This window comes from Globicephala melas, chromosome 17 (assembly GCF_963455315.2).
Source record: "Globicephala melas chromosome 17, mGloMel1.2, whole genome shotgun sequence".
NCBI lineage: Eukaryota > Metazoa > Chordata > Mammalia > Artiodactyla > Delphinidae > Globicephala > Globicephala melas.
The window spans coordinates 2835124-2953146 of record NC_083330.1 but is presented as its reverse complement, the minus strand read 5'-3'; the positions used below and the strand labels follow the sequence as shown (position 1 = coordinate 2953146).

The following is a 118023-nucleotide window of genomic DNA, read 5'->3' as shown; positions in this document are numbered from 1 at the left end:
TTTTTGCTCCGTGGGAGAGACCTTATCTAGAGAATGCCCTTAGCAGGATGTCCCTGGCTAGAGGATTACTTGGAATAGACCTATAATCTATAGGCTTATGGTTTGGGGTGGGGTATAAAATGGATGTGTTTCATAACTTATACACTTTCCATGCTGTTCGAGGTGATCTAAATAATAATATTATTTAGGGGAAGAGAGTCCATGTCTGATGTAAAAAGAAGGACCAGGGAAGCACACTGAAGTCTCAGTTGTCTCTCCATCACAGTTGTAGATTTCCTATATTCTTGAAATTACCAATAAAACTTGATATTTCTATGGCATAACGCACCTCAACCTGAAATTCAGGCTGAAAATATGCAGCTTAAGCCTGAGAGATGGGGAATTCCCTGGCGGTCCAGCTGTCAGTGGCGCTCTCACTGCCGGGGTTTCATCTCTGGTCAGGGAGCTAAGATCCTACAAGCTTCGTGTCAAAAAAAAAAACAACAAAAGGCTGAGAGTTACTAAAGGAAAAGATGGGTTAATTTTTGATTTAGAAAGAACAATGCTTCTATGGCAATATAGAGTATTAATCATTATAAAACCTTACATTTTTTGCTATACTAAGTGCTTTACAGATCCTGAGTTAATACTCTCAACAAACCTATGAGTTACTTGTGTGAAACAGAGATGTCACGAAAATTTGCCCATGTCACATGTTAGTAAGTGTCAGAGGTGCGAAAAAATGTGATTATTACATGCAAAGCGATGGGCTCTTTTAGGGTCAGAGTTCACGAGAGGTTGGTAAGTTGCAACAGATGCAAGTGGGAGGATAAAAACTAGTACAGACTTGGGAATTGGATTACCTCGCTTTAAATCCCAGCTCCAGGTGAGATTTGTGTGGTCTTGTGCAAGATGTTATCTTTTCTGCACTGCAGCATCCTCTATAAGACATTGACAGAAAGAATATCTACCACCTGGAATTATTGGGCTCATACAATACTACAGTCAATACTCAGCAAGTGTTAGTTAATATAATAATTATTATTCTCCATTAGCTTCACTGCAAACGCATTGTATTCCATTATTTCTATGGTTTCTTCCAATTCTAAAGTCGTACAACTCTGAGATCCCCGTGGGCTGCATCACATCACCACGTGACAAATCTGGACACGTGGTATCTAGCAGGTAGTGAGGACACAACTCACATCTACTGTCACTTCCTTCCCATCAGTCGTTGCAAAATAAAACGTGGACACAGCTGTGTCCTGGGGAGGGGTCTGAGTATTCCAGCATGATGAAAACAGGGCTTTCTCTTCCAGCATCATGAGAGGCCCAGTCCAAGGGCTTTGTTTCCTTCTCCAAACTTAGAAGGTATTCATTCCTGAGAAACGAACTGCCTTATCCTCATTGGGTGATCCCTCCTGTAAGTGAGGGTGTGTTTGTACTGGGAACAGGAAAGGACTGACCTGGTTACTTTCTAACCTGAAGGGACCACCGCAGCTGGTGCATAAGGCACAGGGGCTTTGTTTGTAGCTCAGGGATGCTGAGTGTCTCAGATGCTAGACATGAATGGATTCAACGCTCAAATGATGATGTCAGGGCTTTGTTTTGCTCCTCATATCTTTGTTCTTCTGTGTTGCCTTCATTTTCGGGAAATCTCTCTCTGTGGTACTGGCAGCTCCAGGCTCATATGGTCCTTATCGCTCATGATACCCAAGAAACAGAGGGACCCTCTCTTTTCCAGCACCCACACATCCAAGGAAGGGATTCCAACTGCCCCATCCCTGCGTCAATCACTGTTACCGAGGGATGCAATACTCCAACTGGCCGGACCTGGTTTATGTGCCCCCCATCCAGCCCCATGTGTGTACTAGCAGGGAGGGGCTGGGGAAGGGTAGTTTGCCTTGAACCTCATAGAGTGGACTTCCATTAGAAGGAAGAATCTATTACCAGAGACAGGAAATGGACCCTGGGAAGAGAAATACAACAGCTATCCACCAGTGTATCCATCTGGTCAAACTTTCGCCCTTTCCTCAAGGGCTCTACAGGAAGAAAGGGGAAGAAACTGGCGGGAAGAGGAAAATGGAGACAGCAGCTTTGAAAGGAATGTACCTGTAAAAGGTATCTGCAGGTGGAGAGCAGCAGTATAGTCCAGTATATAGCACAGGACCCAGGGACATGGCACTCCGACAAACTACCTCACTTCTCTCCTTCTGTTCTGGGAACTGGGCTCTGGATTTATGGTTAACCAAGAAGAAAACCCACACTAAAAATATTTATATTCCTGAGTGTTAATAGCAATTAGTATTCAAATTTACACATTTTGGATTAATAAAAAAGAATAGAGTGTTCTTAAAATTAGTAAGTAAAATTTAGCACATAAGCCACAGAACAATACTTTTGAAGAGTTCTAACACTGACATTATTTTATAAATAATACAAGGTGACATTTGTTAGGAAAAAAATTAATATTTTCAGATGTTGGAATAACACTAAAAATGGCACTGCCAATACAGAACATGGTGTACAGTTGCTTATCACTGCCGACTAAATTTATGCTTTCTTGCACCTGCCATACCTTCCGTGTCTTACAACTTTTTATATCTTCCATAAAGATGACACTTGGTCATATGGTGGGTATTTATACTTATGTTTATCCTGCAATTATCAGGTCTAAATTAGACGTCATTTCAAGGAGGATGGAGCCAGGCATTACATTGCCATGGAGAAGAGATTATGATACAGGGGCAGTGAGGGGAAAATTCATAGAATGATGTGTTTTCCATCAGTATACAGAGGAGAGGGCTCTGCCGTTCTTCCGGTAACTGCACACAAGACTGTGACACATGGCTGCTGGAGCGTGTTTCCATCTGACTGAAAATTAAGAGTGTTTGTATGCTGAGATAATTTGAGGAATAATGCACCAATAGATACTGACTTGATTTGTTTTTTTAGTGCTGACTTTTTTTTTTTGTAAACTAAAATATTTTTTTTCCGTAGCCTGTTTTCATTTTTGAGTTCTGCTTACATGAACAAACTGTGATAAGATGACCCTCTCAAGGTCATTTGTCTTTCTCTTTCTGACTTACTTCACTCTGTATGACAGACTCCAGGTCCATCCACCTCACTAAAATAACTCAATTTCGTTTCTTTTCATGGCCGAGTAATATTCCATTGTATATATGTGCCACATCTCCTTTATCCATTCATACGATGCTGATCTTAAACTGTCCTCTTTTAGAAACATTTGGGAACATGTCCCAATCCCCTTCCCATCAGCCACCTCCCAGCAGCTACAGGCGCTCTGAATCCAGCTGCAGAATCTTACAGGTAATTTGTATTTTCTCAGAGGCTAGCACAGTGCTTTGTATATGGTAAGATCAACTAAGTATGTGGAACAGATGTGTAAATGTTTCCACTTTCTACTTATAAGCTACAGAATCCTGAACAGTATGCAATGATCTTAAATTAGGAACTCGGCTCTGATGTTAACTAGCTGTGTATCCACGTATTGTTTCCACTGTAAACAAGAAGGTGTGAACAAAAGTCACAAATATTTTATTCTGTGAGTTAGCCTAATCCTTGCCTCTGACTTCATGCCTGTCGGATTTACTGTGACCCAGTTGGTTGGGGGTAGGGGGGTGTTGAAGGGCAGCGGGGAGAAGGAAGGGTCGTCATGAAAGGGTTTCTCCTTGAGGCATTAGAGTCCTCATGATAACAGGTATGTTTGTCACCCCAAAGCTTAGCTGAAAATGGTGCAGCAGGAGATGGTGTTATGGCCTTGACTGGGAGAAACGGTGGCTGTCCTGCTTGGCCCTTCTGAGTGCTTTCTTAAAAAAAGCTCATCTCCTGAGAGCTACTTTTTTTTAATAAAGCTTTTCTCCTTCACTCCTGTGTATCGCCTATACTGAATCTGTGATAAATGTTAATTTGAAATTTGAGAGTAAAATATTAACACACATATTATGAGCTAAACTGTGTCCCCCCCCCAAAAGTTCATATGGTGAAGTCCTAACCCCCAGAACTTCAGGATATGACTGTATTTGGAGATAAGGCCTTTAAAGAGGTCCTCGAGTTAAAATGAAGTCATTAGGGTGGGTCTTAATCCAATGGAACTGGTATCCTTATAAAAAGAGATTAGGACACAGACACACACAGAGGAAAGTGAGGACACAGGGAGAAGGTGGCCATCTGCAAGCCAAGGAGACAGCCAACTCTGGTGACACCTGATCTCGGACTCCTAGCCTGCAAAATTGTGAGAAAATTAATTTCTGTTGTTTAAGCCACTCAATCCATGGTACTTTGTTACGGCGGCCCTAGCAAACTAATTCTACGTAACAGAGCAGCTGCTCTGGGTCCATTTCAGAGTGGCTGCCTTCCCCTCCTCCTTTCCCTGCCTCCTTCTCTCTGCCTCTGTCTCTCTCATCCACAACACACACATGTACACACACAGTCACATTCACACACGCAGAGAAGCAAAAGCGTCTTGCTAGTTTACAAGCTAAATGTCATTTGTTGCCTCCTGTGATTGCAAATGGGCTTTTAAAGGTTGTTAACAGCGCCCTAAAACACGGCTCTTCTGAAAACTTTGAGGAGCTTCTTGCTGTCTGAAAAGGAAGCTTCCTTCTCCAAAACGTTGCACTTCGGAATAGTGAGGGTCTGAGATGCACTGCCTCAGCCTAGCGGTTTGAAGCCCTCGTGGGGAAACGTTTATTTTAGGTGCTAGTCATTTCTTTGACAGCTTGTCTCATGGGGAGCCATTATCAACATATTTTAAAATTCTGCAGCCATTTACATTTATTTCAGAACGCTTTAATTGAATAATAAATAACTGAGGTATTGGGTTAAGGCTGAGTTGACTTCAGAGGCGACAGATTTTCTACAGAACTAATCAAGGAGTGTTTAAAAATCTATTCTGGGTTAACATAAATCCTAAGACAGAAGAATAATTTTAAAGGGTGGTTTAAACGAGTATCATGAAACAGTAGTGTATGAGCTGTAAATTTTAAGGAATTGAAATTATGAAAAAAGATGAACTCTTACGTATTAAGTCAACCCTTTGATGACTATTCATAGAAAGCAGATGTAACTGAAGTGGGTGCAAACTTGGACAGAACATACACTTTCCTTCTGCTCTTCCGAGTTCACGGGTTCTAATCAAATACTTTTCTCAGAAGTAATACGTGAAGTATTCAAAGGAACAGATGCAAATTGTGCTTGCTTTGATGTTGTTGACAGTATCAAGGTAACTCAAGGGCATTCGCGCCATTCAAAAATAAGGAGCTTAGATTTACAATACTGTAGAAAGCTTTTTGAAAAACGAGTCTAAACCGAAGCACTGGGTCTCTCGCATGAACCCAGAACCACAGAACTTCTTGGCAGTGACGGCTCCTTCAGACCCCAGGCTGCAGACTGGACCAGACTTTAAACTGGCCTCCAGCAGCTTAAGGTAGTGCTTCTGGGGAGACCCAGCCCATTCTGAGTTCCTGTCTGGAGTTGCTCAGGGCTGTCTATTGCTTGTTCTAGTTAACACCAAGGGATGGGCCCTTGACCTCCGTTTCTTAGAGCTTTTCCTGAAAAGGGTTTACCATTATGAATCCTTCCTCTCTGCCCTTGAGATGGGCGTGTATCTCCTACAACTCAGGAGTGCCTTTCTCAAAGACCTGAAAGCCACTCTTTGAAAGAATCAGGAAGCATAGGGCCTCCGTCTTCCAGTCTCTGTGGGAGAATAAAATCCTAACTTTCTTAGCTGTCAGCCAGCAGACACAGCTGCCTGGATGCATTTACACTGACCAAGGCTCTGTGGTTTTTCCCTTCCCTGACTCTACTGAGACCCTGCTTGCCCCGCTCACTCCCTCACCCTCCCGTTATAACATCCCGTCACTCAGCACAAATCGGAATGGGGCTCCACTCTCCCAGCTGCCGGTAGTGACAATAAAGTATTCTCACCACCTTCACAAACGTCCGCTTTGTTTGTCTTTGACAAAACCACCTCTGGGCTCCAGAGAGATCCCTTCTGTAACCATAAGTCATGAAACCTCCCCCCAGCAAGAGCTTTTTAAACAGTTTTCTTGTGCTACTTCCAGTTCATCAAATTTCAGAACAAGATGTAAAAATAAGAGTCGAAAATCAACCCCGAGAGATCCAGGTTTGGCTTATAATGATTTGCACGTAAAGATTCTGCAGCCAGTTTGCAAAACAAATGTTATTTGCAAGCAATCATGCAGTCGATTTGAAAGGAAAGAAGGAGAAGCTGTCTACGGTCTTTGGGATTTTTTCCTTGAACAGCACGTTAATTGGAGGGAAAAAGACTGAGAGCAAAGCCCTCTTAACGTCTTGACCTGGCACTTGCAAGAGCGCAGCGTTCCCACGAGCTTGTCAGCTGAGTTTTCCGTCCCAGGCATATGTAGAAAAGCATCCCACTCATCAGGAATGAAGTGAGATATTATGAAAATGGAAAAGGGTGATAAAGAACTGGATTTAAAGTAACATTTAAAGCTTTTAAAAAGCTTTTGTCAAATACAACCCAACTGGTTTCCTTGGTGGTGCAGTGATTAAGAATCCTCTTGTCAATGCAGGGGACACGGGTTCGAGCCCTGGTCCGGGAAGATCCCACATGCCGCGGAGCAACTAAGCCCATGCGCCACAACTACTGAGCCTGCGCTCTAGAGCCCGCGAGCCACAACTACTGAGCCCATGTGCCACAACTACTGAAGCCTGTGCTCTAGAGCCCGCGAGCCACAACTACTGAGCCCGCGTGCCACAACTACTGAAGCCCACTTGCCTAGAGCCCGAGCTCCGCAACAAGAGAAGCCCGTGCACTGCAAAGAAGAGTAACCCCCGCTCGCCGCAACTAGAGAAAGCCCGTGCCCAGCAACGAAGACCCAACGCAGCCAAAAAAAAAAAAAAAAAATATATATATATATATATATATATATATATATATATATAACCCAACATTTTGAAACTTTTCTCCTTTCATCTGCTAAATGTGTATGAAATCTACAGTATGGGACTAAGAAAATACCCTCTAACAGTAAATTTTCACTTATCCACAAAAGTTTAAAAGCTGACACAACCAGGTATTTATTTACAACAGTATATGTTGGTAAAAGATATTTAAAAAGCTCATATTAACTCAATAAGACTGGATTTGTCATCACTCAGGACGTGCACAAGGCAGCCCAGATCACGTCTCTCGGCAGTTCTTTCTTTCTGGCTTAGAGAGGAGCCTGAGAGGGAGAAACAACCTTGCTGTCTTGTGAGCTCACTTCTGCTCAGCCCTGTCTACTCCCTGGGTTATGAGCCTTCTCTAGACCCTCTGTTCCCATGAGATTAGCATTTTCCAGAAGGAACCTTGAAAATGTAAGCAAAGGAAAATAAAGAAAATTCCATGAGTGCAAAGACATGGACGTGTTTGTACAGTACAGGCAATTGGGACGGCAGAGCAGGTGGAGAACACAGCCCTTATTATCTTTTCCTCAACATTATCTGGCTGAGCTGAGCTACTATCTTTCAGTTTAAATTGATTCGAACTTTGAGTCTGAGCTGATAACATCTTAAAACCAAGTGGAATCCTTGACCCTTCCTGAATCGGTTTATCTTTAGTTGTGGATAAACGAGTTGTCCCTCTGGGCTCCTGGCTGTTTTGCTCTTCTATCCTGGAGCCTTTTTGTTCTCTTTAGCCTAGCTCTTGCCACTCCAATAATAAAAGTAACGTAAAAATAATAACATCAAGTATTTAGTGCTGACTTTGTGCCAGGAATCATCCTCACTTTCCGGATAAAGAAAGGAAGACTTACTTAACTTGCTTCAGGTCAAAATCTGCCGAGTGGTAGAACGAGATGCAACCTAGATCTGACTGCGAGCAAAGTGCATGCACTTAACTCACTAGAGAACCCCAACTTCCTTGGCTTTGAGGTTGTCCTGGCAACCCCTCCCCCTCCTAGCAGGATCTGTGGTTCTCTGCAGGAGGCCTCACCCTAACCTCCGCCCTGCGCTGCTGACTTAGCAGCTGCGAAGGCCAGCAGTGTCTAATTATGGAGGGTGCTCAGCAAGGTCTCTATTACAAGGTAGACTCTTGCCCTTAAAAGGGGGGTGTAGAAGTGATCTCAGAGGTCTTGCTACCTAGAGCTCTTCAACGAGGCTCAGCTGAAAACCTTCTTTGTGCTTTGAAAGCAGCTCTGTCTGGGCCACCACTAAGCTACTCTTGCTGGAATGTTTCCAGCACTTGTTCATTTCCAGAGTAAGGAATAACCAGACAAGGCTTTCCCTTGCTCGCCACTGACAGCTCTTCTCACTCAAATCCTTTCTCTCATCTGGAGGCATCTTTTACTTTTATTCTTACAACACGTGGAATTTTAAATACATCTCCATATAACACCATGTGCACACACGAGCCCCTCAAATTATCCTACCCTACCATAAGGTGAAAGTTATTTCATTTACAATATTTAAACAACACTTGATATATACCAGGTACCATATTCTAGGTGTCAGAAATATAATAATGAATAAGAAACATACCTACATGTGAGGAATTAATAGTCTAATGGTGAGGTAGGTCTGAAAACAGCTTGATATGATTTAAGATAGAATGACAGCAATGCTATAATAGAGACAAAAATAAAAGTCTTTTGTGGTGCACAGGAGGGGGGATTTACTTCTATTAAATGCAATGCAGAGTGAAAATGCAGTATGTTTTAGGCCAATTATTTGGGAAACTAGTTGTCTTCACATAGCTGGCAGCTTCCAGCACAAGTGAAGTACAATTACTGGTGTAGATGGCGGGAAGTTGGGCAGAGTGCCTGGTGAGAGGCCAGCAACCATCACGAACAATTCATGATTAAAGACCACCAAGCGCCACTGAAGCTTCAGTTCCAAGGAAAAAGCACTTCTGTTGATTGCATGTAAAAGCATTACTTGAAAATGTTCTAGGATCTGTGGGTCAGGGCTTTGAAATGTCGATCCTCAGATAAATAACCAAGAGGGAAAACTATTACTCCTGTCTGGGACTTGTCAAATCACCTCTTGAGAGGTAAATTTTGTGTTCCAGAAAAGAACGTGTTCATTTTGCAAACAATATTCATGGGCAAAGTGGGAAGGTGACAACTGTGGCATAATTTGAGCAGTCCTCCTAAAAGCCCTCTGCCTCGCCGGGCCTCTCTTGCAGGGAAGTACCCTTTCTACCTTCTGAAACCCCACTGAAATTGAGGGCAGGGCTACGCTGGCATATTTTGAAGTACATGCCGGTGCCTGAGGGGCCGTGGGAGGAACACGTGGAAAGGAAACATTTTTGGAGCACTGTTAAAAGTCTCAGCTCCCCCAAATGTCTACCGTTTATACCAGAGCACCAAAACTCCTTCCAATGAATGTGCACTTGACCACAAGCGCGGCTGCAGCATTTGGAGGATGTAACGCCAAAAGATTTTGTAAGCCAACGTTATTGTAGCGTACTTCTATTTTTAAGCTCTTTTGGTTGAATAAGTATTTTTCATAAAAATTTTAAGATGCCCCCTACATAGAGGCATTTCTTCACCTCTGGGGAGAAATAGCAAAGTAAGCAAACACAAAAGGAAGCATAATAATAGGTAAATGTCATTTCATAGAGTTAGGATTAATGTTAGGCTAAGGGTAGGTATTATGATCAATGTTAGGGTCCAAACTAATTTAAATGCATTTTTATAAAATCAAAATATGCCACCCCAAAATACACCACTTTGGCATAAGAACTATTTTTAGCTGAAGACATTTGAGAGTCAATAGATGCAGAAAGATACCTTTTTTGAGCTTCCCTTATTCGACCAAAAGCAGAAACTTCTGAGAAATCAGGACTGCCATATATCCCCTCTGCAGGGATTTTTTTTTTTTTTATAGCCACATGGAGGACAGATGAGGTGCAGAGATGCACCTGCACAAACATACTTTACTCCATAATTTCCCCCATGTTTACCTACCCACAGTTTGTCACCCTTGGAAGCCTAAAACCTTTTCCTTTGTCTTGTCACTTCTCTACAAATGTATAGGTCTTTGGTAAGATGCTATAGATAGAAGCTCAAGTTCTAACCACCCTTTTACTCATCGCTCACCTGTATGTATGCGTGCTGCACATGTTAGTAAACTTCTGTTTGCTTCTCTCTGATGAATGTGTCTTTTGTCAGTCTGATTTGCAGGGCCCCAGCCGAAGAACCTAGGAGGGTAAAAGGCAAAACCTTTTCTTCCCCCACACATTCTAATCATATAAGAATTAATTTTTCCCCAGGTTTCAAGTTCGTAAGATCATTGTTTGGCTTGATTATTTTTAAAACTTTATTATTTTTCCTTTGAATTTTAAAACTGAATCCTTCAGTATATTTATCAAGCAGATTTGTGTACCTTGAAAAACAGTAGTTTTCTTATGCTATTCTGAGAATGTTTATCGACCAAAATCCTCACATCTAAATATATTTTACTGCTTTCATATTTATGCTAATAATTTATGCTGTGCCAGCCAGCATGTCCTGACACTGAAATTACACTGTCTTAAAGTTTTTTCCTCCCCTTGTATTTATTAACCCACCTGAGAGAAAGCCTCACAGCAACCTTGGTTGGGATGACAGCCAACTCCAGAAAGATGATCTTTCAAACTAAAATAAGTTTAAATGCTGTATAAATATCAATTTTACAAACTGATAAATTGCAAAGAAGATCTGAATAATGCATGTGAACATATTATATATCTTGCATTGAAATGTTCAAATACTAATTTATTAAATGCTACATGCAGTAAAAGGAGGACACAATAATTTTTTTTCTCTGACATTGTTCAAAAAGAGCTTTTTCAATAAATTCTTAAAGTAAGCTGTAAATTTCCACTTTTATGGAAAAACCATTTTTAGATAATGATCTTAACTCTAATTCATTCTGAAAAGCAATGAATTCACTGCTTTTAAACATTTAGTCATTAAGAAATATCTAAAATGTTCCATACTTATAAGAATTACAGTCTAATGGTCAAAATTCAAGCACTGAAAATCGGGGATATTTAGGTCTTGTTTTGCTCTGATCTATTACATCAAGATGAGTCATCAATTCACCCAAATAATTTTGCTTAACAGCAACACCAACAAAAATAATAACAAAATTACCTCTTCCCTGAAATATTCTTTCTCTTCAAAAGTTACTTCTCTATGCCCCCAACTATTAAATTTATCTTTTTTTATAAATTTATTTATTTATTTATTTTTGGCTGCATTGGGTCTTCGTTGCTGCGTGCGGGGTTTCTCTAGTTGTGGTGAGCGGGGGCTCCTCTTCGTTGCGGTGCGCGGGCTTCTCATTGTGGTGGCTTCTCTTGTTGCAGAGCACGGGCTCTAGGCACGTGGGCTGCAGTAGTTGTGGCACGTGGTCTCAGTAGTTGTGGCTCGCGGGCCCTAGAGCGCAGGCTCAGTAGTTGTGGCGCACGGGCTTAGTTGCTCCGTAGCATGTGGGATCTTCCCAGACCAGGGCTCGAACCCGTGTCTCCTGCATTGGCAGGTGGACGCTTAACCACCATGCCACCAGGGAAGCCCTAACCTAATAACATTTATATGTTGATTTTATATATAACTTTTGAGTGTTTCTGATTAGAATCAAAAAAGATTACATTTTACTTTTTTTTGTTTTAACTTGGTAGATTGTTATTTGCAAGGAGAGGACAGAGAAAAGAGACACTGGAATTCCTGTAACAACCAGGTCAGTTTTTTAATTTATTTTTTAAAATTATATTTTTGGCTGCGTTGGGTCTTCATTGCTGTGTGCGGGGTTTCTCTAGTTGCGGTGAGCGGGGGCTACTCTTCATTGTGGTGCACGGGCTTCTCATTGCGGTGGCTTCTCCTTGTTGTGGAGCCCAGGCTTTAGGCACGTGGGCTCAGTAGTTGTGGCATGTGGGCTCAGTTGTGGCTCACGGGCTATAGAGCTCAGGCTCAGTAGTTGTGGTGCACGGGCTTCGTTGCTCCGCGGCATGTGGGATCTTCCTGGACCAGGGCTTGAACCCGTGTGCCCTGCATTGGCAGCCATATTCTTAACCACTGCACCACCAGGGAAGTTCCTAAACTTATCTTTTAGAATTCTCCCAGGGCTTTTCTATTCTAGTGAGCAGGTGCTTCAAATTCATCACTCTTACCTAGACCCACCACTCTCCTCATCTCCTTTGGGACAGAGAACAGAAACACAAAGGGGGTTTTGGATTTAAGTGTGCATATTAAAAGGAAGAATCTATTAACTTCTAACTGGAATAAGCACTTATTGAAGCTTGGAATGAAGGAAATATTAACTAGGAAGTTTTGCAGGAGAGAAAGGTATAATGATGTTGGATGACTTAGTGTTTGGGCATGAGCCCAAACACTTATTTTATTAGTAGTATATTTTTCAGGTATATAGAAATATAATATAATATATATTAAATTATACACACCCAGACTTAACATTTTACCATATTTGACTTCAATTTTTAAGATATAAATAGTATCTAAATAATCGAATCCCAACCCTGTATCTCTTTCCTCTCCCTGCCTGTAGTTTACCACTATCCTAAAGTTAGTTTGCATCTTTTTTATGTATGTTTTTAAAACTTCGTACTATATTTGTATATATTCATATTGTTTACACCTTACATTTTTCTAAATAATTGGTGTCAGACTGTGCATCCTTGCATTACTAAGTTTCATTCACATAATGTTATGTTTTTCAGGTTCATACATGTTGATAAGAGTAAATCGAGCACATTCACACCAAATGCAATGACTGTATTTGTTTATCCATTCCCTCCTGATGGGCATGTATATTATTTCTAATTTTGAACAACTGCAAATGATGTCACAATGAACATGGAGTGTTTGTCATCCCTTTACTTTCATCTTTTCTGTGTAATTATGTTTTGTGTGATTTCCTTGTAAAAAGCATATAGCTGGATTCTCCAATTTATCCAATATGAGAATCTCTTTTATTTAGTAAGTTTTATCTGTTTACATTAGTGTACTTAGAGATGTATTCTGATTTTTCCTACCGTTTTAGTTTGTGTTTTCCACTTAGCGTGCACTAACTCCTTTTCATTGACTCGATCAGATTTTCACCAGTCTTACTTCTCCCCCTGTGATTTGGGAGTTATAAACTATATTTCTGTATCTATCATTGATACCCTTGACATTTAACATGGATATTTGATTTAACAAGTTCTAGTATCGTAACTCTTGTTCTTCGTGAGTGTCCACTTCAGACGTGACCAAGGAAGATGGTGGAGAAGGAAGAACTTCCCAGAGGCTGGACCCAGGGGACACATTAGACAAGAGCATGTACCCCAGAGAGCAGACCCCAGCCAGGGCACAGGAGAGTCCTGACACCCACCCAGGAGAATCCCATTACTTCTGTGAACCTGGGACTGCCCTGCAATACTATCTGTCCTTTTACTGCATAGAGTTTTTGCTTCACTTACCTTGTCCTTGCTCTACCATCATATATTATGGGATGGGGGATGGCAGGTGGAGCACAGACCACCTGCCTTTTAGTTCATAAGTGCCAGGCTATGGGGAACTACATCAGGACCTAACAAAGAAGACGGCACAGAGATCCAGAGTTGAGCTGAGTGCAGCAGTCGGATGGGATTTGAGTTGTCTCTTAAGAGGAGGGTGAGGGTTTCACATGTGTACAGTGGAAGGCATGATGGGTACTGGGGGGTCTCTGGAATGGAAACCATCAGCTGCTCACCAAAATCCACACCAATAGTTCTGCAGTTAAACATGGTCCAGTGACTGCATTCTGTATATTGGACTGTGACCTCAAGGAATGTGGCCCAGAAGGTTCTTCTTTCTGTGCTCCCCCCACCCCCGCTTTTTCCCCTTCTACCTGTCTGGGGAGTGGCTGAGCCCCTGGTCACTGCACGGAAGAAAGTTGTTCCTGGCTATGGAAATGCCACGTGAGGCCACAGCAAGAAGGTGACCACCTGTGAGCCAGGAAGAGCGCTGTCACCAGAAGCCTCCCAGCCTCCAGAATTGTCAGGATATTCACTTCTGTTGTTGAGGCCACCCAGCCTACGGTGTTCGTTACGGCAGCTTGAGCTAACTCATCGACTGAGGGATATTCTCCTGAGCATTCTGCTGTGTCCATGTTTTACCAAGTTGATTCCCTGTAGCTGGTGTGAACATGAACTACGTCCAGTCCAGTGGGAGCGCCGCGTGCTCTCCGACTGGCATTATTGGGTGGTTCCTGCGATACTTGCCAGAGACTCAGGGGGGCCCGTCTGTAGCTCTCAGAGCCTCCCCCCAGAATACTCCTAAGGCCCTTCTTGTCTCAATTAACATTTGATGATTTCACGACAGCCACATATGTGTTTATCCAGTTGTGTATTTAATGGACAACTAAGAGATTCTAGGTGATCAGTTGCGTCTGATCTTGAAATTCAGATTGATTTTCCTGCTGATCAGTAGCAAATTCAGGGAGAATTAAATTTTCCAATTCAAATTATCTGCCCACCCATAAGCCAGGGTGGCTCAGTCTGCTTAATTATCTATGACTCACATCCGGTGTTGCCTGATAAAACATCTCTACTGTGATATTGCACACGCCAAGAGCCTGAACATTTTAGAGTATCTCAGGCCAGCAGTTCTGCTGTCGACATCCCACGGATGGTTGTGAGGAAGGAGAGGCCACATCAGTACAAATACTTCTTGTGTGCTTCTCGTGGGATCGCGCCATGGAATCTAGGGCGTGCGTGCGCCGTTAATCTGAGTTCCTTAGTCTCTTCCCTTCAGTGAAATCAGCATTTTGCGTCTGGCATTCCAGTTTTAGGGTAAACAAGGAAGACCAGATTCAATTGAGGATTTCCACGAGTCACTGAGCTGCTTGCAAGTTCCAGAACTGTGGGAAGTCAAGAGCCCACCAGGAACCAGCCCAGCTTCCTCCTGGGTGTGGGCAGAAGGTGATGTTTCAAGGGCAAGAAAGCTTGTAGAAGCATTCCACTTAACCTTCAGCCGTCAGGAGGAAAGCAACTGACACTCGGAGTCTAGGCCACTTACTTCAGAAATAATAGGCGTTTATAAGGGATTTCCCTGGCGGTCCAGTGGTTAAGACTCTGCGCTTCCACTGCAGAGTTCCGTCCCTGGTCAGGGAACTAAGACCCCACATGGTGCGCTGAGCAGCCAAAGAGAAAATAATGATAATTATAGTAACAATAATAGGCATTTATAAGCTACAAGGACACTGCATTCCCTTGGTAACTGTAAGATTTATACTCCTGAAAACTTAACATAAAAATCACCACTATAGGAAGAGAATTAGTGGTTTGGGGAAAAATAAGCCTCAAGTGGACGTAAGAAATGAGGCAAAGCGATAAATGCAACACACGGAACAAAAAGGACATCACCAGCATTTTGCACCTTTGAAAACAATAATGAAGGATGCAGTGCAGTTAATTTCCATTGACCTTCTCTTGTTAATTAGAAATTTGAAGGATCACTCGTCCCCAGAGTGTCATCTGGAGGCAGACAACAGGAACGCTAAGAACATCCTTGACTGTCAATCGAGTGCGTTAAAACATCACGACTCCGCTGTCGACTTCCGCTTTCCAGATCTCACTATGAGTCCAAGGACGCGCAACAACTTGAGTGAGAAGGCTGGGACTTCGGGTTCTTTTTATTTAACAAGCACTACCGAGTCCCAGGGGGATAAACCTCTCCTCTGCCCCCTCCCAATACTTTCCTCCCTGGCTTCATCTTCGACCCATTTGTGCCAGAGGACTTGGACATAAACCCCCAGAACCTCCAGTCCCTCCTTCCTCTCTAAGGCATGGGGAACACATTCAAATTTTACCTCCTTCTTCCCCAAAGCCAAATTTAGAAAAACCCTCTGCTTCTGCTCTGCCATTCACCAGATTTATCTTTTAACAATTTTCTCAGTTGTTCCCTGGCGGCCCAGTGGTAAGGACTCGGTGCTTTCACTGCTGAGGCCCGGGTTCAATCCCTGGTTGGGGAACTAAGATCCTGCAAGGTGTGTGGTGCTGCAGCAAAAATAAAAATGAAGTTTTCCCTCCCCTGAGAACAAGGAAAATAAAGGGAACAGTGAACAGGCTGGAGAAGAAGCATAACCTGGCCTGAAAGTTAATCACTTCTTGTTTTACTTTGTCACTCATTTGTAGTAACTAGATTTTTACTTTACAAAGCTAACCTCACTCCCTGACACGATGTAACTTACATTCGGCACCAGTCACCCCTGACTCTGTGTGAGTTACCTCCCGTGCCTCTCACTCCTTAGCCTTATTATGTCCCCAGCACTTACATTCTGTACACCCCTCGTAACAAATCACCCCCTATAGTTTTTGCATTTCAAGGTCACCGGTGGATAAACCAGAGGCAAAGGACACAATTACCAGACTGCCGGACCCCAATTACCGGGCAGCCTGACGCCACCTCTGACTGTTTTGAAATAACGTAAAGGAAAGGAAGAATGCAAGGCTTTGGATCATTACTTTGATTCTTATCATAGACCCTGGCCTGCGAGCCCCACATATAAAATCTTCCCTGATTCCCAAGGAGGGGGGGCACAATTCTTGAGGCGCTAACCTGCTGTGTCTTCCTTTCTGCCTGGCAGAAAAATAAAGCCATCTCTCTCTGCCTCCAAAATCCCTGTCTCCGTATTTCTGTTCGGCCTCGGTGCCCAGGGAAGCCGATATTTCAGCAACAGCAGCACAGCCAAAAAAATAAAATAAATAAAATTTGCCTTTCCAACTTAGTTTTCTTCTAATTTTATTTTTAAATTATTTTTATCATTCTTCTTTTTTAAATTTATTTCTTTTATTTTTGGCTGTGTTGGGTCTTCGTTGCTGTGAGTGGCTTTTCTCTAGTTGTGGCGAGTGGGGGCTACTCTTCGTTGCGGTGCATGGGTTTCTCATTGCGGTGGCCTCTCCCGTTGTGGAGCACAGGGTCCGGACGCGCAGGCTCAGCGGCCATGGCTCACGGGCCCAGCCGCTCCGTGGCATGTGGGATCTTCCCGGACCAGGGCATGAACCCGTGTCCCCTGTGTCGGCAGGCGGACTCTCAACCACTGCGCCACTAGGGAAGCCCAAGGCCCCAATTTCTGAACTGAAGAGCGTAGAGAAAAAAAGTTTTTCCTCCTCTACAAAAAGAAGGGAGAGAGAAGGGGAGGAAGGAAGGAAGGAAGGAAGGCAGGGAGGAGAGAGGGAAGAAAGGAGAGGATTCCAGTGAATTAAACTTTCATATTCTCCTAATAACCAAAAAGGGAAATAGTTACTAATATAGAGACAAACAGGAGAAGATGCGTGAAACACAGTGAACTGAGAATGACATTTATGAGAAAGAGCCCCATGGTCGGGAGGCTACGTCTCTGCAGGTGTTTCCAATTTACATTCAGCTCCTCTTCCCGAAGTTCCATTCTACTGAGAGTTTATGGAGCTTTAAATGCATTTTCCCATAGAAACAACGTTATAAATGAACTTGGTTATGCAGGCTGGCCGTAGTAAATGTAGCTGTTTCTAAGAATGAGAATATTTTGGTTTTCTGTGTCAACACTGGAGAGCTACCTGTCTGGGAAAAAAAATAAAGACACTCTCTACTTCCTCTGAATAGGGGAAAAAGAGCACACCCCAAATCCCAAAAGAGGAAGTTAAAAATACCAGCCTCAGGGCTTCCCTGGTGGTGCAGTGGTTGAGAGTCCGCCTGCCGATGCAGGGGACGCGGGTTCGTGCCTCGGTCCGGGAAGATCCCACATGCCGCGGAGCGGCTGGGCCCGTGAGCCGTGGCTGCTGAGCCTGCGCGTCCGCAGCCTGTGCTCCGCAACAGGAGAGGCCACAACAGTGAGAGGCCCGCGTACCACCAAAAAAAAAAAAAGGGGGGGGGATTTCTAGTTCTGGCAAAGACCCTATTCCTACCAATTCCTCCCTTTTCCAACTAAAAAACCCAGATATAATAAACAAACAAGCATAGGAAGACTCTGGAAGGTAGAAGGAAGGAGGGCAGCCCAGGGACCTTGGATTGAGGACAGCACAGCAGCGGGTCCCCTGGGTCCCTTATCACCCAGACATGGCGCTCCAGAGCCTCTGGTCCAGAACTGCCAATGGCACAGACTCAAAAGACTCTGAGAAAAGCCTGCTCCACTGGCCGAAGGACTGGGATGGTCTAACACTGGAAAACCTTTCTGGCAATACCCACCCTACTTCGGGCAGACACCAGCAGGAAAACTGCACCCCTTCCAAACTGCTCCACACCTGTGGTTCCCGCAGGGCTGAGCAGGGAGCTATCTTCTGCCCCACACCCGTGCCCGTGGAAGCTGAGGGCAGCACCCTGTCCTTTCATGGTGCTGTCTGTGCAGCCAAGAGAGGGCTCATCCTCCATCCTTGACTCCCCTGCCAGGGCGTCCTCAGGGGGGCTGCACGGGAGCCGCTGAAATTGTATGGCTCCCGCCCCAGTTACCAGCCACAAACTGAAAGACGTAAGGCATATTTTATATACTCCCGCTAAGCCTTAAACTAGAGTCATAACAATGCAATCATGTAGATAAGACAATCTATTTCTAATTAAATGGGCAATCCTCGTCAAGGATCTCTCATGTACTTAAAACCTGGAGGTACCCTATAAATGCTAGTATCTTTCACAAGACCCTCGTCTAGTATGTAGCTGTTAGAATTAGGATTTTGCCATTTGGGATGGGAAAACATCCACAGTATTTTCTAAGAAAAGATATAAAATGCAGACTTCCAGAAAACAGCCTTTTGATCATAAACAAGCAATTTGCACTTTATCCTTGAGGATAGATCTCAGCCTCTTGAAGTAAAAGTGCTCTTTCCGATGAGTGGCAAGTTCTCAGAAAAATGTATCGTTTATAAACATTAAAAGGCCTCTGTTGTTTGTTCCTCATGCTTGTAAACAGTGAGAGAAAGTGCTGGCCACAACTCATCATTCCCTTCCCTGTAAGTTTTTTGAAGGCCGTCAAATAGCACTGAGCCAGAGAGATGCTTTTTCACTCTTCATCTTTTCTTTGATCTAAAATTTAAAACTTAACACTAAAAGCATGAGCAACAAAGAAAAAGGAAATAAACTGTACTTCATCAAAATTAAAAATTTCTGTGCATTAAAGGACACTATCAGGAAAATTAAAAGACAACCCGCAGAAGGGAAACCATTTTTGCAAATCATATACCTGATAAGGGTCTAGGATCCAGAATATTCAATGTTTACAACTCACCAACAAAAAGACAAATGATCCAATTTAAAAATGGGCGCACTTTTAGATCCATGGTGCATTCTATTTCTATGACCACCTTCTTTCAATGAAAATCTTTCTATTAATCTGCTACTCAGCTTCAGACTTCCCACATAAACGAAAATTTAGTAAATTACTCAATGCAAGTTTTAGAACTTCAAAAATGTATGTCACCGTTGAGCCTGACGGTGACATCAGGTGTAAATAGTACATACATACATACATAAAAGTGGGCAAAGGACTTGAACAGACATTTCTCCAAAGAAGATGTGCAAACGGCCAACAAGCACATGAAATCGGGCTCAGTGTCATTAGGGAAACACAGATCAAAGCTGCAATGTGATACCACTTCATCCCCACTAGGAGGCTGTGATTTTTTAAAAGGAGATAATAACAAGTGTTGGTGAGAAGGTGGATAGATTAGAACTGTTAGACTCTACCATTAGGATGTAAAATGGTACCACCACTTTGGAAGAGTCTGACAATTCCTCAAAAGGTTAAATATAGAGTCACCATATGACCCAGTAACTCCATTCATTTTCACTCAAGAGAAATGAAAGCATGTCCACATAAAAACTTGTACCTGAATGTTCATAGTAGCATTATTCATAACAGCCAAAGGTAGCAAGTGTAGAAATCAAATGTCCGTCAACTGATGAATGCGTAAATACAACACGGAACAGTGGAATATTTCTCAGCCATAGAAAGGAATAGAGTACTAATACATATTACAATGTGGATGAACCTTGAAAACGTTATATTGAGTGAAATATGTTACGTATTATATGATTCCCTTTGTATGTGACCCAAAAGTCACATATTGTATGATTCCCTTTATATGAAATGTCCGGAATAGTTAACTCGTTAGAGACAGAAAGCAGGCTGGTGGTGGCCGGGAGCTGGGGAAGAGGGGTGAAGGAAGACTGCTTAGTGGGTACGGAGTTTACTCTGGGAGATGAAAATGTTTGCAACTGGATGGAAGTGGTGTTTGCACAACTTTGTGAATGTACTAAATACCACCAAATTGTTCATTTTTAGGTTACATTTTTGTTACGAGGATTTCACCTCAATTTTAAAAAAGAATTCTAAATTAAATTGAGACTAAATTATGGTGAACCTTGAATGACATGATAAAGGTTTTAGATTGGATCCTGTAAATAATGTAGACAACTCCTTAAAATATTTTTTAAATCGAAGTTCACATTTCAGAATGATTAATTTCTATGTCTGTACTGTTTACCCAAGACCAAAGCATCCAGTTCAGAAGCAGAGCGTTCAGTCAGCTTTGCTGTTCTGTCTAAACGAGGCTCCCCAGTTGTCAGGACTGATTTTTCTCCCATTTTTTCCCCCCATTAATGAAACCGATAAACAAGGAGGCTAGTTCTGTATTCAGTTATATGTGATCACAGAGGCTCTTTCAATCTTTAAAAAAGAATCATTTCATGAGCAGCTAAGATAAAAATGGGGTTTGGAAACAGTAATTTGTGATGACCTGGAGAGAGGATGGAGACATAGATGCAATTAGTGAGAAGCATAAAGCTCAGGCCAGTGAGTCCACAGAGACGTGTGGGAACAGAGAGGGGAGCTGGCTGGAGTCAGAAATGAGTCAGAGGGACCCAGGGGACAGCCTGTAAGTCCTGACAGCTGCGGCCTGCAGGGAAGTGGGTGGGGCTCTGCCCCTTGAACATCCAGCTGAGGGACCTTGCTTCCGTAGGTCTCAGGCAATCGTAGCCATAACTCAAGACAAAAGCAGGTTTCTGGCTACTCGGCCAACAGTAGGCTCTGAATCCTTTAGGTTTGCCTGGGTTTACACAGTTCTCTACAGCTGTGCAGTTTATGTCTCAAATTATTCATGTTCTTGTCCTCAAACTGAGCGGAGGAAGAGGAAAAAAATTCCAAGGTGAGGTCCCGAGTACCTGTGGCTGGTGACCACAGTCAAACCCCAGCCTCCAACAGTGGCCCAGGGACGTGATGGGCTCCAATGTAGGGAACCTGTTTTTTTTACCTCGAACTCTTGTTTTTGAGTCAGAAGCCACATCCATTGTCATTTATTTCTGTATTTGTTTCTCTTATCAGTTTCTTTAACGCATTCATTTCTGTAAAGCCCCATAGGCTCTCAGTGGTAAACTCTCATCTCCAACACAAATGGTGATGTGTGCTCTAAACCGACAGATCGATAATAAATACCCAGCTTAATGCTCTAAAGTGGCTTCTTTGTGATTGAGTGACACAGCGTTTCAGCAGCTATTGAGATAAAACATGGTTACAGGTCTAGTTCCTAACCATCTCCACAGCACCTCTTACCTATCTCGATGACATGGCATTTCATCTGCACTTGGACGTGGCCCTCTCCACCACTAGACCATGAGCTCTCTGGAAGTAGGAAACCTTTCCTATATTTCTTCCTATATTGGTCAGCCTGGTGCAGAGGGGCAGAGAGGATGCTCAGTCAGTGAATATGAACCCCACGTGTGGTTCATGCGGACGGGGACCCTTCCTGCCTTCCTGCCTGCTGTATCTTCCGTATGAGTTCAGACCTTGCCCACAGCAAGACCTCAGATACGTATTTGTTGAATGAATGAATATGTTAATTAAGAGATGCATACATTCAGCTTTTTTCACTCGTTTAAGCTTATTGTCAGTATTCAAATATCCAAATAGAAATCTAACAAAATAAATGGCCCCTTGGGTATTCTGCCCACGGATTGCCAAACATCTGCATGGTGGATATGTCTAGATATTTGCTATTATGAACGAGAATGACTGAACGGTAGGCCTCCCTGGCTATCTTGATGTGGGTAGGTACAATCTTTTCCTTTGTGAGCAGTATTTGTTAGCCCTCCTCTACATAAAACTAAAAAAAAAAAAAAAAAAAAAAGGATTTCTAATCTAGCTCCTTTCTAGATGAGAGCTCTTCTGTGCTGGGGAAATCAGCATGCTAAATGCACATGATTTCTCTGCTTTCCTTTCTTAGCTAAACTATCCTTCTACGCTGGGAAATGACCTGAAATTTCAGCTCATAATTCGCCTCTCAGAACTTTGTGTCACCAGGGGTGACTGTGGCCTGGTTTCATGCCTTTAAAGTACTTTTGATCAGAAATGTTCATATGCCCTTTTGTACCACTGCAAAAGCAACGTGCTTTCACCCTTGGGAAACAATAACAAAAGTAAGTGGGAAAAAGTAGAGTCTCTTCAGCTATAAAAACATGCATTTTTACATTTTCATATAGTAAAAACTTGCTTATTAGATACTAGAGCAGGTATATTTTATTAACTAGCAGGTCAATAAAAGCACTATAAAGCAATGACAGATATTCAAACCTGTAATAGACTAGAGACATTAAGAAATTTAAAGTACCTTAGAATCATAGAAAAATATGTTATTATAAAATTGTTCGGGCAAACACTGTTTTAGCCAAAGCCTCAAGTTTCTCAAATGATTTATAGTAAACACTACTGTATATGTGTATATAATGCCAACCAAAACGCCTTTGTCTTATGCCAGGAATCTGTTTTCTGGTCTGCCAGAATGTTCTGATGAATAAAGTGTATAATACTAGTATATACAGATAATCAAATTGGTTTTATGTGTGGTGGATGCTAAAATGTTTGGGTTCTGGTGAAAAAAGAATCCTGTGTTCATCTTGCCAAGAAGTTCTTTACCCATCAGGAATGTTTCAGGAAAATCTAGAGCCTAGATCTCTTATTCTTTTGCATTTAGTTACTGACTATTTTTGATAAGAGCCTTTTGACTCTGAGCTTGTTTTATGGAGCTGTTCCAAAACTGTTCTCTTTACAAGGGAAATTTTCCTTTGCCAACATTAAACCAAATCTAGATGTTAGCTTGGTTACTATCTTATATATTTGGACAGAGGATTATAATTGGGACCAAAAGCAAAGGCATCTACAGATACTGTTTCCAAATACACAGTTTCCAGCATCAGTACTGTGAGCTAAACGAAACAAAGAAACAGTGGTTGCTTCATTGCTAGGGCAAAGGAGTTGTGACAACCTTGTGGGTTTGTTACTGTTGTTGCTTTTTTCTCCTAAACCTCCTTCCCTGAGAATTAAACAAAAAAACACTTACGTCATCAGGGTTGTTCAAATGTCAACAAATGTTTAACATGTCATATCTTCATACTTAACTTCCAACTGTTAAGTATAAGTCATCAAAGAAAACCAAATGGTTATACAGATGTTACGGATTAGAGTCCTAGATGTACAACCCAGCTCAGATTCATGGGGAGATTTCTTGACTCCCTAACTGTCAGAGTTGAGATTCACAGCTTACTACAGTATTGCTAAACTGCGCTGCGTTCGAGTATAATTGTCAAACATATGAAATCATTACTCTGGTGCAGATATAAAATGAAAGTTTCTTTTAACATATTAATCAGTGAAGGAGCCAGTAAGATGGTAGGTCAGGTCCAAAGCACTTGAGCACTTATGTGTATATACGCTATTGGATAAGAAAATGTTAGAATAAGATTGCTACGTTACATATAAAACCGGTGTCCACCCAACGAAACCATAGACCACAACCTCTGAGTTAACTGAACGAACAGAAATTACTTGTGTCTCTGCCAGGAAAAATCTACAAGCTAATCTTTGCTTCTGCAGAGGAAAATTGTCCAGACGATAAAATCAAGTCCAGCTCTGCACTGAAAGAGTAGCCAGATCTTTTGTTTATTCCCAAGTTTCAGATAAGTTTTCTGACTACTTATTTGTAGAGATTGTGTGTCTGGGTTTTTAAAATATTCAACTAACTTATTTTACCATGTTCCTAACCCTATGCACCAAAGGATGAGAAGTGTCCACATCACAGCGGCATCAATAACCCAAAATGATAAGTGTTGGTTTCAGAGAATTTAATCAAGATTCATTCATTCAACACATGTTTCTTAATAATAATAATAATAACAATACTAGTAACAGGTAACTTTTTTAAGCTTTATTTTATATCCGAGGACAGTTGATTTACAAGGTTGTGTTGGTTTCAGCTGTACAGCCAAGTCATGCAGATCCTCCTGTGTTCCAGATACCATGCTTCACCTCTGTTATCGCATTTGCAAAACTCTATGGAAGAGCTACTCTTGTGATCTTCACGGATTTTATTCATACCTGGTAAGTGGTGGAGCTGAAACACAAACCAACATCTGTGGGTGGGGGGACAATACGGAATCCACATCCCTAAAACCCACAGAGTGTCTCCTACATACAAGGATGGTGATTGATAAGACACAGCTCCTGCCTCCAAGGAGCTGCAAGTCAAGTGCAGGAGGTGAACGAACTGTGAATAGAAGATGCAAGCGCTATGATGTGCTGAGTACAGGTAAGAGGGTGCGAGCGTATATTGGAAGGACACTTTGTAAGGGGAAGGCTTTGTAAGGGGATGTCGTTATAAGTATCATTTAGTTTGGTACCGTGACTTGATTTTATTGCTGTTTGTTTTCTACACTCATCAAGCCCACCATAACTAAACCCAAAATTGCAACCCGTTACCAGCTTATCTCCTTTATTTATCCCTTAACTGGAAAAGAAGATAAGAGGGACTTCTCTGGCGGTCCAGTGGTTAAGACTCCACGCTCCCAATGCAGGGGGCACGGGTTCCATCCCTGGTGGGGAACTAAGATCCCGCATGCCACGAGGCTCAGTCAAAAAAGAACAATGTGAATAAGCACCCGGGTCTTGTAAAGGACCATTATTTTCATGTTATAATATAAAACCTTTTAATTTTTCAAATAAAAATTGATCATTGTAATACTTTGAATTTTAACCTCTAACACGATTTGGAAATGGATTATTAGACATTCCGTTTATATACTAATATCATCTTAAATTTCATAATATGGACCAGTATATCTTAGATTTTTAAAAGGAGAGAGATATCAGTTCAGAAATCACATTCAGCCCAAATGTGCACCTAAGGTACACACCCAGCAAGATTTTCTAATCTCTCTAGATCCTAATACTTTCAATTCAGAGTATTCCTTGAGATTCTTTTCACGGAACCTTCATGATAACACTTAAGCCTTCCCAGCATCTGTTAAAGTACTGGTCTCTCTGCATTTCTACTGGTCTCTCTGTATTCCTGGCCTCTTTGTGCCACCTAGTGAACGTTTACAAAGTTTTCATAGAGAAGGAAATCCAGGAAGCTTCCGCTGAAGATGTGAAATTTAATAATATTTAAGGCATATAATCTTTTTAAAAAGCCATTTATCTTTGCTATTACTGAATAAATATGCCCTTTCCGTAAAATTCATAGTCTCACAAATAAAGGTTTTATGAAACCTAAATAAACAGAAAATAATGTTGAAGTATTACAAAGGGGTTTTACCTTTATGAAAGAGCATTTCCATTACTTTTTACTTTTCTTCTTAAAGAGTTTTCTTAATATTCACACTCCATGTTTCTGTCTGTCATTCCCTTTACATGAATGCATAGCAATTTCAAATAAGATAAATTTCAGTTCTTTGCTTAACTGGGGAAGAATTTCTCATTTAGATTTTTCTCACGTTCCTAGTATTTACCCAAATGAGTTGAAAACTTTTACTCACACAAAAACCTGCACACAGATATTTACAGCAGTTTTATTCATAATTGCTAAAACCTGGAAGCAACCAAGATGTCGACAGTTCAGTAGGTGAGTGGATTAACGAACTATGGTACATCTAGGCACTGGAATATCGTTCAGCACAAAAAGAAATCAGCTTTCGGGGGAAATCGTGGTGGTCCAGTGTTTAGAACTCGGCAGTTTCACTGTGGGAACCAGGGTTCAATCTCTGGTCAGGGAATTGAGATCCCGCAAGCCACGTGGCACGGCCATGGAGGAAACTTAAATGCACGTTACTAACTGAAGGGAGCCGGTATGAAAAGGCGACACACTGTGTGATTTTACCTATATGACCTTCTAAAAAGGCAAAACTATGGAGACAGTAGAAAGATCAGTGGTTGCCAGTGTTTGGGGGAATAGGGGACGAGTAGGTAGAGCACCGGGAACATGGCGGGGGTGGGGATGACGCTAATTCAGTAGGATTCTATAATGGTGGAAACATGTCATTACACATTTGTCGAAACCCATAAAATGGACACCACCAAGAGTGAACCATATGTAATGTCAGTGATGTGTATGTAAGTGCAGATCCTTCGGGGATCTCCAGGGAAATTGTTGCTTTCTCAGCACAGGTGCGACCTCTTCCTCTTTCTCTTTTCTTTCGTCCTGAAAGGAAGAAACAAAAGAGGACGGCATTGGGGCAGCCACCTTGTGAGGATGAAGTGGCAAGACAACAGCATATGCTAGGAATGGTGCAGGGAAGGGTTTAAAGGACCCCGGGACATTCACAGCATCATGGAATCATTGCATCAACTCTGAACTGCCGACTCCAGACTTATCAGAAAAATTGCCGTCCATAAAAGGAGTTATATGGAGACAAATGTTACTCACTTAGTTATCACTTATTAATTACTAATAGGCTAATCTATCTTATGGTTAATTACCAGGTTTATCAACATTCATATAGCAGAACAAAGAAGGTTATGTTTAAATTGATTGTATTTGGAAAAATCCAAATGTTTGAGATAACATAAAAATGATATCCAAGTATAGCTATTGTTAAATAAAAATCCTGGTGTTTAAATCCTGTAGACATAAGCGTAGAATGAAAATTTAAATTCCCTAGTAATTGTATCCAAACATATTCTCAAACTCCAAAGTATACAGAAGATTAACATAATGACTTGAACTTTTCAAGCCAGAGTTATCTTAATTGTGGATATCTAAGAATAACTCTGTGACTGTCAACATTTTTAATTTGGGGGGTTGAACTTTGTAATTTTTGATTTACTGTATCAGACATAGTTACATAGTCCTAAGAAAATTTTCTATTCTGAAAGAAACCTGGTGAAATTTCTTATATAAAAGATCCAATGGACTTGAAAAATTCTTTATTTTTTTCTTACAAAAATTATCTCAGTGCTCCCTCTGGTGGCTTTTCTCAAAAATAGACTTTCATCTACTCTGAATTTAAATTGTTTTCAGGACTCAAACTTTCAAAGAAAATTTACCAAAACTCTAAACGATTGATATGAAAATTGGTATGAATGATAAAAGATGCCGTGAAGCTCCCCGAACCCTAACTGCCTGGATTTAAAGCTACTCAGTCATTTATCCCTCCATTCAAAAACATTCATTGAGTACCTGCTGTTAAAGATAAACTGAGGCATATTAAAAAATGTAAGAGTTTATTTGAGAAAAAATCCACTAGCATCAGGCAGCACCAAACCAGGAGTGGTTAGGACCCTCCCACCCACAGAAAAGACATGGAAACAAAGCAAGGAAGTTACTTGTTTGGTTGTGTAAGAGGTTACCTTATTGGGAAAGGTGAGCTGTGATTGTCTTCAGGGTTTGATTTCAAAACCTTGAGGCATTTACAGGCTTAGGTTTGGGTTTGCTCCCTTTAGGATGCTAAGGTACCAGAGCCATCCCAGTCTCATGGCCTTGTTTGTTTAATTTAACCCCATTATGTGACAGATTCCATTTTACGTGTATCACAGATTCAGGTAATTGGGAAGCACAAGCCTGCCCTCAGGGTGCTCTCATTCCAGTGGGGATGGCAGATAACAGTCAGGGAAATAAAGAAATAAAATACCTAGAAACTGTAACAGAAACAAACAGGGAGTCGAAATAGAGAACAGCAGTAAGTAGTAGGGCAAGATCTTCTGAGGGGACAAAGTCTGAGGACGAGGAGGAATTGGCCAGGTGAGAGCTGGCTGACATCGCTGGCGAGCAAAGGCACCGCACAGAGAAGGGCTGGGGGGTGAGGGCAGCGCTGCAGGGCTGGGGGGTGAGGGCAGCGCTGCAGGGCTGGGTGAGCAGAATGGAACCATGCGGTCCCCCAGAACACAGCAAGGAATCTGGATTTCATCCAAACTGTGAGGAAAATCTACTTAAGATGCATATTCAGGGCAGCAAACGGAACAATTTACCTTTTCATAGAATCAGTCTTGCTGCTACGTGGATGGAAAGTGAATCAGAGAGAAGTCAGAGTGAAGGCAGGACATTGGTTACAGGGTGTTTCAGGAAAGGGTAGTGGCTTGTGCTAGGGTGACTTCAGGGAGGAGGGAGAGAGAGCGGGAGGGAGAGAGGAAGAGGGAAAAAGAGAGGGAGAGAGACAGGGGACAAGTGCAGAGCCCTGAGTCCTTATTCAAGATCTACTTTAAAGGCAGAACCAAAGCTGATAAACTGGACACAGATGCAGGAAAAGGGAAAGAAACTGAGAACAAACCTCCAGAAGGGGCGAGGTGTTGATTGGGGGGGAGGGGCAGAGGTTTGGGTGAAGCACAAATGTTCTCCTGGGGCTTGTTCACATAAGGCTGCTCTGAGACATCTGAGTACAGTCGGTGGGGAGCAGTTAGACAAACAAGTCTGAAGATCAGAGGAAATGTTTCCTGGACAGGAAATCTGATCATTGTCTCCTGTAGACAGCGTATATATGGGTCTTGTTTTTGTATCCATTCAGCGAGCCTGTGTCTTTTGATTGGAACATTTAGTCCATTCACATTTAAGGTAATTATCGATATGTATGTTTCTATGACCATTTTCTGAATTGTTATGGGTTTGTTTTTGTAGGTCCTTTTCTTCTCTTGTGTTTCCCACTTAGAGAAGTTCCTTCAGCATTTGTTGTAGAGCTGGTTTGGTGGTGCTGAATTCTCTTAGCTTTTGCTTGTCTGTAAAGCTTTTGATTTCTCCATTGAATCTGAATGAGATCCTTGCTGGCTAGAGTAATGTTGGTTGTAGTTTCTTCCCTTTCATCACTTTAAGTATATCATGCCACTCCCTTCTGGCTTGTAGAGTTTCTGCTGCGAAATCAGCTGTTAACCTTATGGGAGTTCCCTTGTATGTTATTTGTCGTTTTTCCCTTGTTGCTTTCAATAATTTTTCCTTGTCTTTAATCTGTCAGTTTGATTACTACGTGTCTCGGCATGTTTCTCCTTGGGTTTATCCTGCCTGGGACTCTCTGTGCTTCCTGGACTTGGGTGGCTATTTCCTTTCCCATGTTAGGGAAGTTTTCTACGATAATCTCTTCAAATATTTTCTTGGGTCCTTTCTTGGTTTTTCTCTGTTAACCAGAAGTTAGTCAAATGTCTGATTAAATTACAGTTAAACATGCCACAGTGATGCTGTGTACAGTATGTGTGTATGCATACATGTATATATGTTAGAGTGCACAGTATATGTGTATGCACACATGTATGTATATGTTATAGTGTACATTATGTGTGAATGCAATATGTGTGTATATGTTATAGTACACGGTATGTATGTATGCATACATGTATATATGTGTGTGTTGGAGTGCACAGTATGTGTGTATGCATACATGTATGTATAAGTTACAGTGCACAGTATCACACAGCACTTAATGTCAGGTTGTCCTGTCATTAGTCATGCTAAATTTGATTCCTTGATAATACCACCAGATTCCTCCTTTATACATGTATATCTTCTATCCTTGAAATTAGCAAGTAATCTTTGGAGCGATATTTTGGCATCACACAAATATCCTTGTTCCCAATAAATCTTCCACCTGATAATTTTGTTATCTATTGATAAACCTTGCTTGAGTCAATTATTACAAAGTGGTTCATATTCTAACCGTAAAATGTGATTTTTTTCTAATTCTGTCCTTTCTTCTGCATTTATTAGCTGTTCTTCTCTGCACAGAAGAGTTTATGGCAGCTCTTTTCTTCATCATTGCAGAATGATTGAGTGCCATAAACACTGTAAGTAGAAGGTGAATGTAGCGAATTCAGGAATGAAGGGAACAGCCTTTGAGAAGGTGGAAGGAAGGGATCGGCAGCAATGGGACACGCTCCTTCACGTGACGGGACGGAGGAGGGAAGGTGTGGGGCTTAGAGGCTTGGATGTGAGGTCAGAAAATAAGTCCACTCCTAGCCACACCCTAAGGAAATGATAAAAGAAGATAAAACATACACGAACATGAAAATACCATATAGTAATAAAAAATTATTTAAAATAAGAATAGTAGGGCTTCCCTGGTGGCGCAGTGGTTGAGAGTCCGCCTGCCAATGCAGGGGACGCGGGTTCATGTCCCGGTCCGGGAAGATCCCACATGTTGCGGAGCGGATGGGCCCGTGAGCCATGGCTGCTGAGCCTGCGCGTCCGCAGCCTGTGCTCCGCAACGGGAGAGGCCACAACAGTGAGAGGCCCGCGTACCGCAAAAAAAAAAAAAAAAAGAAAAAGAGTAGTAAAGGAACAGCAATAGAGGAATGGCAAAGACTATTATATTTTCACTCTCTATAGAATATTGTCATTAAAGATTATAATTAGGAGACCTATAGGAAGATAGGAACCCAGCAAGTAAAAAAAAAAAAAAAAAATCAATATTTTTTGCTTGAAGTTTTCTGATTTAAAAAAAAAAACTAGTACAGCTGCCACTGCAAAGCCTGATGTTCTGCATAAATCATCCTTAAGGGGACAGGCAAGTCCTCTCTTTACAAATGCTTTAAACAAGTAGGTTTATTTTATCAATGTGGCTCCTCCCACTGAGAATAACAAATAAAATTCATAAACTATTATTCATAAAGAGAATGTTTATTTTGAAGAATGTTATATTTCAATATACTAATGGCAGGGGGGAAAAAGCACTTTGAAGTATGCCAGCAGGCCAAATAAATAATTCTTATATGACTTTTTTTAAAAGCTCTACTGTCAAGAGATGTCTCTGCCCTGGGAAGCTGAAATAATCAATACTTTGATATTTTAAAACTATTATTAGTTATTCAAATGATTCTAGTTTACTAGTGTAAAATATAACTTAAACAATGATCCGGCAAGAAAAAGTGAATGCTTCTGAGTGAGGTCAATTAAAAGCAGGCCCAAATCGGTTATTTATGTAATGACAGGTGAGCAAACAAAATCTTGTCTGGTGTGTCAGCTTTCACCTCAATAAGGTCACGTATCCCAGTGATATAAGACGACAGGCATTTGTTCTCCATGGGGACATGTCAGCTGAGGGGCGTGCTATTGCCAGGAGCCCCTCAGGGAACCTGGTTTCATGGGTCTCAAAGGCAGCCCGGCAGTATCTGAATAATCCTGCCACGTCAGCTGTGCTGGGCACGTGGGTGGTGCTGAATTACACAGAGATTCAGCTCTGCTTCGAGTGGGTTATGCTTTCTCGACAGACTGCATGTAGGTATCTCCAGGTACCAGAATGCTTGTCGTCAGAGAAAACTAGGATTTTCGATTGCTTTTCATTCCGGACGTCCTATGACATTTGGATGACATATCTACTTTTATACACTAATCTTCTTCCAAGGAACTGATTTCTGACTGAGTTCCTCTCAAGAAGTAGGTTTACTAAAGTTTCATCAACCTGTTACACACACACACACACACACACACACACACACACACACGTGTGTGTATACATACCCATGGGACACATATGTATACACACATAGAGTGCAGTTTAAGGTGATGGCGTTCATACGTATTCTTGTGATTTTCTCTTAAGCCCCTGTTACGACAGTAGGGGAGTAATTTTTAAATGCACAAAGAGAGCTGGATCAAGGGCGGCAGAGACGAGACGTCAGCAGGTTGGAAAGGGCAGGTTCCAGGCAGCAGACGGGAGAAGTGCTAACGGGGGCGACGCGGGCTCCATCCCAGCTGATCTGCCTCCAAAGCCCCCGAGAGGCCCCAAGCCCCTGGGAGCCGGGGCAGCTGCAGGGTCCCACACAGGGGCTGGAAGCGTACAAGGAGAGCTGGGGTGCCACATCTGACCCCCGCAGCTGGGTGACTCCCCTCCCCCACCCCATGGGGGGCAGAAGTTCTTGCTCTGGAGAAACTGGACCCAGGTGTGTGCTGGACACAGGGAACCAGGCAGGAGAAGACAGGAACCAAGTGTGGGAACAAAAATAGGGAGATGGAGTAAAGTCTGAAAAGAGAATGAGGGAAGAGACCCTTTGAACACAACTAGCGTCCAGAAGCGCCAACAGCACCCCTCCCCCCAAATCTCATAATCATCATGTCTAAGAGCAACGAATTAAACCACTAAGGTGTAAACCTGGCAACCTCTGTCCCTGCCAGGAGGGATTTCCCAAAAGAGAAATCCTGTTCTGGCGGGCGGGAGACATGCAGCTCATCCACGCTGACGTTTCTCAGAGATGCCATTTTCACTTTCCCTCCCTTTCCCCATCTTTTATTTTTTCATTTAATTGATGTGATATGATGTCTTTGTGTAACCTTGTGAGATACGGTACAAATAAATGTACCTTGCCCTAATTTTAAGGACAGTATCATCCATTGCAAAACGCTGTTCTGTATAAATAGAAGTGCCGATAACATTCTGTTCTACTTAAACGGCGCACCTGGGCCGCAGGTCCTTACGCACAAAGCATGCAGGTTACAACGTACCTGGTGCATTTGCAGTTGAACACTACGTGCAGCCAGCCCTGGCCAAGGAAATGTTATTCTCATATAAACTTTAACAACACCATACACTTCAAAGACTCTGAGTTAGGATTCAAGTTTTATTATTAAAACTTGTCTTCCCTTTGTACCACATGATGGAGTACTAGTAGGTATATCTTGCTTGATCCATGTTTTCTATGGTCTAATAATTTCAAATTATACATTGCAACCAATTTCATCTCTGCTGGAATGGGATGAGACAATGCCTAGAATAGGAACCAGATGGGCTCTGATTGGTCTTGATTGGTCTTTGTGGTCCTTGCCAAAACGACCCACTTCCTGTAGCTCACTTTGTATATAAAATGGGAACCAAAGTACCAGACCCGAAGCCATCCTAGTACAAGAGCATTAAGGGGAGCGTTCTTCGATGTCTTCCTTAGGTGGATAAGCGGAGGTCACGGCCATCTAGGAGGAACATTGTTTGCTCTTGTTTTCCCAGCATGCTGCTGAGGAAAGGAGAGCTTTCTGGGTCTTTTGAGGGTCTTTTTGGTGAGACTCTCTACCTTGCACACGTGTGTGCCACATCTATGCATTCTGTTAGCTGAAATAGTAATGTGTGTGCTGGCAACTTAAGCAATTTCTCTTCCCTTCTCACTCTCCACACAAGCTGCTCAAATTTTCAAGAAATGAATACGATAAAAAGCTTATTATCCTTTCTCTGCCCAGCGCATGTACTAGGGTTCTTGTGCTAATCAGCAGTTTGACATCATCTCCACAATCAACCAAAATAAGGGGGGGGGATTTCATTCTTAACCTTATCCTATCAAGTACTTCTGTTTATGCATTGCTTACCCATTAGATAAGTTTTCCCTGAAGGCAGTATTTTTAAAATTAATGATGCATTGGGACTTCCCTGGTGGTGCAGTGGTTAAGAATTCACCTGCCAATGCAGAGGACACGGGTTTGAGCCCTGGTCCGGGAAGATCCCACATGCCGTGGAGCAACGAAGCCCGTGCGACACAACTACTGAGCCTGTGCTCTAGAGCCTGCGAGCCACAACTACTGAGCCCACGTGCCACAACTACTGAAGCCCGCGCACTTAGAGCAAGTGCTCTGTGACAAGAGAAGCCACCGCAATGAGAAGCCCATGCACCGCAACGAAGAGTAGCCCCCGCTTGCCACAACTAGGGAAAGCCCGTGCGCAGCAACGAAGACCCAACGCAGCCAAAAATAAATAAATAAAATGATTAAATTTATAATAAAATAAAAGTAATGATGCATAAATACTAAGGTGACTGAATTATGGATCCCATGTTCTCAGGAAATAGAATATTCACTCTTCACACAGACTGTTTCAGCTTTTATTTTAAACAGAGCTTCTGTGCAAGGGACTAGCAGGGTTTCTGCATTTCTCAAGAGAACGCCTAAGCACATACATTATATAACTGTACTAAGTTAAGTAAAACCAAATGGACATTTAAAAATATCAGAAGTGGTATAACCAAACAACACGGTTTACAGGAAGACTGCAAAAATCAAACACAGAGTTAAAAGCTTTGCAATGCAATGTTGTAAGTAAATTCTACTTTGGCATGGCTGTCGGCATATTTATTCTACCTAGGACCCAAGTCCTAAAAAGGAAGTCTGAGACGTACAATCTGGGTTTCTACATGCTAATAAGAAGGCAACAACCTAGAAGTAATGATACAACAGTCCATCCAATAATTTAGAAAGCCAGGAGGAAACTGAAGTACTGGGTCCCATTTAATCACACACGCACACTAGGACGCCAGTCCACGCCTTGCTGTGTGGACAGCGCAGCCATGTCAGTCCTGTGTTTTTCCAGCAGTCTTCTTGGTAGATTCCAAGACAGCCAGGCTGACCTGTGGGAGGGATGATGCCGTGGACAGGTGGATCACATGGCTCTCCCCCGATCTGTGTTCAGAAGATGTCAAAGTACAGCCACGGAGTTTACGAAGGCAGATGAGGTTTCAAATCCAGATTATCACACTCGTCTGTGTTTGCGGCCGAATACCCACTTTACTCTCTGTCCGTTACCTTAGAGAATGTGGTAGTTACGCTAAGCTTACATTTTTTATTTTGAAAATATACGGAGGATTCACAAAATAATTTTGTGCCATAAAATCAATAGAATGTTTCCAAGAAATTGGAAGATACTAAAACGAATTCCAAGAGGCCTCTGAAGCCCACCAGCAGAGGACTGTTCAAATGCCATGATGTATGTACATCATTCAAAATGCACTGGAGGTGGAAAACCATGTTTTGAAAATTTTACTATTATTTGTCACCCAAGGTAGGTTTCTAAATTTACATTTTCTAAACTGATAGCTGTGAAGTATCGCATTGTTCCTAATTACTCTGAGAGCTAAGGAAGCAATTCTTATTCATGAAAATCAGCAAGGGAGTTAGCTTCTTCCTTGGGAAAAACCCAAGGGAGAGATTTCCTTTTCATTTATTTTGTTAGAAGTATTTTGAAGATAAGTAATTGAGAATGTGGTTAATGGCCATCAAACTAAGTAAACAAATTCTGCCAGCAACACTCATAATTTTTATCACACATAACACTGACCCTGGGAAACAAATACTTTTAGAAATTTTCATTCCTGTTTGGAATTCATCCCAAAGGGAAAAAAATATCTTTTAAAACACTCATTAATGACTGTAGTCTGGTTAAAGCTCTGCCCTCAGGTCTGAAGTGTAAACTGCAGATGGCTGGGCAAAGCCAATGTCAGTCCTCTCTCTTAATTCACTTTTGTCTCCCAGAAGTAGAGGTAAAATATAGGGTGCTGTCTGGTCTCCCTGTGAGACCAGACATCTCCCAGTTGCCGTCTGGGATGAAGAAATAAAGTACAAATAATCCACAGTTCCCTGTGGAAAGGGAACCAGGAGAGGTTATCATGAGGGCGTCGGTCATTTCAGCTCCCTGGGTCCCCTGAGGCGAACAGCAAGAGGAATATGAGGAAGAGGGGAACGGAGGATGCATACGCATCTCCTCATCTCATTAACTCGCCCAAAACGTGAGATTAGGGCACACATAAAGTTCTCGGTCTTCAAAAGCAATTGCACACTAAGAATTACAACGAACTGCTCCAAGCTGTACTAGGTCGACGGGGGCACAGGGGCGTTGGTGTGTGTGGCGGGGAGTGGAGCCCTCTGGAGAGAGAAGCGATGACAAGTAACCCAGCCACGGAAAGAGCGGTTTCGCAGGTGCGCTCACCTGCACACCCAGCGCTGTTTTTGGATGCTCGGCTCCCGCAGCTGGCTCCGCCAGGGGCCGCCGCAACCCGGCCGGGGATCCGACTCCAGGCCCTTCCCGAGCCCGGCGGCCGGGTCCCCGCAGGGACAGCGTGGGTGGGAAAGCGGAAAGGCAAAGAAAGAAGAGGCTGGGACAGGAAGGGGGTTGTCACCGTTCTTATCACTGCTGTGTAGGCATCACAGCCAATTTCCATCCTCCTGCATCCAAAGCCTCGGCCTCTGCTAGACGCGCGCACGCATAGACGCGCGCGTACACACACACACACACACACACACTTACACACTCACTCCTGACCCGCCACCCGAGCTGTCTGTCTTCCCCGTCAAAGGCCCGGGTGGCCTTAGCATCTCTCCCCTCGCACCTCCGCGGCGAGGGAGCGCCGAGGGCTCCACGAAAAGCCGGGCTGCGGACGGCTGGGGCGGGAGGCGGGGGGAACCGGAAGAGGGTCTCTGCAGTACTGCCCCCTTTTCTCCCCTTCCTCCCCTCCGTGTCAAGCTCGGGGGTCGCCTCGGCGCCCTTGGGCCTTAGGGAGAGGGAGAGGTCTGTGCGCTCTCCGCCGTCTCGGCCGGTCCCCATGTCCTGCACGCCTCCGCACCACCTGGAGGGCTTGGCACACTGAAAGAGCGGGCGCAGCCAAAGCGCGTCCGAGTCCGCGGGGCCTGGGCAGGGGCCCGAGAACCTGCATCTCTAGAGAGCTGGTGGGCGGGGGGCGAAGCTGCGGCTCAGGGACCACCCTGAGCGCCGGGCCGCTGGCTCCCGGCGCGCCGGCTCAGGCGGCGGCAGCGCGACACGCCAGCAGCTGGCGGAGGCTCCTTCGGAAGCTGTCGTCCAGGAAGGCGTAGAGGAAGGGGTTGAGGCAGCTGTTGGCGTAGCTCAGGCTGGTGATGAAGTAGGAGACGGCGATGACCACCGGCGTCTGCGGGAGGTCGGTGGTGAGCGCCACCACGGTGCTCAGGTGGTAGGGCGTCCAGCAGAGGAGGCACACGGCCAGGATCGCCACCACCAGCACGGTCACCCGCTTCTTGGCGCGCTCCAGGGCCCTGGCGTGGTTGTCAAGGCGTATGGCGCGCAGCCGGCACAGCAGCGTGGTGTAGAGGACGCAGATGGTGGACACGGGGATGGCGAAGCCGAGCACCAGCGTGTAGAGGCGGCTCGCGCGCCACCAGAAGGCCTCGGGCTGCGGGAAGACCAGCACGCACTGGCGCCGGCCCTGCTCGTCGTCCAGCCGGGCGAAGATGGCGAAGGGCAGCACGACCAGCGTCACGACTCCCCACACGGCCAGGCTCACGGCGCGCGCGGCGCCGTACGTGCGGCCGGCCACCCGGCGCGACTCGGCCGTGGCCAGCACCACCAGGTAGCGGTCGGCACTCATGACCGTGAGGAAGTACAGGCTGGAGAAGGTGTTGTACTGGTCGATGGCCACGATGAGCTTGCACATGAGCTCCCCGAAGGGCCAGCGCCGAAGCAGGAAGTCGGCGATGTTGATGGGCAGCACGAGCGTGAAGAGCTCGTCGGCCACGGCCAGGTTGAGGATAAACAGGTTGGTGACGGTCTTCATGCGGGGCGCCCGCAGCAGCACGAACAGCACGGCCGAGTTGCCCGCCAGCCCCACGGCGCAGATCACCGCGTACACGACGGGCACGGCCACGGCCAGAGGCGGCGGCAGCGGCGGCAGCGGGCCGGACGCGTTGGGGCAGCCGAGCGCGGGCGCGGGACACGACGTGTTGGCGTGCTCCGGGCCCCAGGACGACGCGTTGTGCATCCTGGCCGGGGCCAGGGCCTCGGTCCCCTCGGCCGCCTCCCTGCGGGGCTCCGCGGTCCCGGGGACCCGACCCGCGCCGGGGCGCTCGCGGCCGCGCTCCGAGCCCGTCTCCGGCCTTCCCGGGGCGGCGCGCTTCCGCCGGCCTCTCAGCGCACGGGCGCCGCGGACGCCGGAGCCGCAGAGCGGAGCGGAGAACGCCGGCTAGGCTCGTCCACGACGGGCAGCACCGAAGGGCGGTTCCGAGGCGAGGGGGCGGCTCGCCGCCCAACCTGCCCCACGTGATCGCTCTCTGCCACCTGTTTTTTGTTTTGTTTTGCTTTGTCTTTTCCCGAGGTGGTAGATTCTTTTATTAATCTTCCATGGGAATCAACCTCCATCACCTCTCCTTCTTGGGCTTTAGATTCCCCATGTCTGAAATGAAGAGATTAGACCAAGTCAATTCTCAGTCTCTTCCAACTTGAACAACATCTAATCCTGTAACTATCTCGGTATCTCAGTTCCTGGTCAACACCTTTCTAGTTGAGGGCGGGGATTTAGGGTCCAGAGCTTGGAGGAGGCAGGGTTTTGTTCAAACAACCACTTTCTGCCACCTGTTGAACTCTTATTCTGACCCGCTGGCTCCAGCAAACGTTACCCTCAGGGGAAAAATACAAACCCACTGGCCCAGCTCTGGCCCCCGCCCGGCCCCCGGAGGCCCCGGTCACCCCAGCGAGCCCGGCAGCGGCCAGCTTCGGGGACCCGCGGTTCCGTGCGCCCCGGGTAAGAGCGGGCCCAACAGCAACCGCTGCCTCCCCCAGCCGGTCCCGGGACAGTCGGTCCTGCGGCTCCCGGTGCGCTCCGGGGGCGGGGGTAGGGGCGGGGGAGGCAGCGGCGCCCGCGGGCCGCGCGGCCCCGCCCCTTGCGCGCGCCGGGAGCCGGCCTCCCGCGCCTCGGCTCGTCCCGCCCCCAGCGCCCCGCCCCAAGCAGAGCAGCCGGGAACCGAGAACAGCCTCACCCGGAAATTAAGGACTAACTGTCTTCGTTCCGCAAGTGTGACCTCACTCCGTCTGAATTCATGAAAAGCGCTCCAGTTAAGAATTAAATGAAAGGAAAGCAAAGGTAAGGTGTTGCCGGGTCTATTTGAAAAGGAGCGCAAGGCAGTTAAGGCTCCCGTTCCAGTTTTTTTTAACACCGTACCCCCAGTGGGCTTATGTAATTTAAAATGTTAAGTTACATTCATATTGCAAGGCTATACAGAGGGAACGTGCACGCAGTCTTCAAATGCAACCCGTTTTCTATGACTCTGGCCTCCACAAGTTTATAAGGTTGTTAGGAACACGTCATGGTCGACAATCTGAGATACTTAAGGCTTGCTTTCTGGAAAAAAAAATATATTTATTTATAAATATATACATAAAAATAAAGTGTTTCCGATTCTGCCCTGAAGAGAACTACCCCGCGGTCGCAGCAGTGTTGCCAAGGCCCCGCTCCGGGAGCCTCCAAGTCTTCCTCATTTAAGAGGACCTCACCTTGGGCACCTCATCTCTGAGGACCGTGTGAAATCAGCTCAGTATTATTTCCCTCGAATTCCTGTTTTCGTCCTCCGCTTTCCTTTGGGAGAGCCAGCAAATTAAAGCACGGGGTTCTATCCTGCTTCCCTCTAAGAAATTTCCCTTTCATGAGAGCAGGCAAAAGTCCAGATAAAGTGCATGTTTGATCCTTTATGAAGCCTTGGAAAAGGAGAGGGCTTGAGACACCGAGAAAGAGACCCAAAGGAGCCAGTGGAAGAAGCCTGGAAGGGGCAGCGGTACAAATGCTTTCCTTTACCCACTCAGTCCTCCTTTTACTAGAATCTGTATAATTTTGGCTTCCCTGCAGTTTCATGCGTCGTGTGAATAACATGTCAAGAGAGTCAATGTCCATGAGCAAAAATATGTGAGAAAACACCATACGATGTTAAGTGAAACCAATAAGAAAGATAGATACACAATATAATATATATAATGTATATATAATACACACATGTATATACATATGCGTATATCTGTGTGTATGTATGTGTATATACGTATATATATACATATGTATGTAGTTGCTTAATTGGCAAACATTTGGAGACTTTCTAGCTTTTTAATTATTGATTTCTAGCTTAATTGCACGTGGACACAGTACAAATAGTATGATTTCAGTTCATTGGCGTTTGTTGAAACATTGCCCAATAAATAGTTCTCTAATTATTTTACGTTTACTTGAAAATAATGTGTGTTCTGCATTTGTTGGGTGCAGTTGTTGGGTGTAGACTGTTGCACCCTACAAACGTCGGCTAGTCAAATTTATTATTGTGTTGTTTAAATCTTCTCTCTGTCAGTATTTTTTATCTGATTGTTTTATCAATTTTTGAGATAGATGTGTTAAAAAATATCAGTCAATGATTGTGGATTTCTCTATGCTTCTAATTTTGTCAATTTTTACTACATAAGTTGATGCTGTTTTATTCGATGCACACAGATTTAAGATTGTCGTATTTTTCCGCGAAGTGGACTCTTTCACCATTGTAAAATACTCTTCTTTAACAGGGTTACGACTACTTCTTGTACGTAGCCTCCTTTGTTTGATATTATTACAGCTACACCAGTTGTGTCTCTCTTAGTATTATCATGGAATACGTTTGGGATCTGAACTACTGTCCATCCATCAGTGAGTTGATTGTGACAGTTTATAATACAAATTTTGCAGTTGGAATTATTTGTATGTGCTTTATGGATTACCCTTTCATTAATGGTCTTGATTTTTTCTAAAGTCAGTTTTATATAGCTGTCGTATACTAGGCATCATCTATCTATGTGTCATAAATTATACTAGATGCAAGTAAAAGATGTAGAAAGAGGAACTTGCAGGCCAAAAGATACTTAAAGGATATATAAGGTTATCGTAATGTGTAAAACGTAAGTACTCTCTAAATACTTGAAAAGATTAAGAATTGTTTGTTGTTGGGTCTTTTTAGCACTAATGGTACTTTTAGATTAGTTTGTTCTCCCCTTCAACAACAAAAATGTGGCATCCATCCGTAAGCAGAAGTGCCTCTGTGGGATTTGTGGAACCAAGCACCATACACCAAGGGACCCAGAAGGAATCTCACCCACCGGTGCATCAGGCAATAGGCAGACAGACTGTGGCACCAGCTGTGGAACCTACAGGACACTGTGAGCTGGTTCCAGCCCCTCTTGGCCGCTGCCTGGGAGCTTCTGCAGAACACTGACGTGGGTGGTCACCTTCAGGCAAGAGAGCTTTTGCGGAAGTCAAGGTTTCCAGAGAAGCTCCAGCACTGCATTGGAGGGAAAAAACCCCACAAGCTCGGACACATTAGAGGGTAAAAGGAACAGCTTATCTTTGCTGGCATCACCCCACACCCAAGGCCGCACAGCTTAGGGCTAAACTAGATGGCCTGTGATTTCTCCCATGAGGGAAAGGGAGAGCCAGTGAGTGAACTCCTGGCTCCCTGAGCTGTGCAGGATGCTGCCAGAGAGACTCATTTCTCTCTTGCAGCATTCAGAACGCTGAAGAGGGAGAGCCATGATGGAGGAAGGAGCAGATAGAGAGTGGGGTACGAGATTCCCTGCTGACTCCATTCTGGACTCAGGAAGCCTGCCCACGAGATGCAGGGGAAATACCACCCACAGATCCCCACTCCCCAAGTGACCCTCAGGCAGCCCCACAGCTCCTAGCGCTCTGCAGTGGGCTCCCTGTGCATACAGTGGGCTGAGCAAGCTCTGGTAGGCGGGGAGCACAGGCAGAAGGCAGGCCAGGGTCTGCAGGCAAAGGAGAAATCACAGACGTGGTCTGTGTGCCACCTTCGGGGAAACGGCAGAGGCTACCAGCAACGTGTCTGGTGCTTAGTAGGATTGAGAGAAGACACAGAAGCTTAAGACTTCTGCCATAAGAGGGGAGGGATCAAGAAATGAGAAGCAGGGGTATCCATCCAAGGTCAGAGAAAGCCTCAGACTCTACAGCAGGACTGATGAAAGGAATTGCTGCCCTGAAGGCCATTTAGTAAAAGCTGGAGGAGGTGACTGCTACTTCACATTTGAATCCAACAACGCAGAACTCCAAAGAACATGAAAAATCAAAGAAACATGAAGTCACAAAAGATCATGGTAATCTAGTAACTGAACCCAAAGACATGGAGATCTGTGATTTACTTGATAACTCAAAATAGCTGTTTTAAGTAAACTCAGTGCCCTACAAGACAACAGAGAAAGACGAATGAAATCAAGTCAACAATATGCAATCAAAAGTGAACAAAAAGATTGAAATTTAACAAAGAGATAAAAACCATAAAAAGCAATCAACAGAAATTCTGGAGCTGAAAAATTCATGAGTGGAATGAAAAATGGAATAGAGGACACTAAATAGAAGAATCCGTGAGATAGAGGATAGGAACTTTGAAGTAACCTTATTTTTCTGAGGAGAAAACTAAGAATGAAAGAGAGTAAAGAAAGCCAACCTGATCTGTGGGACACCATCAGAAAAACTAGTATCTGAATTATTGAAGTTCCAGAAGAAAAGAGAATGAAGGGAGCAGAAAGGTTATTTACAGAAAGAATGGCGGAGAACTTCCCAAACCTGGGGAGAGATTTGGACATTGCAGTCCACGAAGCTAATAGACCACCCCATTATTTTAATCCAAACAGACTTTCCTCAAGACACATTATAATAAAACTGCTGAAATTCAAAGACAAAGACCTTAACCAAGGAGGTGGAAGATCTTGAAAACTACAAGACATTGATGAACGAATTTGAAGAAGACACAAATAAATGAATCTCTCATGTTCATATTCTAGAATAATTAATTTTATTAAAATGTCCATACTACCCAAAGCCATCAATAGATTCAATGCAGTCTCTATCAAGATTCCAATGGCATTTTTTACACAAGTGGAAACAGCAATCCTAACGTTTATATGGAATCACAAAGACCTCAAATAGCCAAAGCAATCCTGGGAAAGAAGAGCAAAGCAGGAGGTACTATACTTCCGGATTTCAAGCTATGTTACAAAACTGTATAATCAAAACAGTACGGTACTGGCATAAAAACAGACACATAGGCCAATAGAACAGAATTGAGAGCTTGGGCTCTCACACATATATGGTCAACTAATAATGGACAAGGGAACATAGACACTCAGTGGAAAAAAGATAGTTTCTTCAATAAATGGTGCTGAGGAAATTGAATAGTCACATGTAAAAGAATAAAACTAGGTCCCTATTTTACACCACAAACAAAAATTAACTCAAAATGGATTAAACACTTAAATGTAAGATGTGAAGCTGTAAAAATCCTAGAAGAAAACATAAGAAGAGGCTCCTTGACATGGGTCTTAGCAATGATTTTTTTGGATATGACACCTAAAGCACAAACACATTATATATATATATATATATAATGAAGTATTATTCAGCATGAGAAAGACAAAAATCCCATGATTTGCGAACACATGATGGACCTTGAGTGTTCTGGGCTAAGTGAAATTAGATGGAGAAAATTAAACACTGTGTGTTCTCACTTATAAGGAGAATCTAAAAAAGCTGAAGTCATAGAAGCAGAGAGTAGAATGGTGGTTACCAGGAGCTGTGCAAAGGGGGAAATGGGGAGATGTTGGTCAAAAAGTACAAACTTCCAGTTAGAAGATAATAAGTTCTGGGGATAGATAGTATTGTTATCAACTGATCATAGATTCTGCACTATATACTTAAAAGTTGCTAAGAGAATAAATGTCAGTGCTCTCAACACAAAAGATACAGTAATTGTATGACATAATGGAGGTGTTAGCTAACATTATGCCGGTAATCACATTGCCATATATGTGTAACGAATCAACATGTTGTATACCTTTAAGTTACAGAATGTGATATGTCAATTATACCTCAATAACACTGGAAAAAATTTAAAACCGTGGCTACAAAAAAAAAAAGGTTTTGAAATAGATAATGATGATGGTTGCACTATGTTGTGAATATAATTAATGTCTCTGAATTGGTTACTTGAAATGGTTAAAATGTCATATTTAGGGAATTCCTTGGTGGTCCAGGGGTTAGGGCTCTGTGTTTCCACTGCCGAGGGTGTGGCTTCGATCCCTAGTGGGGGAACTAAGATCCCACCAGCCACACAGCGCAGCCAAAAAAGAAAGAAAGAAAATGTCATGTTTATATAATACATATTTTACCACAATAAAAAAAATTTAAGTAAAGGGATGGGGAAATATATACCAAAAGAAATCTGGAATAGCAATGGTAATTTCAGGCGTGGCAGATTTCAGACCCAGCTAGATTGTCAGAATAAGAAACGGCATTACATAAAGATAGAGGAGACAGCGCTCCAAGGAGACAGACCCATCCTGGATGGGTTAGCATCTAACAATAGAGTCAAAATACATGAAGCAAAGACTAATAGAACCACAATGAGAAATAGGCTAACCCACTATTGTGCTTGGAGACTTCAACACCCCTGTGTCAGTAATTGACAGAAGAACCAACAAGCAGAAAATCAGTAAAGACATAGTTGAACTGAACAGCACCATTCATCACCTAGATCTAATCAGCACTTACAGAGTACTTACTCCAATAACAGGAGGATACATATTCTTCTCAAGCTCATGGTATATTCCCCCAAACAGAAAACATTTGGGGCCGTAAGACATACCCTAACTAATTTAAAAGAGCAGAAACAATATAAAGTTTTCTCTTGGACCAAAATGGAATTATACTAGAAGTCAATAACAGATTGCTGGAAAATCCCAAAATATTTGGAGATTAAACAACACACTTTTAAGCAACACATGAGGCAAAGAAGAAGTCTCAAGAGAAATTTTAAAATATTTTAAGCTAAATGAAAATACAGCTTATCAAAATTTGTAGTATGCAGCGAAAGCAGTGCTGAGAGGGAAATTGCATGGAATGCGTATATTCGAAAGAAAAGAAAAAAGATCTAAAATCAATAATCTAAACTTCCACCGTAGGAAAGTAGAAAAAAAAAAGGAACATACTAAATCCAAAGTAAGCAGAACAAAAGAAACAATAAAAGTCAGAGTCAAAATCAATGAAACTGAAAACACAAAAACAATAGACAGAAGTGATGCCAATTCTCTACCGCCTCTTTCAGAAAATAGAAACAAAGAAAACGCTTCAGAACTCCTCCTGTGAGAAGAGCATCAGCCTAATACCAAACCCGGGAAAAGACATTATAAGGAAGGAAAACAACAGATCAGTGTGTCTCACAAACATAGGTGAAAATTCTCAACAAAATATTAGCAAATTGAATCCAACAATGTATAAAGAGTATTGTACAACATGACCACGTCAGATTTATCCCAGGCATACAAGCTTGGTTCAACATTTGAAAATCAGTTAATGTACTCTATCACATCAACAGACTAATGAGGAAAAATCAAATGTCTTATCGATAGAAACATCAAAAATATTTGACCAAATCCAACACCCATTCGTGCTGATAAAACTCTCAGCAGGAATAGTGGAGAACGTCAACTTGATAAGGAACATTTATCCAAAAAACCCCCCTCCAGGTAACATCACATTTAATGATGAGAAGCTACATGCTTTCCCCCTAAGATTGGGAACAAAGCAAGGATGTCCCCTCTCACCACTCTTTTTTCAATATTGTACTGGAAATCCTAGGTAATACAATAGGAAGTCTGTCGTCTTACCTGCCCCTTAACTGCCTAAAGAACTCAGACAAAGGCCCTGGTCCAGGAAGGGCACTGTCACCGGAGATCTACAAAGAACACGGGTCGGCGCTGGGGGGAGCTGCACAGGGCCGGGAGACCAGAGTCCTGTGTGTCCCACTGTCCCCGCGGGCCCAGCAAGCATCTGTCACCAAACATCTGCTTTCCCACCTCCGTGTGAACTGCCTTCTCCCCGCTGAAGTCCCCCCCGGGCACCCCCTTCTCCTCTCTCAGATGCCACATCTGTGGCCTTATATTACGGGGCCCCTGTACATACATAATTACATCTGGTTTTCTCCTGTTAATCTGTCTCACGTCAGTTTAATTCTTAGACCAGCCAGAACAACCTAGAAAGGGTAGAGGGAAATGCTTTTCTTCTCAAATACCACTCTTGGTATCAGTTTGCTTTTATAGCTTAGGAAGAGAAGATAATAAACACAAATTGGTCAAAATGTGTCTTCCTGTTGGAGCCCTGTGTGCCAAGAGCATCACTGAGACTGAGTGATGGGTGATGAAGATCTGACGCCTCAAGTCTGAGGGCATAAATGTATGCATAATGCGGGTTTGTTTACACAGATGTTCTTTGGAAGATAGTTCCCATAATAAAATAAGTTGCAACATTTTTCTGCGTTCATTTTTTGGGGATAAATCTTCTTAGAGCTGCTTGGTTTTTACTGTTTTAAAATGAAATGCTTTTGATTATACTAAACATATGACTAAACATATGACATCTGATTTCTGTGCGTCACGCTGCTGAGAGATTCACGAAAGGAAACAGTCATCAGGGCGAAGTGGTCACCGAGTTTATTAATCAGATCTTGGGGGGAAAAGCAGACGAAGAGTGAAGGCTAATGTAAATTATGGACTTTAATAATGATTTATCGATACTGGTTCCTCAGTTGTAACAAATGTACCACACTAATTCAATATGTCAGTAACAGGATGATTCCTCATAATCATATTGGAAGGCAGGTCAGTAGCACACAGACTCACATGACAATAGAATTAAAGTCCTGGAATATGGTACCTACATGGACAAGGCACTTACCCGCCAACTCATGGGCAATTAGGCATTATCCCAGGTTGGCGTGTGACTCCACCAGCCACAGGAGGCTGGGTGCTTCTGTGACCTGGCTGACTCATTGGCACTTTATCCAATAGAACGAATGCTCTAATGCTTAGTTCGAATAGTGAATCTTAAAGTTTTTATGTCTTCTTTCATCCAAGGTTTATAATTGTTCCATTTAAAATCCTGTGGTGTTATTTATTCATCTTCCTCTCTTCTCTCACTAATAGTGGCCCCAAGCAGTCCTAATTTCTCAGTCAGCTCCCTCTGGTTGTAGCTGAATAATTTATTTCCTTTACTTCCTGATGGCCTGGTTCCGGTTCTAGCAGAGTTTGCTGGAAGAAAATACCACCAAAATGTTGTCTGAGATTTGTCTGCCTCAGAGTGTGGAGGAATGCACAGCATATACAACAGTCACTGAGGAACCGTAATGCATGAGACGATGTATAGGATACTGGGAAATAGGACAGCGAGAAAGCAGCTATTGTACAAGGCAAAAGAGTTCTGCAAGTTTGTCGTAGATCATAAGTGAAAAACGGTAGAACAAGGAAGTGAAGGCCGAATAAGTTTCTTTTTTTTTTTTTTGGTACACGGGCCTCTCACTGTTGTGGCCTCTCCCGTTGCGGAGGACAGGCTCCGGACGCACAGGCTCAGCGGCCATGGCTCACGGGCCCAGCTGCTCCGCAGCATGTGGGATCTTCCCAGACCGGGGCACGAACCCGAGTCCCCTGCATCAGCAGGCGGACTCTCAACCACTGCGCCACCAGGGAAGCCCCGAATAAGTTTCTTATTGCAGGTCCTCTCGGAATCCTTAGTATGCTAACGTAAATCAGGAACTCCAATTCAAACAGCAGTAGGCAGAATTCTATAGACTTTCATTACCTGAAAACACTTTTTCATGTGGATGCTTCCAAGAGACAAGCATTCTACAGAACACACCTAAGAAAATGCAGCGAAGAATAAAGTACCAAAATAAAGACGAAGTAGTGCTGAGGCAAAGTCTGGTGGAAGTCCATGAGAAGAATTGTTCTTGCCGACCAGGGGAAATCAGGGGAGGCGTCACTGAGGAGGTGGCATTGTAGCTGGTTTCCGAAGGATATAATGAGGATAAGATGTGGATATGGACAGTCCTGGTCAAAGAGCACAAACAAACAAAAGAATGAGGCGTGAACGTGCGTGGTGTTCCTTGAGGAGAGAGAATTTTGACATTCCTAGTCCAGAAGACCAGGAGGTTGGTGCCCCATTTACCAACGATAGGGAAAAAGAAAAAGAAAACTTTTGACCAGAAAGAACTAGAAGACGAAGGAAGTGGCATGTGAGAGATGAAGGTAAGGGATTATTTTGAACTTGTTAAATTTGTGATGAAGAGGTTCTTGGTGAAGTTTTCACGAGACAATTTCTGGAGATTAGGACAGAGCCCTAAGGAGACAATAAGGTTTTGAGGGATCTTCTCCTATCCAACATCCAGAAATATGCGACTAGCTAAAGTAGCCTCTTAGGGAGTAACCCTTGTGACATTAATCCGTATATCTGAGAAAACAAATGACTTGATGCAGATATCAGAATCACGTCCATCTTTACGGTGGCAGAGAATGAGTTCTGATCAGCCTCTTACAGATGAAATGAACTTTCATCTTTGAGGTCGTTATATGTCAGCCTCTTAAAGATGAAATGACCTTGTTTGTGTCTCACAATTTGCAGCACAGTCAGACAGTAGGGTTTCAGCAAAATTATAGCAAAATTTAATCCTAACTGACATCTCTGTCACCGTTCATGTTATTTGAAAGAAAATTGGTGTGCCTTCTCTGGCCTGACAGATGATGGGAAATATTCATCTACATCAGTTCATGAGCAGTAGCTAATGGATTGGCTGAATGCATGGTAAGGGATACAGAAAGGACAGGATTGGAGGACTAGTGACGGGGAAGTTTGGGGTATCCACATACCTCTGTAGATAGATCTCTCAAATGGGGTTTGTGTCTGTATTAGTTCTGTGTTGCTATCTAAAAAATTACCCTCCAAAACTTAGAGGCTCAGAACAACAATCCAGTAATGGCTTAGCTGGTCCCCTGCTTCACGGGCTGGCAAGGTTGCAATCAGGGGTCGGAGCTGCTGGCTCAAGTGATGGCTCTTCTGGGACAGGATCCCCCTCCTGGGAACATGGTTGTGGGCAAGACTCAGCCTCTGAATCTGGAAGCCTCAGTCCCTCACGGGCTGCTGGCCGTGGCCCACGCTTTGCCACGTGACAGGTCGTCCTCTCCGTCGGGGCACGTGTGCAGGCGGAGTTCCTCGTCGTGTCGGTGGCATGTCACCGGTTTCCCACATTTCGTTTCCTCAAAGCAGGTCACTGGGTCCAGTCCCCACTCAAGGGGAGGGCGCCACATGAGGACGTACACGCCCAGAGGCAGGACCCCCGGGAACCATCCTAGGAGGCTGCCCACCACACTCTCGTGTGAAGACTCGTCCCAGGGTATCCACTGCTGAGGAGGCGCTCCGTGACTTCAGTCAGCATCCTTCCACAGCCCCACAGGACCTTTCCGTGGACGAGAGAAAAGTGTCCATGGTGATAAGGATGCCATTCATGGGCTCAGCAACACACACTCCTCCTCGCCAAGGCCGACCCCTCTCTCTGCGGCCTTGTCTGCCAACAGCAGAGAGAAATAGTTTAGCCCAAAACAGGCAACAATTCTCCAGGAGGGACAACCAGCTACCTGGTTGCAGGTTGGTCACTGGTTCGGTTCCATCATGGAGGAGGAGAGATTCATCCTCACTGGGTGTTGACTTTACAGTCAGTCTTTAGGGAGCAGAATTTGCGGCGGCAGACGACTGAATGTAAGGAATTGTTCATATGGTCTGTGACAGGTACAGTTACCTTTGGGACTGTTTGGGGCCGATTCAGAGAGGTGAACGTAGACTTCTTCTCTGTACTTTGACTGTCAAGCACCCAGGAGGTGCTCAATACATGTTTAATGGAAGAATCGATAAACTCAAATTACTGTCTCAAAGGGTGCCACTGAGTGAGTGACGAACCTTCTCGGGGATGCTTGTCATTTCAGGTGTTTCAAAGAAGACGTTTCAACACGAGGGAAGTCTTCAGATTTTCGGTTACTGAGCTGGGTAGTGGAGAAAACTCTGAAGCAAGGATGCCCTCAGATCAAACCATTTATGTGCTGCCTGTGCGGCACGCACTCAGAGGAGGTCCTGGCTGTTCATCATCATCTATGTTTCTCCATGGTTCCCCTCGGCCAGCCTGGTAACATGCAAGGCTGCCTGTAGGACTGGCCATTTTTACGGCTTCACTGTCAGCTCGGCTTGCAGGCAACGTAGGCGTGGCTGGAGCTTCTGTAACTTAAAGGTCACGGAACTTTAATAAAAGACCAAAGGCTGTTATCATTCATCTGCTTTCTTTTATGGCCCTGTGCGAGAAACACAGAGGTAATATTGATAATTCATGGAGGTTCTTATTTAGCTGCTTAGAATATAATGCTGAGAACTGGAAAAGGTGTACGATGGCATGATAACCCTTGTATATGGATGGTAACCTACTACTCAGAACTTACCGTCTCTAAGCAACGTGAGTGTTTTTTCCCTCTTTGCTGTGATTTGAAAGAGTTCTGCTGCCGTGCTCTCTAGGTAGGCTCTCCTCAGATGACCTGCCTCTTCCCAGCATTGCACAGGTCTGAAGAATCAGAGACGGTGCCAGGCACACACCTCAGCTGCCCCCGGAAGAGCTCTGGGCACCGCGGCATGATGCCCTGAGACCACACTGCGCGAGAAGTTCTGAGAAGCCAGCGCTCTTGGCAACGGCTTCATTGGGAAAGCATCATGTGCGTGGAGGATCTCCCCCACCCCCATTTCCCGCCTGCGTTGTAGGTGCCCGAGGGAAACAATCAAGAAATCCTGCAAAATGTTTTTTCTAAAGTTTGACTTGTTTCAAGACTAGCTCGTGTTAAAAAATGGTCGAGAAGTCTTACATTTTTTTAACTTTTTATTTTATATTGGAGTCTAGTTGATTAACAATGTTGTGTTAGTTTCAGGTGTGCAGCAAAGTGACTCAGTTATACATATACACGTATCTATTCATTTCCCATTTGGGTTGTTACATAATATTGAGCAGAGTTCCCTGTGCTCTACGGTAGGTCCTTGTTGGGTATCCATTTTAAATACAGCCGTGTGTACATGTCAATCCCAAACTCCCTAACTATCCCTCCCCCCGACCCTTCCCAGCTGGTAACCAGAAGTTTGTTCTCGAAGTCTGTGAGTCTGTTTCTGTTTTGTAAATAAGTTCATTTGTATCATTTTTTTTTTAGATTCGGCATATAAGCAATATCATACGATATTTGTCTTTCTCTGTCTGACAAGAAGTCTTACATTTTTGACGATTGAAACCAAGATGGATATTTTCATGTCACTGCCTGTGATAGCCGGAAGGAAAGTGGGCGTGCTTGGAGGGACGGCGGCAGAAAACTCATTCTGGTAAGACACTCAGGTTGATTGGATGTTTGTGTAGTGCCGGGTTTGCCTGTGTCAGCTCGTCTGAGTCTCAGCTTGGTGCTGTGATTACCTCCCATCCTCCCGATGAGGACACTGTGGTGTAGAGAGCATGGGTTGAAGGTCACAAAGTGGTAAGCGGGTGTGGGAGAGTCCAGACCACACCAGCCCTTGCTCCTAATTACTCCTCCAGACTGCTTTTCCCCTTCAGATATTGCCGTAGAAGGCCAGGAAGCAAAATATGATATCCAGGGACCCTTATAAATAAGTCATACGTGGGGAAATTCTTAGAACTAAAAAATTATAGATCATGCAAGAAAGCATTGAAGTTACATTCAGTAAAGCTGTCCAACTTGCCAAATAGTTTTCCAAACTGCGGACACTTCTGTTTACCAGCTAACACTTAAAATTTCAGTTCCTTTTTCTTGCGGTACACGGGCCTCTCACTGCTGTGGCCTCTCCCGTTGCGGAGCACAGGCTCCGGATGCACAGGCTCAGTGGCCATGGCTCACGGGCCCAGCTGCTCAGTGGCATGTGGGATCTTCCCGGACCGGGGCACGAACCCGTGTCCCCTGCATCGGCAGGCGGACTCTCAACCACTGCGCCACCAGGGAAGCCTCTAAGATTTCACTTCTTGATAGTACTCAATAGCTCTTGATAGTATGTTAGTGACATGCTAACCGTCTTGCATCCCGATTGCTTCAAGCCAGTTTGTGATAAACCAAGGGGATGACGTCATAGAAACCCAGGGGCTGCTCTGTGCCCACTTGTCTCTTCCTGCTGAGCTGTCCATTTTCTTTTCATTTACCAGGCCAGGGGCAGCTGCTGATAAGGTACAGGTATAAGGCAGCCTCTCTAAAATATCACATTTTCAATTCTCTGATGAAATTTAATTTTCTGAAGAGTTTTTTCTTTTGTAGACACGTTCACTTAATTTAAGTTAGAATTTGTACTGCTGTATCACAAATGAATCCTTCATGTAATAAGCGTTTATTGCGTGCCAGACATTCTCATATGGTCAGTTATAGTCACCACGGCTAGCATAGTGTGAAATAACTTTTTCCATTCATATTTTATGATCTTCCTAGCAAAGCTTTTAAATAATTAAAGTTTATTTCAAATTAAAATGAAGTTGAAACATAAACTCCAGTACATGAATTTGTAATGAGTCCGTAATTCTTAGGAAATAGAATGTCTCCATTGTAATTAGTCTATTCTTTTAACTTGAAACTAAGAAGTGGAGCTGTCTACACTTCAAGTTTGCTCAAGGCACACTCCAGACAGCCACTCGGGGATTTTCGTTGAGATACACTTTAGAGTGTGTTCCAGGCCCAGCCGTAATCAAACGGCACACTCCGTTTGAGAAGTCCTTTGAGGAGTCTTAACAAGAGGACCATGAAAGGTGTAGGTAATGTTTAGGAAAATTGGTAAGAAGTAAGAAAAAACGTATCCTACAGCTAGCCTCAGTGGAGGAAAAGGAGGCATCACCTCCTACGGGCCTGAAAGAGTGAACAAGGGCCGGGTTCCCTGGACACAGAGAGAGCAGTCTCAGGGTCAGGGCCGTGCAGCTGGACCACCCTAAGGGAGAAAGATGCAGCTGGACCTCCTGGCTCCACAGGGAGGAGACCCCAGAAAACACCCCTCAGTCCCTTCCTGTCCTCTGACCTCTGCACAGCATCCCACTGGCCAACCTCAGTGGGAAGCCAGAGGGCAAGGGGGGCTGTGGATGCAGCCCACAGAGGTCAGTGTCCCTGGACCCACACACTCTAGAGCATGGGGAGAAGGTGGGAGGGGGGTCAGAGAGGGCTGAGCAGAAAACACTACGCGGTACTTCTCTGTCACTGTGTGCTGCAGGAATTGTAAGAGCCTCATGAAATGGGGCCACTCAAAATGTGGTTGAGAAAATTAGTGTAATACTAACCTCTTGGGTTTTCTTTTTCTTTTCTTTTCTTTCTTTCTTTTCCTTTTTTTCTTTTTTCTTTTTTTTTTTAGTGAAACAAGTAAAGTGTTTATTTGGAGGAAAAGTAGTACGGGTGAATAGACACACACAGATGGACTCAAGAGAGAGTCATGCCTTTGTGGTAGTTTGAATCACTTATGTGGGGCATTTCTTCTGGGTTTCCTCTGGCCAATCATTTGGGTTTTCTTTTTCTCTTCTTACTTCCTTTGCTCTCAAATTAAGATAATTCTCCTATACATTCTATGCTGAAATATTTGGGAAACAGATATGAAAATATTTTTTTGATCTACCTAAATAATTACTCTAATTCTCTCCTCTTCACAAATTATGAGTGAAAAATACCAGAATAGTTTAAAGTAGCACAGGCCACATTGGAAATACAATTTTGAAGAAGATAAGGGGTATGTGTGAGACGAGAAAAATGCCTCTTGTTTCTGTGATGTAAGTGTCCCATGGCATTTCCTGAAAACCGTGTGCCGAATAAGTGAATATGAATGAATGAAGGCATTGGGTAGGAAACACGACACATAAACGTGTGAGGCCAGGATGTCACTGCTCTGCCAGGAGCAGGTCGTGCCGGTCTCCTGTCATGTTTCTTCTCTGACTGCCCCCATCCTCTCGTCACCCTACTTAACTTGTTTACGCGTCTGGCTTTCTGACCAAACTGTAAATTCCGTCCAAGCAGGCGCCGTATCCTCTCAGGAGGTAGTAACTCAATTCATGTTGTTTAAACAGTCAACAAAGCAGGAATTACAGCAATAGTTTAATAGTAAATCTTAAAAATAGGTGAAATCAGCTAAATTTAAGAGGCCCAAAACTCATAGAATTTTCACATGTTCCAAATGCCAAAAAGAATGAGGGAGGGGAAAAAGCCTTCATTCCCCACCTTCTTTATTCTCTCGTTAAATTATTTTTATCTTACTAGGAGCAAATAGTGTTTCTTTCTTTTTTTTTTTTAACTGGTGTTTTCTTCCATTTCCAAGTTGTACAGATGCTTGCATTACAATACAGGGCACCTATAACAATATTAAATGTATTTACATTATATATTGATAAATATTGGAATTCCCATAATGCTTTTTATGGAAATCTTAGTGAAGTTCTAGAAATGGGAGCCACTTAGCATTGGTAGATTACTCTCTGAGGACACAGTCCCGATTCCGTGATCCTTTAAGCCTGATCAGGCAAGGGCAAAGGTTTTCCAAGCAAGGCGTCTTCATTTCTTCTGCTTAATTATGCATCTGTGTAGCGGCTGCAGAAGCCTACAAAGAGTTTTATGTTCATAGTTCGAAAGGAAAATGCTTTCTTAATACTCACATTTTTCATGGCAAATATGACTTTTTAAAGCTTTTGATATTGAACATATTTATCAACTTCTGACAAGTATGTTGAAGATGAAAGTGTCTAAAGTGATGGGAGAAATTTTCACACATTGAGGTGTGGGGAAGCCGTTCTAGCTCGTATGTGATTTCTCTTGAACTTTATGCTCATGGACAGCCGGTCTTCTGGCCCGTCAGACATGTACTGTACATCTGCTTTAAGCATTAAAGAAAAGAATGCATTGATAAGTCCAAATGGATGCTGTACAGCAGAAAGTAACACAACATCGTAAATCAACTATACTCCAATAAAAATTAAAAAAAAAAAAGGAACTAGGCAGCTGGCTGTACTCAAACCTGGAAGAGCTGAAAATGTACAAATTAAAGATGACTCTGAAAGAGGAAAAGGCCAGAATCCTACTACAACTAATCACCTTACATATTGATCTTTTGATCTCTGCCCATGGGCATGAGAATTTTCTACGTTATTCATTAATACCTTCAACAAGCGTTTACTGAGTCTCCTACATGCTGACGTTGTTATAAACGAAGCACATGCACAACTTTGTATTTACTTTTCAACCTAATGTGATAACACACGTTTTTGTCAAACGAAATAAACAAACGAAAAACACAAAATGGAGTAACCGTGGTTCAGGCATCGGAAATGGAGCCCAGTTGTCACTGTGAATATTGGTTTCAGACACATTCCTGCATCACTGAGAACTTGAATTTTGAACTGTGTCAAAGTCGGAACACCACCAGCTGCCCTCAAAGCAGGACCTGCCCGCAGCCGCCAGCTGCCACCTCAGGGTCTCCAGGTCTCCCCTTGAGTGTGCAACCACTTCAGACCCCACCCGATCCTTGCCTAACAAGCACCCTTGCTGCTTGCCAGCTCCCATCCTAATTCTTGACAAACAACTTACTTAACATTGTGGGTTCTGCCTTTGTAAGCTCCCCCCGTTTTGTAGTCGGGAGAACACAGTTCAAGTGCTTCTTGAACCTGTGTCTGCCGGGCCTATAGTTCTCAGTGTGACTCAGATAAAACTCATTTCTATTATAATAATAGATTATTTATGGGTTATTGGTGTCGACAAAAGTCGGCGGGTTGTGGTTTCATTCGTTTGTTTGCTAAAAGTAAAAAACACATAGAAACAAAAAGCCCTGTGGCAAATACAACTTTTATCCTGTCTGCTATCAATTTGGAGAATGGTTTCTATAACTTCAACGTCTAAGTTTTCTCACTTTAATTTTTAATCAGCATTATTTGTATGTTTATACAGTAGACCGTGAACCAAAAATTAGAGCAGAAGTAGGTTGGTGCTTTTGAATAGAGCTACTAATTTAACGGTAAAATGAGATTTGCCTTAATAAAATTTTGATGAAAACATTTGAGTTCATGTACTCTGTTATAGAAGGAAAAATTTCAGGCTTTTGCCTGAAATATCTTATCGAAATTTCTGGATGCATTTGTAAGTGGAGGTTTTACCTTATTTTTTTTTTAACGTCTTTATTGGGGTATAATTGCTTTACAATGGTGTGTTAGTTTCTGCTTTATAGCAAAGTGAATCAGTTATACATATACATATGTTCCCATATCTCTTCCCTCTTGCGTCTCCCTCCCTCCCACCCTCCTTAACCTTATTTTTTAATTACCCCTTTGGTGTTTAACAGCCCTCACTCTCAGGAAAATAATTTAAATCTGCTTAACTACTTTCATGAAAGGTAAGCTGAGTTTCTCCTGGTTTATCTTCACTAAAATTATTTATTAGATCATACTTATTCTTGTCACCTAAGAAAATATGAAATTATTCCAAGGCAAACTGACCGAATGCACTTCCGATTCAAAATGCACTCATTCTTCCCTTATCTTTGAGTGACTCGGGTTAGTAGATAAGAAATGCAATGGCTGACGGTAGGCTGTCTGAAAGCAGGGCTTTCTCTCTCTCATCCACTGGTGTAACCAGCCATAGGGTTTAGAACAGCCCTAGTAATTGTCCAATTATACTTTTTGAACGAATGGATCAATCAAAGCAGGTTGTCTTTGCCTGTTTTGGCTGCTTAAATTAGAACACCACATACCAGGTGGCTTATAGACAACAGAAATGTAGTTTTCACTTGGTAGCTGGGAAGCCCAAGATCGAAGTACCAGCAGCCTCGGTGTCCGGTGAGAGCCCAGTTCCTGGTTTATATAGTTCAAAGCCGAGTGTCCGCTACAACCTCACATGGCAGAAGGGTGAGGGATCTCTCAAGAGCTTCCTTTGTAAGGGCACTAATCCCAGCCCCTCCCAAAGGTCCCACCTCCACATACCATCACATTAGGGGCTAGGTTTCAACATACAAATTTTCAAGGGGCACAAACATTCAATCTATAGCACAGATCTTTCATAAAAGGCTGTTTCGTCGTAATTCTCTAGAAAGCAAACATTCAAGTAATAAAGCAAATAAGGGTAAATGTGGATGTTTACAGAGTGTTTCCAACTCAAATGAATCTCAGATAAGTAGATGATAGATAGGTCAATTGATAAATATTATGTTATAATAAAGTCATACCACGGTCCACACACCAAGTCTGATCAGGGTTGGGGAAAGAGAGGAACCTTTGGGGATGTTTAACCGATTAGTACATAAAACTAACTTTGACTTAGATCAGTTTTCCACGCTTTGGCGATACGATTCACCTACAGGCTTATTTAAAATATCTTCCCAGGCTCCTCCGTAAAAAGTCTGTTTGATTGTACCTGCAGGGATCCCAGGAGTCTGCATTTTTATAAGCTCAGCAAGTGATTTTTATAATTGGCTAAGAGAGCAAAGTGGCTCTGTTTTCATAGTTGCTGGGAAATAGTTAATACAAAAGCAAGAGAAAATATAAATAAGTATGAAATAACAGAGCTGCAACTGTAAAAATAAGAGCTGTAAAAAAATGTTCAGTAGCTGCCCCTTATCTGCATGGGATCTGTTCCAAGACACAGTGGATGGTACCGAACCCTCTATATATTGATGCTGTATCTTTTCCTATACATACATACCTGTGATAAAGTTTAATTTATAAGTTAGAAACAGATTAAGACCTCACAGATTTGAACTCCAGTAAGAAAGACTCAAATCAAAGTTTGGAGGGGATTTTGGGGGAAGTCCTGTTGGACACACACAGGCTGGAGCTCCCTGGGCTGTGCCCATGCAGCCTGTCCCCCAGGCACTGCGGGCCGTGGCTTGCTGGTGCAGGACCCGCTGAGTTCTCTAAATTGTAAGGAATGACTCAGAGTGCAGGTCCCCCACTGGGACCCACTCAGGTCCCCCTTGAAGTTGGGCATGAGAGGCATGGGGGTGAAGAGAAAGAAAGCAATGGGTTACGACCAGTCTGGCTATAACTCTGCAAGAGCCGTGGGTGTGGTCACCAGCAAGCAGAAGTCACTGGAATCAAATAGATACAAAGTCTCTGAGGTTTCAAAGATGGCCGTACAGCTCCCAGCCACAGGTGGGGCTCGTTGAGAGGCACACTCTGAGTTTACAGGGAGCCCCTGCCTTCCCCCACCCCAGGGGAAGGGAAGGGAGGAAACAGGACTCACAGAGGACAAGCCTGGCTCCGACACAGCCTCAGTGGTGGCTTCAGCCAGCCCATGGGGGCTCTGAAGCTGGCGTGATGGTGGAGGAATTGGTACCCTTGCACTGGCCGTAGGGACATGGCTGCACCAGGAAGGGCAGCTCAGGGCTAACTGATGCTGAGGGCTAACTGCTGCATCATTCCCGGTTACCAGGAAAATCAGTCCTTCAGTTCTAGATGGAGGTCCGGGCAGTGCCTGCCAGGGTCTACTTTACCAGGAAGCCACAGTCTAGACTAAAAGAACCTGTGACTGGTTGAGCCGTAAAATGACCCTTGAATCCCAGCCTACATGGGCAGGAAATGAGCTCAAGTCCACAGGGAGGGGAAATTCCAGTTCCGAGATTGAGTAGATGTACGTTTCCCTACTGTTCCCACTGAGTATAACTAAAAACCTTGGACGTTACATAAAGCATACATAAGAAAACTCAAAAATGTAGAGAGCAAGCAGACCAGCTAGGGACCTTTTGACTTGAGGAGCACAGGGCAGTTCCCTGGCTTTTCTTCTTGCCTCACCTGTGGAGCCAAAGAAACAGGCAGCCTGGAAACACCAAGAGGTGCAGATCCAAAAAGTCCCCCCACCCCACCAAGTAAAAGATCTGCTCTCTCTTGTCAAAGGACAAGGAAAACTGTAATCTCTAAGGACAGAAACTTTTAGACAATAATCATTCTACTCTAGCCAAACACCGCAGGAAAAGGAAAGCGAGGAACTCAGCTTCCTGGTCCCCACCAGCCTGTGACCGGGCACCCCTCATCCCCACAGTGCGAGAACCAGGGACTTTCATGACTGCGTGCAGGTCATGAGACCCCAACACAGTGTCCCTGGACCCCACGAGGGGAGACTTGGCGTTCAGCCCGACCCAGCAGTAACCAGGAGACCCAAACCCTTTGGGAGACCAAATGGGGAGTTTGGACTTCTTCCTCTGCTGGCAGTGTCAAGGAGATGCACCCCCCCTTTTTCTTGCCAGAGAAGTGTCAGAAAAAAAACAGCTAAAACCCAAAGCTTAAATAAGATCCAGAGTTTCACAATATAATACAAAAATGTCCAGCTTTCAATAGAAACTTACTCATCACACCAAGAACAAGGTCTCAAGCTGAAAGAACAAAAGACAGTAAGTGGAAGCCAGCAGCACAGCGACAGAGATATTAGAATCAGCCTACAAAGAACAGGCAGCCGCGATAAAGATAATTCCAGGAGCAATCACAAGACACTTGAAATAAGAGAAAAACAGAAAGCCTCGGCAGAGAAAAGCAGCCCAGTGGGAATTTTAAAACCGAAATAAATACAATAATGGAAATAAAAAGCGCTGTTGATGGGCTCAACAACAGACAGGAGGGGACAAAGGAAAGAACCAGTACACGGTAAAATGGAAAATTAGAAAATTTCTAATCTGAACAAAAGAGAGAAAATAGGTTGAAAGATAAACAAACAGGGGAGTGGTAAATCAGAAACTTGGGATGAACACACACACACACACACACGTACACTACTATATATAAGATAGATAAACAACACGGACCTACTGTATAGCACAGGGAACTCTACTCAATATTCTATGATAACGTATATCTAAAAGAAAAGAATCTAAAAAAGAATGAATATAGGTATATGTATAACTGAATCACTTTGCAGTACCCCTGAAACCAACACAACATTGTAAATCAACTATACTCCAATAAACTTTAAAAAATTAACGTTAAAAAATTGTTTTAAGTAATAATAAATAAATAAATAAACAGAGCCTCAGGGCCCTTCTCCCTGTGGGATAAGAACTACAGCTCCGCACAGCACAGGGAGATCAGCTCGGTGCTTTGTGACCACCTAGAGGGGTGGGATAGGGAGGGTGGGAGGGAGACGCAAGAGGGAGGGGATGTGGGGATATACGTGTGCATACAGCTGATTCCCTTTGTTATACAGCAGAAACTAACACTCCATTGTAAAGCAATTATCCTCCAATAAAGATGTTAAAAAAAAAAAGTTAAAAATAAAAAATCACTACAGCCCTTACATTCCCATCACCTAGTCTCAGAAAGGAGAGAAGGAAGACGTGGGGCTGGAAAAGTACTCAGATAAGTAACGGCTAAAGCCAAGCGGGCAGATCATTGGACCCTCAGAATATTTGGTCGCTCTCTGGTACAGGTCCGCAGTGCAGCACGTACGGACTCACAAATCACGACAGACGATGAGTGATGCTTGGCTCTGCCTCAGGTGGCGCTGGTGGGAATGACTGGTGGTGATCGACACGCACACTTCGTGTACAAGAAGGACGTAATGAGTCAATGCCTCTCTCCTACAATTTGACTTTTATGATCTGTAATCTACTTTTTGGCCTTGAAAACAGCTGCTTCCCCCTCGCCGTCTGTCACTGTTTCATACATTCCAGTCAAGGTAGAAAGAAGACAGCAACCCGGTGGTCAGAGGGAGCCAGGAGCAGAAGCGCCATGACGCGGCTTCCGGCTCAGGAGCCGTCCCAGCGCTGACCTCACGGGCGGTGACCCTGGGCAAATCGCTGAACATTTCTGAGCCTCCGTTCCCTCATCCTTAACATGGGCACCATCAGAATGCCAACCTCGCTGGACAGCTGTGCAGGTTAGATGAGACAGTGAAAATTCTCACTGTGATCAGCTCCAGCAGTCAGGTCTATGAGAGGAAGGTACAGTGTTGGAGCTCGTTATTCATTCATTCATTCTTACTCCCCGGCTGCATCCTGGAGGAGCTCACAGTCTCGTCAGGGACCCGGACAAACAGACAGGCACGGTGATGAGCGCTGGAATAAGACACGGGCGTGGCTAGAGCCCCAGGCAGGGACCCACCGGAAGGGCTAGAAATTCTATGTGGAGCCGCTCCTTGAACTGGCACAGCAAGGTGGGGGGCGGCACTCTCCATGTCGGGAGCAGAATGGGTCAAAGCAAGAGAGAGCGTGGACGCACAGGGAAGTGGAGGGATTTGGCTTGGCCAGAGAGTGGGAATACCAGTGGGAGAGAGGCCAGAGGTGAAGGGCTTTCATGCAGTGACGAGGGATGGTGTTCCTTAGGCAAAGGCAAGGAGCTTTTGTATTGTGAATATTGTGAATCAACTATACTTCAATTTAAAAAGGAAATATATTTAAATTCTTATATTAAATTTCAGTAAATTATATGCTTCCCAAAGCTCTTGGTGTTGCATTTGTCTTCAGATCGCTTGGTCTGTGGGTTCACCTTTTTGATAATTGCTGGCATTTCTCTGAAGGTTACAAAGGAAAAAAGTTCTTAAAAAGTTGATGAGTCTGTCTTCTGGGGCTCCAAAGGGAAATTGAGACTGTCGGTAGTTTAATGACAGTCTAGCTGCCCTGTACAAGGACAATAAAAATCATGTGCTTCCCTCATCAGACAGGTTTTGACTGGTTACCTGCTGCCCTTCCAAGGAGCTCTGAAGCAATCAGGGAGCCTGTATCAAGCAGAACGTTCATCTCTGATCCGTCAAGTGGCTACCATTAAGCACATATCTTGACATTTACTTTAAAGGTGGTACCCACAGCATCCTGTCACTCATTTGATCAAAACCTGCTCTAAAGGGTTTATTTTAACGGCACACATTGGCCTTAGCATCCAGCACTTCCCTGTTTCAGACTCACAGATGGGGAAAAGGTAAAGGACATCTGGCTTCTTTATAATTTAATTCGAGTCAGCAATCATTTATTCAGTGCTCACTGTTGCAGCCTCCAGCCCACGTAGGTCTCTTTCCCCAGCTCCTTCTTACCTCTCACCAGACTCCCCCATCAAAGTGCTGCTCTTTCTATCCTCTTAACTTAATGGAACCACCATTTAAAGGATCATCATTTTAGACCCACAGGCGTGGAAAACAGACTCGTGGTTGCCAAGGGGGATGGAGTGGAGGAGAAATGGATTGGGAGTTTGGGATTAGCAGATGCAAATTATTATATGTAGGATGGATAAGTCCTTACTGTATAGCGCAGGGAACTATATTCAATATCCTGTAATAAACCATTATGAAAAAGAATATATATATATGTATAACTGAATCACGTTGCTGTACAGCAGAAATTAACACATTGTCAATCAAAGTATACGTCCATAAAATAAATTTTTAAAAAATGATCCTTGTTTACTTCACTCCCCCCTCTCTGTCTATATCTAATCAATTATCAAAATGTGCTGATTTTCTCAAATGTCTTGCCTTCTCTCCAGCCAACTACCCACTCTCAGGCTGGGTCTGTTGCAAAAGCTTTATGATCCTTCTTGGTACTGTCAGACTAGACCTGCTGGATTCTGGCCTTAGCACTAGTCTCAGGTCATCAGTACAACCCCACCTCTGCCCCTGCCACTGTCCTCGGCACCCTTTCTCGGTGCAGGGCAGTTTCCCGGCAGGTAACACCTCCTTGACGGGAACCCGACCCGTAAGTCACATCATTTTACTGCTTCCAGCCTGCACCACAGAAAGGCTTGTCATTTTCTGTACAAATCATGCTGCTTTTTGTCTCATTTATTGGTTCATATAAGAAATATTTATTAAGGTACCTGCTCTCTGCAGGTCTGGAAATGTAATGGCGAACCGAATGTCTACACAAGGTTACAGTCTGTTGGATGCCTCTGGAAATCCCAACTCCTCACCACAAATCATGGGTCTTACTCGTTGCTGGGCGTCACCTTCTAGAAGAGACTTCTGACCAACCAGGCTCCCCGCCCCCACCTGCTTCACACCTGTCTCTTCCCCCGACCGCTTCCTTCTGCACATGTGAATACAAGAACAAATAGAGCTGCTCTGCAAGACCTTATAATCCGTGAGAGAAGATGAGTAACATGTGCATGTCCCCATAAAAATGCAGAGAACAGTCAGAGAAACACAGCCTCCCTGTACTAGATAACAGAGAGATTCCCTCAAGAAACATGCCCTGGGCACCTGGTGTGAAGCATCTCCTGGTGCTTGGTGACAAGAAGAGTAGGCAGCAGCCCATACATCCGAGGAAATCACAGACTGACGTGGGGTTCAGAAGTTTTCATAGGGAGGAAGCATTTGAGATGGAGAGAATTTCCAGAAAGGAGAGTGAGGAAAGGGTGAGCAGTGTGGGCGTCAACAACTGGTGAGTGGTCCGTGGCAGGGGCAGACCAGGCTGGGGTTGCTGCAGGGATTAATTTCCCTGGAAGGGGAAAGGATAGCCGGAGAATTGATGTCTTAAACAAGTAACCAATCTTTTAGGAGAAGGTGTAACCTCAAATTGACTATATTTGTTTGATTCTGTTTGCATTTAAGTTTTCTGAGTCACGAGGGGATAGTCACAATTAAGAGTGTGTGTCCAGGCAACAGCTAGGGATGTCAACTTACCGTGAATCATTCAATAATTTACTAGTTCAATCTGAGTTTCAAAACATCCTTTTTTTCTTCTCTCTGTGCGCCAAGCATGGATTTAATACACAATTACTGATGAATTTATTTTAGTTCTAGTATATAGATCATACGCTTTCTGAGTCATGTAGTTTCATCCTTTTTTTTAATTTTTATTTTTTGCGGTACGCGGGCCTCTCACTGCTGTGGCCTCTCCCGTTGCGGAGCACAGTCTCCGGACACGCAGGCTCAGCGGCCATGGCTCACGGGCCCAGCCGCTCCGCGGCATGTGGGATCTTCCCGGACCAGGGCACGAACCCGTGTCCCCTGCATTGGCAGGCGGACTCTCAACCACTGCACCACCAGGGAAGCCCATCCTTTTTTTTTTTAATCTTTAAATTTGATTTGTTTAAAAGTTAAAGAGGGGTGGAGTCAAGATGGCGGTGTGGGAAGATGCGGAGTTAGCTTCTCCCCACAATTAGGGTGCCCGCCGGCCGCTGGGGGGAGACTCTGACCCCCAAGGAGTCGGGAGGAACCCCAAAGTGAACCAGTAGGGTATAGGGGGAGTGAGGGGGGAGGAGGAGTGGAGGCCAGGCAAGCTCCGCGTCCCTGAGGCGGGGGAGGTCAGGAGAGGCATGTGGGAGGGGCCATCCAAGAGGAGCAGGAGAGGGGCATAGCCCCGCCCACTCAGGCCAGGGGGGCTGCTGAGCTCGCAGGCGGGTCCCCTGCCCTCCAAGCCCTGACCCGCACCGCATTGGTCCTGGGGGCATAAGAGGGAAGCCAGGGAGATCAGGAGAGGCAGGTGGGAGGGGCCCTCCCAGACCGGAGGAGCAGAAGCAGAGAGGAGGGTATCTGCCCCGAGCACTCGAGCCCAGGAAGCCTGCTGGGCTCGCAGGTGAGTCCCCCGCCCTCTGAGACCAGGGTGGGGGGCACCCTGAGCCCCTTCTGCTCCTTGGGCCTAAGCCCCACTGCCCGCAGCCCCCAGGGCCTTTTCCAGCTCTGTGCGTCCTGAGCATTGGCCCCACCCACCCCCCAAATCTCGCCATTGCTTAGGCCCCGCCCTCCACAGCCAAGACCTTCCCCCCCACCTTTTTTTTCTTTTCCCTCCTCCTCTTTTTTTACTATTGTGGTACTGATGTACCTTTTGGTTGTTGATTGATTGGTTGGTTGATTCATCTATATTTTTATTTTCACATTCTTACTAACATATCTGTTAGTTTCCTAGTCTAATTTTATTTTTTACTTTGTTATTGTTTTTTTTTTTTTTTTTTGCCACCCCACGTAGCTTGTGGGATCTTGGGTCACGACCCAGGTGTCTGGCTGAAGCTCCTGCAGTGAGAGCTCCAAGTCCAAACCACTGGACTAACAGAGAACCTTAGACCCCAGAGAATATTCATCAGAGTGAGGTCTCACAGAGATCCTCATCTTAGCACCAAGACCCAGCTCCACCCAACAGCCTACAAACTCCAGTGTTGGAAACCTCAGGCCAAACAACCAGTAAGACAGGAACACAATCCCACACATTAAAAAAAAAAAAAAAAAGATGGCAAAAAAATGTCACAGATGAAGGAGCACAGTAAAAACCTACAAGACCAAATAAATGCAGAGGAAATAGGCAATCTACCTGAAAAACAATTCAGAGTAATGATAGTAAAGGTGATCTAGAATCTCGGAAATAGAATGGAAACACATATTGAGAAAATACAAGAAATGTTTAACAAAGATCTACAAGAACTAAAGAACAAACAAACAGAGATGAACAACACAATAAATGAAAAATACACCACACGGAATCAATAACAGAATAACTGAGGCAGAGGAACGAATAAGTGAGCTGGAAGACAAAATGGTGGAAATAACTGCCAAGGAGCAGAATAAAGAGAAAAGAATGAAAAGAATTGAAGACGATCTCAGAGACCTCGGGGACAACACTAAATGCACCAACATTTGAATTATAGGGGTCTCAGAAGAAGAAGAGTAAAAGAAAGGGTCTGAGAAAAAGTTTGAAGAGATTATAGTGGAAAACTTCCCTAACATCAGAAAGGAAATAGTCACCCAAGTTCAGGAAGCACAGAGAGTCCCATACAGGATAAACCCTAGGAAAAACACACTAAGACACATATTAATCAAACTAACAAAAATTAAATACAAAGAAAAAAATATTAAAAGCAGCAAGGGAAAAATAAAAAATAACATATAAAGGAATCCCCATAAGGTTATCAGCTGATTTTTCAGCAGAAACTCTGCAGGCCAGAAGGGAGTGACAGGACATATTGAAAGTGATGAAAGGGGAAACCCTACAACCAAGATTACTCTATCCAGCAAGGATCTCATTCAGATTCAATGGAGAAATTAAAACCTTTATAGAAAAGCAAAAGTTAAGAGAACTCAGCACCACTAAACCAGCTTTACAACAAATGCTAAAGGAACTTCTCTGGCAGGAAATACAAAAGAAGGAAAAGACCTACAAAAACAACCCAAAACAATTAAGAAAATGATAATAGGAACATACATATCAATAATTATCTTAAATGTAAATGTATTAAATGCTACAACCAAAAAACATAGACTGGCTGAATGGATACAAAAACAAGACCCGTATACTTGCTGTCTACAAGAGACACACTTCAGACCTAGGGACACATACAGACTGAAAGTGAGAGGATGGAAAAAGATATTCCATGCAAGTGGAAATCGAAAGAAAGCTGGAGTAGCAATTCTCATTTCAGAAAAAATAGACTAAAATAAAGACTATTAGAAGAGACAAAGAAGGTCACTACATAACAATCAAGGGATCAATCCAAGAAGAAGATATAACAATTGTAAATATTTATGCACCCAACATAGAAGCACCTCAATAAAAGTGGCAAATGCTAACAGCCATAAAAGGGGAAATCGACAGTAACACAATAATAGTAGGGGTCTTTAACACCCCACTTTCACCAATGGACAGATCATCCAAAATGAAAATAAATAAGGAAACACAAGCTTTAAATGACACATTAAACAAAATGGACTTAATTGATATTTATAGGACGTTCCATCCAAAATCAACAGAATACACATTTTTTTACCTTTATGGTAAATTTATTTATTTTTTATTTTTGAATTTTATTTTATTTATTTTTTTATACTGCAGGTCCTTATTAGTGATCAATTTTATACACATCAGTGTATACATATCAATCCCAATCGCCCAATTCATCACACCACCACCAGCACCCCCCCACCGCTTTCCCCCCTTGATGTCCATACGTTTATTCTGTACATCTGTGTCTCAATTTCTGCCCTCCAAACCGGTTCATCTGTACCATTTTTCTAGGTTCCACATATATGTGCTAACATACGATATTTGCTTTTCTCTTTCTGACTTACTTCACTCTGTATGACAGTCTCTAGTTCCATCCACGTCTCTACAAATGACCCAATTTTGTTCCGTTTTATGGCTGAGTAATATTCCATTGTATATATGTACCACATCTTCTTTATCCATTCGTCTGTCAGTGGGCATGTAGGTTGCTTCCATGACCTGGCTATTGTAAATAGTGCTGCAATGCACATTGGGGTGCATGTGACTTTTTGAATTATGGTTTTCTCTGGATATATGCCCAGTAGGGGGATTGCTGGATCATATGGTAATTCAATTTTTAGTTTTATATGGAACCTCCATACTGTTCTCCATAGTGGCTGTGTCAATCGACATTCCCACCAACAGTGCAAGAGGGTTCCCTTTACTCCACACCAGCTCCAGCATTTGTTGTTTGTAGATTTTCTGATGATGCCCATTCTAACTGGTGTGAGTGATACCTCATTGTAGTTTTGATTTGCATTTCTCTAATAATTAGTGATGTTGAGCAGCTTTTCATGTGCTTCTTGGCCATCTGTATGTCTTCTTTGGAGAAATGTCTATTTAGGTCTTCTGCCCATTTTTGGATTGGGTTGTTTGTTTCTTTAATATTGAGCTGCATGGGCGGTTTATATATTTTGGAGATTAATCCTTTGTCCATTGATTCATTTGCAAATATTTTCTCCCATTCTGAGGGTTGTCTTTTCGTCTTGTTTTGCTGTGCAAAAGCTGTTAAGTTTCATTAGGTCCCATTTGTTTATTTTTGATTTTATTTCCATTTCCCTAGGAGGTGGGTCAAAAAGGATCTTGCTGTGATTTATGTCAAAGAGTGTTCTTCCTATGTTTTCCTCTAAGAGTTTTGTAGTGTCTGGTCTTACATTTAGGTCTCTAATCCATTTTGAGTTTATTTTTGTGTATGGTGTTAGGGAGTGTTCTAATTTCATTCTTTTACATGTAGCTGTCCAGTTTTCCCAGCACCACTTATTGAAGAGGCTGTCTTTTCTCCATTGCATATCCTTCCCTCCTTTGTCATAGGTTAGTTGACCATAGGTACGTGGGTTTATCTCTGAGCTTTCTATCTTGTTCCATTGATCTATGTTTCTTTTTTTGTGCCAGTACAATATTGTCTTGATTACTGTAGCTTTGTAATACAGTTTGAGGTAGGGGAACCTGATTCCTCCAGCTCCGTTTTTTTCCCTCAAGACTGCTTTGGCTATTCAGGGTCTTTTGTGTCTCCAAACAAATTTTAAGATTTTTTTGTTCTAGTTCCGTAAAAAATGCCACTGGTAATTTGATAGGGATTGCATTGAATCTGTAGATTGCTTTGGGTAGTATAGTCATTTTCACAATATTGATTCTTCCAATCCAAAAACATGGTATATCTCTCCATCTGTTGGTATCATTTTTAATTATTTCATCAGTGTCTTATAGTTTTCTGCATACAGGTCTTTTGTCTCCTTAGGTAGGTTTATTCCTAGGTGTTGTATCCCTTTTGTTGCAATGGTAAATGGGAGCGTTTCCTCAATTTCTCTTTCAGATTTTTCATCAGTAGTGTATAGAAATGCAAGAGATTTCTGTGCATTAATTTTGTATCCTGCAACTTTACCGCATTCATTGATTAGCTGTAATAGTTTTCTGGTGGCATCTTTAGGATTCTCTATATATAGTATCATGTCATCTGCAAACAGTGACAGTTTTACTTCTTCTTTCCAATTTGTACAGAATACACTTTCTTCTCAAGTGTTCAAGGAACATTATCCAGGATAGATTATATCTTTGGTGACAAATCAAGCCTTGGTAAATGTAAGAAAATTGAAATCATACCAAGTATCTTTTCCGACCACAATGCTATGAGACTAGATATCAATTACAGGAAAAAAAACTGTAAAAAATACACATACATGGCGGCTAAACAATACGCTACTAAATAACCAAGAGATCACTGAAGAAATCAAAGAGGAAATAAAAAGTACCTAGAAACAAATGACATAGAAAATACACTGACCCAAAAACTATGGGATGCAGCAAAAGCAGTTCTAAGAGGGAAGTTAATAGCAATACAATCCTACCTCAAGAAACAAGAAAAATCTCAAATAAACAACCTAAACTTACACCTAAAGCAATTAGAGGAAGAAAAACAAAAGGAACCCCAAAGTTACCAGAAGGAAAGAAATCATAATGATCAGATCAGAAATAAATGAGAAAGAAATGAAGGAAATGATAGTAAAGATCAATAAAGCTAAAAGCTGGTTCTTTGAGAAGATAAACAAAATAGATAAACCATTAGCCAGACTCACCAAGAAAAAAAGGGGGAAGACTCAAATCAACAGAATTAGAAATGAAAACGGAGAAGTAAGAACTGACACTGCAGAAATACAAAGGATCATAAGAGACTACTACGAGCAACTATATGCCAATAAAATGGACAACCTGGAAGAAATGGACAAATTCTTAGAAAAGCACAATGTTCCGAGACTGAACCAGGAAGAAATAGAAAATATAAAGAGAAAAATCACAAGCACTGAAATTGAAACTGTGATCAAAAATCTTCCAACAAACAAAAGCCCAGGACCAGATGGCTTCACAGGCGAATTCTATTCAAACATTTAGAGAAGAGCTAACACCTATCCTTCTCAAACTCTTCCAAAATATAGCAGAGGGAGGAACACTCCCAAACTCATTCTATGAGGCCACCATCACCCTGATACCAAAACAGGACAAGGATGTCACAAAAAAAGAAAACTACAGGCTAATATCACTGATGAACATAGATGCAAAAATCCTCAACAAATTACTAGCAAACAGAATCCAAGAGCACATTAAAAGGATCATACACTATGATCAAGTGGGGTTTAATCCCAAGAATGCAAGGATTCTTCAATATATGCAAATCAATCAATGATACACTATATTAACAAACTGAAGGAGAAAATCACAGCAAGATCCTTTTTGACCCACCTCCTAGAGAAATGGAAATAAAAACAAAAAGAAACAAATGGGACCTAATGAAACTTCAAAGCTTTTGCACAAGAAAGGAAACCATAAACAAGATGAAAAGACAACCCTTAAGGATCTCCCTGGTGGTGCAGTGGTTAAGAATCCGCCTGTGGGGCGAGAGAGAGTCATGGACATATACACACTAACAAACGTAGTAAGGTAGATAGCTAGTGGGAAGCAGCCGCATGGCACAGGGATATTGGCTCGGTGCTTTGTGACAGCCTGGAGGGGGGGATAGGGAGGGTGGGAGGGAGGGAGACGCAAGAGGGAAGAGATATGGGAACATATGTATATGTATAACTGATTCACTTTGTTATAAAGCAGAAACTAACACACCATTGTAAAGCAATTGTACCCCAATAAAGATGTTAAAAAAAAAAAAAAAGAATCCGCCTGTGGATGCAGGTGACACGGGTTCGAGACCTGGCCTGGGAAGATCCCACATGCTGTGCAGCAACTAAGCCCACGTGCCACAACTACTGAAGCCCAAGAGCCTAGAGCCCGTGCTCCGCAACAAGAGTAGCCACCACAATGAGAAGCCCACGCACCACAACGAAGAATAGCCCCAGCTCGCCAGAACTAGAGAAAGCCCACGTGTAGCAATGAAGACGCAATGCCGCCAAAATAAATAAATAGAATGAATAAATTTATAATAATAAATAAAATAAAGAGATGTAAATCTAAAAAAAAGAAAAGGAAAGACAACCCTTAGAATGGGAGAAAATATTTGCAAATGAAGCAACTGACAAAGGATTAATCTCCAAAATTAACAAGCAGCTCGTGCAGCTCAATATCAAAAAAACAAACAACCCAATCCAAAAATGGGCAGAAGACCTAAATAGACATTTCTCCAAAGAAGATATACAGATTACCAACAAACACATGAATAGACGCTCAACATCACTAATCATTAGAGAAATGCAAATCAAAACTACAGTGAAGTAGCACCTCACATCAGTCAGAAAGGCCATCATCAAAAAACCTACAAACAGGACTTCCCTGGTAGCACGGTGGTTAAGAATCCGCCTGCCAATGCAGGAGACGTGGGTTCGAGCCCAGGTCCAGGAAGATCCCACATGCTGCAGAGCAACTAAGCACGTGTGCCACAACTACTGAGCCTGTGCTCTAGAGCCCATGAGCCACAACTACTGAGCCCACATGCCACAACTACTGAAGCCTGTGCGCCTAGAGCCCGTGCTCCGCAACAAGAGAAGCCACTGCAATGAGAAGCCCACGCACCACATCGAAGAGTAGCCCTCACTCGCCGCAACCAGAGAAAGCCCACTTGCAGCAATGAAGACCCAACGCAGCCAAAAATAAATAAATAAAATAAATAAATTTAAAAAAATCTACAAACCATAAATGCTGGCGAGGGTGTGGAGAAAAGGGAACCCTCTTGCACTGTTGGTGGGAATGTAAATTGATACAGCCACTATGGAGAACAGTATGGAGGTTCCTTAAGAAACTAAAAATAGAACTACCATATGACCCAGCAATCCCACTACTGGGCATATACCCTGAGAAAACCATAATTCAAAAAGAGTCATGTACCAAAATGTTCATTGCAGCTCTATTTACAATAGCCAGGACATGGAAGCAACCTAAGTGTCCATCAACAGATGAATGGATAAAGAAGATGTGGCACATATATACAATGGAATATTACTCAGCCATAAAAAGAAACAAAATTGAGTTATTTGTAGTGAGGTGGATGGACCTAGAGTCTGTTGTACAGAGCAAAGTAAGTCAGAAAGAGAGAAACAAATACTGTATGCTAACACATACATATGGAATTTTAAAAGAAAATGATTCTGACGAACCTCTGGGCAGGACAGGAATAAAGATGCAGATGTAGAGAATGGACTTGAGGACACGTGGAGGGGAATGGGTAAGCTGGGACGAAGTGAGAGAGTGGCATGGACATTTATACACTTCCAAATGTAAGATAGATAGCTAGTGGGAAGCAGCTGCATAGCACGGGGAGATCAGCTCGGTGCTTTGTGACCACCTAGAGGGGTGGGATAGGGAGGGTGGGAGGGAGACGCAAGAGGGAGGGGGTATGGGGATATATGTATATGAATAGCTGATTCACTTTGTTATAAAGCAGAAACTAACACAACATTGTAAAGCAATTATACTCCAATAAAGATGTTAAAAAAATAATATGTGGCCTTGATGGACAATAAAGAAAAAATATATGAACAAAAAGGCAAATATAAAAAGCACCCCTCATACTATTCATCAGAACAAACTGCTCCTAACTTTTTGGTGTATATTATTTCAATCTTCCTGAACTTCTAATGACTAAAAAGTCAACATTAGTTCCTGGTAAGAACGCTATTCACTCCATTAACAGGGCAAAGAAAATGGTCAAATAACCAGAACTCCAATTTTGCACCTTCAGAAGGTATTGGTGGCCATGTTTCCCCAATTCTCATGAGGAACAGGTACCCCTGCTGGTGCTGACAATAACCCAGAGAAGAAGGAAGGCTGCAGGCCACTCCTGCACGTCTGCCTGGACACACATGGGTACCCAGCTCAGGAAGAGACATGGATGAAGAGAAGGGAGAATCCTTTCTCAAAGGCAGTCAGGACACACGTGTTCCAGGTCACAGGGGAGCAGACAAAAGTATGACTCTATTAATGAATCCTTCCCACTGAATCCCGCTGAGCTCCTGGCTGCGCAATTGTCTTAACTATGAACTTTAGGAACCTGAGAATTAAATTCACTGGAAATTCCAGTGTGCAGAGAACTAAGAAACAGGAACAGGGACTTCCCTGGTGGCGCAGTGGATAGGACTCAGCGCTCCCAATGCAGGAGGCCTGGGTTCGATCCCTGGTCGGGGAACTAGATCCCACATGCATTCCTCAACTAAGAGTTCACATGCCACAACTAAGGAGCAAGCCTGCTGCAACTAAGACCTGGTGCAACCAAATAAATAAATTAATTTTAAAAATAAATAAAAGGCTCCTATACCTTTAAAAAAAGAAAAGAAACAGGAACTGAAAAGTGTAAGCCAAATTACTTTGTGTTTCCTCTTTGTGGACTGATTTCTAAAAATATGGAGAATGGTGTGGTGAGAGGTGATGACAGTATAAACAAGAGGGGCTGAGCACAGAGGTGGAAGGACAAACCGATGTGAGAGGCATCAGGAGGGAGAGCTGACGAGAGGGAGGAGATGAACAGGCGGACTGAAGACCAAGAGAAGAATAAACACAATCGACCACAGAGTTTCAGATGCAGTAAAGGCTCAGACGTCAACGTTATGTATCTTCTTTGAAGCATTATATTTATTTCTACCTGAGAAGGCAACCTTGACTTATGGGACTTTTCAAGTTAATAGATTTTGGTTAATCCTGGCCAGGTGTCTGTTCCTGATACCATTTGGATTCTGGGCAAACTGACTTAATCTCATTATAATTTAAAGCTTGTTGCTAGGTAACTACGTCCAAGGTTCTTTCTGATTCCTAGATCAAGATATCCTTGCCCAAAAGTCAGTAAGCTAATCTGTTTAGATATATGTACATGTCATTTATGAAACTATCTCTGCATGAACAGAGTCAGATATTCTCCCACAGAAGCTGAGTGTTCACCTGCTGGTAACCTTAGTCATCTTTTTAAAAACACGAGGATGCCAAAAAAGAAAAAAAAGATTCCAAATGTAGAAGAAAACATAGCACAAGGAACAGAAAGAAATTCCTCACAGTATGGCATTAGATGGTTTTTGAAGTTATTGTAAATTGTGTATTTTTTGTATATTTCACTTTATAATTGCTTGTTGCTACTATGTAACAGTACAGGGTTAAGCATTAAAAAACTGTTTCTTGGCCTTAAAAACCAAACAAAAAACCTGAGGAAATAGAATAGGCCCCTCCCACTGAATGGCCAACAACCCTCTGTCCTTGGCTTCAGAGTTACAAAAGTGTGAAGCAGCGTCCTGTGAGCTGAAAATACAAACTCCTCGCCTGCACCTCCTCGTGGAGGACATAGGAGGTCAGAGAGAGAGGGTACATTGGAGCAATCTGGCTCCCAGGGGGTGAGCAGCCCAGGAGGGTGAACGTGGAGATGGGCTCTGGACGATGGAGTTGAGCACAGGGACTCTGGTCTATAGGACACAGGAAGGGATGGGGTAACTGAGGGAGAAACACAGCACCTAAAGGACACTTGAAAGACAGCCTATTCATACCATTAGTTGTCAGCCTCGTTCTAGGTCTTGTGTGGGTGATTACTGTTCAGCACCATGAGTGAACTCACGTACGGTGCATGTATTGCTCCAAAGATATCACACAGTGACCACATATGATGCTAAACACTTCCTGTGAACTTATTTGACCAATAAATAAATAAATGTCACAAAACTGTGGTGTGTCTATAAAGACGATAGAGAAAGGTGTTCAGTGCCAGTGATTCTACTGAACGCATCAAACAGGAACGCTTTGGGGACTTCCCTCGTGGTCCAGTGGTTAAGACTCTGCACTCCCAAAGCAGGTGACCTGGGTTCAATCCCTGGTCAGGGAACTAGATCCCACTTGCTGCAACTAAATAGCCCACATGCAGCAACGAAGATCCCGCGTGCTGCAACTAAGACCCAGAGCAGCCAAATAAATAAATAAATATTAAAAAAAAAAAAAAAGGAACGCTTTGGAAGAAGTCACCAAGATGGGACCCTGCATTGAAACAGACTTCAGTGACTTCCCTGGTGGTGCAGTGGTTAAGAATCCGCCTGCCAATGTAGGGGACACGGGGTTCTATCGCTGGTCCGGGAAGATCCCACATGCTGCAGAGCAACTAAGCCCGTGCACCACAACTACTGAGCCTGCGCTCTAGAGCCCACGTGCCACAATTACTGAAGCCCGCGCACCTAGAGCCTGTGCTCTGCAACAAGAGAAGCCACGGCAGTGAGAAGCCCGCGCACCGCAAGGAAGAGCAGCCCCCGCTCACCGCAGCTAGAGAAAGCCCGCGCGCAGCAACAAAGACCCAATGCAGCCAAAAATTTTTTGATTAAAAAAAAACAGGCTTCATAAACCATATCTGAACAACATGTACTTGAGATGTGGCACATTTGGGGCAATAAACAAAATGAAATGAGAACAGGGAAATGTTTCCCGTACAATTCTGGTGGTGCATTCAGTCACTCCCTTTCTTCCAATGTTATTTTTCTCGTTAAAATCCGATCTATGGCACAGTTCAAGTTCTCTCCCATCCAACAGTCACACACGGGAAGCAATAAGCCGCAGGTACCCTGGGGGACACCAAGTGAAGACTCTCAGCGTTCCAAGCTCCATGTGACACTGCAGTCAACAAGACTTGTCAGCCGCTGATGGCACAAATCGGACACGCTGCCCGGTGCGGCTGGTGAAATATATGGACAATACCTATAAGAGTGTTGGAACTGAGTCATACCATTTTTGCCTGTTTTATGGGGAAAAAATAAAAACAATTCAAAAATTGGGCTTGAGGGGAAATCACTTCTTCCCTGGACATCTGCAAGCCTGGGTGGCAGCTCAGACTATTCTAATTGTTCAGCTAAGTCTGGTTTGCTCCCAGTGAGACAAAGCCTTTTAAATTCAACAATGTTCTTGCCTGAAAGCTCAAAAACTAATCATCTTTTTCACGCTGTTGCCAATGGCTTTAGTGTTTTGTCAGAAGTGCATCCTTCTTCCAACAGAAATCTGCCAACAAACACACAAACAACCCTAAATGATTGAAGAGCTTCATTTCATCCTTATTTAAGTACCACAGGAAAAAAGTCTTCAATTTTTAAAATATACTTATGAGAAACTCATCTATCTGATGAGTGAAATTAACTTTCTTCCCCTGAAAATTCTTGTTGAAAGTTAGTTAATTCTGGGCTCAGTACTGAACTTTTGGGGGGAATTTCCCACGCTTCTCCCTGGCTGTGTTGTCCTTGTGCAGCACTTGCTCGCCTGGGGCAGGAATGGAGAGAGAAGACAGCTGGGGCGCTGGGGCCTCGGCCTTTAGAGGAGCAGAGGGGACTAAAGGGCCCCTCTTGTCTGGAGGGCTCCCTCCCCCATGCTGTGCTCCCAAAACTCAGATCCCGAAACCGGAACCTGCCATGCCGTTCTTCAGTTTGACTGCACACGCACACGCGCACACAAACACACGCACACTTTGGCAAATACAAGCACATCCCTTGACTACTCACTAGGTCTACTTAGGTAGCAATGAATGTTGACGTTTCTTCCTGTTTTGCAGTTACATGTGCCTATAGCCAAAAAGCCAGTGTGACAATGAAGTAGAGCAGTCATTCTAAGGTGTATTCTGAGTTCATAATTAATCATTATTTCTATCCCTGGCGTTTCCCAGCATCTCTCCCTCTGTTCACTCCCTTCTCAGATATCTTCACCAAAATACCCCTTATAAAGGGCTTAACTTGAACACGATTGTAGTTTTTAGAAAATCATCTCTGTAAACTCATCCCAGTTCATAGTTTTTCACCAGTTGAATGATTTTTGACTATTAACAAAACAAAAACAAAGCACAAACAAAACAAAACAAAGCACCTTTAACCACATCAGTAGAAACCCACAGGAATTAAGTCTTACTACACCATGAATCAAAAGCAGACTGGGGGCTTCCCTGGTGGCGCAGTGGTTGAGAGTCCGCCTGCCGATGCAGGGGACACGGGTTCGTGCCCCGGTCCGGGAAGATCCCACGAGCCGCGGAGCGGCTGGGCCCGTGAGCCATGGCCGCTGAGACTGCGCGTCCGGAGCCTGTGCTCCGCAACGGGAGAGGCTGCAACAGTGAGAGGCCCCCATACCGCAAAAAAAAAAAAAGCAGATTGGGACAAGCTGAGTTCCTCCAAAAACAAGAGCGTGTGATGCTGTTGAATTAGTTCAGTGCACCAATCACCCAGATTCAGTTTCATACCAAATAAATTTTTCTACTACCTCAATATTTATCTAAACATGTTCTAATCCAAACTCTTCTTGTGTTAACAAAAATTCAGCTGAGTAAATTGAAGATTCTAATGGGCTTTATTAAACAATTCATGAATCAGGCAGCATTCCATCCAGCAAGTAGAGAGGAGCTCCAAGGAGCTGCAGAAAATGAAAGTCTTTTATAGGCAGAAGGCGGCAAAGAGCGCACTGTTTCAGGCTTAGGGAACCTACCTACAGGGGATAAAAGGGGACTATGTGGCAGATACCTCATTGGTGCTGACCTGAAAATTCAAGACTGACCAGTTGAGACTACAGTCCTGGGGGAGGTTGTAACTGCAGTTAGGTTAGGTGTTAAGTCTTGGTTTGCTGATGTGACGCTGAGCACAGGTCACTCTGCTTAGGGCCTGTCATGTCTTTTTTAACAATTATCTTTCATTAAAACAGCTTCCCACCCACTTCTGGTAACCATATTGCTGTTATTCTGTTCAACTAAGATAAAAATGTTGTAAATATCTTACTTTTCCTTCATATTCAATTTTTTGTCCTAATTTTTTTCTTTTTTGAAAATGCCTTATTTACCTCTATCTTTGTTTCAGTCCCTTTTCTCTGTAAGATTATATTACTGGAATAGTTTTCCAGTGGGCTACCCTGATCCCAGATTGCATCCAGTGTGCCCCCCAAAAAACCCCAAAACTACAACTCTGTGTTCTTTTTTTAATACATTTATTTTTATTTATTTATTTTTGGCTGGGTTGAGTCTTTGTTACTGCACATGGGGTTTCTCTAGTTGCGGTGAGCAGGGGCTAATCTTCGTTGTGATGTGTGGGCTTCTCATTGCAGTGGCTTCTCTTGTTGTGGAGCGCAGGCTCTAGGCACAAGGGCTTCAGTAGTTGCAGTACACGGGCTCAGTAGTTGCAGCACACGGGCTTAGTTTCTCCACGGCATGTGGGATCTTCCCGGACCAGGGATCGAACCCGTGTCCCCTGCATTGGCAGGCGGATTCTTAACCACTGTGCCACCAGGGAAGTCCCAACTCTATGTTCTGAATGTCACATCTCTAACCCCAAAATGAGTCCCATTATTTATTGGATTAAATCCAAAATACTCAGCTTGACCTTTGGGGAGCTTTCATAATACCCTCCCCCTTCCTTTCTGTCCATTGTTCACACTGGTCTTTAGATTTCATCTGACCTGACAAGAAATACCGATCAGGGAATTCCCTGACAATCCAGTGGTTGGGACTCTGTGCTTTCACTGCTGAGGGTGTGGGTTCAATCCCTGGTCAGGGAACTAAGAACCCACAAACCACGCAATGTGGCCAAAAAAAAAAAAAAAAAAGAGATGCCAGTCATCCTTTTAAGCATATGTCATACTCAATGTCATCTCTGTGCCAACATTCACTATAACCTACTGTTTAGAGAGCTGCCTCTCCTTAAAGGGCCACATAGCTCCACCAGTAACTGTGATAAGCTTTCTTGAACCTTTTAGAGCTCTGAAAGTAATTTGTGGAGCAGATCACACACCTGTGCCTCTAATTATTCTTACATTCTAACTTAAATATTGACTTCTCTTTGCATTAAATTTGTAAGTTCTTTGGGACAGGTCTGTTTCTTAATGAGAAGTAAGATAAACATGCAAAGAAAACAGTAACCTTCCTATATAACAGCCATAACCTACTATAAAATGTAATAGGAAAAGAATCCCATTTATTTAGCAAAACAGGAGTATACCTAGGAATGTAACTAAAAGTAAGCATGCAGGCCATTATAAAGAAAGCTTTATTGAAGTACAGCAAAGAAGACCAGGAAAAATAGCGAGAGACAGGCCATTATTATTGCAGGAGGCACAATACTCTAAAAAGTCAATGCTTTTTTTTTTTTTTTTTTTTTAGTTGCGCAGCTTGTGAGATTTTAATTCCCCGACCAGGGATCAAACCTGGGCCCATCAGCAGTGAGAGTGTGGAGTCCTAACCACTGGACCGCCAGGGAATTCCCAAAAAGTCAATGCTTCCAACAAATTAATCTCTCAGCCTAAAGACTCCCAAAAGTCTCCATATTTTGACATGCTGTTTCTAGCTCATTAAGAAAATAAAGCAAATGGCAAGAACAGCCTGAATACTTTTTTGGGAAAAAAAATCATAATATAAATGAACTTGCTATAGCAGATAAATATTTAATAATTATTCAATAATTAAAACAGCGTTGTCTTGGAATAGCAATAGGAAAACAAGAAAAATGAGTCAAGAAGCAGAATTAGGCATAATATTATAAAATAAAGTAGCATTTCAAATTGATAAAGAAAAGATGGGCTGTTTAATGTATGGCTGAGTAAACAACTTATACTAAATATAAAAATAAATATCAGATAGATTAAAATCTAAACATTAAAAAACAAAACTAACACTTCAACCTTTTGAAATTATGGTAGTGGCAAAAACAAATTTGAAAAGGACTGCACGTTCGTCATGAAAGAAACAGTTTATAAAGTATAGTGTAACAGTATGCCACAGCCTTCACCACCAGAAGGAGTAAGGTACGTTTATTTGTACTGACATTTAAAGTTTCCAAGAAACTAAAAAGAATAAGGTAGACTTATTTGTACTGACATTTAAAGTTTCTAAGACATACTGCTGCATGGAAAAAGCCAGCGAGATGAATGGACATGAACCTCAATCTCATTTATGATTCTATAATGAGACCCAGGGATCGTTTAATGCACAGTGAATGAGCGAGGCTGTTAGGATGCTATAGGCAATAATAGTGAACACTGGTTGCCCAGGGAGGGGAGGAGGGGTGGGCGTGTAGCCAGGAGATGGAAAAGTAGAGAAGACCTTCATGTTTCACTGCAAGTTCCTCTGCAGAGTTTAAAACTGTGACATGATAAAAAGGAGAAAAATATGTGTAATTAATTGATACCAAAGAAATACAGGAAAAGCGCCATTGTCTTTCAGTAGAGATGGCATTCCTAGAAACATGCAAACCTTTAAGAGGAAAACACATTGGATAACCAACAAGGTCCTACTGTATAGCACAGGGAATTATAATTAATATCCTGGGGTAAACCAGAATGGAAAAGCATACAGAAATGAATGTATATATACGTATAACTGAATCACTTTGCTGTACAGCAGAAATTAACACAACATTGGGAATCAAGTATACTTCAATTAAAAAAAAAACAAACGAGGGACTTCCCTGGTGGTCCACTGTTAAAGGCTCCACGCTTCCACTGCAGGGGGTACAGGTTCAATCCCTGGTTGGGGAACTATTCTCCTACATGCCTCGTGGTGTGGCCAAAAACTGTAAATAAATAAAAATAAAGGAAAATGCTGTCAGATTTGATCACATAGGAATGTAAAGTCTTTCTAGGTCAAAAAAAGAAAACACACACAAACAAAGTTAAAACACAAGTTGTACCTGCCTGACAGAAGTATTTTAAAATGTATAACAGATGAAGGATAAATAGTCATAATATATGAAGAATTATTATGAACAAGAAAAAGACAAACTATCCCATAGAGAAATGGGCATCTGATAGAAAAGACAATTAACAAGACACAATCACAAAATTACAGGTGGAACATACAAAAAGATGTTCAACCTGTCTAGTTATAAGAGAAATGCATGTTTTTTTTGTTTGGTTGGTTTTTTTTGCAGTACACGGGCCTCTCACTGTTGTGGCCTCTCCTGTTGCGGAGCACAGGCTCCGGACGCGCAGGCTCAGCGGCCATGGCTCACGGGCCCAGCCACTCCACGGCATGTGGGATCTTCCCGGACCGGGGCACGAACCCCTGTCCCCTGCATCGGCAGACGGGCTCTCAACCACTGCACCATCAGGGAAGCCCGAGAAATGCATATTAAAATAGTAAGTTTGCCCATCAAATATATAAGAATTTTAAAAAATATTGATAATATTCAAACTCAGTGAGAGCTGAGGTTAGCAGTCACTCTCAAAAGTGCTTCTTGTGAGTATAAATTAATATTATCGTGTATATGCTGGCAAGTAATTGGAGGCAACCTAAATGTTCACTGACAATGTGATGGTTAAACAAGTAACTAGGAGATGGTGCAGTCAGTGAAAAGGACACCTGTAGGCATTGAAAGATCTTCATGTTACATTGCTAAGTGAAAAACAAATCACAGGACAATGTGTGTCCTGTACTCCTGCCTATGTTGGGAAAAGACACTCAATCTATACATAGTGTTATGGGCTGAATTGTGTCCCCCAGACTCATATGTTGAAGCCCTACCCCAAAAACATCAGAATGAGACTGTATTTGGAGACAGGGCCTTTAAAGAGGTGATTAAGTTAAAACAAGGCTGCTAGTGTGGGCCCCAATCCAATCTGACCAGTGTCCTTATAAGAACAGGTAATTTGGACACACAAAGAGATACAGGGGAGAAAAGACCATATGAGGACATGGCAAGAAGATGGCCGTCTGCAGGCCAAGCAGAGAGGCCTCAAGAGAAACCAGACTTGCTGACACCTTGATTTTGGACGTCCAGCCTCCAGAACTGTGAGAAAATACAGTTCTGTCGTTTAAGCCCCCCAGTCTGTGGTGCTGTGTTATGGAGCTGCTGCAGAGTAATACTAATAGTAAAGATTTTAGGAAGATACATACCCAGTGGAAAATAGAGGTTGCTTCTGAAGCTCTGGAATAAGAAGGGGGAAAGGAAAGAGATTGAAAAGTATATATATGTATATATAGTTTACATATGCTTTCATGTTGCTAGAAATGTTTAGAGCAGTTATTTCTTTTGTAGTCTTTTTAAAATTGAAATATAGTTGATTTACAATGTTGTGTTAATTTCTGCTATACAGCAAAGAGACTCAGTTATACACATGCAGACATTCCTTTTCATATTCCTTTCCCTTATGGTGTATCACAGGATATTGAACATAGTTCCCTGTGCTCTACAGTAGGACCTTGTTGTTTATCCATTCTATATATAAAAGCTTACATCTACTAACCCCAAACTCCCACTCTATCCCTCCCGTCTTTCATAATTAAAAAAGAAAAAAAAAAAAAAAAGGATCACTCTGGCGAATTGGGGAACATTTGTTGATGACACACAAAGCAATACTTTAACCCATTATACAATGTTCTTAACAGAATAGATGCAGACAGTATGTTTTGAGTTTAGTTATACAGGAATGTCATAAAGTTTATATATGGAGTATGTATTTTTGAAAAGACTTAAAATATAGGTCTATTTTCAGAAGGTACATTTTCAGAAAAAGAAACCTCACAGCCAGTGTAATTTTAAGTCCAAAGACTGTTCATTTTCCTTGCGGCATCTCCATTACTGCACCAAGCCACCACCACATTTTGCTAAATCTAAGTTTTTCCAAATTAAATAAACAACACACAGACAAAGTCAGAAACATTTCCACCCCAGAGAGGGCAGCAGAGTCCACAGCAAAGCTCTCTGGCTCGACCCTCCACGGCCACGGATACTACCTGCCAGACGCAGATTCTGACAGGTTGTCTTACCCAACGGCTGGCTTCAAGAACTTGCTTTACACTCAGGTCACTGAAGGACAAATTCAAGAAAAAGAAGCAAAGGGATGAGGAAGTCGCCCCATCTCCCAATTCTGAAACTTAAAATTGTCGGCTAGAAGCGTAAAAACTCTACCATCAAAGTGTTCACTAGCTGGACCGTGTTTTAACCCGGCTCCACCATCCACGCTCTGCCATCTGCATCCCGCCCATCCCTGGGATTAGGGTTTGGATCCATATTGTGACATATTTGTTAACCTGAATCTTATTATGTGATTTTTGCCAGAGAAGAGTCTGCCCTGAGAGGAATGATGTTGGAGGCTCCAAGCAGAGGAAATACGTACCTAGAATTGAGCTGTAAAATGACGCTCTGGTTGCTGTGTGGATGACAGACAAAGGAGGTGGGGGGCAAGCAGGCAGAAGAGTTAAGCATCTATTAAAATAGTCTAATGAAGAAGACGGTGGTGACTTAGACCAGAGCATAGGAGGGGAGAGGCGAGAAGCAGTCAGATTCTGGATCTTTTGAAGGTGGAGCCAAGAGAATTTCCTGATGATTGGATTTGAGGGGTGAGAGTAAACGAAAAGAATCAAGGGTGAGTTGGAGTTTGGTCAAAGACAAATGGAAGATTAAGTTGTTGGATGCAGGGGTCTTGGAGAATCAAGAGTATGTTTGGGGGACTTCCCTGGAGGTCCAGTGGTTAAGACTCTGCTCTTACACTGCAGGGGGCACAGGTTTGATCCCTGGTCTGGGAACTAAGATCCTGCAAGCCACACAGTGTGGCCAAAAAAAAAAAAAAAAAAAAAGCGTGTGTTTGGGCATATTTTGGAGATTTCACATAGAACACTGGATATATGATTAGAGTTTAGAACCAAGGTCTGAGCTGGACATACAGATTTGAGAGTGGAGGCTGTAGAGTCGGTGTCTGATGCCAATGAGTTGGGTGTGACAGAGGTGAGGTCCAAGGTCAGAGAGACGAGGAGGGACAGCAGGAGAGGTGAGAGGAGGGAGAGCGTGACACCTTAGAAACCCAGATGAGGAAGAGGCTTTGAAGAAGGGAGGTGACCAAGCAGCCTTGTCCACTGTTAGAGCAGGACGGGCCATTGGTTTCCCGCACTGCAGTCACTGGGCACCGTGATAAATGCGGTCTCCAGGCCGTGGTGGTGCAAAGCACTTTCATAGGATGACGAAGCACATTGCAAAGCGCTATCTGCTGTGTTTTTTGTTTACATCACAGGATGAAGCACATTAATTGATAATACTATCCGGAATCAGATTACTACCGGATTTCTGGTAAGATATTGATACGAATCTATGTCGGTGTGATAAAGAAGCGATACATATACATTGAAATAGTTTTAATTAACTTGAGAGGAAACCATGGAGCCATCGATAAAAATCACAGAATCTTGCCAAAAGTTTATTTATTTATTTATTTATTTATTTATTTTCGGTACGCGGGCCTCTCACTGTTGTGGCCTCTCCCGTTAGCGGAGCACAGGCTCCGGACGCGCAGGCCCAGCGGCCACGGCTCACGGGCCCAGCCGCTCCGCGGCATGTGGGATCCTCCCAGACCGGGGCACGAACCCACGTCCCCTGCATCGGCAGGCGGACTCTCAACCACTGCGCCACCAGGGAAGCCCAAAAGTTTATTTTTATCTTAGGAAAAAACCTCCTTCCTATTAAACCTTTACCAAATCCATGGAAGAGCACAAAATTGGCTGCCTGATACCTCACCTCTCCGCAATATTAGGTACAATTAGCAAATGCTCTGAAATAGATGCAAGACCTGGGAGCAGAAGCAATAGCCCTGCATAATCTGCAAACTGCATAACCAGCAAGCATTACAAAGCACCTGCAGCCCAGAGAAAGGTGGCCTGCAGGTCCCGAGGCCTGCATTTCTGCATCACCTTTGCCAGGAGCAAGCCGCCTGAACTCTGACAGGCTGCTGGCCCTTCTGGGCCTCCAGTTCTTCACGTATAAAATGAGTGGGTCCGAACAGAACCTCCAATTCTAAAACGCCATAAGCCTGTACCAGCATAAAAACATTGGTGTCATTCAGAGCAATCTTTGAGGGTATATAGGAGTGAACTCCATTCTTCTATATGTATTTTTAAACTCAGAAGATCATTCTCGGATTCAAACTTGACACTACTGATAGCTTTCTTTCCCAGTACCCTATTCTCTATGCAAATGGACTGACTCAAGGACGCATTGAACTGCGATGACGCAGTTGAGTTGCAACATGCAGGGAAGACTCAAATATTTACACCTTTCTCTTCCTCCCCAGAACCAGTAAATTCAGAAGGTTTAGTAACAATGAAGGATTATTGCACCCAACAGTCGTGAGCATGGAAATGGTGACGCCGTCCCCACGGGGTCTTCAGGGGCTATAGCACCAAATGAAATGTTTAGTTTGCTTTTCCAGCAAAGAGATCCTGGACGTAATATTTCAAGCTTTGCCTATTGATGTAGCAGAACTGAAAGAAAAATCAAATCAAAGTGAAACAAAAAACTCATTATAGATGAAAGGCAAGGGTTAGATGAAGGTATCTTTGCCTTCCAGAAGTAAGTTACAAAATGCAGATGCATGGTTTATAAACATTTACTTTTCTCATGAAATAGAATCAAGAAAATCATGCATAACAGAAATGCAGATCAGCACTCTAGACAATAAAAATCTGAAGAAAGAACACTGTTGGCTTTCAAGTCTCATTAGATGTCAGAAGATATTTATTAGCAAAAATAACAAACCAGGGCTTCCCTGGTGGCGCAGTGGTTGAGAGTCCGCCTGCCGATGCAGGGGATACAGGTTCGTGCCCCGGTCCGGGAGGATCCCACATGCCGCGGAGCGGCTGGGCCCGTGAGCCATGGCCGCTGAGCTTGCGCGTCCGGAGCCTGTGCTTCACAGCGGGAGAGGCCACAGCAGTGAGAGGCCCGCGTACCGCAAAAAAAAAAAAAGAAAAAAAGAAAACCACTACTTTGCCTAGCATTTTAAAAATATAGCTTAACGAGACTGAAAGGCAGGTCACCTTGCCCACTCCCTGCCGGGCACCCATAAAGTGTTCAGATTCCATCGTGAACAAAATAGGAAGTGGTGGGTGTGCTTCAGTCGGGGTAGGACATGACTCTCATCAACAGCACATGTATCCTCTGGTTATAGATGACTAGTTAAAACTCCTAACATTTCTATGCCTTTTTTAAAAAAAATTTATTTTTGGCTGCATTGGGCGTTCTTTGCTGCATGCGGACTTTCTCTAGTTGCAGCGAGCGAGGTCTACACTTGGTTGCAGTGCACGGGCTTCTCATTGCAGTGGCTTCTCTTGTTGCAGAGCACAGGCTCTAGGCACGCGGGCTTCAGTAGTTGTGGCATGCAGGCTCAGTAGTTGTGGTGCACGGGCTTAGTTGCTCTGCAGCATGTGGGATCTTCCCAGACCAGGGCTCGAACCTGTGTCCCCTGCATTGGCAGGCGGATTTTTAACCCCTGCGCCTCCAAGGAAGCCCTGAGCCCCCAGGGAAGCCCTCTGTGCCATTTTTAATTAGAGTAAACTTCATAGACATTACCTTGCTTAAACATTCATTCAGAACAACCACGTGTGTTGAGAGTTTGCTATGTTCTAGCCCCTCATAAGGCACTGGTATGTATATATACAATGGAATCTTACTCAGCCATAAAAAAGAAATTCTGCCATTTGTGACAACATGGATGGACCCAGAGAGCATCATGCTAAATGAGATAAGTCAGACAGAGAAGACAAACACCGTATGATCTCACTTAATGTGGAATGTAAGACAACGACAGCAATAAAATGAACTCATAGATACGGAAAACAGATTGCTGGTTGCCAGAGGCGGGGGTGGGGAGCTGAAATGGGCGAAGGTGGTCAAGAGGTACACCGTTTCAGTTATAAAATAGATAAGGCCTGGGAATGTAATGTACAGCTTGTCGACGATAGTTAGCAATACTGTATTGTATATTTGAAAGTTGCTAAGGGAATAGACCTTAAAAGTCCTCATCACAAGAAAAAACAATTGTACCTGTGTAGTGTTGGATGTTAACTAGAAATACTGTGGTGATAATTCATAATATATACAAATATTTTATCACTATGTCATTCACCTGAAATTAATATGTTATATATCAACTGGATATCAATTTAAAAATAAAAAGATTGGAAGGAAAATCAGAGAAGGGGATGAGAGCTGGCAGTCTCGGGGGAAGGAATGAACGCCCACCTGTACTGATTCCTAGACTAGTGGGATGGTCCAGAGGGAGTTTGCAAGGTAAATTATAAACGATACAGCAAGTGTGGGAGAGTGTAAATATTTTATTCTCTATTAGCACAACGCTGAAAAACAAATTTTCTCTACATTTGATTACAGAAACTTCTCCTCTCAAAAATCGCTATATACAAATAACCAGAGGGAATGGAAAGAAACTAATTTTTTAAGAGCAATCAATCACTCATTGTATTCTTCTTTCATTCATAACCACACAGTGAGCACTGAGCACAGCTCTGTTCTCTGTGCTCGGATGCTCAAGTGGATAAACACGAATTCTAGAATCCAGTGGAGCCGAGGGGCGTGAATCACTCAGAACAGGAGGGCAGTGGCCTGAGACGGGCACGCACCTTCCTGGGGTGCAGGTCACCTGGAGGACTAGAAGAGGGCCCAGGGGGTCGAGCCCAGGACCTCGGGGCAGAGACTGTGGCTGGAGAGCCCCCTGCACTTAGGGCGGGGTGCCGCCCAGCAGAAAGCACAGCATCCACCCGGGCTGCACTTTGGGAAATCAAGCTGACACAAGCGTCAGGAGGACAGAGGAAGACGGGTACAAATACACTGTGGTGGTTCAAGCTGCGAACCTCAGGAAGATAGAGCCCCTGCCCACCTCCAGAGGGGTCTGAGCTGACACAGAGGAAGCTCCGAGCTGGATCTCACTGTGCCCAGCGGAGAAGCACCTGCTGTCCAGACACAGCGGCGAAGGCTTATAGCTCTTATATTTGGTGTTCTCCAGACACTAGTAAATTTATATATTTGTGTATAAAGAAATACATATATCTTTCTATCCTTTTTTTCCTACAAGACTTGAACCATTCTCTGCATACTGTATTTTTAAAACTTAATTAATTAATTTACTTTTGGCTGTGTTGGGTATTCACTGCTGTGCACGGGCTTTTCTCTAGTTGCGGCGAGTGGGGGCTACTCTTCATTGCAGTGTGCAGGTTTCTCATTGCAGTGGCTTCTCTTGTTGCTGAACAAGGACTCTAGGCGTGTGAGGTTCAGTAGTTGTGGCATGTGGGCTCCGTAGTTGTGGCTCACGGGTTCTAGAGTGCAGGCTCAGTAGTTGTGGCACACAGGCTTAGTTGCTCCACGGCATGTGGGATCTTCCTGGACCAGGGCTCTAACCTGTGTCCCCTGCATTGGCAGACAGATTCTTAACCACTGCACCACCACGGAAGTCCCTGCATACCATCCTGTAATTTTGGGTTTTTTTTTAACTTAACGTGTCTTAAAATGTTTTCCATCTCAAAAATATAAATTTATGCCACAATATAACAGCTGTATTATATTACAGGATATACCTGGATCAAAATTTTCCTGATTATTCATCTATTGTGAGGAATACAAGTTGTTGTTTTCTATTTTCACTCTCATAAACAAAGACATGATGAAAAACCTTGCAGTTTTCCCATTATTTCCTAAGATTAAATTCCTAGGATTGAATTTACCCTGGATCAAAGGATGTTTACTTTTGAAATTTTGATACATGTTCATATTGCTCCCTGGAAAGGGCGATCCGATCTTCACTCTCACCAATAGCATGAGATTTCCCATAAAACCATCTTGGATGCTTAATGAAACACTCCCACCTTGAGATACTAACACCTGCTATGTCACACATACACAAGTGTATCAGTTTTCTTCTCAGATCATTCATTTATCATTTTTTTGATATGGTCTAAACATATACATAACGTTTTGATTAAAAGCAATTTTCCAGTGTAAAAATCTATACACAGACCAGAGGGCAGACAGCAGAAGCAAGAAATACAATTCTGCAGCCTGTGGAAGGAAAACCACATTCACAGAAAGATAGACAAAATGAAAAGGCAGAGGACTTTGTACCAGATGAAGGAACAAGATAAAACCCCAGAAAAACAACTAAATGAAGTGGAGATAGGCAACCTTCCAGAAAAAGAATTCAGAATAATGATAGTGAAGATGATCCAGGACCTCGGAAAAAGAATGGAGGCAAAGATCGAGCAGATGCACGAAATGTTTAACAAAGACCTAGAAGAATTAAAGAACAAACAAACAGAGATGAACAGTACAATAACTGAAATGAAAACTACACTAGAAGGAATCAATAGCAGAATAACTGAGGCAGAATAATGGATAAGTGACCTGGAAGACAGAATGGTGGAATTCACTGCTGCAGAACAGAATAAAGAAAAAAGAATGAGAAGAAATGAAGACAGCCTAAGAGACCTCTGGGACAATATTAAATGCAAAAACATTCGCATTATAGGGGTCCCAGAAGGAGAAGAGAGAGAGGAAGGACCTGAGAAAATATTTGAAGAGATTATAGTTGAAAACTTCCCTAACATGGGAAAGGAAATAGCCACCCAAGTCCAGGAAATGCAGAGTCCCAGGCAGGATAAACCCAAGGAGAAACATGCCGAGACACATAGTAATCAAATTGACAAAAAACTAAAGACAAAGAGAAATTATTGAAAGCAACAAGGGAAAACTGACAAATAACATACGAGGGAACTCCCATAAGGTTAACAGCTGATTCCTCAGCAGAAACTGTACAAGCCAGAAGGGAGTAGCATGATATATCTACAGTGATGAAAGGGAAGAACCTACAACCAAGATTACTCTACCTGGCAAGGATCCCATTCAGATTTGACGGAGAAATCCAAAGCTTTACAGACAAGCAAAAGCTAAGAGAATTCAGCACCACCAAACCAGCTCTACAACAAATGCTAAAAAACTTCTAAGTGGGAAACACAAGAGAAGAAAAGGACCTACAAAAACAAACCCATAACAATTCGGAAAATGGTCATAGGAACATACATATCAATAATTACCTTAAACATGAATGGACTAAATGCTCCAACTAAAAGACACAGGCTCACTGAATGGATACAAAAACAAGACCCATATATACGCTGTTTACAAGAGACCCACTTCAGACCTAGGGACACATACACACTGAAAGTGAGGGAATGGAAAGAGATATTCCATGCAAATAGAAATCAAAAGAAAGCTGGAGTAGCAATACTCATATCAGATAAAATAGACTTTAAAATAAAGATTTTACAAGAGACAAGGACGAGCCCTACATAATGATCAAGGGATCAATCCAAGAAGAAGGCGTAATAATTATAAATATATATGCACCCAACATAGGAACACCTCAATACATAAGGCAACTGCTAACAGCTATAAAAGAGGAAATCAATAGTAACACAATAATAGTGGGGGACATTAACACCTCACTTACACCAATGGATAGATCATCCAGACAGAAAATTAATAAGGAAACACAAGCTTTGAATGACATAATAGAGCAAATAGATTTAACTGATATTTACAGGACATTCCATCCAGAAACAGCAGATTGCACTTTCTTCTCAAGTACACACGGAACGTTTCCAAATTTTTAAGAATTCCTCTTTAGGAAAGCTGATTATATCAAAGCAGTGCACAGTATTAAGCAAATTACTACAGTGATAAATTCTTCCGTTGCAAAAATTCTATTCTTTAAACCCTCTGTGCTAGTTAAATCTGGGGAATCATATCCGGATGCATGAAGGTGCTGGTGGGTCTGTGAGGCTGTAGGCAGGCCTCCCTTCACATGGTTGGGCTGTAAAAATGACCATGCACACTGAAACCATGCTCAGTCCCATAACATCAAAGGGGAAAGTATGATTGTTCTGTGACTTTTTAAAGTTTTTGTCAAAATATTTAAAACTCTTGGACTTCCCTGGTGGTGCAGTGGTTAAGAATCCGCCTGCCAATGCAGGGGACACGGGTTCGAGCCCGGGTCTGGGAGGATCCCATATGCCGCGGAGCAACTAAGCCTGTGCACCACAACTACTGAGCCTGCGTGCCACAACTACTGAGCCCGTGAGCCACAACTACTGAAGCCCACGCACCTAGAGCCCATGCTCCGCAACCAGAGAAGCCACCGCAGTGAGAAGCCCATGCACTGCATCGAAGAGTAGCCCCTGCTCGCCACAACTAGAGAAAGCCAGGGTGCAGCAACAAAGACCCAACACAGCCAAAAGTAAATAATAAAAATAAATAAATAAATTTATTTTTTAAAATAAATAAATAAAGCTCTTACTGTTATAAAGGAAAATGAAAAAAATTTAAACATTGTTAATGCTAATATTCAAATATGAATTTATATTAATTATACTAATATTCATTTAAATCCTAATGAATCCTAATTTTAAATATTAGGAACATTGAGAATAGAAATATTTTATTTCTTGAAAAACTTAAGAGCAACTTGAACACTGTATAACTTACAGAACAAAGGGAGCATATTTTCCTTGCTTTGGTCAATTATACTCCTTTCTAAATGGATCAGCTTCCAATATTTTATAGTTTGTGCCTTTGATGTCATGAAATATCGTCAAGAATTCCCTTAACGTGAAGCTTTCTGCCAGCGTCACGGTCTCTGAGACATTGTCGTCCTTTTCTCACAACCATGGTCCTTGTTTACGTTGATAAGTTCCTCTAGGCTGCACGACTAGAAGCTCTTGGGGCAGCAGGGTCAACATTGCTACGGTCCGGTTTCACTTCTATAATTCCATTGATGTTTCATTCAGATTTCACTTCCAGCATGGTCAGTTTTTGCTTCTTTGCTGCACTTTTGTCGTCGTTGGCCAGTTTCCTTTTCTGTGTCGATTTTCAGGAAATGTCACAGGGGTTTACAAGTGGGAGACAAAGAGGCAACAGAGCTACATGCTTTGCTGCCTGTGTGTGACCTGAGTAACCGCTCAGGGGCTCATCACCAAAGGACTTTGAAAGATGTGATGACACACACCTGCTATTTATGTAATGACATACACGCTGAAGACCTAGCAGTTAAATTTGTACTTTATCCACTTACAATTCATGTATGGTGGACACTGACGTTTCAACTGAGTTGTTGGGGGACTGCTTTATTGAGCTGAACGGGGGATAAATGAAGATTCATGCATATCGGGACCAACCAAGACAGGGGCTGCCTGTATTGTTTTTACTTGCACATGCCAATGACTTGGAGGAAACTTAGGGAGAGAATAGGACCTAAGACCCGCCTCCTGTTCCCTACATTATGTCTATGCAAGATCTTTCCTTTACCTATTTGCTACAGTAGCTAAAATCCCACTGATGGTCAGCCACCCTTTGGTGTTAATACCCTGCCCTCCTTTGATAAATATTTACTGAGTTCGTCCTGTTCCGCACACAAGGAACGTAGTGGAGACGAGCAGAGAGGGATCTAAACGGAGCTTCCATTCCAAAGGAGAGAGTCAGAAAACAAAATGAGCAAATAAACCTGAAGCATGACTTCTGCCTGTGAAACTTGCTTTGGAGAAAGTAGAGAGGGCGACGTGATAGAGCTGAAGCCAGAGTGTGTGGGAGGAGGCTGTGTACGCGTGAAGGGGAGCAAAGGCCCGCTGAGATTTCAGATGAGCTGCGCCCTGCTGATGGGAAGAAGCCAGGTTTCAGAAAATGAAAATGCATTTGGAGTGTTTGAAAGAAAAGCGAGGAGTGCGGCTGGGGCCCCCGAGTGAGGCAGGGGGAGGAAGGGGACGTGGGATGGCAGAGCTGGGCCAGATCTCGGAAGGCCTGCAGGGCGCCAGAACGGAATGGGGTTTTATTCCACTTACAATGGGAAAAGGTTGGAAAGTGTTAGGCAAAGGACTGGCGTGATAAGAGCTTTGTTAAGATGGAAATATGTCTGGGAAGGGTGACAAGCTGCTGCCAGTTGGAAATAGAAATGGTAATTCTGTAGCTGAGCCGCGGAATAATTTGGGACGAGGGGTGCCAGCCACACCGAGGAGGATGAATTGGAACGCCTCCGTGCAGGGATGCGGTGCTCCGGGGCACCCAGGACCATCAGGAGGACAATGGGCACCCCTGGGCAGGAGGCCGACCCACGCTGCCAGGTGCTCTCCGAGCCCGGTGATCCGGCCTACAGCAGCCAGTGTGCTAGCGGTATAGACACTGCCTGCTAAAAACGGCAGTTTTCTACCCTGAAGGTTGTCATTGCCCGGCGTCCTTTTTCATTTCTTATCTATTGTCGCTAACCCAGATCCCCTAAACCCAGCAGAGAGAAGTAGCTAAGAAAGAAAGAGGATGCATCGTGAGAGGCAGGAGGAATTGTTACTTTGCTGTGTTTCCAAGATCTTGGAAGGCAGTTGAATCTTTCCTTAACGCCTGGGGTCCTGGAAGTAAACCTGGAGTTCTGAAAACTGAAAGAAATCAGATTAAGAGCCCTTCCTATGATATTGTGAAATAAGGATCTTTTGTTAACAGAACCTCTTTGGGTTGGGGGATGGAATAGACAGGCTTTAAAGTCAAACGGGCTTAGATTGAAATTCCAGGGGTAAATCATTTTATGTCTGAACCTCCGCTTCCTATTTGTATGGAAAACGGGTTTTATAATCATACTGACCCCCCATGCTCCTCGGCAGGTGAGATGAGGCAAATATATAATATGTCAAAATACGGAATCCATGGAAGTTTCCGGCTCCGATATGAGCTCAGATAGATTAGTCATCTTCCTCCCCCTCCGGCCGTTCCCCTCCCCGCCTCCCTCCCTTGAATGGGATGCATGGCAGGCCCAGACCATCTGAATTTTCTTCAGTATTAAAATATTATTATAAGGTGCCAGGATAGGAAAAAGAGGAAAAGGAAAACAGTCAGTCAACAGGAACATGCAGCGCGGAGCGGTTCTGGGGGAGCTGGAGGGCAGATCCAGGCGCCGCTGTCTTCCAGCGCTGGTTGGTGCCGCTGAGCCGGAGCCGTTTGCTAAAATGATGGGATCGCACCCCACCCCGGCCCTGAAGCATCAGCCATCAGTTCCCTGTGCACAGCACACTCGGGCGCAGCTGTTCCATGAACGGGGAAGAGGGCCCTCCAGGCAGGCTCGCAAACACATTCTTAATTTTTAAAACATCAAGTGACTGTGAAATGGTATTGAATGCTAAACAGAACATATATCTGTATTATATATATATATAATATAATATACATATTATATATATTATATGTCCTTAATATAATATTTTTATATTATATTATATTATATATAATATATGTCCTTAATACCAGAACATATATCTGGTATTAAGGATAAGCGAAGACTCCTTACAACTTAGTAATAAAAACAAATAACCCAATGAAAAAATGGACACAAGATTTGAACAGATACTTCACAAAGAAGATATACAATTGGTCAGTAATCTCATTAAAAGCTACCCAGTGTCATTATTCATTAACGATATGCAAATTAAAATTGCGTAAGATGTCACTGCACACCCGCAGTAGCAAGTGCTAGCAAGCATATGAGGAGTAACTGAAGCCTCAGACTGTGCTGGTGGGAATGTGAAAATGGAACAACTACTTTGTAAAATGACCCCACGCTTCCTTCAAAAGGGAACCATACACCTACCCTAGCAATTCTCCTCCTGCGTATACGCCAAGTATCCATCAATAGGAGACTGGAAAAACATACTGCGGTGTATACATAAAATGGAACACTAATTAACAATAAAAAAAAGGAACAAGCTCTGAATACACACAACTACTGGAGGGGAACCTCAAAAGCACTATGCTGAATGAAAGCCTAACAGAAAAGAGTACCAAGCGTATGATTCCATTTACATGAAGCTCTGGAACAGGAAGACCTAACCTGGAATGTAGGAATGAACATAGTGACTGCCTCTGGGTGGGCAGGGACAAAGATTGGCTGGAGATGAGAAGGGGGGGCGAGTGTCTCAGGTGAGGAAGCTCTAAATCTTGATAGAGATTTGGAATGCATAGATGTATGCATTCATCAAAACTCACAGAATAGTAGACAAGATTTGTTTATTTCATTGTGTGTAAATTTTACCTTAAAAAAATGTAAACAATATAGAGTTTAGGGGAATTCCCTGGTGGTCCAGAGGTTAGGACTCTGCACTTCCATTGCCGAGGGCATGGGTTCAGTCCCTGGTCAGGGAACTAAGATCCCACAAGCCATGCGGTGTGGCCAAAAAAAATTTAAATATATATTTTTTATATATATATATATATGTATATGTGTGTGTATATATATATATATATATATATATATCTTAGGGAAAGTGTACTGATTTCTGCAACTTACTTTGAAATGCATCAGAAAATAAGATGGGTTGATGGATAACAGAGGGATGGACAGATTGATAATAGGCAATAAAGCAAATAAAATGTTAATGGTAAAATCTAGGTTGTGGGTAAACAGGTTTATAGTGTAAAATTCTTTCAACTTTTATGTGTATTTAAAACTTCATAATTAAATGATGAAAGAAATGAACTTGAAAGATTTTCTTATACTTCTTGTAAGTTTAGAATTAATGCAGCACTATATTATTAACATCCATCTGGAACTGTCTACGTCTTCCAGATCTGGGCCATATTTGGCATTGCCAATCGTGTTCTCACCCAGGCACCCCTCTTTATATTTGCACAGTTCATCGTCCCCCCCACCCCAAGCCCCCGTGCTCTACACTCCATTCAAATCTGTCAAGAGGCATCATGGTGATTATTGATCATGCCTCCATCTTTGTGGTCATTTTGAAACCATATACCTGTCAATCCTCTACCCCCAAACCAGGGCTGTGGTTTTCCAGGGCTTTTTACTCCATCTGATCTCTGTGCAGAGGCTGGGAGAATAGCAGTCTCCTGGGCTGGTCACTAGGCAGCATGTTTGCCCAGGTGCCTAATTTCAAGAGTCATCACATTGAGATTATTTTTAGCCACATAAATTTTTCAGCCACAGCCACCTTACACACGAGATGGCTCCCTGCTCCTGCTTTTCTCAGTAGGACCTTCTAATGAGACTATGCTATGGTGTGCTTAGGGTACCACAATTAGAGGTAAAATGAAGAGAGAAATCCAGGCTTTCTGATTTCACAAAGGTCCTTCCAGTGAATCCCCACCGATCTCAGTTCTGTTAATCTCATTTTAAAAAGAGACAGAGTAGAGATAAGGGAAAAGTTCTCCCTATTTGTGGAAATGTTTTATAGGAATACATTTACTCTTCTGAAGCACAGTAGGATGTCTGTGTGCTTAGAAGGCTGGGTGTCTGCTGGCCCACGAAAGCTATCACTAGAAGGAATTAAATGGTCTGAATGCCAACAGCCAGGTGCCGTCAGGATTCTCAGATAAATAGATGTGGATGAGGGAGAAGGTCAGATAGGAGAGGAGGGGGAGCAGGATAATGAGAATGAAGGTTAAATCTTGATTGTAAACTTTTCAATTCTGTAAGGCCATTTTCTAAAATTCTGTCATGTTGAAATGTTACCTTATTAATGACCATGAGCACGTCTCAAAAGATTCCAAACCTCTCCGTACTCTGGTCTTTCAAAGATAGTTTTTAATGCAGGTTCAGACATTCTCTGTGATACTGGAGAGAGCCCTGTTGGGCAGCAGGGCCCACGACCATTACCAATGCCCCGGGGAACCTCCAGTTGGGCTGCAGCAACTGGAATAATAACACCGAGCATTCTGACCTAGCCTGCAACCTCCCTTTGGAGCCCATGGGCCACCTGCCCACCTGTTCCCGTGCTTTCTATCAAGGCTACTTTCTACAGTAAGTGCTCTTACCTCCACCTTTGGTCTCTTTCCTCTTGAGTCATCACCTTAGTGTAAACATGATTTTCAACAACTGGTTAATTCTTTGCATTATACCTTACTTGTCCATTTTTGACCTTAGACCATTGTTTCCCTGTGATATTCCCATGACTTTACCTATTCATATTCACACATCTACCAATGTAGATGTTCTTGTCTATGAGATTGGATAGAGGGATTCAATATAGGGATTCAAGGTATAAGGGAAATAACATAGAAGACTAGTTCATCTCTCAACTCAGAATCTTACTAGATGGGTGGATTTAAAAAGTACACAACCTCTGTTTCCTTTTTAAAAGTGAAATAATACTATTCTGCCATCCTCTAAAGGTTAAGCTGATGGCCAAGTGACAAAATGTTTGTAAATTAGTTTGGGTCCCCCTCCCCCGTCCCGTGCAGATGAGACAAGGATTTAAATGCAAAGAGTGTATTTGGAAGGTTCTGGAAACACTGGTAGAGAAGGGAAGAAGTGACACCAGGAGGAGAGAAGTGACACAGGAGAAGAAGTGACACCAGGCAAGAAAATTCTGGGGAAAAGTACAAAACGCAAGTCTCAGAGTCATCCAACCCAAGACGCAAGGAAGCTGAATTGTTGGGTATGGAATGTTTCCGAGGGACTTATCCCCCAGCAATATAAAAACAATTGTTTCTATCCCACCTGAGAGTTCCTTTGTAGATGACCAATAAATGGAAATCAAAGACACACTGAGCAGCAGTGATTTTTAATCAACTGTAAGAACTGTTTACATTAAGCACTGGTTTAGAGGATTTACTCTGGGTCTTTCAGGGTAAACACTTTACAACATTCTTTCAGTACATGTGCCACTAACCATGTACTAAAAAAGTTCTGCCCTGGGATAAGTGAGGGTTAGACAGGTAGATGTGTAATTTATTGTAATTTTCTGTCTGAACTGGTACACTTTTGAGAGTGAGAGGGGGTGATATTAATGGGTTATTTGTTTTATTAAGTCCATCTGTTGATGGACACTGGGTTGTTTCTAGTTTTGGGTTGTGAGTAAATCTTCTTTAAAGATCTGCTATACTAGTATTTGTGTGGACATAGGGATTTATTTCTCTTGGCTAAATACGAGAGTGGGACTACTGAATTGTATGGTAAGCATTTAATATTTTTTAAAATTTTTTTAATGTATTTATGGTTGTGTTGGGTCTTCGCTTTTGAGCGCGGGCTTTGTCTAGTTGTGGCGTGCAGGGGTTACTCCTCGTTGCAGTGCATGGGCTTCTCACTGCAGTGGCTTCTCTTGTTGCAGAGCATGGGCTCTAGGCACACGGGCTTCAGTAGTTGTGGCGCACGGGCTTAGTTGCTCCGCGGCATGTGGGATCTTCCCGGAACAGGGCTGGAACCCGTGTCCCCTGCACTGGCAGGCGGATTCTTAACCACTGCACCACCAGGGAAGTCCTAAGCATTTAATTTTTAAAGACTTAAACTTTTCCCAGAGTTGCTCTACCAATTTACACTCCCACCAGAAATGTATGAGAGTTACAGTTGCTTTGTGTCCTTGCCAGCATTTGGTATTGGAAGCCTTTTTAAATTTTACATTTAGTAGGTATGGAGTGGCTTCTCATTTTGATTTTATTTTCCTAACGACTAATAATCACGAGCAGATTTTCATGCACTAATTTGCCATTTACTTCTCAGTGAGATGTACTTTGTTATGTTTAATCTTTCTGTTTCTTTTACTTGGGCTTTGACCTGTTCGTTTTATGGTTTTCATCATATGACAAATATTCAGCCGTTATCTCTTCAAACATTTTTTGTCTGAACCCCTTCTCCCTCCTTTCTAAGACTGATTATATGTATGATGTATATTAAGCTGTATTATGTTGCTCTATTCATTTTTGTAAACTCTTTTCCCTCTGAGTTTCATTTCGGTTATTTTCAATTGCTTTGTCTTCAATTTCACAAGCCTTCTTTTCAGCATCTGACGGTGTCTTACATGCTGTTAATCTCATCCATTGTTTTTTTTCATCTCAGATGTGATATTTTTCACATCTGGAAATTTAACTTGGATCTTTTTACAATGTGCATTTCGTTTCTCTAATCCCCTTGAGCATAAGAAGTATATTTTTAATAGCTGTTTTAATATCTTGTCTGCTGACTGTATTAGTTACGTCATTTCTGTATCTGCATCCTGGTTTTTTCCTCTTGGTGTTGGGACATGTTTTACTGCTTAATTTTATGTCTGGCAATATATGATTAGATGCCAATGCTGTCAGTTATATGCTATTGGATGTTGGGTTTTTTAAAAAATTCCTTTAAATATGTTAGGGTTTCAGTTCTAAAATGCAGTTAAATTACTTGAAATCCATGTGATCCTTTTGGGGCTTACTTGTCTAGCTCTATTAATGCAAACTATGAATGTATGATACCTAGCTAAATAGTCTGTTTAATCTGATTTCAATTATAACCAAATAGCTGGGGGGGCGGGGAAAGGTGGTCCTGAGAGCTAATCCAATTCCCTTTATTCCATCATGGCCAGAAGTAGAAATCTATGCAAAATCTTTTTTGATAGCAGTTCCATGAGAATATTTAAGTTCTCTTATCAACCTTCAAGTACATAATACAGTACTGTTAACTGTAGTCACCATGCTATGTACTAGGTTTCCAGAAATTATTCATCTTATAACTAGGAGTTTGTACCCTCTGAACAACCTCTCCCCGTTTCCCCCACCTACTGCTACTGCTACCACCACTGTTTCTATGAGTTCAGCCTTTTTAGATCCCGCATATAGGTGAGATCATCCAGTATTTGTCTTTCTCTGATTTACTTTGCTTAGCATAATGTCCTCAGGGTTCATCCACGTGACCATAAATGTCAGGATTTCCTTTTTCATGGCTGGGCTGTATTTCACTGTGTATTATTACCACATCATCTTTATCCGTTCCTCCATCAGCGGACACGAAGGTTGTTTGCATATATTGCCTATTATGAATAATGCTGCTATGAACATGGGAGTGCTGATATCTCTCAGAGATTCCGTCTTCATTGCCTTCGGATATATAGCCAGAGGTTGAATTGGTGGATTATGTGATGGGGTTTAGTCACTCGTGTTTCTTTAGTTACCTGTTAGTGTCATTTTGTCTTATTTCCTCCTTTTGAGTTCTTCATGCTTTTCTTAGGGATTTGTATGAGCTGTTTAGCTAATAAGCATCCGATCATTTTTTATAAATATTATTTCCTACTTTATTCTCTCATTTTATTCACAATCAATTCACAACCATTGCGATGTATAGACATTTAGATCTTTTTTAGTCAGATCTCCCTACCCTTTCCTTTCAGAGGCCTGCCATCCCTTTGATGCTTAGAGACTTATTTACCTACCTCAGTGAATGGCTCAACAGCCAAACCAGAAACCTGAAACATACGTTATTATGTAAAGGCCGCTTGTTTGTTAAAAATCATTATAAATATAAGTTTATTGTTAATGCCTAAACTAGTAGTAGGCGTGGTTGGCACCAGGACACCACAGAGACAAAAGTAAACAACATCCAGCCAGTCACCCTGCCTCTCCCAGTGTTTCCCTCTTCACTCCCATGTCCACCATCCTAGTTCCCATCTGCACCTCCTGCCTCTATTCATCTATGCATTGCTCCCTGATTGGCCAGAGTGATTTTCCAAAAAGCCAAAACCGTTTCTGCCACTCCTGTGTTTAAACACCTTCAATACCTCCTTGAAGATGAAGTCTCAGCAGTGTAGCTTGACTTTGTTCATAGCTCATCTCTCCCCTTTGATTTAGTCACGCCCTAAATCCCACCGATTTTGCACACAAATTATTCCCTGTGGTGTTGGGAAAGTTTTAAATATCTTTTCTATTTAAACAATTTTTCTTCATTTAATACTGCTGTCCTCTCTCATACACTCTACCCTTTGTCATAGCTGCAAACCTCCTTGGTTCCCCAAACAAGTGGAAATCTAACAAGTCCTTTCCACATTCTGATTTGCTTTCCCTTGAAGGAAGGATGGACGTGCAAAGGCAGTAATAAATGTATTCCCTGTCTACATTATAATGAAATACACAAGAGTCTACAGTGCCTTTTTTTTTTTTTTTTTTGCCGCATGACTTGAGGGATCTTAGTTCCCCCACCAGGGGTCGAACCCACGCCCCCTGCCGTGGAAGCGCGGAGTCCTAACCCCTGGACCGCCAGGGAAGTCCCCACAGTGTCTTTTTAAATTTGCCTTCTCAAGGGTGAGAAAATATGCATGATGGCAACCACATATCAGGTCAAATGAAGTAGCCACTCTCTTAAGATGAACTTCACGGTAATGATTATTTGTGACGGAAAATTGCACGCGTTTTCGTTCATAATTTTGTTGCGCCCTAACTTACAGCCTCTGGAGGGGCAATTCATAAATAATCCAAACGATGAGGGCAAGCATTCAGCCTCAGTGTCCCTGGCTCTTCTGGGTGAAGGTACTGATTCACGTACAGGTTAGGCTGCTAAGAAGCAGAACTGCACTTATCATGCCTGGCCAGTGGCTTCTGTGGGGCAAGTTTGCTGGGTGCTGAATTACCCCAGCACAGATCTAACTGTAGCTAAAAGCAAACCTACAACACAACCCATCCTTGCTTATCCTTTACAAATAAGAGAAATCAGACTGAAATTCCTATGGTAGTTTCTCAGCCTAAGAGCCTTGGTTCTTTATTGGTAAACACTGAATTTTGTGCACCTTTCTGGGTCAGAATGTCTGTAGCTATAAGCAAATTCCAGAAGGGGTTAATGATCCCCTAAAATGCTAAAATCTATAGTTTGGTAACCGGAACTCTGTTTCCTGTATAAACCCTATCCCACCTGACCCCCAAATTGAAAAGTATTCTATCTAATCTTCAACCTGAATTTACTCTTCCTGTTGTCCTTATCCTTCATTTGCCTGTTTATTTTGAATAATAAATACTGAATTAATTTTGTTGTGGCTTAATATTCAAATAAAAATCATGTGATTGACTTGAACTCAACATTTTAAAACATTTGAAGGTTTCTAGCTAATAGTGACCCCTGGTGTTACTTTGAAAAATATGCAGTATGCTATTCATATCTTTAAGATCATCCTTGAGATCTTTAAGATCATCTACTGATGGTCTACTGGCCGGAGTGGGCAAACTGTATAGAAAGCTCCTCCTTCCTGGTGACCCATGGGGTAAGTAGCAAATTTATCCACGTGAAATTAGATTCTGTGCACTAAACATACAAAAGAGCAGCACTGTATTAGGTAATACCTGCACATGCTATTTTAAAATTTTACAATAAAACCATTTGGGAAATAAATTCATTTTATCAACTCAAAACTATTAAAGCAATAGGAAAAATAAAAAGTGATTATAGGAATTCAGACTTATCTAATCTAGTGGAAGGCAGTATCTAAAAGGAGAAACAGAGATATTTTTCAAGTGCCTTAAAATCCACAATTATGCAGAATTAGGTGTTCCCCCAAGAAGAGCAAATTTAAGAAATCAGTTGTCTACGTAATAATATGAGATAAATCTAAGTAACTCATACTGAACACTAGAACATTTATCTCTGGATATGCTATTGTAATGAAAACAAAATGTTCACCTCAAATCCTTCATGGATGTATAAACATAATTTGTTTAACTTGTCTTCTATTAATGAACAATCCATATTTTACTACTACAAATAATATTTCAATAATTATTCTTGTTCATGTGTTCTTGTTCAGTTCCCATACGTGCAGTTATGTCTATAGAATAAATTAGAATTGACACTTTTATGGTAACATTAATCACAATGGATTGTCAAATTGCCCTCCTTTGAGGTTGTGATACACTTACACTCCCAGAAATAAATATATGCCCACTTTCTCACCTCCTTTCCAACACTATTTTTTACTTAAATACTACGTTTTGGAGATATATATAGCTCTAGTTCATGCATTGAATAGTATTCAATCGTATAACTTAAATATACTGCTACTTATTTATCCACATCTCCACTAGTGGACAATTATGTTTTTCCCATGTCACTTTATCCTTGTCAGAGTGCCTCGTCCATGATAAATGTTTGTTGAGTGAATGAATAAACTAATGAATCAATGAGTAACAAAGAAACTGATTGCAAAGTATGTTAGACATCTGGTATGGATTATAGTTGAGAATCCCTACTACAAATTGCAGTGTCAAAGGGATGCCCAAAAAACTCCAAGCCCAGCTACCTGCTGTCTTTTCAAGACCTTAGAGGTGGATGGGAAGGGTTGGGGAAGAATAGCCTTTCACTGCTTTTAAGCTCTGTGTAATTTTTCAGTTTTCATAATTGGCATTAATATCCTCAATTATCACTTAATCGAAGTGTATATTAAGGATAATTTTTCTACTCTTAAATGTAAACAGTACCTTATTAGTGATCTTTTGAATTGTAGGGACACACCCAGCTAGCTACGGGCCACCACAACCTGAGTGTGGCTTATATTTACTGAATCAAGAATAAATCCGGCTAGGTTGCTTTGTTGTTAAAACGAGACCAGTTATTTGAAGCTCAGGTTCGAGTTCATATATTCTGATTCACCAGCTGGTTTTTATATCATGACAAAGGGACAGCTTCCACATAAGAACTTTTACAACACTGACATTCCAGTGATGGCAAGTTTTGGCATAGGACATTATTTAATATGTGGGAACGATGCATTTTGTGCTGGGGCAAAGGAACACTGAAATGTGGTCGACTGAGGCCAAGCTTAGAAATTTCTGATTCCATGGCAAAATGCCACACATCCTTCTTGCTGGTATCTAGCTTCATACTATGGGAATAGAATTCACTCCAAAAGTTTTACAATTGTAGGTAGGAGAGAACATTTTAGGAGTATGTTAAAAGACAATAGTTTTGTTTCTCTCCTGTCCTATATTTTAGAATTGTACTTTATCTTAATGATTCTACATCCTCTTATTATTTACCTGTCTTTCAAAATAAAATTGTGCACCAAGACTTTCCTGAAAGAGCCATTTCCGGACAATTTTTCTTTGAGCTGAGTTCATGTTGACTAGGCAAGCTACAAACTTAATACATTATTCGTTTGGCAAGCGTTAATTAAATGCAAGACTAAGCATCTAGGACTTCCCTTGTGGCGCAGTGGTTAAGAATCCGCTTGCCAGTGCAGAGGACACGGGTTCGAGCCCTGGTCCGGGAAGATCCCATGTGCCAAGGAGCAACTAAGCCCGTGCGCCACAATTACTGAGCCTGCGAGCCACAACTACTGAGCCCACGTGCCACAACTACTGAAGCCCACGCACCTAGAGCCCATGCTCCACAACAAGAGAAGCCACTGCAATGAGAAGCCCACGCACCGCAACAGAGTAGCCCCCCCTTGCCACAACTAGAGAAAGCCCATGCGCAGCAACGAAGACCCAACATAACCAAAAATAAATAAATAAATAAATTTAAAAATAAAGTATGTTATATTATTAAAAATAAATAAATAAAATACATGTATCTACTAATATTTCCATAATCTTGAGACAATTGTCTTGCCATGAAGTATACTAATGTCCTGGAAAGGTATTCCTATTAAGAACTAAGAAAGTGCAGAAGTTTAAAAGTTACTAATTATATAAATAGTCTGCTACTAGTGTGTTTGGTTTTGAGAGAGCAATAATCAGCCCAAGACTGAGATAGCAACAAATCTGCTAACACAAATTATTCATGCTATTTAGAATTTTAAATAGAATTTGAGGAAAAATGGCCACTTAAGTAAGCCTGAGCTTGTATATAAAGCACCTACCATGATACCTCACACACGCTCATTCCATTTTCTTAGTTCCCTCTCCTTCTCTGAAATCAGTGGTGTACCCATTAAAAAAAATTTTTTTATTGAAGTATAATGGATGTACAATATTATATAAGTTACAGGTTGTACACTATTGTAATTCCCAATATACTTCATTCATAGTTATTATAAAATATATGCTATATCCTTGTGTTGTACAGTATACCCTTGTAGCTTTTTTTTTTTTTGAGTTACGCTGGCCTCTCACTGTTGTGGCCTCTCCCGTTGCGGAGCACAGGCTCCGGACGCGCAGGCTCAGTGGCCATGGCTCACGGGCCCAGCCGCTCTGTGGCATGTGGGATCTTCCCGGACCAGGGCACGAACCCGTGTCCCCTGCATCGGCAGGCGGACTCTCAACCACTGCGCCACCAGGGAAGCCCCTTGTAGCTTATTTTATACATAATAGTTTGTACATCTTAATCCCCTACCCCTGTATGACCCCTCCCCCTTCCGTCTCCCCAGTGGTGACCAGTAGTTTGTTCTCTATATCTGTGAGTCTGCTTCTGTTTTGTTATATTCACTAGTTTGTTGTGTTTTAGATTCCACATATAAGTGAGATCATACAGTGTTTGTCTTTCTTTGACTTATTTCACTTAGCATAATACCCTCCAAGTCCATCCATGTCGCTGCAAATGGCAAAATTTCATTCTTCTTAATGGCTCGGTAGTATTCCACTGTACATATACCACATCTTCTTTATCCATTCATCTGTTAATGGACATTTAGATTGTTTCCATAACTTGACAGTTGTAAATAATGGTGCTATGAACATGGGGGTGCATGTATCTTTTCAAATTAGTGTTTTGTTTTTTGGGAGTATATACTCAGGAGTGGAATGACTGGGTCATATAATGATTCTATTTTTAGTTCCTCCATACTGTTTTCCATAGCGGCTGCACCAATTTACATTCCTACCAACAGTGTACAAGTGTTCTCTTTTCTCTACATCCTCACCAGCATTTGTTATTTGTAGACTTTTTGATGGTAGCCATTCTGACAGGTGTGAAGTGATATCTCATTGTGGTTTTGATTTGTGTTTCCTTGATGATGAACGATGTTGAGCATCTTTTCATGTGCCTGTTGGCCATCTGCATTTCCTCTTTGGAAAAATGTTTATTCAGGTCTTCTGCCCATTTTTTAAAAGTGGGTGTTTTTTTTTGATGTTGAGTTGTATGAGCTGTATATATATTTTGTGTATTAACCCCTTATTGATCATATCATTTGCAAGTAATTCCCTTATTCAGTAGGTTGTCTTTTTATTTTATGGTTTCCTTCGCAGTGCAAAAGCTTTTACGTCTAATTAGGTCCCATTTATTTATTTTTGCTTTTATTTCCTTTGCTTTAGGAGACAGGTTAAAAAAATATTGCTATGATTTATGTCCAAGAGTATTCTGCCTATATTTTCCTCTAGTAGTTTTATGGTTTCCACTCTTACGTTTAGGTTTTTTAGCCTCCTGCAATAAACAATTATCTGGCCAAAAATAACAACAGATTGAGGAAACCTGGCTTGGATTAACAAAAGATTTTTTGGGGAGAAGTATTTTTTTGGAGCATTGTTTAGGATTGCTGGCACATAGTGATAATAAAAGCAGACTGATAAAAGTTATATTTATTATTGTTAAATAATTAACATCGACAGTGCTCTACCTTATTGCCTGCACCCAGGGCCAGTCATTAGATTTCCATTAGATTTCTCCTTCTAAAGGACTGCCACTTCAAGTGAGGGCTAAATTAGATTTCTGCTTTCAAAGTACTTTTAAAGCACTTCAGTGATAGTTAATGTGAACTAGAGCTTAGCAACAGGTGATTCACGTGGCTATGTTTTTCTGTTTACTACTTATTTGACTTTTTTTTTATAAATTTATTTATTTATTTTTGGCTGCGTTGGGTCTTCGTTGCTGCGTGGTCTTTCTCTAGTTGCGGTGAGCGGGGGCTGCTCTTCGCTGTGGTGTGCGGACTTCTCATTGCGGTGGCTTCCCTTGTTGCGGAGCACCGGCTCTAGGCGCGCACACAGGCTCAGTAGTTGTGGCGCATGGGCTTAGTTGCTCCGCGGCATGTGGGACCTTCCCGGACCAGGGCTCGAACCCGTGACCCCTGCATTCACAGGCGGACTCTCAACCACTGCGCCACCAGGGAAGCTGCCCTCATTTGACTTTTAAAAATATAATTTTAAAATGTTGTGAACTTTTTATTGAAATATAATTCACATACCAAAAATTCACCATTTTGGAACTTCCCTGGTGGCCCAGTGAGTAAGATTCCACACTTCCAATGCAGGGGGCCCGGGTTCGATCCCTGGTCAGGGAACTAGATCCCGCATGCCAAAACTAAGGCCTGGTGCAGCCAAAGTAAATAAATAAGTATTTTAAAAAAACAAAGCAAAAATTCACCATTTTGAAGTGTGATTCAGTGGTTTTTAGTATAGTCATAAAGTTTTGTAACAATCACCACTATTTAGTTTCAGAATATTTTCATCATTCCTATTTTCATCATTCCCCAAAGAAACATGCACATAATCTTTTAAAAAAATATTTATTTGGCTGTGCCGGGTCTTAGTTGTGGCACACGGGATCTTTTTTAGTTGTGACATGCAGGATCTTTAGTTGAGCCACGTGGGATCTAGGGATCGAACCCAGGCCCCCTGCATCTGGAGCGTGGAGTCTTAGCCACTGGACCACCAGGGAAGTCCCAAAACATGCACATAAGTATTCATCTCATTCTTCCCTTTCCCTAGCCCCTAGCAACCACTCATCTACTCTCTGTCTAGGAAAGTGCCTATTCGGCACAGTTTATATAAGTGGAATTATAGAGTATGTGACTTTTTCTGAGTAGCTTCTTTCACTTAGTATGTTTCCATGGTTCATCCATGTTGTAGCAAGTATCAGTACATTCCTCTTTATTGCCAGATAATATTCCATTGTATGAATAAGCCACATTTGGTATAGCCATTCATCAGTTGATATTTGGGTTGCTTTCACTTTTTGGCTGCTAAGGATCCTACGAACATTTGTGTCCACATCTTTGTGTGGACGTAGGTTTTTAATTACCTTGGGTATATACCTAGGAGTGGAGTTTCTGGGTCATGTGGTAATTGTCACGTGAGGAACTGAAATTCGTGCATCACATGTATTCTACTGTGTGGATGTGCCACATCTTGTTTATCCATTGGTCAGCTGGTGGATGTTAGGATTGTGTCCACTTTTTAACTGTTACGAATAATGTAGTACGAACATTTGTGTACAAGTTTTTGGTGGCGACGTGCTTTTGTTTCTCTAAGAATGGAATTGTGCGGCTCTATGATAACTCTATGTTTAACCTTTTGGGGAACTGCCGATCTGTTTTCCAAAGTGGCTGCACCACTTTACAATCCCACCAGCAACATACAGAGTTCCAATTTCTCCACAGCCTTGCTATCGCCTGTCTTTGATTTTAGGCACCCTAGCTGATATAAAGTGGTATCTTCTTGTAATTTTGATTTGCATTTCCCTAATAACTAACAAAACTGAGGATGTCTTCATGTGCTTATTGGCTATCTGTATATCTTTGTTGAAATGTACATTCAAATCTTCAGCCCATTTGAAAAACTGGGTTGTCTTTTTATTATTGAGTTGTAAGAGTTCATTAGAGAGTCTGGGTACTTGTTCTTTATATGATATGTAATTTGAAAATATGTTCTCACCTTCTGTGTAGTCTTTTCACTTTTTTTTTTTTTTTTTGCAGTATGCGGGCCTCTGACTGTTGTGGCCTCTCTCGTTGCGGAGCACAGGCGCTGGACGCTCAGGCTCAGCGGCCATGGCTCACGGGCCCAGTCGCTCAGTGGCATGCGGGATCTTCCCGGACCAGGGCACGAACCCGTGTCCCCTGCATCGGCAGGCGGACTCTCAACCACTGCGCCACCAGGGAAGCCTTCTTTTCACTTTTTGATGGTATCCTCTGAGGTATAAGTTTTTAATTTTGATGAGGTCCAATTTATCTAATTTGTGTGTGTATGTGTATTGCCTGCATTTTTGGTGTTATATCTAAGAAACCATTGCCTAATGCAAGGTCATAAAGATTTACTCCTATGCTTTCTTGTAAGAGTGTTATAATTCTCGCTATTACGTTTAAGTCTTTGATCCAGTTTGAGTTAATTTTTGTAAGTGGTATGAGGTAGGAGCCCCACTTCATCTTTTGCATGTAGATATCCAGTTGTTCAAACACCGTTTGTTAAGAAGGCTATTCTTCCTCCATTGAAGTGTCCTGGTACTCTTTTTGAAAATCAATTAACTTTAACAGTTCATTTCTGGACTCTCAATCCTTTTCCTTTAATCTGTCTAACCTTATGGCAGTACCACACTGTCTTGATTATCATAGCCTTGTCATAAGTTTTCAAACTGGGAAGTATGAATGCTCCACATTTGTTCTTTTTCAAGATTCTTTTGGCTATTCTGGTCCCTTGCACTTCCATCTGAATTTTATGGTGAGCTTTTGCCAGTTTCTGCAAAAAAACCTACCTGGGATCTTGGTAGGGCCTATGTTGAGTCTCTAGATCACTGTGGGAAGCATTGCCATCTTAGTAAGTCTTCTAATTCATGCACAGGGGATGTCTTTAATTTCTTTCAACGTTTTGTAATTTTCAGTGTACAAGTCCTACATTTCTTTGGTTAAACTTATTCCTATTATATGCTTTTAAAATGGATGCTATTAAAATGGAATTGATTTCTCTATTTCCTTTTTTAAATTTATTGCTACATTACAGAAATCTAATAAAAATGTTTTTAAGTAAACAGTACCACTGAGGCAGACACGTGAAATAGGAAAAGGATGTTTCTTAATCACTTAGTGTGGACTGTTGCTTTTTTTGAATGTGTACTATCTGCTCTGTTGAAGACATCCATTCCATAACTTCTTTAAAAAGCCTGGATGAACTTTCAGGAAACCTGTGATTCTCAGCTTATTTCTTGGTGCCGTTGGACATTTTTCAAAATGATAATCTTTTTTTTTTTGACAGGTAAGAAGTGATTTAGAGAGAAACACACTCCACAGACAGAGTGTGGGCCACCTCAGAAGGTGACAGCGGCAACAAAACAATAATCTTCTTGAAACAGGAGTAAAAGGTATTCTCGGGAGCCTTGTATAAAAAGGAAAAGACAAGCATTTCACACAAAGATCTCTCTTGGGTCAGCTTCTAGGAATTTAGAGGTATAAAGGAAGGAAGGGAAAAAGGGGAAGAGGTAAAAGGCCTATAATATGAATGTGACAAGATGTAAAATAAAGAAATTTGGGAAATTCTTTTATGTTTTAAACGTACCGAGATGTGTGTACTGACAAACACTTTATTAATTTCAAGAACTGATGGAGTTGCATTTTTCAAAATGTATCGAGTGGCCATTATATAATTATTGTTCTGGGCCAACACAACATGTCTTGAGTTGCCGTATATCTTACATGCCCTTTTTTTTTTTTTTTGGCTCGCTGCATGGCTTGCGGGACCTTAATTGCTCTGACCAGGGATTGAACTGGGGCTCTCAGCAGTGAAAATGCGGATTCCTAGCCACTGGACTGCTAGGGAATTCCCTACGTAATATTTTTAAAATTTTAACCTAGAGAGTTAATGTGGAGTAGCTACAATAGGTATTGCCAACACCATTTTAACAGGAGGAACTTCAGATCATAGATTTTCCAAATCCAAATGAGATCTCAGGTTTTCCACCTCCTAAATGCCAACAACCTTATGAACTAGTTATGTAGAAATATACACATATTTAAAAAAATTAGGGCAGGGACACATAGTTTTAGAGGGCAGGAGCTCTCTGTGCTCCCCTTTGCCTGGCAAAACAATAAAGCTATTCTTGACCAGAGGGCAGACAGAAGAAGCTAGAAGAACTACAATTCTGTAGCCTGTGGAAGGAAAACCACATTCACAGAAAGACAGACAAAATGAAAAGGCAGAGGACTTTGTACTAGATGAAGGAACAAGACAAAACCTCATAAAAACAACTAAATGAAGTGGAGATAGGCAACCTTCCAGAAAAAGAATTCAGAATAATGACAGTGAAGATGATCCAGGACCTCGGAAAAAGAATGGAGGCAAAGATCGAGAAGATGCAAGACATGTTTAACAAAGACCTAGAACAATTAAAGAACAAACAAACAGAGATGAAGAATACAATAACTGAAATGAAAAATACACTAGAAGGAACCAATAGCAGAATAACAAGGCAGAAGAACTGATAAGTGACCTGGAAGACAGAATGGTGGAATTCACTGCCACAGAACAGAATAAAGAAAAAAGAATGAAAAGAAATGAAGACAGCCTAAGAGACCTCTGGGACAACATTAAACGCAACAACATTCGCATTATAGGGGTCCCAGAAGGAGAAGAGAGAGAGAAAGGACTTGAGAAAATATTTGAAGAGATTATAGTCGAGAACTTCCCTAACATGGGAAAGGAAATAGCCACCCAACTCCAGGAAGCGCAGAGAGTCTCATATAGGAAAAACCCAAGGAGAAACACACCCAGACACATAGTAATCAAATTGGCAAAAATTAAAGACAAAGACAAATTATTGAAAGCAACAAGGAAAAAATGACAAATAACATACGAGGGAACTCCCATAAGGTTAACAGCTGATTTCTCAGCAGAAACTCTACAAGCCAGAAGGGAGTGGCACGAGATATTTAAAGTGATGAAAGGGAAAAACCTACAACCAAGATTACTCTACCCGGCAAGGATCTCATTCAGATTCAACAGAGAAATCCAAAGCTTTACAGACAAGCAAAAGCTAAGAGAATTCAGCACCACCAAAACAGCTCTACAACAAATGCTAAAAAACTTCTTTAAGTGGGAAACACAAGAGAAGAAAAGGACCTACAAAAACAAACCCATAACAATTCAGAAAATGGTCATAGGAACATACATATCTATAATTACCTTAAAGATGAATGGACTAATGCTCCAACCAAAAGACACAGGCTCGCTGAATAGATACAAAAACAAGACCCATATATATGCTGTCTACAGGAGACCCACTTCAGAACTAGAGACACATACAGACTGAAAGTGAGGGGATGGAAAAGGACATTCCATGCAAATGGAAATCAAGACAGCTGGAGTAACAATACTCATATCAGATAAAATAGACATTAAAATAAAGAATCTTACAAGAGACAAGGAAGGACACTACGTAATGATCAAGGGATCAATCCAAGAAGAAGATATAACAATTATAAACCTATATACACCCAACATAGGAGCACCTCAATACACAAGGCAACTGCTAATAGCTATAAAAGAGAAAATCAACAGTAACACAATAATAGTGGGGGACTTTAACACCTCACTTACACCAATGGACATATCATCCAGACAGAAAATTAATAAGGAAACACAAACTTTAAATGACACAAGAGACCAGATAGATTTAATTGATATTTATAGGACATTCCACCCAAAAACAGCAGATTACACTTTCTTTTCAAGTGCACATGGAACGTTCTCCAGGATACATCACATCTTCGGTCACAAATCAAGCCTTGGTAAATTTAAGAAACTTGAAATCATATCAAGCATCTTTTCTTACCACAACGCTATGAGATTAGAAATCAATCACAGGGAGGAAAAACATAAAAAACACAAACACTTGGAGGCTAAACAATACATTACTAAATAACCAAGAAATCACTGAAGAAATCAAAGAGGAAATCAAAAAATACCTAGAGACAAATGACAACGAAAACATGATGATCCAAAACCTATGGGATGCAGCAAAAGCAGTTCTAAGAGGGAAAGTTTATAGCACTACAAGCCTACCTCAAGAAACAAGAAACATCTCAAATAAACAATCTAACCTTACACCTAAAGGAACAAGAGAAAGAAGAACAAACAAAACCCAAAGTTAGTAGAAGGAAAGAAATCATAAAGATCAGAGCAGAAATATATGAAATAGAAACAAAGAAAACAATAGCAAAGATCAATAAAACTAAAAGCTGGTTCTTTGAGAAGATAAACAAAATGGATAAACCTTTAGGCAGACTCATCAAGAAAAAGAGGGAGAGAACTCAAATCAATGAAATTAGAAATGAAAAAGGAGAAGTTAAAATGGACACTGCAGAAATACAAGGCATCCTAAGAGACTACTACAAGCAACTCTATGCCGATAAAATAGACAACCTGGAAGGAATGGACAAATTCTTAGAAAGGTATAAACTTCCAAGACTGAACCAGGAAGAAATAGAAAATATGAACATATCAATCACAAGTAATGAAATTGAAACTGTGATTAAAAATCTTTCAACAAACAAAAGTCCAGGACCAGATGGCTTCAAAGGTGGATTCTATCAAACATTTAGAGAAGAGCTAACACCAATCCTTCTCAAACTCTTCCAATAAATTGCAGAGGAAGGAACACTCCCAAACTCATTCTATGAGACCACCATCACCCTGAAACCAAAACCAGACAAAGATACTACAAAAAAAGAAAATTAAAGACCAATGTCACTGATGAATATAGATGCAAAAATCCTCAACAAAATCCTAGCAAACAGAATCCAACAACACATTAAAAGGATCATACACCATGATCAAGTGGGATTTATCTCAGGGATGCAAGGATTCTTCAATATATGCAAATCAATCAATGTGATACATCATATCAACAAATTGAAGAATAAAAACCATATGATCATCTCAGTAGATGCAGAAAAAGCTTTTGATAAAATGCAACACCCATTTATGATAAAAAATATCTCCAGGCATAGTGGGAACCTACCTCAACATAATAAAGGCTTAGATGAAAAACCCACAGTAAATATCATTCTCAATGGTGAAAAACTGAAAGCATTTCCTCTAAGATCAGGAACAAGACAAGGTTGTCCACTCTTGCCACTATTATTCAACATAGTTTTGGAAGTCCTAGCCACGGCAATCAGAGAAGAAAAAGAAATAAAAGGAATACAAATCGGAAAAGAAGAAGTAAAACTGTCACTGTTTGCAGATGACATGATACTATACATAGAGAATCCTCAAGGTGCCACCAGAAGACTACTAGAGCTAATCAATGAATTTGGTAAAGTTGCAGGATACAGAATTAATGCATAGAAATCTCCTGCATTCCTATACACTAATAACAAAAGATCAGAAAGAGAAATTAAGGCAATAATCCCATTCACCATTGCAACAAAAAGAATAAAATACTTAGGAATAATCCTACGTAAGGAGACAAAAGACCTGTATGCAGAAAACTATGACACTGATGAATGACATCAAAGATGACACAAACAGATGGAGAGATATACCATGTTGTTGGATTGGAAGAATCAATATTGTGAAAATGACTATACTACCCAAAGCAATCTACAGATTCAATGCAATCCCTATCAAATTACCAGTGGCATTTTTTACGGAACTAGAACAAAAAAATCGTAAAATCTGTATGGAGACACAAAAGACCGCGAATAGCCACAGGAGTCTTGAGGGAAAGACACGGAGCTGGAGGAATCAGACTCCCTGACTTCAGACTATACTACAAAGCTACAGTAATCAAGACAATATGATACTGGCACAAAAACAGAAATATAGATCAATGGAACAGGATAGAAAGCCCAGAGATAAACCCACGCACCTATGGTCAACTAATCTATGACAAAGGAGGCAAGGATATACAATGGAGAAAAGAAAGTCTCTTCAATAGTGGTGCTGGGAAAACTGGACAGCTACATGTAGAAGAATGAAATTAGAATACTCCCCAACACCATGCACAAAAATAAACTCACAATGGATTAAAGACCTAAATGTAATACTAGACAATGGGCATCATCAGAAAATCTACAAATGACAAATACTGCAGAGGGTGTGGAGAAAAGGGAACCCTCTTGCATTGTTGGTGGGAATGTAAATTGATACAGCCACTATGGAGAACAGTATGGAGGTTCCTTAAAAAACTAAAAGTAGAATTACCATATGAGCCAGCAATCCCAGTACTAGGCATATACCCAGAGAAAACCATAATTCAAAAAGACACATGCACCCTAATATTCATTGCAGCACTATTTACAATAGCCAGGACATGGAATCCACCTAAATGCCCACTGACAGAGAAATGGATAAAGAGATGTGGTACATATATACAATGGATTACTCAGCCATAAAAAGGAACGAAATTGGGTCATTTGTAGAGACGTGGATGGATCTAGAGACTGTCATACAGAGTAAACTAAGGAGCAAAACAAATATCGTATATTAATGCATATATGTGGAACCTAGAAAAATGGTACAGATGAACCGGTTTGCAGGGTAGAAATAGAGACACAGATGTAGAGAACAAACGTATGGACACCAAGGGGGGAAAGCGGCAGGTGGGTGGGTGTTGGGATGAATTGGGGGATTGGGATTGACATGTATACACCAATATGTATAAAATGGATAACTAATAAGAACCTACTGTATAAAAAATAAATAAAGTAAAATTCAAAAAACAATTAGGGCACATTTGAAAATGACAAGTGATTTCAAATGAATCCCTTCAACAGTACAAAGATATAGAAAGTTGTGAATGAATTAGTATTTATCTGATGAATTCATTTTGAGAGAAAGCGTAGCACTATGGATTAAAAGGAGAAGGAGTATTTTGTAGGACTGCAAGGGGCTGTAGAGATTTAGTCCTTTGTTCCTCAAGGCCATCATCTGCATTAGAATTCCCTTTAGACCATGTTAAAAAAGTCTTGGACCCTGTCACTGGTATATATCTAGTGTATTAAAGAGTGGATAAACTTCTAATACTCCATTTTTTCATATAACGAAATTAATTTAAGTAACAATCATGAAATAATAATAATGGCCAAAAAAGAAAGAAACACTGAAAATTTTTTTTAAGACTGAAAGTTTTTATTGAAAATTCATATAATCAAAGCAGTCAAAACTAAAGTTAAAAAATAAATATTACAGAAACAAAAAGGAAAACAATTTTTCTATAGTTTTCATATCTGCCTAAGAGTTTTTTTTTTTTTTTTTTTGCAGTATGCGGGCCTGTCACTGTCGTGGCCTCTCCCGTTGCAGAGCACAGGCTCCGGACGCGCAGGCTCAGCGGCCATGACTCACGGGCCCAGCCGCTCCGCGGCATGTGGGATATTCCCCGACCAGGGCACGAGCCCATGTCCCCTGCATCGGCAGGCGGACTCTCAACCACTGCGCCACTAGGGAAGCCCAGCCTAAGAGTTTTAACATTAACCTTTTGTTAAGAGATCAACATGACATTTCGTGTAAATAACTGTCTAGCAAGTAATAAGTGAATTTTAATAAAACTGAGAGATCAAAAGATATCTTACGTAACTACTAAATCATACTGCTGATGTAATGCTTTCTTACTTGATTTTCGTTTTAAGTGGAAAAACAGGCAATTAAGGATGAATTCCAATTTCAAAAGATGTTACTTAAATTCTGTAAAACATTTGCCGTGTACACTAAATTTGGCACTTACCAAGGGGCCCCACGGAATGACTGAATGAGATGGTGGGATGGAGTCCAGAGCCCACCACTCCCTTCAGTAGAAGGGACAGAAGAGTGACTGGAGGGGGTACCAACAGTAGGCATGGATAGGTTTGCAGATTACTTGGCAGGAGAGCGGAGTTCTTTCTCACAGCTTCCACTTCTTCGTGATGTCGGAGGTGAGATTACTGACCAAGAGAGAGAAATTGCAAAGGAGTGGGGATTAGGGCTTTAAGAGCAGTGCAGTTTGATGGTGAGCAGAGTTCACTACTAGGGAAACAAACACAGCACAGATGGCTGAGGCAGGAATGGACACCAGGTTTCCAGACACCCAGTTTAGTGCTCTCTTTAATAAACCATATTAAAAAGGATGCCTACTGGGAAGAGTTTTACATGTATGGGCAGCAGGTAGGGTTCACTAAAACAAATGGATGATTTGAGGAAGCAGTAGTTTCTGCTTTTTTTTTTTTTTTTAATAGATCTAAGACAACCCAGTTCTACTTTTTGACGTTTTAAGTTCTTTGTCAAAATAATGAAAGACAGGAGCTCGATGTGAAAAAAATGACTGTTTTGTCTCAATCTATTGGTTTAAATCTGTCGGAAAATGAAGGATGCTGTATTTTCTTGTGGGTGTCGCATTAGAAACAGCTCACAAAGCTCCTCGCTAGCTCTGAAGATCCTCACTTGTAAATTAACTGTCATCATCATTAATAACATGTGAGTACCAGCAGAGCAGCTGACCGGGGCAGCTTTAAGGTCTGTAAATAGCACTGGACAGATTAACTGAATAATGCCAGAAGCCTCTAAGTATCGTACGTGACCATATCTTACACACCGAATAGCTATGGTCTTCAAAACAAAGTCCGAGACTTTTTAAAGGGGCTAACTTTTGAAAATGGAAAATTATGATTCATACTTTAAGTCATGTCTGTCGTGGTTACTGCTGTTTGAACATAATCTAAAAAATCAGGCTAATGACATGAAATTGTCTGAGAAAAATCTGACACAAATGGAGAATGAAATCCCCGATCAGGCAGAGTGAACAAAATTAAGTTGTGTACCGTGATCTTCCCAGTATCCTGATGTATTTTTGGTTAAAAGATTAATGTCATAAACTTGCCACTACGATGATTTTTGAATAATGCCCTGTCCGAGTTTTTGAGATACTTGAGGGCAGAAATTTTCCACAGTACCTTACCTACTCAACCTTCAACTTGAATATTTGCATAATTTATTACATTCAATATTTTATTAATTGCTAAGTGCCCAGCTCTCTATAAAGTTCTAGGAACTTAAAAATGAGTAATTCATAGTTCCTTGTCTTAAAGGTTTCAGACTTAGATGGGGAGCCAACAATTTACAGTTGTGTGATACGAAGCAGAGGTGGTGGAAGGGGGAGTGATCGCTATGTTGTCTAGAAGCTGGCAGCTGGCTGAGGTCCAAGCTCTGTTTTAAAGGATGCCTCTGAAAGATGAACAAGAGTGGAAGAACATCCCTGGATGATGAAACTCATACCAGGCGTGTGTAAACGTGACAAGTGCCAGGAGATACCCTAGAGGTGGGTTGGGACCTAAGAGATTCTTATGCTAAGAAGCATAAATTGTATGTAAAACACCAAACAAAATCAGTGAAGGTTGTAGGTAGTTAGAGACAGGATGAGGTTGGTCTTAGATTGAGTAAATAACGAAAGATAAGTTGGGTGGTGAGCTGAGGTAGCAACTAAAAAAAACTGTAGGGCACTGTCAACAAATGTGAGCGCTCAGCACTGTACAGCATGCATTTGGGGAAACAGCTCCATTAAAGGACTTACATTTCAGCAGGTCAGATAGATGCTGAAAGGTACAAGGATCTAGGGGAACTACGGGCATGTCAGGGAAGACTCCCTAAGCAAGTGACAGTGAAGTTGAGACTTAGAGGAAAAAGAGGTGTTAAAGGCTGGATCTGATCTGAAGTATTTAGGGTGTTTAATAGACTTTTCCTACTCCTCTTACAGACTCAGAAAGAGAACCACTGTCTTTTGCAATCATGGGAAATCTATCAGAGGACCTAAAATGTTTATCAAATTAACGAAGTAGTGTGATGAGAACAAGATCAAGTCTCTTATCTCCGCGCCCACAGCACCTTATATTTTCATCATTTGCATCCGTATTATAACTACTTGAGAATTTGGAAGAGGTCCAAGTAAAAGAACAGATTTAAGAGCCAAGAGGGAGACACTACAAAGGGAAGGGGGAGAAAAAAAGATTTAAAAGTGTAACAGGGCAAATGGTTTAGAAGGTTCAAATTAAGTCTCAGCGTCGCCCATTTAATACAATAATTTGGGGGTCCTTATTAATCTGCAATTTCAGCAAGAAAAGTACAGTTGGCAAAAATGAGACTGTGGATCGAGGACTTCCTATCAAGAAGCTTGGGTGAGAAGGAACGCTGCATGAGGATTGTTTGTTCTTGTTTTCATTTATTAAGGGAGAGTGCAGAGGGTTTTCAATATCCTTGGTTTGAAGGAAAATCGACACACGCAGCATCAGGAAACTGTAACAGTGTTTTCTCTAGATAGTTAGATATATGTCAAAAAACGAACGTTGATACATTTTCACTTATCGCTAGGAAAGGACATGAGGCATATCAACTCTTACTATTTACACTCTGGAGAAGAGGAAGATGAGGATTGAATTAGGTTTTGTTTTGTTTTTTCCCCCAAATAAAGAAGTCGGGCAAGTAACATTTAAAACATTTTATTTAATAGATTATCATTGGCATATTCCAGTCCTGATTTTACACTCTACGGTGTATTGAAGTTGTGCTGCCGAACGTCACCGATAACTAAGAGGAAAGTCAAGCACCAATATCTTCTCTAGAGGCCTAATCCTGTGCTCCGCTTGCCAATTTTCTGGCTGAATCCCTTCTGACCACTTACTTTCTTTATGCTGGTTACCATGCTGTGCCTGATAAAATCAGCTCCTTTCTTCATCTTGCCAGTTCACACCTT

General features: G+C 42.3%; 1 protein-coding gene and 1 long non-coding RNA gene across 4 annotated transcripts; one reads left to right on the top strand and one right to left on the bottom strand.

The window, feature by feature from the left end:
* Positions 1–34015: 34015 nt before the first annotated feature.
* NPBWR1 (neuropeptides B and W receptor 1) lies at positions 34016–37674 on the bottom strand. The gene has a single exon (XM_030859771.2). It carries the CDS (start codon positions 37672–37674, stop codon positions 36682–36684), a length of 993 nt encoding a protein of 330 aa, XP_030715631.1. The 3' UTR covers positions 34016–36681.
* A 955-nt stretch (positions 37675–38629) lies between these two features.
* LOC132593775 (uncharacterized) lies at positions 38630–114686 on the top strand. 3 transcript variants are annotated; one of them, XR_009559599.1, is made up of 6 exons: positions 38630–38772; positions 50769–50934; positions 83134–83189; positions 107294–107511; positions 108564–108669; positions 114570–114686. It is a non-coding gene; the product is annotated as an uncharacterized lncRNA (long non-coding RNA). The 3 variants fall into 3 exon arrangements; XR_009559598.1 differs by lacking the exon at positions 83134–83189; XR_009559597.1 differs by lacking the exons at positions 83134–83189; positions 107294–107511; positions 108564–108669; positions 114570–114686 and adding exons at positions 62361–62910; positions 68221–69717.
* The last annotated feature ends 3337 nt before the right edge of the window (positions 114687–118023 follow it).

Coding starts and splice junctions, on each gene's coding strand:
- NPBWR1 (XM_030859771.2), bottom strand. CDS start 37,674: ATGCACAACGCGTCGTCCTGGGGCCCGGAGCACGCCAACACGTCGTGT.